We start from the raw sequence: 131,586 nt of genomic DNA, 5'->3' as shown, positions 1-131,586 counted from the left end.
ACCTCAAAAATTGAGTAAGCTTAGAGTGGAAGTCCAAACCTTCAGACAGAAGGAAGGGGAATCCCTCTATGAAGCTTGAGAAAGATACAAACAATTGATCAGAAAGTGTCCTTCTGACATGCTTTTTGAATGGAGCATCATAGGTATCTTCTATGATGGTCTGTCTGACTGTCCAAGATGTCATTGGATAGCTCTGCTGGAGGATCTCTTCATCTGAAGAAGACGTCTACAGAAGCTCGAGAACTCATTGAAATGGTTGGAAATAACCAATTCATGTACACTTCTGAAAGGAATCCTGTGAACAATGGGACGAATCAGAAGAAAGGAGTTCTTGAGATTGATACTCTGAATGTCATACTGGCTCAGAACAAAATATTGACTCAGCAAGTCAATATGATTTCTCAAAGTTTGTCTGGAATGCAAGCTGCACCAGGCAGTACCAAGGACGCTTCATCGGAAGAAGAAGCTTATGATCCTGAGAACCCATCAATGGAAGAGGTGAATTAGATGGGAGAATCCTATGGAAACACCTATAATCCTTCATGGAGAAATCATCCAAATCTCTCATGGATGGATCAACAGAGACCTCAACAAGGTTTCAACAACAATAATGGTGGAAGAAACAGGTTTAGCAATGGCAAGCCCTTTCCATCATCTTCTCAGCAACAGACAGAGAATTCTAAGCAGAACTCCTCTGACTTAGCAACCATGGTCTCTGATCTAATTAAAACCACTCAAAGTTTCATGACTGAAACAAGGTTCTCCATTAGAAATTTGGAGGCACAAGTGGGTCAGCTGAGTAAGAAAATTACTGAACTCCCTCCTAGTACTCTTCCAAGCAATACAGAAGAGAATCCAAAAGGAGAGTGTAAGGCCATCAACATGGCCAAATTTGGAGAGGAGGAAGAGGCAGTGATCGCCACTGAGGAAGACCCCAATGGACGTCCACTGGCCTCCAATGAGTTCCCTAATGAGGAACCATGGGAATCTGAGGCTCACACTGAGACCATAGAGATTCCATTGGATTTACTTCTGCCATTCATGAGCTCTGATGAGTATTCTTCCTCTGAAGAGGACGAAGATGTCACTGAAGAGCAAGTTGCTAAGTACCTTGGAGCAATCATGAAGCTAAATGACAAGTTATTTGGTAATGAGACTTGGGAGGACGAACCCCCTTTGCTCACCAAAGAACTGAATAACTTGACTAGGCAGAGATTACCTCAAAAGAGACAGGACCCTGGGAAGTTCTCAATACCTTGTACATTAGGCACCATGACCTTCGAGAAGGCTCTGTGTGACCTAGGGTCAAGCATAAACCTCATGCCTCTCTCTGTAATAGAGAAGCTAGGGATCTTTGAGGTACAAGCTGCAAGAATCTCACTAGAGATGGCAGACAATTCAAGAAAACAAGCTTATGGACTTGTAGAGGATGTTCTGGTAAAGATTGAAGACCATTACATCCCTGCTGATTTCATAATCCTAGAGATTGGGAAGTGCATGGATGAATCCATCATCCTTGGCAGACCCTTCCAAGCCACAGTAAAGACTGTGATTGATGTTGACAGAGGAGAATTGATCATTCAAGTGAATGAAGAATCCCTTGTATTTAAGGCTCAAGGATATCCCTCTGTAACCATGGAGAGGAAGCATGAAGAGCTTCTCTCAAAACAGAGTCAAACAGAGCCCCCACAGCCAAACTCTAAGTTTGGTTTTGGGAAGCCACAACCAAATTCTAAGTTTGGTGTTGAACCCCCACATTCAAACTCTAAGTTTGGTGTTGGGAGGTTCCAACATTGCTCTGAACATCTGTGAGGCTCCATGAGGGCCCACTGTCAAGCTACTGACATTAAAGAAGCGCTTGTTGGGAGGCAACCCAATGTTATATTTATCTATTTTTCATTGTTATTTTATGTTTTCTGTAGGTTGATGATCATGTAAAGTCACAAAAATAATTGAAAAAGCAAAAATAGAATGAAAAACAGAAAGAAAAACAGCACACCCTGGAGGAAAAAGCTTGCTGGCGTTTAAACGCCAGTAAGGGCAGCAAATGGGCGTTTAATGCCAGAAAAGGGGCACCAGACTGGCGTTTAACGCCAGAAAAGGGCAGCAGCCCGACGTTTAACGCTAGGATTGGCAGAAAGGGCATTTTACACGCCACTTGGTGCAGGGATGAGCTATCCTTGACACCTCAGGATCTGTGGACCCCACAGGATCTCCACCTACCCCACCACTCTCTCTCTTCTTCACCCATTCACTAATCACCTCAATACCTCTTTCCCAAAAACCCCTCACCTATCAAATCCCACCATTCTCTTCACCACTCACATCCATCCTTCATAAAACCCCACCTACCTCACCATTCAAATTCAAACCATTTTCCCTCCCAAACCCACCCATAATGGCCGAACCATACCCCCCTCTCCACCCCTATATAAACCCATCTTCACCCCCTCATTTTCACACAACCTAAACACTACTTCTCCCCCTTGGCCGAAACACAAAGCCCCCCTCTATTTCCTCTTCTTCTACTCTTTTCTTTCCTCTTTTGCTCGAGGACGAGCAAACCTTCTAAGTTTGGTGTGGTAAAAGCGTTGCTTTTTGTTTTTCCATAACCTTTATGGCACCTAAGGCCGGAGAAACCTCTAGAAAGAGGAAAGGGAAGGCAAAAGCTTCCACCCCCGAGTCATGGGAGATGGAGAGATTCATCTCAAGGGTGCATCAAGACCACTTCTATGAAGTTGTGGCCATGAAGAAGGTGATCCCCGAGGTCCCTTTCAAACTCAAAAAGAGTGAATATCCGGAGATCTGACATGAGATCCAAAGAAGAGGTTGGGAAGTTCTTACCAACCCCATCCAACAAGTCAGAATCTTAATGGTTCAAGAGTTCTATGCTAATGCATGGATCACCAAGAACCATGATCAAAGTGTGAACCCGGACCCAAAGAATTGGCTTACAATGGTTCGGGGAAAATGCTTAGATTTTAGTCCGAAAAATGTAAGGTTGGCATTCAACTTGCCCATGATGCAAGGAGATGAACACCCCTACACTAGAAGGGTCAACTTTGATCAAAGGTTGGACTAAGTCCTCATAGACATTTGTGAAGAGGGCGCTGACAATGGTTTGACTTTTTTTTTTGTTTTTCTGCTACTCTTTAATTTCTGATAGTTAGTCCAATTACATGTTAGTTAGTTAAATTCAAAATTTTGTATGCTAGGTTAGTTAGAAATAATTGCGGTTAGGTAGCTAGGGCTGGATAGAGGATTCTAGGCCTGATAAGTGCTCCGTACATGCTTAAATTGCTGTATGCTTATTTGGATACTGTTTGTTGATTTTGGACTGATTTTGTGCATTTCATGCTGACTGAATGCTATACCACTGTCACTTTGCCTTATTTGATGTTGTTTGCTATGATAACTGTGATCATTTGCTATCCGGGAACGTCCTGTTTTAAGCCGGAATGCTGCCCGATTTTCAAGGAAATTGGTTCATTTTAACCTTTATTTCAAACTTGGGCAACTTTCTTTCCCTTTTGATTTCCCGGATTTGCATTATTCATTGTGAACATGAACCACAACTTCTCTCTTCATTAAGCATCAATATCATCATATCACTAATCTACTTTTCTAACTTACTAATTTCTTTAACCAACTAACTTCCATGCACCTTTAACCAATTTTTAACAATTCTTTTAAAGCATATGATGATACTATTGCCTTTTGAATATGAGTTGTTGATTTTAATGAAGTTTGTCATTTCTTTTGGTTTACTCGTTCACTTTGGCATATTCATTGCAACATCATGATTGTTCTTTGACAATTGTCTCCTAAGCATGCTTTCCTTGTTAAATGCTAAATGCCTTATTATATCCTATCATATTTCTTTTCAGGATGTCGGATAAAGGCAAAGCCGTAGCCACTACCTCAAAGAAGAGAAAACACTCTACCCCTTCCATTCCATCCACCTACAAGCATTATGCTAAGAACCCATTGAATGATGAGGAAAAAGAAAATCAGCAGTTACCTTCCACCAATCCGGACAAATTCCCTAATCTCTACTGTGAGCTCCGATTTTCAAAGTATCGGACTACAAAGCTCAACATTGAGAAGAAGTTGCTTCTCCCGATGGATGTGAGACGTCCTATCTCCGGTCGGATCATTGATTTGGGTATTGACTTTGTCGACCGGGATTTGGGGGATATCAATGTATCATGGGTGAAGGAATTTTACTGCAACTTCTTCCGTCCGACATTAGATTCAGTTCAGGTGAGGGGTAGGGAGATTATGATTACTGAGACTGCTATTGAGGAGGCGCTACAGTGTCGCCATGTCCCGGATGAGCTGTGTGCCCATCAGCAGGCTGAGTTAGCCATACACAGCATGACATTTGATTATGAGGCACTCAGGACTGTTATTGGGATACCAGATGCCACATGGATTATGGATGCGGGCAACACCAAGCCGAAGGGGTTGTTGTTCACTCATCTGACTAGGGAGGCCAAGACTTGGCAGATGATCTTTGCCTGCTATGTCCTTCCCACCACCCACTTCTCTGAGATTCCTATGGAGATGCTTTTACTTATTGGGTGTGTTATGGAGGGGAAGGAAGTCTCTTTCCCTAGACTGATCAGACAGTGTATGTGGCGGGCGCATATTCGTGGCCTACTTCCATTTCCTACATTGGTCACGAGTATGGCGGCCCTGGCAGATGTTCTGTGGTTGGATGATGATGTGCGACCACCACCCACTGATGCTGATGACAGGGAGGTTACTATCCCCTGGGGTGGTTGGGTGCACGAGAAGCCACTTGCTCGGCGCCGATCTCGGGCTAGAGCTACCGTGGGGACGCCTTCACCTTCTGCCCCTACGGCTGCCCCATCATCCTCTACTGCTGCAGCTCCACCATCATCTACAGATCCTCCAGCTGCCCCTGAGCCTACTTATCTCCTGGTCCAGCGTCTTTTCCGGTTTTTGGAGCGAGAGCGACGCCATGTTCGACGCCGGTTAGATCGGATGGACCAGGCATTGATTTCTTTGGGTGCTGACCTACCTCCGCTTCCCGATTCTCCGGCCGCCGATGATCAGGATCATCAGGAGGAGGCCGCGGAGGCACCAGTTCAGCAGGACTCCCCTGCCACTACAGAGCCACTAGAGATTCATGAGGAGCCGGTCCCACAGTCCGAGCCTGAGCCTATCGTTGTACCTCCCACTGATCCTCAGGTTTAGCATCGAGGACGATGCTTGGTTTTAAGTGTGGGGAGGGCACCGGTAGCACTATTTGGGAACCGGTGAACTTTTTCAGCCTAGTTATCTTATTCTGCACACTTTGTATATATTTTGATGCATTTCTAGTTTGATTTGGATACTTTTATTGCTTATTTCGAATTTTAGATATTTTGATGCTTTTGGATATTTTTAGATGTTTTGGATGATAGATTCCATACTTTTAGTTGGATTCTTCTTTATACATTTTGTTTATCTTTGTTTTTAGTTTGTAGTTGTGATTAGAATCATACTCGAATTGCAAATATTTAGCTACCCTTTTGCATGATATATTGGTTTTAAATGAAAAAGAAAAGGGTGAACTAAGAAAATTTTGAACTTTTCAATCACAACAATGCTTAGTCAAACATTGAGTTTTTTCAAGAAGTTTAAATATAGGGCATTAACCCAATTGTTTGAAAGAAAATTTTTGGTGAAACTTGCTTGAATTTCGTACTTTGTGAAGCATGTATTGAACTAAGAACACAAGCTTGTGAGACTTGAGCCTATTGATGCGGTTACATTTTATAACCACTTATTTTCCATTCTTGTGTGAAATTGTTCTCTTTCTATGATTGTAATCCTTGATTTGCTTGATTCTATATATCCATATATTTCTTGTATTTATGCATTTATATGATTGAGGCCATTACTTCATTAGCCCACTTGCCCAAATAGCCAACCTTTTACTCTCCATTGTTAGCCAATTTGAGCCTATGTTCAACCAACTTATTCTCAATTTAGCACATTACAAGCCCAAGGCGGAAAACCAATGAAAAAGTCCTTGTTTGGATCTTTGATTAGCCTAGGCTAGTGAGAGTGTTTATTATTCAAGTTTGGTGAGGCTTGGGAACATTGGATGGGATAAGGGGGGTAGTATACTTTCATGTTTAGGAATTGGGTACATATTCATGTATTGATTAAATGTAAAGACCTTATGCATTGATGTTCTTGTATGTAATAAAGAAAAAAAAAAGAGAATGAATGAAAAAGAAAAAAAAAATATAAAGAAAAAAAATATAAAGAAAAAAATGAATGATGATGAAAAAGAAAAAAGTATATATAATAAAGAGGGGACAAAATGCCCCAAAGTGAAGTCAATAAAAAGGAATCAATGCATATGTGTTATGAATCAAATAAGAATGCATGAGTATGTAAGAAAAGTGAAGAATGGGTAGTTAGGATAGCTTGCATTTGTATAGGTCATTAAATAGGTTAGGAGGGAAAGTCTATGCTAATCAAAGATTCAAATCCTAGTACACTTAACCATAAATGATCCTACCTTGACCCTAACCCCATTACAACCTAAATGAAAGACCTCATGATGAATGTATGCATGCATTGAATAAATGTTGATTGTTAGAAGAAAATCAAATCTTGGAAAACTTGATTAGAAGAGAATTGAGTGAATTGACCCTTAAACACTTGAGTGAATAGAGCGGATACACATCCGGTGAGGGTTCAAAAGTTCAACTACATGTGTTCACCCATATTATCTATATTCTTGCAAGTTTAAATTCTTTTTGGAAATTCAATGCAATTGTGGTTTGGAATTAATTCCTATGGCCTAGCCCTTGTGCTTATACATACTCTCTTGGCAAGTTGATGTGTTTGAATTGAGCATTTGCATTTATTTTAGGTAGTTGCATTTAGATAGGATTCATATAGTTTAGTTGCATTCAATAAATGTCATAACCCTTAGTTCCTTCTTATTTTAGCATGAGGACATGCTAAGGCTTAAGTGTGGGGAGGTTGACAAACCCCAATTTGAGGGTTTGTCTTGTATTGAATTTAGAGTATTTTGATAACCTCTTGTCACATTTAGCCTATAAATTAGCATGGTTTTGTTATCTCTCCCATATTTGTGCCTAAGTGTAAAAACATGCTTTTTAAGCCTTATTTGGATGAATTCTATTTCCTCCTTGATTCCATAAGATGCCTTGATGTGTTTGCTAGTAATTCCAGGATTGAAATAGGCTAGGCATGGATCAAAGAAGGCAAGGAAGGAAGCATGCAAGTGGAGAGAAGTACAAAAAGCCAAAGAATTGATTTCGGCCAAGCACGCGTACGCGCACAAGGCGCTCGCGCGCACATTGCGAAACAGGCCAAGGGCGCGCACGCGCCGATGATGGCACATGACTTCATTTATGTAACACGTGCCTGGCGATTTTGGGAAGGTTTCAGCAACCAACTTTGGCGCCAAAATGCACATAAAAAGCCAAGGATTGAAGGGGGATGACATACACACACATAGAGTTAGTTTAGTTTTAGTTAGAAGTAGTTTTCTAGAGAGAGAAGCTCTCACTTCTCTCTAGAATTAGGATTAGGTTTAGGTTAATCTCCTTCCTTAGATCTAGGTTTAATTCATGCTTTGATTTACCTTTCACTTGTTAATTCTTACTTTTCTCTTCTCTCTCTTTCTCTAGTTATATACTTTAATTCTTGCAATTCTTCATTTTTGTTGTGGATCTAGTGTTATTCTTTTGTTTTCTTTTAATAATGCAATTTGAGGTAATTCATGTGATTGTGATGTTGTTGATTGTTGTTTTGTTCATTCTTTGTAATTGTTAGTTGTTGATTCCTTTTATTCTTACAAATAAGAATGCTTTCTTTCATTACCCTCCAAGTGTTTGATGAAATGCTTGAGAGGATGTTAGAGTAGGATTTTATGTTCTTGGCTTGAGAAGGTAACTTAGGATTTCTTGAGTCACTAGTGTCCAATTGATTGCTAGTTGATAGCCATTAACTCTAGCCTTCATTAATCCAATTAGTGGAAAGCTAGGACTTATGGACTAGGATTGATATAACTCACTTGACTTTCCTTTGTTAATTGATTTAAGGATGACTAAGTGGGATTAATCCTTGCAACTACCATACTTGTGGCTAGTGATAATGATGAAGACCCTTGACAACCAAACCTTGCCAAGACCATTTTGTTAATAAAGTTTTCTTACCATTTACTATTCATGTTTCTCATCTAAAACCCCAAAATAATTCACAACCAATAACAAGACACTTTATTGTAAGTCCTAGGGAGAACGACCCGAGGTTCAAATACTTCGGTTTATAGATTTTAGGGGTTTGTACTTGTGACAAACAAATTTTTGTACGAAAGGATTAGCGATTGGTTTAGAGACTATACTTTACAACGAGAATTTATTTGAGAAATTCTAAACCGTCAAAAATCCAATCGTCAGGCGCTCAATAGAAGAGAGATTCAAGAGGGAAGCCGGTTCAACTGAGAAGGCATGACCTCAAGCTCGTGGCTAGGGGATGGTTGGAGTTTATCCAACGCTCCATCATTCCCACTAGCAACCGGTCTGAAGCTACTATAGACCGGGCTATCATGATTCATAGCATCATGATTGGAGAGGAAGTAGAAGTTCATGAGGTTATATCCCAAGAACTTTATAAGGTGGCGGACAAGTCCTCTACCTTGGCAATGTTAGCCTTCTTTCATCTCATTTGTCACCTCTGTAATTCAGTTGGAATTAACATAGAGGGAGACATCCTCATTGATGAGGACAAGCCCATCACTAAGAAGAGGATGGAGCAAACAAGAGATCCCACTCATGGACATGAGAAAATTCCTCATCATGAAATCCCTGAGATGCCTCAAGGGATGCACTTTCCTCCACAAAACTACTGGGAGCAAATCAACACCTCCCTAGGAGAATTGAGTTCTAACATGGGACAACTAAGGGTGGAGCACCAAGAACATTCCATCCTCCTCCATGAAATTAGAGAAGATCAAAGAATCATGAGAGAGGAGCAACAAAGGCAAGGAAGAGACATTGAGGAGCTCAAGCACTCCATAAGATCTTCAAGAGGAAGAACAAGCCGCCATCACTAAGGTGGACCCGTTCTTTAATCTCCTTGTTCTTTATTTTTCTGTTTTTCGAAAATTATGCTTTATGTTTGTGTCTTATGATCATTAGTGTCTTAGTGTCTATGCCTTAAAGTTATGAATGTCCTATGAATCCATCATCTTTCTTAAATGAAAAATGTTCTTAATTGAAAAAGAGAAGAATTGCATGAATTTCGAATTTTATAACAGATTAATTATTTTGATGTGGTGGCAATACTTTTGACTTCTGAATGTATGCTTGAACAGTGCATATGTCTTTTGAATTTGTTTTTCATGAATGTTAAAATTGTTGGCTCTTGAAAGAATGATGAAAAAGGAGAAATATTACTTAGGATCTGAAAAATTATCAAATTGATTTTTGAAGCAAGAAAAAGCAGTGAAAAGCTTGCAGAAAAAAAAAGAGAGTATATGCGAAAAAAAGAGAGAAAGAAAAAGAAAAAGCAAGCAGAAAAAGCCAATAGCCCTTTAAACCAAAAGGCAAGGGTAAAAATAAAAAGGATCCAAGGCTTTGAGTATCAGTGGATAGGAGGGCCCACAGGAATAATATCCTGGCCTAAGCGGCTAAACCAAACTGTCCCTAACCATGTGCTTGTGGCGTGAAGGTGTCAAGTGAAAACTTGAGACTGAGCGGTTAAAGTCGTGATCCAAAGCAAAAAGAGTGTGCTTAAGAACCCTGGACACCTCTAATTGGGGACTCTAGCAAAGCTGAGTCACAATCTGAAAAGGTTCACCCATTTATGTGTCTGTGGCATGGATGTATCCAGTGGTAATACTGGAAAACAGAGTGCTTTGGGCCACGACCAAGACTCATAAAGTAGCTGTGTTCAAGAATCATCATACTTAACTAGGAGAATCAATAACACTATTCGGATTCTGAGTTCCTATAGAAGCCAATCATTCTGAACTTCAAAGGATAAAGTGAGATGCCAAAACTGTTCAGAGGCAAAAAGCTAAAAGCCCCACTCATCTAATTAATACTGATCTTCATAGATGTTTTTGGAATTCATTTTATATTATCTTCTTTTTATCCTATTTTATTTTCAGTTGCTTGGGGACAAGCAACAATTTAAGTTTGGTGTTGTGATGAGCGGATAATTTATACGCTTTTTGGCATTATTTTTAGTATATTTTTAGTATGTTTTAGTTGTTTTTATTATATTTTTATTAGTTTTTATTTAAAATTCACTTTTCTGGACTTTACTATGAGTTTGTGTATTTTTTTTGTGATTTCAGGTATTTTCTGGCTGAAATTGAGGGACCTGAACAAAAATCTGATTCAGAGGCTGAAAAGGACTGCAGATGCTGTTGGATTCTGACCTCCCTACACTCGAAGTGGATTTTTTGGAGCTACAGAAGTCTAATTGGTGCTCTCTCAATTGAGTTGGAAAGTAGACATCCTGGGCTTTCCAGAAATATATAATAGTCCATACTTTGCCTGAGATTTGATGGCCCAAACTGGTGTTCCAAATCAGCTTCAGAATTCCCGGCGTTTAACGCCGGAACTGGCACAAAAGTGGGAGTTAAACGCCCAAACTGGCACAAAAGCTGGCGTTTAACTCCAAGAAAATTCTCTACACATGAAAGCTTCAATGCTCAGCCCAAGCACGCACCAAGTGGGCCCAGAAGTGGATTTTTACGTCATTTACTCATTTTTGTAAACCCTAAGCTACTAGTTCTCTATAAATAGGACCTTTTGCTATTGTATTTTCATCTTTGGATCACTTTAGATTTTCGGATCATCTTTGGACGTCTAGTTCTTAGATCATGGGGGCTGGCCTCTCGGCTATGCCTAGACCTTATTCTTATGTATTTTCAACGGTAGAGTTTCTACACACCATAGATTAAGGTGTGGAGCTCTGCTGTACCTCGAGTATTAATGCAATTACTATTGTTCTTCTATTCAATTCAGCTTATTCTTGTTCTAAGATATTCATTCGCGCTCAAGAGCTTGATGAATGTGATGATTATGTGATGCTCATCATCATTCTCACTTATGAACGCGTGCCTGACAACCACTTCCGTTCTACATGCAAACAAGGCTTGAATGTTTATCTCTTGGATTCCTTAATCAGAATTTTCGTGGTATAAGCTAGAATTGATGGCGGCATTCTTGAGAATCCGAAAGGTCTAAACCTTGTCTGTGGTATTTCGAGTAGGATTCAGGGATTGAATGACTGTAACGAGTTTCAAACTCGCGATTGTGGGGCGTTAGTGACAGACGCAAAAGAATCACTGGATTCTATTCCGACATGATCGAGAACCGACAGATGAATAGCCGTGCTATGACAGAGCGCATTGAACATTTTCACTGAGAGGACGGGACTGTAGCCATTGACAACGGTGATGCCCAACATACAACTTGTCATGGAAAGGAGTAAGAAGGATTGGATGAAGACAGTAGGAAAGCAGAGAGACGGAAGGGACAAAGCATCTCCATACGCTTATCTGAAATTCTCACCAATGAATTACATAAGTATCTCTATCTTTATTTTATGTTTTATTCATCTTTTAATCATTAATCCTCCATAACCATTTGAATCCGCCTGACTGAGATTTACAAGATGACCATAACTTGCTTCATACCAACAATCTCCGTGGGATCGACCCTTACTCGCGTAAGGTTTATTACTTGGACGACCCAGTGCACTTGCTGGTTAGTTGTGCGAAGTTGTGATAAAGAGTTGAGATTGCAATTGAGCGTACCATGTTGATGGCGCCATTGATGATCACAATTTCGTTCACCACTAACTTAGGCATCGGAGTGTCTTTGCAGGTACCACCCCCCATTCCTTCAATCACACAACTCGGACAGCGGCTCCCGAACGCGAACAAGTCGGAGACTACCCTCCATTAACGTTTGGGCCAACTCTTCAAGCCCAACTCACTTATCTCAAGTTACCCACGTAACATTGGCGCCGTCGCCGGGAGTCTGGGAGATCACCTTATAATGGCGGACGACCATAATGAGGACGGACACACTACATCAGAATTTGAGCAAGAACAGCAAGATGCAGTTAACAATGACAAGACAATAATCTCTATGCAGGGAGCGGACCAACAACACCGAGAAGGTCTCTCAGGTGTGAAAGACCCAAGGGAAATCTCCTCTGGGGCACACGAATCAAAGAAAGAGGGGCAACCTCATGTTGCCGATTTCATGAGATTGCTCCACAGCCACCAAGGATGGCTGGAGCAACTGGAACAAGAACTAGAGCGACAGTAAGAAGCAGAGAGAAACCTAAGAAGAGAGGTTGAACGACGACAAAATCTTGAAGAAAAGCTCTTAAGATTGGAGTCCAATCTCCGAGATAGAGGCCTTCACGCTAACCGAGAAGATATCCCATTAGGGGGAGAAGATCCGTTTAGTGAAGATATTATGAGGGCAAAAGTTCCGAGGAATTTCAAAAGTTCTGACATGGATCTGTACGATGGGACTACCGACCCAAAGCATCACTTGAGCAACTTTAAAAGTCGGATGTATCTAGTCGATGCCTCTGATGCCACCCGCTGCAAAGCCTTTTCAACGACTTTGACAAAAGCAGTAATGAAGTGGTTTGACAACCTTCCCCCAAGGTCAATCATCAGCTTCGACGACCTCTCACGCAAGTTTCTCATGCAGTTTTCAATCTATAAGGACAAAGTCAAGCACGCACCTAGTCTCTTGGGAGTAAAACAGGAGACCGGAGAACCTCCGAGAGACTATATTAAAAGGTTCAACAGGCGTGCCTAGAAATTCAAATATCAATCATATTATATATACACTCTAAAATTTAATTACTAAATAAGTTTTTGTTTCTTTAAACAAAAGAGTTCAGCACAAGTGGAGCGAGACAATAAGAAATACAAATACATCAAATAACAACCAAACAACATATCAACACAAAGATTTATCCCATTGTCATCTCCAATATTGTTATCAACAACAAAAGAGATTCACACCCTTCCACTCCTTGTAGTTAAGAAAGGACATGTTAATGATTTTCTCTAATGTTTTCTTTTATTATGAAATATCCTTCTATTTCTTTTCATTTAGATGTTCCAAATGATTGCAAAAAAATATATCAACCATTTCTTGTGCTCCTTCTTTCTATTAATTACTCCTGTCTAACTTTGAAAATGTTCCTTCAAAGTACCCAAAAAATATCATTGTCTGCCAAAATCAGATATCCGTGCGCATCACACTTGCCAAGTAAATTCAGAGCTAAGAAACAAGTGGTGAATACCTTCAACATCCTTATTATATAATACAATATATTATCTTTCTGATTAACCATCCCGATCCGACTCGGCCTTTCCTTTGTATTCACCCTGCCTATCAAGACAAACTAAACAAACAACTCCACTCTTGGTGGAACTAAATCTTTCCAAATAGTCCTAATAAAATTGTAATGTGTTTCGTCTTCCATAAGCATTTTCGCCTATAACAGCTTTTTGTGAATTTTGGGTCTGCATCATCTTGCTTTCATCTTCTGTTTTATCAATCTCTTTTTTTTGAACATTTTTTTTCATTCTGTGCTTAAAAAATTGCCACAATATCATCTTTTTTATTGTACAACATTGTTCTTGACTCCATTACTGATTTTCAAGTCCTTTTGTTTTTCAGTATCTGCTCCTCCAATTTTGAAGACTGATTGTCATTGGCCCCAACATCATTGTCATCCCCTTCTTCCCCCATAACAACCTCTCCAACTCCATCCTCGTCATGCATCGAAGCCTCCCTCCCTTCCTTCGATCCAATTCTTGATTAACCCACCATCTATTTTCAAATTCAATACTATCACTGTTTGCATCATCAGTCCCATCGTTTGCATCATCATCCCGATAGTCCCATCATTCGAGTGCTTAGCGCCATGATCCCCATCATCATGAGCTTCTCTAATCATTCCATCCCCATAACCAATGATTGCATCAAAATATTGTTCCATGATTTTTCGCGTGTTGCTGGACACGCTACGCCGCCGCTTCCATCGTTCCCAACGTCCTCAACATAATCCACATTCTTCACAAATTCAGTGGAGTGTGGTTGGGCTTCAACGTGGTTCAACGGGCACTCTGAATCATCGCTTACACGGTTCGCATCTCGGCCACCTCCAACGTAGTGGTCTCCTTCTCCATGGGACAAATCAACGTCATCTTCTCTGTTATGGCTTGCAAAATGGATGGGCATACTCTCTCTAAGAATCTTGTTACCCACCCGACCTGGTTATAGCGGACTCGGCCTAGATGCAATGCCTTCTTTAGTGTTGTTCACCCATGTTGTTGATGAACTTGGGCCCATGTGGCCTACTAACCCTTTTTTGTAATTTGTTTATATTACTGGTCCATACATTAGACAGACATTGGTTTTTTTTATCCCTTATGGCCTCCGTTTTCAGCCCATTATGCCTACTGCTATAGCCCCATGTCAATGTTTTTCAAATTATACTTCATTATTTATAACATCACATCCCACAAAATAAGCACTTCCTTCAATATCTCCATAATCTGATTGATATGATTCTATTTTTTTGTGATTATATTTTGAATGGTCATTAATCCGCTCATTTAAAATTAGTTTTGGAATTACCAATCTACCCTTCTCTTCTTCATCTTCCCTTAGCACCTCCATTATCACTTCTGCTGCTTAGTCTCCATAATCTAGCGGGTTTGTTAGCCTTATCGACCTTACAACCATATCTGCCCATTTACTCGCTGTACCATTCTTTCGTTGTTTGCAGCTTGTGCCACTTTCACCATCATTTTTCAAGTTACAATGCAATCTATATGCTTCACATCCCACCTCTTTTACCAATACATCGAAGCCACTAGTACCTATTGGGATATGAACTTATTCATTGATCACATCCATAACACAGGTATCATTTTGCAGACGTCTGACACTAAAGGAGATGCACGATTCCATTACTTTATCACACCCAACTACTTCACCTCATTGACCTTCTATCGTCTTGAAAATATTCACTGACTAAGCATGCAATAGAACTCCAAAACATTCTAACCACACTCTTCGAATTTCACTTCTCTCCAAGTCTATACACCGTGAAACAATTGTAAAAAGCTATTCATTTTAAAAGTGTATGTTTTTTCAACATTCAACACACAATCAAAAATCAGAAGAGTTTTATACGCTCCCAGTTTCGGTACTTAGATGACTTGAGACAAGTTCTTCACAACCATTTCTTTCAAGGAGTTAAAATCAATAGCATTCGCCGTATCACCTACTAAACTTCTCCATAGCTACTCCAAATACACTTTCGACACAACTACTTTCACCTTTTTTGTCCACGCGTTTTCCATATGAATCTTGTTCTTTTTTCTACTTCCTTAATTCTTTTATGTTTATAAGTGAGTTTATTTGGGCCTCTTCTCGTTGTGGCTGACGAATTATAGTGTTTTGATTGTCACTCTCTTCTTTGTGTCCTCTCCATGTCTTTCCTATTCGACATTTTACTGTATTTTATTTCTCCCAAAAATAATCTTATCTCTCAACTTCATTCATCATTTTTATTATAGTCTTCAAAACCCTTCATTCACTGTATATTGTACGAACGCAGAAATTTATATATTATCATTTTTTTTGTTTTCACGATAAATATATATCATTTATATGTCCAATTTAATTTAACAGTTGAAATAATTTTCTTTTCGATATATCTTCAAGAAGATTATCTATAAAAATAAAAGACTCATTTTCTAAATACTGATACTCTTTTCGATTTTAAATTCTAGAATCCTTAACCTATTCTTTAGTTCTACTAATATTTTTTGTGTTTCTCATCTACACTCTCTCCCTTTCTTTCTCGTTCTCTAACAATAATACTGTCTTAATTACTAAATAAATTATTCGTGTAGAATATCATTCGAAAAAAATATTAATTAATATATACTCTTATAAAGATCATACATTAATAAAATGTCGATGTTTGTATGGATTTTGATGGTTGTTATATAAGACGTTAAAACATAGCATTGTTAGCGCTAACATTTGTTGTAATAATTTGCATATTTTGGAAATAAACTGAAAGAAAGAAAGAAAATAAGAACGGTGCATGAACAATAATATGAATGTACCAGACTACCAGTCAAGTTGTCTAGGTGCATGGAATTTTTTCTTCGCCTTGTATTTAAATCAGCATTAACCACGTTTCCATTTTTCTTATCATCTATTTTTTTTTCTTTTTTTTTTTAAATTCATGCTGCATTTGCTAATTACTAACCCTAATTTGGCAAAGAGCATAAACACCTTTGAAAAAAGAAATTGAAAGCTGGCAAGATAAAGACGAGCGCCTCTTTGAAACGACGTCGTAGAAGAACCCGTGCATGAACCGCACGCGAATACCGAATCCGGTGCTAAAGAAAGAACATAGACACCACCTTGAACACACTTGCACCGATAAGAGAAATATAAACAAAGCTTAGTTCCAAATTCAAAAGGAACTTCCTCTTTCTCCCACTCACAAGCATAAACCCTTAATCGGCGGCAAATGGCGCACACTCTCCTTCAACCTCCACCGTTGTCGTCGTCTTCTTCTTCTTCGGCCATGTCTTCCTCTTCCTCTCTCTTCCCTCGTGCCTTCGCTCTTCAATCTCTATCCTTTGATCATTCCCGCACTCCCACCTTCTCTCCCTTTACCTCCCTGGTAATTGCATTTACAATTAATAGTTTTAATTTTCTCATTTGTTCTTCCCACACACTCTCATTTCCCAGTTTACATTCTTTTAATTTAAAAAATGGTCCTTTGTTGTGTTAGAAATGTGATATGGTCCAACCCCTAAACTGTGTCAAAGGCGAACCGGTAATTCCAGTTCTCAATGAACCCTCGCTTCCCAAGTTCCTTGAATTACCAAAGACTGGGAGAGCAGTCAATAGGAACGGTAACAAGTTGAAGCTTTTCTCTGGCTCCGCCAATCCTGCACTTTCTCAGGTTAATTCCATTAACAAAATAAAAGTTTCTAGTTTGTTACTTAGCGTGAGTTATCTCTGAATTGGATAGTGTTGTTTTTACTAATTTGCTATTTCCTTTCATTCTAGGAAATTGCTTGGTATATGGGCCAGCAGCTTGGGAAGATTGCTATAAAGCGATTTGCTGATGGCGAAATCTATATCCAGTTGCAAGAGAGTGTTAGAGGTTGTGATGTGTACCTTATTCAACCAACTTGCCCTCCTGCAAATGAGAATCTAATGGAGCTGCAAATAATGATTGATGCATGTCGTAGAGCTTCTGCCAAGAATATCACTGCTGTGATTCCCTACTTTGGATATGCCAGGGCTGATAGAAAGGCAAGTATTCCTTACCTTGAAGCTTATTCTCTTTGGAAGGAATTCATCTGTGTGGTTTGTGAGGTAGTGAAGCAGCTAGTCAATTGATTGTTCATTTTTCTTCTGTGCACATTGCAATGGAGAAATGATTTGTTTTCTTTTGATTTTAAACCATCATTGAACAGATGTTTGTGTTTTTATGTCTTATAAGATAGTGTTAAGCTGTCATTGAATCTGATGTTTGTGTTTGTATGTTTATAGGATAGTGGCTGGTTAATATAATGTTTTTTTGTGGCAATATTATTGAAGAAGATTTTCAATCGTGGTTTGTTTGATTGATGAAGCAGTTGAAACTAACCAATGATTGGATTTTCTTGCTTTCCCCATCTCAGACTCAAGGGCGTGAATCCATTGCAGCTAAACTTGTTGCAAATCTTATTACGAAAGCCGGTGCAGACCGTGTTCTTGCTTGTGACCTTCATTCGGGGCAATCCATGGGTTACTTTGATATTCCTGTGGATCATGTACATTGTCAAGTAAGTAAGATTTAAATGGCAGTGGTTAATTTTGACATTTGTTGACAGCTAGATGTTTTTTTAACGGTGCCCTTCTATGCCCACTAGCCTGTCGTCCTTGATTATCTTGCCAGCAAGAGAATAAGTTCAAAAGACTTGGTGGTTGTTTCACCTGATGTTGGTGGCGTTGCAAGGGCACGAGCTTTTGCAAAGAAGTTATCTGATGCACCTTTGGCAATTGTAGACAAAAGACGTCAGGGACATAATATAGCTGAGGTGATTGCTAGAACTAAATATGTGCATTATCAAGGTCAAACTAGATTCCTTTTGGAAATGGCAGTTATTTTTTTGTTTCTTATGTTTGAGCTTTACTCTGCAGGTGATGAATCTGATTGGTGATGTAAAAGGAAAAGTTGCTGTTATGGTGGATGATATGATTGACACAGCTGGTATGGGATAAACTTTCACTTCCAATTTCAACATTTGAATAGGCAGCAGACTATTGGTCCTGAACTTTTATTTGCTGGTTGTTTTTTCTTTTGGGAATGGCAAAGGGATGTGTAATGCTGCCAAAATGAGTTCTCACTAAATTGCATAAAAAAAACATTTCTGTCAATTTGTTGGGGTTATACTAGTTTGAGTTCTAATTGTACTCCATTTCAGGGACCATTGCCAAAGGTGCTGCTCTGTTACATGAAGAGGGAGCCAAAGAAGTCTATGCATGCTGCACTCATGCTGTTTTCAGGTATTAAGTTGCTTGTGTCATAGATATTAGGAACTATCAAAAGTTTTGTAGAGTCGGTGTCTAACTGTGCAGTGTTATACCCTAATTGAATCATTAGTGCATCAATTTACACTAGTTGTGATATTTTACTCGGAAGAGCCTAGAGCATTGCCTCTTTTACTATAGAAAGTTGGAAACCTCACAGCATAATTAGGTGTTATCACTTTAATTAAGTTGCATCTGAATTTTGAAGGAATATTATGTTTATGTTTATTGCTTGTTTTGTTTTATTGAAAAAATTATTACAGCCCTCCTGCAATTGAGAGGTTATCTGGTGGCTTATTTCAAGAAGTGATCATCACAAACACCATCCCAGTTGCAGACAAGAACTATTTCCCGCAGTTAACTATTCTTTCCGTAGCAAACCTGTTGGGTGAAACAATTTGGCGTATTCATGATGATAGTTCTGTCAGTAGCATTTTTCTATGATGAGCTCAGATTATTTATCATAGATGATAGATAGATAGGTAAATTAAATCAATACCTGTCTGGAACCCAAGATTTTCTTATTTTGTATCAATTTTACTGGGTTATCACTCTGTAGTTTTATATATATCCTTTTGGAATGTTCAACTTCATGCGTTGTGATTAATCTGCCATGCTTATGACAGCAATTCTTCACAAACCCATACAACACGTTAGGCCTAAATTAACAATGCTTTCTGTTGGGCGAAAAAAAGGGAATTCTTATTTGTATGGTTGCAACTTGATATATAAGGTGGAGAAAAACTTTGCATCCAAACTATATAGTAAAAGGGTTTGATACCTGATAGTAAATAAAAATCAACTAGAACTTTGATTAAATTCCAAGCAGCGAAATGATGGATCAAAGTCTAAACTTAAGAAGATTAATAGTTTTAAAACATGGGGACAGATAAGATTTGAGATCAATTAGACAATTACTAATTGCTAATTCGTTTCCAAAAAAAATTCGAAAAAAAAGTAAAATGTAAAATGTGTAATACTCTTTGGTGAATTTTTTTTACATCTTTATATGTTAAATTAAATATTCAAACTTTCATATGTGAAACTGTTTAAATTTTTATCCTTTTAAATATGAGTTTAATTTTGACGTACTACGCTATTTGTTTTTTACTTCTTTTAGATGATCATTCATGCAGTCAATGTAAAAGGTAGATATTTTTACCGATGTAATATTATGTAATTAGATACACGTGTAACACTACTTTATACTAACAATGCATTAAAATTAAATTTTTTAGATATTCCATTATAAAAAATTAATTAATTAGAATAAAAAATTATTTTATAAATTTAAATAATGTATATAAATTATAATAAATGTATAGTCTATCTATATATTAAGAAGTGTAACATTTTGTTAATTTAATACGCAGGGTAGAGAATATAGCTAAGATTAAAATGCAAAATATTCCTTGTCTGAAAAATGCAAAATATTCAAATTATGTATAACAATATTGTGGCGATTAGAATGGAATGGGCCTCAAAGCAAGTCCGGCTCAATCCAAATCAGCTGAAAACCCTAAAACCCTAATCGGTATTCTATAAATTCAGAAGGTTCCTCCATGTACTTCGATAAGGCGTAGCAGGTAAAGTTTCATGGATGAACTCTTCTCTTGCGAACACACCTGAAGTCATTAGAAGGATGAAATTGGTTGAGACTTGAGGCAGTGATGAACAAATAACTGTGCCAGAGGCGAGTTTCTTTCTTGAGCTCGTCGTTGATGGCGCAATCCTCTAAGAAGTTCTGAGCTCTCAACTTCATCGATTACATATCTCCCCTCCTTTTCTGTTACGTTTTTCAAAAATCTATTCGTATTTTGGATGTGTGAATGAATTTTGGATTTCGAATTACTGATTGAAATTAGGGATAGGGTTTTTGGATGACTGAGAGGTGAAAAAAATGCGATGTGACGAAAGAAATTCATTGTCTGTCAATCCGCTGATACTTGCGTGATGTACACATGAATCTCGACAGGCTCTGATCGCTACTTTTACTCCCTCTTCATCGTCATCTAACACCTCTTTTTCTTTTTCTTCTTTCTTTCTTCAGATTTTAAATTTTTATGCTCTATAATTTTGGAAACGAAACGATTTTTTCCGTTATTTGCAAGCAAGGGAAGTAACGTTGGGCATGTGATGAAACTTATTTTGACAAATGGGTAATTTGCGTCTGAATTCTTTCATTGATGCTATACACCTTGGAGACCTGATGCCCTTACCCTTCCCTTGTCTCTGTTTAGATCTAAAAATTATTAATCCTATTACGCCAATACCTAAATCAACAACTAATATAAAATATATATTTATATATAAATATATTAATAATTAATTTTAATTACTACACCATTTGATCCCCAATTCCTTCAATTCCCTATAATAAAATTGAAAGAAATTATTATTGAGGATTTTATATGACGAAAGAAAAACGAAACTTATATTCTATGATATAGAATAAATATAAAATAGAAATTCACAAAGTCAAACTAAACATTGACGAACCTACAATTTTGCCTAATTTGCCCTTCATTTCCAGTAAGTACATTAATATTCCCCATCTTGATCATGGATTTAGCAAACGACTTAAAGAAAAGGTCTTCATTGGAGGCATAAGCCCAAACCTGCTCCGTTATTTTGCCATCGTAATCTTGACTAATCAACACGTTATCAGAGCCTAACAAACCATTCCCTTGTAGAATATTAATGAAGTAATGGTTGTCAAACCTGTTTGGGGTCTCATAATCCAACGGTGCAAATTTGTTGTCCCTTCCAGTAATGGGGCACACGGACTGTAGGATCCTTCGGAAGCTTGTGTAGCGCTTATAGTGATCATAGCCATAGTGATATTCCTGCTTCGGTTCATAAATTCTTTGCCTGAAGCTCACACATCTTGCTCTTCCAATGGTGTGGCTACCTGATAGAGCTACCAAGTCTCCTATGTCGAGTTCCTGCTGCGCAAAGTTGTTGATGAGAGCTTCCAAGGAGGAATTTGGAGCTGGGATCAACAAGTTTGCGCCGCTGAAACTCGATTCTAGAGAGTCTTTCCTCCCAAGCAACACTTCCCATCTTGGTCCTCCTCTCTAATAATAATAGATGTGATAATTAGACGATTATGTAAAATATTTTATATTGTTAATGTATAAAAATTATGCTGTACCAGTTGAACTGCGTCGCGAGCTGCAAGTGCAAGAATATCAGCACAAGAAACTGTTAGGGGGCATTCCTCTTCAAGCAAAAACTTGATCTTGTCTATGATCTCAAATCCACGCAGTGAATCCTTGTTTGGTCCTGCTTCTTTTTCGCTTGCCATCCCTTCAACGCTGTCCAAAAGCACCGATGCGTCGCACCCCTACAGACACATCCACATGTATAAATATTTCATTGGCTCCCTATACTTTTTCTATACTTTTGTCTCGTAACCTTCAACGTACAAAGAATAATGTATAGAATTGATTACCATCACAAAACAATCATGAAAGTGGAGTCGCAGTAATGATGCTGCCAAACGAGGATCTTTCAACACTGCTACTTCAACATTGTGTCTCACTATCTCTTCAGCCAAGGGACACTTGTCTTTGTAGTACTCATGAACAAGAACATCATCGTCGTCGTCGCTCCGAGTCAGACTTGGTGTGTTGAGCAGAACAGTTATTAAGATCAATAAGAGTTTCATATGCTCCATTGATGAAAAATGTACTGATCCTGTTTCTTCTCAATGTGTTGATTGATACTTAAGTAGCAAGCAACCACTCTGATAAAGATGTTTTCTTGTTCCGTTTGATTTCAATTTGTTTCTGCATTGTCAAACCAAACTTGCACTGCAGAATTTTTTCAGCTGCTTTCGGTTTAACCAAGAGTTGATGCAACTACCATCACCTAATTGCATTTTCTTAACTTCTGTTTTGGAGATTGTTTCTTTCTTTTTGAAACTGCCTGTGGTGAAGTGCATATAAAGACAATGGATTTCCCTACTATTATTTGTCCATATAAAACACTTGACATTAATCAAAATTAATCTTTCTTTTGAATATATAATCATGCTTCTAATTTCCTAAGCAGTGTGGTATTAAATAATTTCCAACAGTCAGTCAGGAACCGAATCCATTGTATAAATCAATATTGGGCTTACATGGAATGTGTCTACTAGTGTGTTTCAAAAAGGAACAAAAAAAAGACCAAAACTTTATTGTCCAAGAACAAATAAATGGAATGATTGTTTACCAAAGATGAAAAAGAATCCCCATTTATATATCAGCCTATTACTATGTACATATTCTTTTTAGTGTAATAATTATATGGCTATGCCTATTGGCTTCCATGTAACTGAGGTTTGCCATAATGCTCCTTATAAATTTTGCCAAATGACTTCAAAGACAGCAGAGATCTCACACCCTGTGGAGAAGCAAGAAATCATGTTATCTCCAATCCATGCAAGTTAAATATGATAATTGCATAGATAACATTTATTTAAAGATAATATTAAAAAATAATTTCCCATACCAAGTATATTTGATATTGCTCCATATCTTGAATGAATGCCTCATATCTAATAATATGATTCTATCTCACCATCTTCATCAAGAAAGATCTCAGGGTGTATTGCTGCACTATTGACATTTAAAACTCTCTTAAGTTTTCGGTGGTCAAATACTTCAACTTCAACCAAGAATATTGAACTAACAGGTCTATGATCTGAGAGCTTAATTTCTGCACGTTCATATTGAAGTTGCTTTATACCTTTCCCTAGCCACAATATACGGTCACACCTGCATAACCATACCCAGAATCAAACTCTGCATAACCATGCATGTACTTTGATCCAAACAAAGATTTAGGCTTGTTTGTTTGTAGAATGTTGCACTTACCATGCTGGAGATCTCTTCTTTTCACCTTCTTTTGTGTTCTCACCAACATATCTATCAGAGTTAAATTCATACTTGTAAGTTGGTGGAAAGTTTATCAATCCCTCTCTCCATCCACTAAATACATGCCCCTCTCGCAATTCTTTGCTTAGCTGCAATACAAATTAAGTGGGAAAATTTAGAAATTATCTAAGATAAACCAAATTTGCATACATTTAATTAGTAGTATATAAACAAACAAGTAAAGTTGAAAGATTTGATGATGATAAAAGATACTAAGATAGCACTCTTACTTGATCATTATTCTTAAGTTGATCCCACTTCTTTAGAGCCACCAACTTTCGAACCTCGGTATCCAACATGTCAATACGATAATTCAAATCCCCAAACCAGAAAATCTGACTGTTACAGCAGGAAACAAGTCATCAATGACAATGAACACATAATTTGAAAGAACAATCTGCATAAAGCTTGAGGTTAATAAAGGCTTACTCATGAGATGGGATTGTTTGTGGTTGATCTGTATCAAAGACAGAAGAGGAAGAAAAGCAAGTTCTTCTTAGGATTTCGTGAACATCGGAGTTTCGCCTAGCTCCATCCTTTTGGCCGGAAGTAAGGTGGGAGCAAACGAAGCACAGGCGTGACTGATAGAGAGACATACTAACTGAAACAGAACCCTGCATCAGTGACAATTGTGTTGGTCATAACTTCTATGACTAAGTTCATTCAATTTAGTCCAAAAAGACTAATGATGATGATGATCATATAATGCATGATATTATCAATGATTGCTTACCTTGTTTCCCATGTAGCCCATGAAACCAACACCAACAGGAGAAACTTTCAAATTGTTAATGTGTCTTCTCAACTTCCTCTGCACCCAAACAGAGACATAGATCCCTACCATTTGCTTGCTGACAATCCGAACATACCTCGGCCGCGAATTCAAGGCACTTAATCCATCTTCATTGTCTTGAACATGGCTTTCGGGTAACTCAACAAAAGCATCATCTTCCTCAGCTGTTAACAGGTCAGTGACTTCATCTAAGGACTCAACTATTTCAGGTATCACTTTCTGCTCTTTCCACAACAATCCCAAGTTTCCAGAACTATGGTGCGAGCGCTTCAATCCAGCACCATATATCAAAGAACTTTCATTCCTGTTAAATCCAATTCTTGCTGAGCTACTTAGTACTCTCCTCAACTTTGCATCTGAATCAACAATTTGTGGGATTGCATCTAGTGGTCTTTCAGGCCAATCTATTATCTTCTGAAGATCAAGGCCATAGATTTTTCTCAACTCCAAACTCTTGCTTATCCCAATTATATCTTTAGCTTCATTCTGCTGATGCAGATCATAATTGTCAGCTACAGTTCCTACATACTCCTCATTCATCACCATATCTATTGCATTACCATCTATATTCTCTGCTAGAAGAATATCATCAGCAGAAGTAGTTCTTAGCACCGGCGAAGGAGGCGCGCTGTAACTTTTGTGTATTCCATCAGGCTCACAAGACTTGTTTAGTGTTCTTCTAATGATTGCTTCCCATTTTCTGATTGGTGCATTGTCCTCTGCTCCTAGTACATTTCCAGCATTCAATGGAACTACCTCTTGAAACCTGTGGTAGCAGAGTTATAATCAACTATGATTCAATAAAAGACAGTTCTTTGATCATAAAGCATTGGAATCTTCAGAAAGTGGTTACCCCAGAATGTAAATATCTGCTGGTTCTTGAGTAGAAAGCCATTCATCAATCCCAAGATCTTCACTTGGAGTTCTTCCAGCAACATTCCATGTTCCAATTGTCACCCTGCAGAAAAAAATGAACCATGTTCAAGATGCATATATATTTCATTGATTACTGAACTTGAATGTTGATTATGCAATGCATGATTATCATCACCACATACCTCACTTCCTTAGAATTTATATACTGAGCACGAAGTGTTTCTGATTTCCCTCTTCTGTGTCTTGTCTTGTTTCCCTTGCAAGCTGCATCTGAATCACAAATATCAAATCAAAGATTATGATCAATTTCCATGCAAACCATGCCAAGATGCTATCAATTTTTGTAGCCAGTAAGAGAATTATTGCCTGATGATAATTGACTTTGGAATATGCATTGGTTCCCTTGAGTTCTAGGTGGATTATCTTGGAGCATTCGAGTTCTTGAATCCTTAACAGAACCTGAAACAAGAAGAGGAATCAATCAAAGATAAGAAGAGAAACAAAAAGCAATGAATGTAGTAATAGTTAAACTCCAAATGCATACCATCATCTTCACTCTCAGTTTCAGTTTCAGTTTCAGCATCAACTTCATCTTCACTAAAATCATTGGCCTTAGGCTTAATATTCAGCCACTTTTTCATCACAATGGAAGGCCAAAAGGCCTGCTACAACAAAATGAAAAACCATGAATTCTAATCACATAATTAAGTGTCAAAGAATGATGTTAATTATCAATTTAATTACCTCTGAACGTTTTCCTCTCTTTGCCTTCATATGCATCTTCTCAGGTCAAAGACTACTACAACAACACAACAACACAAGCTTCTTAAATTAAATATATAGAAATAGAATCAATCACTGACATTCATTTGGTGCTATATGAATTGACATGTAACATATATATATATTTTTAAATATCAGAGGCACTATATCTGACATTCGATTAATGAGAAGGAAGATTCGTACAAGGAGCAATGTTAGAAAATGAGAGAAAATGTTAAAATGTGTGTGTGAACATACATTACAATTACATCCACAATCACAACTTGCAAAAGCAAAAATAATAACACTGCTGGTCCTCACAGCAAGACTCTCACCACGTCTCAATTTTCATATAATTAAAAAAACAACCACTATACTTATTCAATTCGAATTCCAAGACATAGAAACCATGTCACTTTCAGATCAAGACTTGTATGTTAATTAATTAATTTCTCATAATAATAAAGCCCCAACAAACACAAGAATGCTGAAAATATTAATGCTGATGACTAATATTTGCTTAGAATTTTGTCATAATCAATTAAGCAGGTAACTAGTTAACAATAATGCAAATAAAAATATCAGATAGAAACAAGTCCAAATTTACCAAGTGCCAGAAAAGTTAAAAGGGTGTAGCAAAAAAACATAAATACATACATATACTGATATACATATATATTTATATTATATGATCACCGTCAAGATGTGCAAAAAAGACCCCACAAAAATGGTAATATGTCTGTAACAAAGCAATGACCTTATGATTAAACAAAGCACTAGTTGACACTTTGACACTTACATTACATAAATTCTATACATAAAATAAGAATAAGAAAATGGTTGGTTCAAATGGACAAGTAGAAACTACACTATACTAAGGAATGCATGATTTAATAGACAGCTGTAGACCCATTGGTTTCTCAATAGATCTTGTATTCTATCTCCTATCTTTTTTCTGGCCCTTCTTTTTTCTCTCTTCACAAACCTACATCTATATATAAATAAATTATAATGAATAAATTAAAAAGGGTAAGACATTGACACAAAAATTGAAATATTATGAGGGATGGCAGATATGTAGGGCCATTGCTGAGCGCACTACTCGTGAATGAAGATAAGAATTCTGTCATTCTGTGATTTTTCAACCCGGTCAAATGAACAGAACTGGTCTAAATTTTAATTACTATTATCCATTTTTATATATTATGACGGTTCATTTTATGATACCATCAGAATCTGGACAAGAAAAAAAGATAATTTTAATTCTATCTCTGTCACCCTTCTGTTTGAACTTTGAATGTTTGAATAAGATTACAAAAAGGATTTAATTTTAATAGACAGATAAGATTATTTTATATTAACTGTACACATAATTATCTAAAAAATAAGTATGATTACATATCTATATAAAATATTTTATATTATTAATATATTAAAATTAAAATTAGATTAAATAGAGTAAATTTTTTTTTAGTTTCTGTTTTTTTTAAAAATTGACAAGCCGCCCTCTAATTTTAAAAAAAAGATAAATTAGTTTCTGTTTATGTCTTTTATTAGACATATCAACTCTTCTGTAGTTAATAAATAAGGATCATGTGTCTAATAAAAAAAATAAATAAAGATCGATTTATCTAATGAAAAGATTGATGTATCTAATAAAAAAAAATAAATATAAACCAATTTATTATTTTTTAAACGTTAGGGAGCAACTTATCAATTTTCAAAATAAATAGGACCGAAAAGAGTATTTATTCGATTAAATAAGATTAGACTATACACAAACACCTAAATTACTATTTTTGATGTGTTTATCTTTTCTCAAAGTGGATTAAGCCAGCAAAAGGAAGGTACCTTCTTGTTTGTAAAAGTTGTAATAATGGCATGTGGACCATTGGGACTTGGTGAGGGACACCCTATCTTATCAGTGACCTATGTTAGCCTTCATAGCCATAAAATATGAGTTAAGACCCATTTCATAAAAAAAAAATTTATTTGGTAGTTTATAATATATTATTATTAAGTATGCATGTGACTAATTCATTTTGATCTGATTAAAATTCTCTAAAAAAATATAAAGATCTCTCAACAAAGAACTTTCATGTTTCTCAAAAATCTTTTATGTTACTTAGTATTGAAGTGACTTAATTGGAGATAATAATGTTGGTTTAGCCATAGCCAGCCTTAATTACTTGGTTTTATCTTTATGACGGATCTCAAGGAACACGATTCTGTGAAACTTTTTCCCATTAAAAGAAAATCTAAACCAAGAGATTAGTTGTATATATGTATCTATATCAAGCAAGAATAATATTATTTTTGTTATTCAAATGCAATGTCGTCTATGTGATAAAGTACGAATGTACTACTTTAATTTGTATCACAAAATTCAGGTTTGATGTATATTATTATACAATCATCTTAGATGTGCATCAAAAACATCAATCAAAATTAATTATTAATGTAAAATAAGTATTAAATATAAAATATATATTAAAAATAAATTAAACTATGCATATAATTATATAAAAATACATAATAAATAATTTTAATAATGACTTTTTTTTATAGATATCGAAGCATAAAATTAAAAAAAAAATTAAACAGAAATTATTAAAAAAAAACAGTCCCAATAAAATCGGCATAAAAACTTAAAAAATACAGAAAAAAAAATAACATTTTAACTAAAATTTATGTCTTTGTCATGCCAATTTATCTGTGCAAATATTTATATTTCAAAATTTATGAACAATGTTCTAATTATTTAGCCTATTACAACGGTTTTTAATAGCCAAAATTAATATTACATCTCCATGGTTTTTTGAAGACAAAAATTTACTTTTTTTTTTAAAATTCATTTTTATATAAATATTCATGTATCGAAAGTTTAAAGCTAACTAGCTAAGTCTAACTTCAATAGAATACTTTAGAACTTTACTAAAATTATCATATAGTTACCTAAATTTATACTATAACAAATAAAAAATAGACTAATTTTAGCATATAAATCCTAAATAATATATTCATTTATCATAAAGGTCATTTAATTACAATATTAATGATCACACGTTAATGTACGCAGACCTTATCTTTAGTTACTTTTCATTGAAAGGTATATTAAAATTTAAAACTGAACTTTTAAGCTACAAATTAAAAATCATATCTCATAATTTACAAAGGCTGCTTAAATTGATATATATGAAGAATAAGACGAAAAATTAACATAGAATATATATATAATTGCATCATAAGATGGACGGTGCAATTGAATGGTGTTGTTACATCGTATAGTTTGTCCCTATTTACAATCTCATAATACAAAAATGTATTGAACAACCGCATTCCTCGGGCAATGTCTATTAATAATGTGTCATATATAGTTACTTACAACTCACAAAACTTGATCATTAAGGTGGCTATATTCATGAATATATGTTTACGTGATGTGATATTAATAATTTAGATGTTAATACATATCATATTAAACAGTTTTGTTAAATATATTAAAGCGTTCAAAAATTTTTAACTATTATATTTACTAAAAAGTTTTAAACAGATGAATAATTCTCTACGTACAAGCGTTTTCTTATACAAATTTTTACAAGTCATTTATATTAACGCGCTTCGAACTTTCTTCTTCTTTTTTTTGCTGCACGTTCTTCTTTCTCTTCCTCTTCTTCTTCTTCTTTTCTTTTGTTTCTTGCCTTCTCTTTCTCCTTCTTCATTTACGTGTTTTTCTCTCTATTTTCTTTCTTTGTTATTCTCGATTTCCATTGTTTTTTGACATCAAACTCTGAAATTATTTTTGAAGAAGAAGAAGCAACAGAAGATGAGGAGGAGAAAGAGAAAGAGTTCTGAATTATGCATAAGGTGTACTTCAACGAATTTTGGGTGTATTTCTTAAATCCTTTGGATGTAGTTTTGTAATCCTTTGGATGTATTTCTATAATCGTTTGGGTGAATTCCTATAACCGTTTGGATGTATTTCTGAAACTCGTTTTCATAGAAAAAGAAGAAGAAGAAGAGTCGTTCATAATGCATGGTGAGTAGCGCGCTTTGGAAACAGGAAGTGGTTGAATAACGTGCGTTTATTTATTCTTGAATGTGGGAGTGTAATGCGTGTGTTTTGTTAGACTTGTACCAACTTGTAAGACTTGTATGTATGTGTAGCAGGCTTTCAAACAAATAACCACGGATAATTAATTAAATCAAATCAAATTTTCATTTATTAACATTCTAAAGATTCTAAGAATAAAGGCATTATTATTCGGAAGCAGCACATGTATGATGCCTTTGCCATATACTTCAATAGTAAGCAAGCTGTCAACAGCAGAGATATATATATAATCTCTATCATAATTGTTCTTTAATTTTTTGCCAAGATTCTATTTAATTTGAGAAGTGCAGTAGAAAAAAGATTGTAATCTCAAACAAGGAAAAGGAAAGCGAAAATTATTTGGGAGTAGCTAAGATATGTCTAGCTACACATCAAGCTATTTGCGGTCGGAGATGTTGACTTCAACTCAAGAAATTATTTTCAACTGTTAGCTAGATATATACTAAAATTAATTATTAAAATTAAGTATTAGTATAAAAATAAGTGTAATTATTTTGTCGATCGATTTCTATAATTTTATTAAATTTTCAATTAAATTATTATAGTATAAAATTAGTTTATATGTTTAACGGAATATTTTGTTAATTTTAATATTTTTGTCACGACATAAATTTAATTATAAAATCCGATATGGTATAACAACTCAATTGAAAAAAAAGTATAAAAATATAGTTAAAAATTTAATAAAATTATAAAGAATGATAGAGTAATTAAATCTACAAAATATATATAAAAATATAGAATATACATTAAAAATAAATTAAACAATACATGTAATATACAATAAAAATATTTGATAACAAAAAAATTTAACTAAAATTAACCAAAATTTACTTTATTTAGTATTTATTAATTACTATGTAATTAATAAATATTAAATATTAAATAAAATAAGCTCTTAATTTTTTTTGTCTCTTTAATATTATCGAATATAAAATGCATTGTAATTAATTTTTGTGATTATTTTAATGTATAAATAATATTTTAATAATTTTATTCCGAAATTTCGAATCTAATTCTAAAACCGTGTTCTGCTACCTATTCACTTTTTCCTTAGACTAAACGTCTTAGCTTATTTTAATTTCTTCATCCAAAAAAAATTAGTATATATCTATATATACAGACCAATGGAGGAATATATTCAAAATACATGCTACCACTTTCAACTCTGCTATATAATATGAACCCGTCATTATTCAACTATAATTAAGTGTATTTCTTCTATTAATGAGTACTAATTGTTAGGTAAACAAGCATAATTAATTAGAATAAGTGACTTGTAATGTTTTTTCTACAAAACAACTTGCCATTTGTAAATGTGATAATGTCAAGCATTCATGTTAATCATTTATGTATTTTTAGTCTGCTATTTATAATACATAAATTATTCTATATCTAATACCAAAATATAGTGACTAATTTATTTCGTTATAAAATAATCTGATTATAAACAAATAATTAATTATAGAATATTTTTCAGTAATATTAAAAAGACAAAAAAATAAATTTACTTTATTTAATATTTATTAATTCTAATAATAATTAATAAATATTAAATAAAATAAATTCTAATTTTTTATTTTTTTAATTATAAAATATATTCGATGATATATATGATGCTATGCGTTGACATTTATCATGTAATAATTTGACAAAACTGTTCACACTTAATACTGCTGCTGGGTTCCATATGCTGTTTAATTAAACCCGCAGCCAAAATGGAACGAAATTAAAATTGAAAGAAACGTACAAATTAAACTATATCTGCTACGAATATGACACAATATATATTACATTGAAAAGCCCCATCAAAGCCAAAAAAAAAAAAAAAAATCCATCAAACTAGTGTCCCCTATTGAAAAATGGATGTTGACACAATGGTTACAATTAATCATATATAAGTTATCTTCCTTTTAAAAGTATAAATTTTCTTAAAAAATCAAATTATTATTTATCATATATATTGTTATATATTTACCATCAATACATACAGTTATTAAATTAGTTATTTATATAAAATATATCTTAAATTAAAACATGTAAAACATCATAAATAAATAAATATATTTTTATATTGACTAATTTTTATATTTACATAATATCTTTTATGAGATAATTTTTATACATCTTTAAAAAATAATAATAATGTATATTCAAATTACTATATAAAAATTTATATATTAAAATTATTAATAGAAATTCTTTTATTAAAAATATAGAATATTTAAATTTTTAATGTATTTATTTTATATTTATTAAAAAAATAAATAAAATCTTTCACCGCGCATATATTGGCATGTGTGAGAGAGAAAACGAGTGTAATTATTGGAATTTGTGGAAAAAGTCAACTATCTTAAAATGCATGGTTTAATGAAATTAAAACAGTGTGGACTCCTCCGACTTAAGCCACTTCTGAACATCGTACTTATCAACTCAATAATCACTATCAATCAACTAAACCATCCACTATTGCAAAGAAGCTTTTTATATATCAATTAAACACATGTGATTATCATCAATAATCTACTAAAATTTGTGCCTACGTGGTTGTTGCATAGTTCTTGCAAAGGGCGGCCTTATCTACATTTATATTATTAAAACCTAACCGACATATATATAGCTCCTACAATTATTTATATATCTTTTCAGTTTATTTTTTTTAAAATTAAATAATATTATAATATAATATTAAAATTTTTATGATTAAAAAATTTAATTAGAGTTTGATTTTTGTTAAATTTCAAAATAAAAAATTAGCATAAAGTAATTAAAAAATTTATATAAAATTTTAATTAAATCCCAAAAAAAACCCTCACTTAAAAAAACATATTAAAAATATAAATATATAACCATCTATATATCTCACAATTTTTTAAACTTATCATACAATAATCACTTAAAAAACACATAAATAATTATATTTTTAACTCACTTTTATTTACCAGTTACTTTTTAAAAAAATTACGAAAATCAAATTTTAAATACTTTTTTTCTTTAAAATTTACATACTATATCACAGAAATATCATATCAGAACATTATTTATCTGAAATTTAAATTAATAAAAAATATATAAATAAATAGTCATTATTAAAATTATTATTGTTGAATAATTAATTAGTAGTACTAGTGTATAACCAACACTTGATTAGTTAGAGTGACATATACTTCTTCTCTTTAACGTTTTAAATTCTAATTCTAGATATAAAAAAGAAAAGAAAAAGTCTAGAGACAGCAGTTTTATTGAATTTTAGCCAGCATATAACCAGCAGAAGAAGGTGAGACATTGGATGAAATCTCACACCAATCTCACACCATCAAATCATCATTGATGGCTAGTTGATGGCTAACAATTATAAAAATTGCTGGCCCCCTAGCATTGCTCAAAAGAAAAATCAATATTTGGAAGAGTTTTGTACAACTTAAGTATACAGAATACTAAATTTATCATCATTAATAAAAATTTAATTTTGATATATTAAAAATACAAAAAATCATTCAATCAAATTTATAAATATAAATAATTTTTTAAATAATAAATTTAAAATTAATTATCCTTATTATTAATATGGTAATATAGAATTAGTTATATGATTAAAACTCTTATAATAAATATTACATTGACTGTAGTAATATACAATAATTAGTATATCTATATATATATATAGTTGTCCACGATCGATATTTTTCAATTTAACTGATTTTGCGAATTTGAGTTTCATTTAAGAGTAATTTGCTGTTAATCAATGAGTTATTGCATGAATAAGACAAAAACTTTTGACATTTACTTAAATAAATAAGTGAGTTAATCATTCAACTAATCCAAATTAGTTAATATATTCTGTTTTAAAAAAGCCTTAACCAACACAACCTCCTCTCTTAGCCTTTAACCTTTGTAAAAAGACTAACAAATGATGATTCTCCAAATAGTAGATGAGGAACACGAACACGCATTCATCCAAATAAAGAAGAAATAGTTGATGGAAGCAATGAATGAATGAATGAAATGATATTCATAAGCATAGGCATGGAAAAGGAAAAGGACATGCACTTAGTTCAACCCAACAATTATGAAAATGAGTACACATTCATCAACTTTTTTGACAAAAAATTGAGATTCAAACACTTGTGTGGAAGAGATATAACCATTCAACTATTACTTCTTTCACTTCAACACAAAATTAATTAATAACAAGTGTTATGTTGTTTTATACAATTAATCAAGATTAGTGCACAAAAAATGCTTAATAAAAAAAACTCATCAAGATATTTGCATGTATAAGCCCAACTCGGTCTTCACAATCAAATCAACTATGTACTAATAATAAACTACTGAATTAGTTGTCTCCTATATTTTTATTTTGCTAACTTTCATTTTTATTTTATTTTATTATTATCTTTTTGTCTTGAAAATAAAATAGAAGAAATTGCGTTCCACTTGTTCGTGTACTTGGTGCTAGCTGGCAATGGCAAGCCACAAACGCACAGAATAATGATCCAGTTGACATGTTTCTTATAGTAGTCACAAAAATTAAGAAACAAAAATGTTATCAAGTACGGATATTTTTTTAATTTATTGTATTTGTGTTAAATATATTTTGAACATAATATTTATTAACATTCGATTGGTATGTGTGTCTTTTATGTTTAATAGTATCTTAGTAAAAAAATAATTTTTTATTCAGACACATTTGAACACATTTAAATATCATCACGTATTATTTAAATGAATTTAAAAATAATATATATTATTGATTATTAAAATAAAAAATATTTTAAATATTTTATATAATTAAAAAATACATTAAAAATAATTTAAAAATTAATTTATATTTTAATATAAAAAATATCAAAATATTATTACAAGAATATAAAATAAAAAGACACCACATCCAATTCAAAATATTAAAATATTAAGTTAATGGGCTTCTTATCTTATAAACTCCTTATTCTTCCTTGTTTTCTTCGACATAGGACTAACTTAACTTTATACACTCCTCACACTTGCAACATTAACACATGTTTTATAAGAATTTCAAATTTGTATATCTATATTTTTCGTGTTGTGTTGTATCCGTACATCATAATAAAAATAAAGCTACAAAATAAAATATATATTATTAATATTTGAAAAAGAAATGATGAAAATTAAAGCCAAGTCGCCATTACTCTGCAAAATTAAACCACACACTAAAAGTAAAGCTAAGGAAAAAGTTGTGTTATGTCTTCATCATCACACGCTTAACCAAAAAATGTTGACGATATCTATCCCTAAGGGAAAAAAATCTAATAATATACATGTCAAATAATAATAATAATATTGCTGTCATATGATTCAAAAGCTTGGGTTGCGTATGATTTATTTATAACTTAAGCAACAAATAATCTATATACAATAATACATTATGCATGTCATTGACATAATATTAATGTTCATGCAAAAGTTTAATTGGGGTTTGACAACGAAACGTTCCGCTAAGTGGATAATAATCAGGGGCGGAGCTACATAGTGCTAAAGGGGGGCAACGGCCCCCCTCTAATTTTAATTTTTTACATGTAAATTATATGTAAATTTTAGTTTAGCTCCCCTCAAAAATTTATTTTAATACTATTTTATTGTGTAAATATTTTTAGCCCCCCTCTAATATTTCTTCTAGCTTCGCCCTGATAATAATAATCTGAACCATTATTATCTGACATTAATGATGTGCATATAATAAGCTTTCTTCTAGAAGACGTACACGGAAATTGAGGAGGTGTGAAGCTTAGACTATATAAAATAATAATAATTAGTAACACATTAATATCATCATATATGGTATTATATTAATGCACAAAAATGATCCATAATTATATGACGGTAGGACGTCTCAAACGTTCTTTTTTCTTCTTTTATATGAACTATCATTTTTCTTCTTAATTGATTATGCTAATGATTCTCTTCATTATTAACTAACTAATTAAGAAGCTAATTAGATATCGAGAACATCTACGCTTCACTTCATTTATATTTAGACATATCAGAACAAGTACGCTTTGCTTCATTTATATATATGAACTTTTGTTAGATATATTATAATAATATTTTTATATTTTTATTGTTATTAATGTGTAAACTAATTATTTTTAATTATATAAAATAGTTAGATAATTTATTATTAATAATTAATAAGTATATTATTGTGAAACTTATTTTGAGAACATTCAAGAATAAAATTAGATATACTAACACAATTTTATTTACATAGTTTTAATATGTCTAAATAAATATTTTTATTTTTATTAAAATAAAATTAAATATAAGAAGTGTGTATATCAAAAGAATATAAATTGAATATCCTATTTAAAATGAATCTATTACTCAACAAAAATGTCTGTTATATATATAAAGGACTTAAAAAAGGAAACATGGAAGTTGGTGAGAGAATGAGGTTTAAACGCACACCAATTACAAAGCTTGATGGGTCTCAACCTAATTGGCATGATGAATGTACAAGTGTTGTTCCTCGTACGAATGTGTACAATGATTGGAGCCAGTTCATAGTTAACGAAATCCAGCTAGGCCCCTAGGCGTGTGTGCAAAACAAGTGACTCTACATTGATTTAACCAAACACATCACAAATGAGTCAATGCAATTTCCCACCATTTTTCTTTTTAGTTCAAGTTAGACTAAATTAATTTCATATGTAGATCATACATTATATACTATATAATAGCACCAAAAAATGTAAAGCAACTCGTATTTCTATGGATGATTTTGTTTTTATGTTCATATAACATAATTGTACTTTTAACTCTACGAGCTATTATTCAAATGACATAATTTTTTTTATTTTATCTAGAGGTCTTGGATTCGAGTTTCATTCCTAATTAAAAAAAAAATTATACTTTTATATATAAAAAAATAATTATATTACACGTCGACATTATAGATTTGTCAATAATCAATCAGTCATATAAAAATATAGAATGATGTTAAATTTATATTTAAAATTAAATTAAACATTATAAACAATATAATAAAATAACATAAATGACATAATCAAAGTTAATTTATATTTAAACTAAAATACAAATAAAAGTAAAAAAATATTTTGATATTCTTCAAAATTTATTATTTTATTACAAAAAAATTAATTATTCTAATATATATATATATATTTGTTACCAGCTACCGTATCTTTTAAAGTTACATAAATACAAATATATAAATCTATAGTTGATTCATATATTTGTATCTACGCAACTTTAAAGTAACGGGAAGCTAGTAGATACAAATAAAATTGATATAATTTTCAAAAAATAATGTAATCTTAGACCACGATAGTTTTTTTCATTTGTTTACATCTATTCGACTTTAAAAGTTACGGATAGTTAGTAGATATAATTAAATTCTAAAGTTGGCACGTACATAAAATATCATACTTAAATAAATTACTATATATTTGTATATATTTACATGTAATATTTTAAAACTTTAAATGTACATTCCGTGCTTTAATATGTATTTTATATAAATAATTAATTGTTAGTTAAATTTGATGTACATGATTCATATAATTTTCAAAGAATAATATAACCTTAGGCTAAATCGAGAGAAATTCTTACATGTTTTAAGAGGAAATCAAGTAATTTATTGTTTAACTTGTCAATAAGGAGAAGTTATTTTTTATTTTAATTTTAATTTAAAAAACGTCTATTAAGAAAATCCATAATTTTAAAAATTTATTTAATAAATATAACAATTTATATCATTTCTATGTGAAACAATTAATGATATAGTGATTAACTCATTAGCCCATTTAAACAAGTGACGAGAGTTTAAATTCTGCCTTATTTATGCAATAACCCATTGGTCAACAAATCTTTCAATGGAGTTTCAATCCACAACAGATTAGTTCTTGACAAGTCTCATTGAAAAATACCATAAACAACAAAAAAGAATAAATAATTTAAATTGCTCCCATAGAACATACCATATTAGTAATCCTTGCTCTCCGAAAAAAAAAAAACAGTATTGAGTCAAATCCAGACGGAGTTGTATACGAAAAACCTTCTAAAGCCCACATCGCCTAAAGTAAAAAAAGAGGAAGGCGCCATAAAGCGATGCCCAACAAATATAATCATCACCTTGTGTTACCAAACAAAAAAAATCACCTTGTAAATTGTCAGATACAAAGGAAACTAGTGCGATGTACAAAAAAAAAAAGGGAGACTAGTGCAGATAAGATAACAAAAGAACCCCTGACCAAAAAAAAAAAAAGATAACAAAAAAACCTAATTACCAAGAAAAAAAAGAGAACAAAAGAACCACGTCCAAAATAAAAAAAAAAAAAACAAAAGAACAATAATTAAGAGAAGTTAATACCCCACAAATCGTATAAATATATGCAAACTTCATAGCTAAAATGAAACGTAGAAGCATCGTTTTTTGTTTTCCCCAGCATACTAATTAATAATTAATAATTAATAAAATAGATCAACCGGTCAAGTAGGATGAAATGTGAACTTGGGAGATAACAATAAGCTTGGCGCGTATCAGAAAACCTACTCAATCAAAAAACAATTTAGTTTAAATTTGATCAAAAAATCATTTCAAAATAATTAAAGCATTTTTCTACCTTATAAATAACCAAGAAAGATCTTACTCACAATATAAATAAATACTTGGGCCATAAAATTCAACAAAAATAGAAACAAGTAATCTGTGGGATTGAAATCAGTGATGGGCACCTCATGAGCAGAGTGAACCCCACAAGTAATGATGTCATCACAACAATACACACAAGAAGAAAAAGATAATGTTGCAAGGTCCTAGAGTGATTTTGTAACCTGTAATTGTACACAAACTCTGCAAACGAAAGATATTTCTCCTAAAACCTTCTACACCAACCTGCCATAGCTTTGGTACAGCATCCACAAAGTGAGATCACATGATGGTGCAGCGGCTCCTTTCTTCCGTTGGCTGTGAGTTTGGTTGCTGGAATCGGTTTGACTCCGATGGGTTGTATGTAAATTCCGATGTATCAAGCCCATACTGAACAAGGAGCACTTGGTGTCAAACACTACAAACAACATACAATTCCCTCCAAAACACAAGTACAAGCAATTTTTTTTATATCTTATTCATTCCATCCAATAATATTATATTCAGGAAACTCATTGAAATGCTGAAAGAAATTACCACCAAAATAATATATACTAGAACAGCACTCACAGCAGTAGTAATAAGAATATGTAATTAACAGTTTAGCCATTAATGATGACATGATTTCAACAGAATGATCCTGGTTACAATACTTTAAAGTCTCGTACAAGGTTCTATCAACAATGCACTACACATGCTCTATTGTTTTGAAAATACAATATAATCAGGATAATCATTAGAATGCTCAAAAAATTCAGACTGAAAGAAACTACAATGAAAACAATATAATTGGTTGTCAGTTGGAACAGTAGTAAAATTCCAGTTTAAAGATCATATATCGGCTTTCAACAATGTTACTAGCAGCACAAACCATTATCCAAGTCAGGGAAGCTACAATATGAGTGTGCACAAGTGTGTATCTATGTGTAGGAAGAAGTTTGGTAACCAATTGCACCGGATAATCACAAAAGTTAGCATCAAGGAGCCCTAGTCGCATAGCAAGAATATTAGATAAGGCAAACTTTCAGAGATAATTATTGTACCTTCTCCCTCATGCGTGTACTCCATGCATCGTTTCTGCTTGGACGATGGTCAAGGGTCCCAGCAACTGGTACCCCTGTTGCTGGGCCTGCTGTTCTGTTGAGCAATGGTTGTCGAGCTTGGTGCCTTGGGTTAATGAACTCCTCGTCACTATCATAATCTGCTGGTCTATTTGCAGCCTTAACAACAAGTACTAACAAGAAAAGAAGGGCCTGCAATTCCATACACAATTGTTATTCACCAAATAAAGAGACAGACACATTACATTGAATGCACACATAAATCTTCTTTTTTTTTTTTTTAGATCCCTACCCTCTCCCTTTGTTGGCAGGTAAGTAGGGTAGGAGAGGACATTTAAAAGCATGCTTGAGAATTGGAAGTACCATATCAGAAATGACATATTACTTCTTACCATCCTTACTAAATAGACGTTTAATAGTTTAATCATAGTCTCAGCTACTATTTTTCTGTGGATATAACGTATATGTAGCATACACAAGGAGATATGCAAGTCTGGCTGCAAAATCATATTGCTTTCATATCAATATCAATCATATGACTTCTTGCTTACCTCAAAGATAACAATTCCAAGTGCAACCCATTTCACAATGCTCCAATTCTCTCTCAAAAATTCATATATCATATCAAAATCTCCAGTTTTATCAGTTGGAATTTCCTGAGCAAAATACAGTTGTAAGATGACAAATATATTTTCTATAATTTCAGATTCATAAGTTAACCACAGACAATTTTTACTTACTTCTTTCCAGCTTTTGTCAAAGAAAATAAAGGCTGCACATCCCAGCTCTATCAAGATCAGTAGTACCAACAAAACTGAGTACTTTGTTGAGTTAAGGAAACTAATAATAATTCCTTTCTTTATTATTTCATGCATGCACGCACAAGCAGCTGGACATACATATAGAGAAGAGTAGAAGAAAGACTTCAACTCAAGCTATTTGTATGTTAGTGCAAATTTTTTGAGTCCATGAAATACTTTTGGATGTATCATAAAGATGTTCTATAAGGATACACAGCTAAGGCAGCATCCATTTCGCATTGACGTTGCAATACAACCAAAACAAGAAATAACAAAGAGAACTACTCCAATGCCAATGAATACATAAATGAACCTGCCAAACATGAAATACACAATTAGATTCAGACAGTACCAAGACAGAAATGGTTTCGGAAACTTCATCCAGAAGTAACAAAATCTGCCTATAAAAAGATATTGCCATCACCTATTACACAGCATTTCAGAAATTCAAACATGCATCTTCCATGGGATGTGAACAACACCAAACCGATTAACAGATTGATTACTAGACCTAAGTGTAACTAGCAGATGATCACAGTAGTACTTCACTCATAACTTTCCAGAATTACTCTTTTATAAACTCAACTGTGAGATGTTTCTTATACAGTACTTGGAAATTTTTATTAAACAAAAGTGTTCACACAATTATAACTTAGGGATAAACCAAATAAATCATACCAAAACACCAAATTTGATCCAGCAAAATATAGCCAAAAGCAAAGTCTTTTGCAAGTCAACACTACACATCACTCAATCAATATAACTCAAAGTTGGTCGGGAAAGAAACATACCAAGCCTTGGGCAAATCATCAAAGAAGCTGTTCGATAGAGACACAGCCGTAAGCATGGGTCGACCAAGTTGAATCAGAGAACTATCATCACTGACAGGGGAAACTGCATCATCCGGAGCTTGAAGGAATTCAACCAACAGATAGATCCCATAGCCAACCATGGCCAGACCGGTGAGGGTCAGGAAGAAGTTCAAAAGCTTCAAAAGGCACTCCCAGAATCCCCTACAGGCCATCCTCTACCGGCTACACCTACAAATTGTAGTTCAACCCCTAAACCAGAATTCCAAGAAGGAGGTCAATGCCCCCAATATATTCTCTGCAGAGAAAAACAAAAAAAACAAAAGCATTTTTCAACAAAGTGTTAGATTAGTAGTACACAGAAAACACTATCACAGCAACAATAAGACCTGCACTTCAAGTTTAATTATAAAGGATTGTGCTAACTTATACTCCTTAAAGTTTACTCTATCTAAAAAGACAAAAACTAACAATATTGATGATAAATTCATCCTTTGATTTACACTAAAATTTAACCCTGTGATCATCATATGAAACATTTTAAAAATAAAGAAAAGAAAACTATTTCCGTCTGGCGAGGTCAATTTTGCTGCAAATGTTGAAGTTCCTAATTTCATCGTGTCAGTCAATCTTATTTTCAACGGGAAAAAACCGAAAAAGGTTCCTAACTTGGAGACAACAACTAAGAATATTCAATGCAACCGACCCCAATTCCCAACCACAAGAAAAAAAAATCTCAGCTTTAACAATTCATTGGAAGGAACAAGAAATAAAGAATCAAGAAAGGGTTTTGAGTTGGGAGCAGTAAACTTACAGAAGGAAATTAACGATCTTGTACAGCTAGCAATTTTGGACCTGCAAAGCTTTCAAGTCTTTGAAAAATGAATTGAAGTTGGGATCAACCCACAGCCCACAGGAATAGACATAGACACACAGTACAATCATAATTAACCCCTTAATTAATTAATTTATCATCAAAGTGAAAAAAAAAATGAAAAAGCGAAGAAAGAAGAACAGAAAATGGGTGAAAACTGTTTTTAAATAAAATTGATAATTACATAATAATTTAATCAAATTTATTAAATTTTTTAATAATTTGTTACTACTAATTTTACATAAACAAGTCTTTACCCTATTAATATTCAGTAAACCTGCCACCCTGGCATTTTCACTTTTGCAAGGCCCACACAGCACAGAGGCCCAGACATAAAGAAAGGGCATCCAGGTCATTTTGACTTTTGGTCAACGGTAATTTTAATAACTTCTGTATCAGGCGATTTTATCCTCTCTTAATTTTCTTTCAGATATAGCAACCGGTCAACAACTTTAGACTTCCGGTTCCGGAAATTTCTATTGTCAACAACATATTTTGTTTCTAGTTTCTGTCTTTTTTTTTAGTAAAATCTAGTTTCTCTTTTTTGTTCTTGCGGTTACTTGTTTACAACGTCAAGCTTCTAGTTGGGCTTGAAACTTTAAATCTGGGCTAATTATTAACATAGTGTTCTTATTTGGGCCTGTCATTGTTCATTTCATTTACGCAACCTGTACTTGGTAATTCTCATTTTTCTCTCCAGATTCAGCCCACACTTTAAAGATGTACATGTTTTAGGGTTGGCCCAAGTATTTTATAAAAATCAAGACTTAAATATATCTGAACTTCTATGACCAAAAAAAAAAATCAGAACTTGTTTGCTAAATAAATTATTAAAACAGAAGTATTTGGTAAAGAGATAGAAGAATGACAAGAAATAACAAAGAGGACCTCGCTGGAGTATTTTACCAACGCAAGTTGACACAGATAGATGAGGGTCCGTGTCCCTTAGCCATATCTCCCGGATTCGATACTCACCAGAGGATGGGAATGGAGCTTGCTTGCTTGGGAGGGTCGCCCACTTTGTGTGCCTCTACAATATCCGAGGGATTAGTCATTGGGCTTTCGACTTGATGGATACCTTGATGCAAAAAAAAAAAACAGAAGTATTTAGCCATTTTTAATATATTTTGCATAATGATAAGATATAATACAAATTACTTGTAATTAGAAATAATTAAATTATTTTACAAAAAGTTGTTATATTTTTATCAACTTCATATAATTTTTTATACTATAGAATAGCCATTATAACCGTTAAATAAAGGTTTTCATATAAAATAAAAATAATTATAATATAAAAACATATATGAAAGTTAAAAGAGTAATAAAGATAATTTTGATATGGCATCAATTTAATTTTATAAAATTCAATATCAAGACACAAACTCAATATACTAAATCAACATTGTTTGAGTAGTTTTCGTCAGATTTGAACAAATTTAGTTGACAAAAATATTTAGATGTATAATGGAACCGAATTAAATATTATGTTCTCCGGGTTAAGCATAAATAGTTATATAGGAAGTATAAGGATATTAAAATAGAAAAAGTAAAGAAAAAAAATGTGTAGAACGCTATATTATGGCCAAGTTGATATAAAAAAAAAAACATAAATGACACAATTTAATAAAGAACCTTACGAGTATAATTGATGATAAAAATTTAAAGTTTGATGACTAGAATTATCTTAAAAAATAGCATTGGTTAGTTTTGTAGGGATATGTACATAGAATAGATGTCAATATAAATGAAAGCATTTTAATTTAATCACATTGAAAATTGAATAGAAAGAAAATTAAAAAATCTTGATGAGAATTAGAAATAATTAATGATAATAATTTGATCAATTTATATATTTAAGGCGTTTTATTTTAGAAAAAAGTTGAATAAAAGAGATTATAATATCTCACTCTAATAAATTTGGTGTGTTTGTTTTTTGGATTTTTTTATGGTGAATCTAATAAACTTGGTTAGAAAGACTTTTAGTATATTAAATCCTAAATCCTATAACAAAAGTTCATCTTAATTAAGCCACAAAATGGACCCTTTAAAAAACTAACAGTGTAACACAATAAGCAATACAATTAAAAAATTATGAGGTAAACATTAAAAGAAAAAGTCATATAACAAAAAGTCAACCACCTTATTCATTCATATAGGTAGGCAAAAAAATTTAATGAACAGTTAATTGAACCAAATTCAAGGTCTCACAAGTCACAAAATTGTAAAACAAAATAAAGCCACAATACCAACATCAAAGTATTTCATTAATGTTGTCCAAACCCCCCAAAAACGAGCTTCCTTAACACATCCTTTTAAGCAAACTTGAGTATTATATTCTTAAGAAGCCACGCTTTTAAGATTTAACCATATATGGTAACCTTAATTGCATGCACAACTCATTTTCAAAGTTGTGAAAACTATAAATGAGGAAAAAAAAGCATAGCCCCAAAATCCTTTTTCTCACCTTTTCATTTTTGTTTAATTTTAATACCAAGACCTTAGCAACACGTCTCTTTTTTTTGTTGTCCATAGTCTTTCCAATAGGAAAATTATAGGTAGACAATGAAAATATTAAACAATATGAACAATGAATATATCAGATATTCAATTCACTAAGTATACAGATAATTATCTTAATATTAAAATTTAGGTGAATAATTTAGAATATAGTGTGTTTTTATTTTATTGAGCCAATTTTAGAACCCATTGTTCATATTATTTACAAAAGTCATTCTCTACCTAATAAAGTTCCATCCAAGATGACAGACCAATAACTAATTCATCATAAATCTAAATTTCATTTAAAAGTCTGTCGCTAGTTAATGGATTACTGCATACACAAAACAGAATTCGAATCTCCAACACTTGGCTTAAATGAACGAAAGAGCTGACCACTCGATCAAACCAAGTTGGTTTTAGCAACACGTCTTTTATCATATTCAATTTAGTTTTGCATACAAACAAGAAAGGTAGAATCATGCGTCAAAGCTTGGACTTTTATTATCATTCACATTAAACATTATCCTATCCTATGAAAATGATATGAACCCCACTTTTACTTTATTAGGTACCTCTGTTCATGAGGCCCCGGAGCCCCAACTACACCAACATACACACTACTTATCACCATAATAATAAAAACCTTATGGCCCCATGAAGTGTACATTTCACAAATCAGAAACTCTCACCACTTCTCCATCAATGTCATCATTATTGTTAGATTTATCAGCAGCCATAAGGGTCTATTTACAACCACAGACATCTTCAACAAACGTGGCCAGTTCACATCTTCAACATACACCTTTTTTCTTCTTGTATGTTCTCACATAGAATTGTCTTCTTATAAAGTTGATAATTAAAAATCGTTAGATAATAATTTAGTCAAACTAGTCAAATCATCCAACATTTCCAACTATCAACTTCACATGAATACAACTGCATGTAAGGTTTTACCTACTCATCGTTGGTTAAAACTATGTTTACAAAGATTCATTCTAGATCATGAAAATCTACATACAATAAAAACATGACCAGAAATCTTCACTTGAGAGGATCCATTTCCAACATGCTTTGCCAAGTGGCATATGGTGTTGTATGACCCGACTTCATCGCCCAACAACTCGGGGAGGGAGACAACTCCATGGATAAGGGGTAGGTGCTGTGCCGGGACCACGATACATGGTTCCAACTTGCAGCCATTATAGAAGGGCAGTTGAGAACACCTTGGAGATAAAACTTGCCAAAAGAAACACAGAATAACTAGACCAATCAACTTGGGAACTTGAATTTGATATCATTGGTCCATATCTAAAGGGGACTCATTCAAGGACACTGCTCACCAAAGAATTTAAATGCTCCCAAAAGAATAAAAAAGTTATTAACCTAAATTATTCAATACTCCACATTTCAATAATAACTAAAATGTTAAGCATTGAATAGCATGAGCAATATCTTTTTTTCTTATTATTATTACTTTTTTTTATCTTTTACTTTTGAGAGCATTTGAAAATTTCTCCTATCTAGTGGGGTCTGTTGAGTGATTACACATGTCAGCAGGGTTTAGAGCCCTTAGAGTCAAGAGGGATGGGGGATATGCCTTGCCTGGAGAGCTCGGCCAACACGCTGTCCGTGGAAGGAGGCTTGAGGCCCAAGGGTAACGGTAGCCACGGCTTGCTTATTGCTTCCTTTACAACTTTGTCAACAACATCATCTGCCTGCATGCATGCAAATAACATACACTGTGAGGGAAGAGTTCATATTAGCTGAGATATTGGATATTCAAGCATTGATTGCATGGTTGCTTTCATGTGAAGACATTTATGTACACAACCCAAACATCAATTGGAAAGTCAATGCTAGAACTCACGTGATTCCGAACTAAATGAACACCCTAAAAAGTATTTTGAAAGATGGCTACATGCTTTATAAGACAACCATACATGTGTTTTTGCTACAAGAGACAGTGTCATCACAACATGATTCATAACATGCAACCAGTAAAAGAGTGCATTATTACCGGATAATGCTCAAATGAACTTGGTGGCATGCCATATCTATAATCCGCTGATTTACCATTGTGCAATCCAGCCATATGCTATGTTAAATGGAAAGATGTAATTAGAAGTACAAAGAAAATTATGCAGATATGGTTACCTTAGTAACATTCAGTAATATCATTGAAGAAAAAAAAAACAGTAAATATATTCACTTCACTACTACTCACTTGAGTGTAAGAAAGGTAAGGAGCTTGAGTAGCTGGTAACACTGGACAACCCCATGCATCCACATGCACCTGCAATACCAAGTTTTCCAGTATCAAACTGCATCCATAATTTCTTATAAACCACACCAACCAAGAAAGTAAATAAATTACCCCTGGAAAAGGCTTCCAGTGCCAATTTTCTGTAGGCCGCAACCAGGTATAACCAGGAGGTCCCCAAAACTGTGCACCGGTTGTTTGAGTTCCGGATTGTCCCCACATTGGATATACAGGAGGTGGAGACAGGCCATGATTATAATGATGTGGAGGATAGGCCATAACTGGCCTTTTCCAGCGCACCGTATCTCTTTGATTTTGCCATCTTCGATCTTCTTCCTTGGGCATCATTTGTCTCTTATGTAGTCTGTATTTCTGTTCAACAAAGAATTGCTAATAAATCTTACAGTGGATGATATAAATATATAATATTCTTTCCTTTTATCTTTTTTATTCTTTATTATCCAAAAAGAGATGAACATAGTTTGCAGCTCTGGAAAGGAATGTGATACTTATTACCAGCAACAAAATTAATGACCTGAAGATGGCTTGCCACATTATGCCTAGTCAAGCCCTCCACTTTCATCAGCTCCAGTACGCGAGAAGGAATGGCTTGATCAATACCTAGTTGTTCCACTGCCTGCACAAACTTTTTGTGCAATGCAGGAGTCCAGTCTACCTGAAATCAAAACCAAGTAACTAACAGTTCATTCGCATGATACGGTTAAAAAACTTGAAGAGCTTGATAACTAACTATGCCTTTTTTGTCCAATTAAGTGTAATAATTCTTTATGGATGTATACATCATTAACTACTTTGAGCTCCAAATATTCCAAGGAATTTCACCTTCACAAGGACAATTAAATTCATTTAATACATGGAAATGATATTCAATTATTCAAAGATATCAGTCCGAAATGTGATCAGAAGATTCTTACTTACCATCAAAGAGCAGTTCATATTTAACAATTCTGTGTTTCCATTATAAACCTTTTCCTCAAAATGGACATATGTTGTGCACATGATCTTATTTGAATGACTAAGAGATAAAGATTCAACATATCCAGATTATTGATAATTAAACAAAAGTTATCACAGTCATAAAAATGTTGGGAAAAACTTAGTCACAGTGCTACTTACTTTCAACTTCTTCCGGTTAGCTTTGTTTTGACATGTATCACTAAGGATCACTGCTTTATTTGGAGATGTTATATTTCCATTGATGCTTCTAAGAGACCTTCTATCATGAGGATCCAAAGGAACAGTACTTTCACCATTGGAACCATCAGCAACAAAATCCTCTTCCTGTTTAATTAGAGTCTCTTCAGGTTTCTGTGGTTGAGTACCTTCATTCAAATTCTCACTTGATGCTTCAACAGATTTAGATTCCCCTTCATGTTCCCCACTTTCTTTTTCATTCGAGCAATTTGTATGCTCTTGGCAATCACCATCATCCAGTAACCTTGCTCCCTGTTTTAATTGAGGTGTCGAAGGAGCCGGATATTTATCACTTCCGGCAGACTGCTCATGGTAATTATCACTAAACCTTGATATATTCTCTAAATCAATGGAAATTTTACTCTCATGATGTCCATTTTCTGTTTGCAGCTGCAACATGGATTCTACAGACTCTTTAACCGGTTTTAGTGATTCGGACAAGACACTTGCCCCAGCATTGAATGCCTGCTTGAGATCAAGCACATCAGAACCCATTTCAACCATATTATGGTAAGAAGTGTACATGAAAACACTAACAGACCTTATGAACCACATGCTGCCAGATATTTCTGAGTTTGTCCTCAGAGAGTGGTTTACATAGGAACTCAACAGCACCAAGCTTAAATAGAAAATGGATCAGAGTCAAGAGGCATGAATGCATCATCTGTGTCTGATACTGATTTGAATGATTTAAAATATATTGAACTAAAGAACCATTGACAACATGAGTCAACTAAAGATAATACAAGTAAAAGACAAATTAGATAGATACTTAGTTAGCTCAACCAAAAGTATATATTTCCCATGAATAATTGTGACGAATAAAAAGCAACGTCTTACCGCAATGCACTTCATCATAATGCTCAAGCACTGAGTATCTGAAGTCACTACATAAAACAGTGGATGTATTAATTGTTAGAAAAATACAAACAAACATTTCCTGATATTTCATGTTCCCTTTATTTGTGGGACAAAGGGTAGTTATAACTTATAAATAATTACATGAAATCGAGAAGTTAAATCGGTAATGTTGGTTGCAGTTTAATACTTACTGATGGTTGGCAAGTCCTTGGCATTCTCAAGAAATTTAAAGCCTCTCTGGCTGCTACTTGTACTCACCTGAAATGAAGATGGATCTATAGTTATACATATAAGTCATCACTTATTGCTAGCATTTCGCAAAATCCAATATAATGAAATTGACTACTTTGGTGGAAGTATGTTTTACAGCCTAAAGATTGCAAGCATCCTATTGGTTATTTTCTTTTCTAATTTTACATATTCAAATTATTTCAGTTATTAGGTGATGATTTGTTATTTATACCAAAGGAATGGAGAAATCTTAGTACCTCCACAATGGCCACATGGAATCCTTCAAGCCTATTTGAAATTTCTGACAATGCTTCATTCTCATCGTAGAAGGTAGAAACTGTACAGAAACTTCGAATGTTACTTATGAAATTAAAGAAAAGAAACAAGCATGAAGGAAGCGAAAGCAGGGAGAGGGTATGTGACTATAAGAAGATAACACTATCTGATAGTGAAACACTCAAGGTTGGTTCCTAAGACAAAATTCCAATTCAAATTAGTTGATCGAATAATTTTGATGAGACTTAGTTTCTGGGAACTTTTTATTTCCCATAGCAAATTCCCATCTTCTGCAGCCAACAAAAATGGAATAGATTCAATAGTTCATAAAGTCTGGTTACCAAGAATTTCTTTATCATTGTTACCTTTCATATTTGGACCACAATAGCATATGGTTGTGCAGCTTTAGCTGCTTTATACCAGATGTGGTAACATCAATCATCAAAAGTTGTTCTACTCAAATTTTTCCAACCTTATATGCAACTAAACCACAATTTCCGGAAGAATCATATAAGGACCATCTAAATTCTAAAGCAATGTCACTTTACAAGATGCCATTATTCTGCATCAAGATGGGGCCAAATTCTCCCACCAATTGATGAAAATGGAAGTTGCTATGCAAAACCTCAAGAAAATGAATAAGTGAGGGCATGCCTACAAGAAAAAGAGGGGATCCATAAAAAGGTCTCACCGTGATAGTCCATGGCCTCAAGTTTGGCTCTTATCTCAGAAGCAGAAGTGCTGTCTCTTTCAAGGAGAAGAACCCTAAGACCCTTTGGAAAGTCCTTCCAACCATGTAAATCATTGGCAGTGCAAACCATAGCTGGTTTGGCATCATCACTCAATCCCCTAAACACAAGTACCACATATAAGTACTGTTCATTGAAGAAAACATGTCAATTCGTTTTGCAAGATCCATCAGATTCAAAAGCTTAATAGTTCAAGGAGCTAAAATTTAATATTAAATACAGAACACAGATGATAAATAAGATCATGAAGCAGAAACTTCCATTGAAAACTTTGAAAAATTAAAAAAGGTTTCTTTTTCAACCCACCCAAAAGAAAATCTAATAGGTAGGAGATAATAATGTAGAATACTAACATGCCCTCTGAAGTCTGAAGAAGAAGATCATCAACCAAAACAAGGTTCAGTTTAAGTATCATAGATTCTTATCATGCAACAAACAGCTCGTGAATCACAAAAGTAAAATCATTTCCTCAACAACCAAAAATAGAAAACAAGACCAGTACAACAAAGAGACAAGGATCTCATTTGTTGATAATAGTATCACAGAACAGCAAAGAGACAAAGACGAACCCAGGTAAGATCTAACCAAGAGAAAGAAGAAAAACTTCAAAATTCAGAACCTTGAAGCTAGAAAAAAAGAGAGAATGAAGCAGCTCAAGGTGGCACATTTAACATGCCATGCACACAACCATAACACCCCTTAAAAAAAGGGACAGAAAAAAAAGGAGCAGAGTCCAAAAATGAAGACTTTAAGAGAGAGGGATAACGAGCATGCAAATGGGAGAGTGGAAAAACTAGAAAGGTTCATTTTTTAAGCGTTGTTAGAAGATACCTTGGTTGAAAAGAAAATGCCCCACCAATTTTGCAGCAACAAGTTTTACTCTTTCTTTCTCCTCTAACTTATTGCATTGATATTAACAAGGAGAGACAGAGATTAGAGAAGAAGAGACTACTACAGAGGGGAAGAGAGAGAAGGAGAAGAGAGAGGTTTAACTGCGGTCGTTGAAGTGTGTCTGTGACTGATTACTGAACAGTTCCCATCGGTTCTTAAATCACCACACATTCAGAATACTCAAATTTAAATGCTAAATAACGTGAATTATATAATAAAGATGCAAGTTTACAAATTTTTCTTTTAATATAATGAAAGAAAGATTAATAAAAGTAGATCCACATTTTGAATATATATTCTCTTTATACTTCTTTAATCTGTACAGTAGAATGTCCCGCTAAATAAAAATCATCTTTATTATTCCCAACTTGCCCTTACATTTTCCCATCTTTCTTTAATTTGTAAGATTTAATTATGTATTTTTACATGTACCTTAAAAATACCAATTATATTAAATATACATTAAAAATTAATTATTAAATTAGTTATTTATAAAATACATATTAAAATATAAAAAATTTAAAATAAATTAAATAATATATTCTTAAATAAATATATAGTGTTTATTTTTTTGCATACATAATATTTTTATAAAAATATATGTTAAGAATATTATAATTTATAAGCAAAAAATTTTTTAATTTTTTATTTTAATAAATAAAAGATAAATATAAAAATAAATTAAATTTATATTTTATAAAAAAATTATAATTAATAAATTTAATATATATTTTTAACATAGATATTATATAAATCTTTTTTTGTATTATTCATTAAATAATTATGTTAGATATTAAAAATTAATCACTAAGTTAATTATTTATATAAAATATATGTTAAAATATAAAATATATATAAAAAATTTGTAAAATAATATATATAGATATGCTGACTAATTTTTTTTCCATATACATAATATTTTTATTTATTAAATAATAATTGTTGATTCTTAAAGAAGTAGATGCCGTTTTTTCTTCAGTAACCTAATCAATAAATGGCAATATGGGCATGGTGACTATTAAAGATTGATTATGTCCAATAAAATACATTAATATTTTAGTAAGTGGATCATTTGTGTATTTATTCTAGCTTTTTTTAAAAGGCCATGTTAATAAATGTTCTGAAAATATTAGTTAGAGATATTATAAGTGAAATTTTTTATAGAAAAATATAAATTAAGCTTTTAATATATGTTGAATGCATTAGAAAAATTAAAATTGCTCTTTTTTTACTCTTTTAATCAATATTGTTATAGGCTTTTTAGCACTTTTTCACCGAATTTTCTAAAAAATATTTAGAAATAAAAATAACTATAATAAAATTTATTTTTAGATTTTTTTGCTTTTATTATTTAAAAGATTTACTATGGGTGTTAATAAATCGAGTAGGTTTGAATTTGAGATAAAATGAGAACCGAATTAATTAAATTGTAATTGATTCATTCGAGTAATTGGGTACCCGATGAAATATAAATTTAAAAAAATTAAAAAAATTAAAAAAATTAGAATTTTTTTAAAAAAATTGTATAAATATGATAAACATGTAATATCAACTAACAAATCAATAATATTCTAACAATAACAAAATACTCATAAATCTACCATTTTTTTGTGACTATAAATCTATCATTATAACAGAATTAGGTTAAATAATGTAAAAGTTATATATATAATTAAAATTTATATTTTTTATTTAATAAGAGAGTCATCGAGTTCACGAGTTATTTTCACTCTTCCTAAAATTAATATCCAAACCAATTATAATCGAATATCATCGAGTCGGATCTAAATATATTCGATTACTTATTATTTTTAGAACTAATTTAATTAGTTTAAATTCAGATTCAAACAGATAATTAGATTACTCAAACCCATGAACACCCTAAGATTCACATTAAAAACTGAAAACAACCTAATTAACATAAAATCATCAAATCGGAAAAAAAAAACTTATTGTCCTAAATATATTTATAAAAAAATGCGAAAATCCAATTTCGTTCCCCCCCTCTCTTTTTCCCTCTCCTCAACTGTCTCTCACTGTGACGTGAAAATTTAGTGATGCTCCAATCGTAAATCTACAGAGTTGAACACTTTTTTTTTGAAGTAAGAAGCGTTCAACACAATATGGTGGAGCAATCAGATCCAAGAAACATAAGTAAAACTCAAAATACAAACATTACTAACAACCCCAAAAGTGATATTAACTCCTCGTCATCTTCGCCATTGCCATCAACAACCAAATGGAGCACCACCAAGCCACTCGTCAGAGAACATAAAGATCCTGTTGATGATTTTCACTACTCCTGAGCCATGATTATTGAAAACTCTATCATTCTTCTCTAGCCAAATTGCTCAAATTATAGCAAAGAATCCAACCAACCACCTCTTTCTCTCAATCTTTCTCTGTGCAGCATGCATCCAGCTCTCAAAGTATTGCTTCAATGTACCTGGTATGGTCCATGACCTTCCAAGAGCGAAAAGCCACGCACACCACACCTGTCAAGTGAGCTCGCAACCAATAAACAGATGATAAACAAACTCAACGGACTTACAGCATAAAGTACACATATTGTCAAGCTGGTCAATGACACCTAGTCTGGCTAGTCTTTCTTTAGTATTCACCCTCTCAATCAACACAAACCAAGTAAATAGTTCGACCCTTTATGGGACGAAGCCCCTCCAAATAGCACTAGTGAAGCTATAGCTAGTTATTTCTTTCGAGATGACTGCTTCCTGCATCACCTGTACAAAAGAGTTAGTCAAAAAAATACCAGTTCTATCAAATTTCCAAACGACCATATCCTCTCTCTCAGTTGTTAGCTTCACTGACAATAAGATCTCATGGAGTTAGTTCAAAAGTTCCAGTTCCATTGAAACAACTGTCTCTTCTACTGGAAGCTCCGTATCCACTCTAACCCATCCCAAAATCTGCAGTCCCTTATAACAGATCTTTGAAGGTTTGAGATCGAGAAAATCTTGGAAACATATCCTTCAAGATCCCACTAGGTAGCCAAACATCCTCCCAAAAGTGGGTTGTTTTGCCATTTCTTATATTCATTGACAGGCTTCTGATCATCTTCTTCCTGATTTGTGACTCCTTTATTCGAAGCTGACAAATATTCTTCTAAGGACCTCCTTTTGGAGGCACAGGTTGACCACGCAACATCTCAGAAAAATTCATGTTATTATAAGAACACACTACTTTCTTTCATAAATGGCAATCCTCTTTTAAAAATCGCCACCACCATTTAAATAGAAGAGCTGTATTCCGAAACACTGTAAAATTAAACACTTACAAATTAAGATGTCATCACAGTAAATTAATCAGTCAAAAAATGGAAAGGAAATTAATATTTCAACCACCTTCGTTGATTTCATTTTCTCTCTTGTTTGGATAACTAAGTGATTAGTTAAGTTTTTCTTTTATTTTAATAACTATTTAATTACCCATACAAAATTATCCTCATTATTTGTATTTAGACTTATACTAAAAAATTGTGCAAATAATAATACTACTTATTTTATAGTTCTCATTAAAATTTAAACGTATCCAAGATGAAATTAAAAAAAGAGAACGGAAAATTAAATCAAACTTTGCCTAATATAATCACCGTGAACATTTTATGAAGTCTAATCACAATTATCCAACAGGGTATTTAATTTATGAAATTCCAAAAGACTCTTTTATTTCACTCCAAAGTATTAATATTGATATAGATATTCATTAGATATTTGGAGTGTACATAGACATGTCAAAATTTTTTAAGATGAATAAAAGGATAACCAATTTTAGTGTTATTGGATTAATTGGTTCATCCTTCACATAACATGAAAGCACTAAAAAAATTCGACAACAAGAACGTTCCTATTAATCTTATATTCAAATCCAAAATCTTTGGTCATACGAACACCTTATTATATTAGGATGGCTATTTGACTAAGAGAAAATATAAGGTGAATAAATAATATCTTTCTAATTTACCTATAATTTTACCTTTTTATAATAAATTATAATATAAAGTTAAATAAGTGGAAATCACCTTCTAACGTTTCTCTTTTTAGTATATCGTCTTTTGGATGCCAAACACACATAATTAGAGAATTCATTAAATTAATTAGTGTTCATGTGCTTTTCTAAGAATTTAATTTTGCCACGCCCACAAAAAAGTTGGGAAAAAAATTTTCGCCCAGGGAAAGTGGCCTCCACAAAAAGCTCAAAAAAGGGGAACAATCAGTAAATTCTTTCTACAAAATCAATGTGACAATAATTGCTAGATATTTTTTATAAAAAATAAAAATAAAAAATTGATATGACTTTTGACCAAAATTAGGTTTTACCTAAATAATTTGAATTAGTCGAGTAATGTCAATTTAAATAAGAGTAAATGCCATTTTCAATCTCTAACCATTTGTCCGATGAATTTTCTATTCTTTAAGAAATCTAAATACCCAAATCGGTCATTATCTACTTTGATATATATACGTTTCAGTTCCTGCAACCGGTTCCAAGCAGGTCACCTACTGATGTGTCAGTAACTTGTCCACGTGGATTTCTCTCCTTTATAATGGGACAAATCGCCCCCTGTACCTTTGTTGAAACGTTGCGTTTCATTATGAGCGTTATTCCATAAAACACCTTTCTCTCTCTCTTCATCATTTACATTTGGCCCTAATTCTGAAACCTTTCTCCTTCCCTCCAAAAGAGCATTACGTTGAGGACGTGCAAGCGTGCTACACCACTGTGTGGGAAGACATTGACTGCATTTGGCAAGTTTTTTTGAAACGGTAAGAAATGCTTTGTTCTCTTCTACTTACTTTATCTTTCACTGTAGTCAAGTTGAGAAGTGTGTCAAATAGTAGGAGTAAAATTAACTTTGATAACTCAGTTCTCCTCTGCATGGTGATTATGGGTGGATGGGGGTGAAGCACTAGCTTTGTTTGATGAGTTAGGGTTGTTGTAAAACTATAATAGTGATATTAACTTTGAAAGTTTCTACCTTTATGTTTACTGATGAGTTAAGAATTTTTAACTGATAGATATTATAGTCTATTTGCTGTTGATTAAGTTTGAAGTTTAGCTCTATTACTCAGTTGTGGTTTGAATTTTTACAGATGTCAGTGTTTGTTGTCCCTGTTTTTCATTATAGTGGGAGACTCAATAAAGATTCAAATGGAGTGTTACGGTATATAGATGGAAAGATTGAAAAATTTCCACCCATGGATGTTGATTTTGTCAACAAGAAGGACTTGGAAGAACTCTTTAGGGAATTAAGTTATCTAGAATACAAAGAAATTTACTAGCTTGATCCAGCAGCAAGAAACTTGGAGTTTGTGCCACAATAACATCTGGGTGTTATAAATCTTTTCTTGCCTTGATTTGCCTTTTTTCCTATACTCCGAGTGGAACCCAGAGTCGGACTCCAGCACAAATTCTTCCCAGCTTCACTGTTTTCTTCCACAGTTTGTGAAGAAGAGTCTATGACTTTCATAGCCATATTGTTCTTCCGGAGAAAAGTCCTTATCTTCATTCTACACACAACGAAGACAATGAAGAATAAAGAAAAAACCTTAAATAACGATGAACACCCAGGAAATAACTGCTCATAATGAAACGCAACGTTTCAACAAACGTACAAGGGACGATTTGTCCAAGTTATGAACGAGAGAAACCCACGTGGACAAATTACTGACACATTAGCAGGTGACCTGCTCAGAACTGGTTGTAGGGACTGGAACGTACATATATCAAAGTAGATAGGAATTGATTTGGGTATTTAAATTTTTTAGGGGGTGGAAAGTTCATCGGACAAATGGTTAGAAACCGGAAAGGGCATTTACTCTTTAAATAAGTATCAGGAATTCAAATCTTACCTTATATATGCAACAATACATTAACTAATAATAAACTCTTAAATAAAATTCATATCCACGATGAAAAAAAAAAAGTTACTTTTTTTTTTTATCTCATTGCCAATCATCACTTAGAATAGTAATTGCTAAAGAGGCACTGCCAAGGGACTTTCACTTTCCTCACAAAATACCAACAGACTTTTCTTAAAGTCTAATAATGCTAATCACATCTGAAAACATTATCAATTTAATTAAGAAATTGACTATCTTGGGTATACATTACTTTTTCACCATCTGCCACAGGTCAAGAAGTTGATGTGTGCTAGAAGCCTAGAATTAGATAAATATGGCAAAAGAAATAAACAAAAGGGTAATTTTGGATAAATGATTTGTCACGTTATAATGTAAATAAACATTCCATATATATCGGTGGATTAAAGTCCAATACAATAGGAAATTATTCATCGAACTTGTTAATTGCGTGTTTAGATTAGCATTGATAAATTGACATTGGTGTTAACTTATTATTGTAAAATTAATTTTGATCAAAACTAAATTATGAGTTGTGTCCATATACTTTTTTAAGACATAATACTAAAGAAAAGATATCGTATAGATAATATAAATCAAAATCACATTTCGATATAACATTTCTAAAAAAGGCATAATATATATTATCCAGTTATTATATTATTACTTTTCTATTCAATTTTTTTAAAATATACTACAATAAATTATTTATTATAAAAAAATATACATTAATATTAATGAAAAAATTATATAGGTTATCATTTTAAGATGTTAATTAGAAAAATAAAAATCCTAAACTATATAGATATTATTTTATCATAATAATAATAATTTTATACATAAGTTTGTACAAAACCTGGTCACAAACTCTAGTTCAAAAAATTATGATATTTGATACATAAATATTATAAATAATTTTTTTTGTGAATAACATACTTATACATATAAAAGACTAAAATATTTTTTTTTTCTCAAACATTAAGGATAAATATCAACATTGTGATTTCTAACCCTTTTTTCTCGTCCTATATATGTCCTATTATATTATCCTCACTTTAATCTCATAAAAAAAAATTCTAACAGCAGATCATGCATATACTTTCAAATTTTAGATCAAGTTATCAAAATAAATTGTTTACTTTTTAATATCACCATAATACAATATTTATATATTGAAGACGATGTAAATGCATTTTTTCTATCTTTATAGAAATTGCGATAAAGGTATAGTAGTGGATTATAATTTGGACGTAAATAATAAATATTCATTAGTTTAATGCATTGGTATTTTTAAGGTATAAATATTGTATTCTGATAATATTAAAAGACAAATCATTTATTTTGATAATTTATCCTAAATTTTATTTTGTTAATTATATTTTACATTTATTCATAAAGGTAATATTATAAGAGTTTGTCCTATGCAATATTTACTATATATATTATCACATTTCTAGTAATTTTTTATTAATTTAATGATGAGATAATATTGAGTTATTATTAAAAATTTCCTGACGTAAATAACACAAAAAAATATATTTTTTGATGAAAAAGAAAACATTAATACTTACCTCATCAAATACTTTAGATAAAAATGATACTATAGATGAAAATTATGAAAGTAAGACATGTATAATATAAAAAGAAAGGATAGCTAATAAGAATATGATATTTTAATTTAGATATTAAAGCCAACTTGAAAAAATTAAACGTATAAGCAACAAATAATTGCTTTGAGTTGAACCGAAATTGACACTTTAAATCTGATGATATTACCCAAACACTTCTATCTACTAAAAGTAAATTTAGTTAATTAATTTTAAGGGAAACTAAACACACCCTTTAAAATTTAATAATTTATATATTTAGAATATATTAAAGTTATTCTTAATAAAAAATTTTAAATTTTTATTTTAATAAATATATTAAAATAAGTTATTATTTTTAACAATTTTTTAATTATTAATTTTACTATATATTTTTAAAATATATGTTAACTAAACTCTTAAAAGAGAGCGTTTTTGGTACTTAAAATATGGGACAAGTACCCCAAACTTGAAGAGTTTATCTTAAGCATGTCTTAGCTAGGGTTGTTTAATTATAATGTAAGTTAATTGTAAAATGTGGCAATCAGCCAATCACAACAAAGCTTAAACTTGTTATAACCAACAAACGAAAAGAGTTTGGTCAAGTAATGCTTCATCATTCATTATATTCTTTTAAAATAAAGTTTAATAGTTTGATGAATGTATCAAGGAGGCTGTGGAACAAGGAACCCACCAGACAAAGACAAAATGATACAAACTTTAGAGAGGTGTTATTTTCACTATTCTTTTGACATATTTTTATATATATGTAATTTTTTAATTAAAAAGTGATAATATAATAAAAAAATAGATCCAATAAATTTGATTTCCAAAAAGAAAAGCTGTGCACTTTAATAAGGCGTACCAAAAAATAGTATAAATGGTTATTATTATTATTATTATTATTATATGCTTTTTGGTAATAATAGCAATATTGCTACTTTTACTATATGATTTTGGCACATGAGTCATGTGTACTATATATAGGTCGGTGAATATATGAAAACGGAAGGTGGGAATTTTCAGAATAGGTTCCAATTAATGCATGCATATCCTATCCTTACAGGTTCAAGTTTAATTATTTCTCATCACCAGATTTATTTCTTAACATTTTCCTAACCTATGAATTACACGAATATTTAATCTTTAATAATGAGAAAGAAATAATAATAAGTGATTGTTTGATTTATGAACTTAATCTTAAAATTTAGTATATTAACAATATAAATTAAATTCTTTATCATATGTATGTATGTAACGTATATAAATTATTTCACTCATATTAAATCTTTGAATCTGAAATTAGTTGTCCAGTTATAAATACATACATACATGAATTAAAACCAAAAAAAAAATAATAATTATGTATATCAATTAGATAAAAGTATAATTTTTAGATATGTTGTACAACATTATTCTCTTGATATAATATTTTTAGTTTTTACTCTCTATTTTTTCTACTATTTTCTATTCTTTATTTTTTTTACCGGAAGTAATATAATTAAATCTTAATTTATATATTCCTTTAAGTTAGAAGGTGATAGTTAATAACTTGTTTAGGATAATTAAATGTACACACCAACCTACAAACTAGAAGTTTAGCTCCATATAATCAAACATTAAACCTGAGTTTCTTCACCAAACTTAGAATCAGTCATATGACAAACCGTGGAGTGACATCATTAACATTTTGTACACGTGTAAATATCTTAATAAATTTTAGAGTATATACCCATTTTGGTTCTTAAAAAATTTTAAACTGGACACTTTAGTCTCCAACTAAAATTAATTACTCGATTGGTCCCTAACAATTAACTCCGTCAGTCACTTAAGTCCTTTATTCCGTTAATTCTAACGGAGGACAAAATAGTCACTGACAACTCTAACAGGGGACAAAATGATCCCTGATCTCCTTTGTTCAGAAACGATACTGTTCTCTCCTAATTTCCATCATATCTCGCATAACACAGTCTAGCACTGCAACTTCAAACTACACAATGCACACTCTATAAATTTAATGTTCACAAGAAAAAATCCTCCACGGATTAAGTTGCTGATGTGGTTTGTAATTTTAGAAAGATTGAATACTAGAGATAGATTATGTAAGTTTAAGATTATACCAAAAGCGAAATCTTTTTGTATCTTATGTAAGGATAGATTGGAGACGGTACATCAGTTATTTTTTTCATGTGATCGTATATGGAAGTTGTGGGGATCAATCTTGGTGGATTGGAGTGTGATTTGGTTTTGGCTAGAAACCACCAAAGAATGCTTTGAGGTGTGGATAGATAGAAAGATAAGGAAAGATATGAAAGAAGTGTGGATGGTGTTATTTTTTTCTATAATACGGTGCACATGGAAATGTAGAAATAACATTGTCTTTAACAATGGAGTGTTGGTATTAGAGAAGTTAAAGGAGGAAGTTGTAGAATGCACAAATCGATGGTGTTAAGATCGACAATATAGGAGTAATTGATGTACTTATGAGTGCAAATATCAAGTCTAAGGTGAATAAGAAGACATACGAAGTTGATCTTTGATGCATGATTTAATGATCTATGAAAAAGGCCAATAATTCTGCAGAGTAAAAGTTGGAAGGAGAATGATCATGATTTGATGTTGTATAACTGATCGGATTCATCTTGAAGTGTCTTTGGAGGAGCTAAAATCATTATATTCTTTTGCTTCCTGTTTGCTGTTTTATGCTAGTTTTTGTTTTCTTTGTAGTTATAGCTCTGTTTTTGTTACCGTTTTTTGGAACTACGCCCACTTTTTTTTGGAATTGGGTGGAGATGTAATTATCTAAAAAAAAAAGAAAAAAAATTCTCAATTTGTTCTCAACCAATTCATACTCAGAAAACTAATGCCTATGTCTCTCAATTAGTTGTCGTCTTCGATGGATCCCATGAATCTAGACAGCAAGTCATTTGTTAAGACTCTGGAAAAGAAGAAATGAAGCACTCTGTGTCTATTTCAAATGAGAATTTGCATATGATGTCGAAGGATAATCTTCTCATGATGTCCTAATGTCCAACAATCATAATTGATTGCCGGAGAGTGGAGAAAGACGTGCACTTGGAGTAGTTGTAGAACTTGGTCTTGAGGATGTTGTGGACGTTGTAGGGGTTGGAGGTGATGTTATCAAAGACGTAGAAGTGGATGCTTTTGGTGAGTGAAGTGCAGAGGAGGTGGATGTACCAGTTACAAAGATTTAGAAAGTGTGTGGTCCATGACATGTTGAGGTAGGTGCGACACGTGTGACAATTACACCATGGTTTAATCTTAGAGCTAAAGAGGAGGAAGGATAAGATGGAAAAGAAGACTGTGAAAGTGAAGAATGAGAGTATGAATGTTAGGGTTATGCGAGATATGATAAAAATTGGGGAACAACAGTGTCGTTTTCGAATAAAGGGGTCAGGGATCATTTTGTCCCTTGTTAGAGTTGTCAGGGATCATTTTGTCTCATGTTAGAATTTTCAGGGACCATTTTGTCTTCCGTTAGAGTTGACGGAGCCAAGGACCTAAGTGACTGACGAAATTAATTATTAGGGACCAATCGAGTAATTAATTTTAGTTGGGGACTAAAATGTCTGGTTTGAAATTCTTTGAGGACCAAAATGGGTATATACTCTAAATTTTATTATTCTCAAAATTGTCAAAATTATTTTTGTCACATATAAGTCTCTTTGTCTATTTCAATATAACTTGTAATATATTTATCAGATAAATAAATTTTATTATAAAATAATTAAATCTTTAATTAGTTTTCTTATAAAGATATTAATCTATTTAAAAAAATTTAAAATACTAATAAAAATAAAAATTTAAAATTATTTGAAAACCAATTTAATATGCAGACTCCAATTTTGAATAAAAAGAAAAAAAGAAAAATCATTTCATAGCTTATTAGCTATCTTTGAAGAAAGTGGAAGTCCCACATATGCATACATTATCACCATTCCATAGATCTCTGTCTCCTCCATCCTATAATTATTCTCAGCTACCATCTTTCTTCATTGTTTTCAAAAGGCTCCATCATTTCATATATAGTAATTACTATTTTTTAATTTTGACACCTTGGAGAGCATTATTCTAGTAGCTACTAGCTAGCATAACAAGCACACCACATAATACTATAATAGTACTATTATTCAAAATACCACAGTGCCTAATTAAGGAAAGTGTCCTTGTCCTGCTATACTTAATACAATTTTGTTTGGTATACTTTACTGCTATACCATTACTTCTCTTGTTTCTAATGTCATATATATATATATATATATATATATTGCCCTACTTTCATAATCACACATTATTGACCTAATTAATTGACCTGGTGTGTATATTTTCACTTTTGAGTTTGGTTTTGCTTTTGTTTGTTTCTTCTATTTAGAAATACAGGATTGTCACTGTTGAGCCCTTAAATTATAAATTTATAATCAATGCTGCTTTAATTTCATGATACTAATGAATAATGTTGGTATAAGGTAATAGTCATGGCAGGTTTTCTCTCCTTATCTTTTGCAACTCAAGAAAGTTTCACCCCTCGTCTGTCTAATAGAAGAATACCTAAAGTCAAAATTAAAAAATCTGTTGAAAACATACCTAGGTAATGAACACTGCCAAAAGAAAATAAATAATGTTATGAAATTGAATAAACCAATTGAAGTGTTGTCGGTTACATTGGAGGCATACAACTTGTTAGGTAACAAAATTACCAAAATAGAAACGCCCACCGTGGGGCTCGAACCCACGACCACAAGGTTAAGAGCCTTGCGCTCTACCGACTGAGCTAGACGGGCAGATATTAATATGATTCATGCTTTTCTTTATTATATGCATATTACCATCATCATATTCCCCTCTAAATCTCACATAGAATTAGGTTGTACAGCCCAACATTAGTTTCTTTCAAATGGTCATTGTATTGGACTTTAATTACGGCTTGGTTCACGTGATGTTATTTCCAGTATATTTGCATCAAACGATTTAGTTTAAATTCTTCGCCACAACAAACACTTCCTTTGCATTATCTATTAACGCTGTAAAAACCATCATTACTTCCATTAGTGTGCGTTGCCGATCGTGGTCTTAATTAGAAAGCAAGCTAAAAGTAAGAAACAATCTTATATAAAACGTTAACTAAATTTAGCTAGGGAAGCATTACATTATCGTAGAAGACAAATTTACAAGGTTGCAAGTATTTTTAGTATGCATATTAAACCATATCTAGATCTTTTAAAATAAGAAAAAACAAGAACAATCCAGATGCCAATCTATATGTCCATACAACATTTGTCTATATAAAATTAACATGCGGGAGAGAACATTAAACGTTTTTTTTGGGATCAATTGAGAGTAATGGAGTCTAATGCTAAAAAGGCCCTGACCTTATGATGCAAATTCCTCAAAATCTACCTTCACTAATCACTACACTGGACTCTTCCACATTATATGATGCCATTCTTCCAGAAAAGCTATATCTAAGACCCGCGAGGGTCACACAGTTTCAGGGACTTGAATACTTGATTTCACTTCCTCAGTTATCAGCAGTCAGCACATACCATACAAATTGTAAGTGCTTTGGAACTGCATGAACGAAACACACACAACAATGCTGCACATTTGCCTCATGTTTTGCTGTAAAGAATATACAACGCATCTTATGCAACCTTCTATTGTACAAAGTACAAACAATACTTTGTATCAAACCAGTGGCTCCTTATGCTCTGCATCAAGTTAATAGCACAACAAAATCATTCCAACCGTAATAAGAAAACAAGCATGATTACAAAACATGCTAGCGACATAATTACTGACCCGCTTTCATAATGGGCTGGTTTTGATAGTTAAGGTTCATGCCTTCTTTGACCGCCGTTTTGCTTGCATCTCTTTTATTCTTCATCTTTGAGGCACTCAAAGAGCCTTCAACTGTAAATTATGGGGAAGGAAAGGTATAATTAGTAATACAAAAAAAAAAAAAAAAAACGGGGGGAAAAATCAGAATCGTCAATCAGAATACAGCTTTAGGCAGACCAGTGCAATGAATTAAACTTCTATCAGGATAATGTCCAGCTCATCATACTGGAAGGAATATTTTCAGTATGTAGTCTAATGAATCCATATTACTAGAAGTGGATGAATAATGAAAGAAACTTGGTTAGTAATAACCAATTCTTAATTTATTTTTATTTGGAACATCTTGTTTGCATTGACAACTCAAACAAGTATCCTGATTTACCTTGCCATTCCCAAACCTCTTTTGATTCACCCTTCACCAACTTGGGATAGCGATCTACTCGCGAATCTTCTTGAACCAATTCTTCTACCTGCAATTAAAATAAAGTTATAATAAACTAATTATTCATTAACGAATTGTTAAACTCCATCAAATACAAATATATTAATTTGATAACAAGACAAAAGCAAGCAGATGACAAAAGAAAATTAGTGAACAGAAGCTATACAAAGATTGCGATGTTGCATCCTATGTCAATAGAATGAGGAGAGAAAGAAAATGGCACAATCAGAATTAATATTGCTTCCAATGAACAAGGTCAATTTGTGAATCAGTATCTGCTGAAGCATGGAGGCAACTGATACAGACAAATGAATCAGTTTGATCCATGTTGCTATTTTTGTAATAATTATTCTAATAAAATATCGGATACAAAACAATCACATGAAACCAACTCCAAAAGACCAAATAAATCCACAACTACCTTTTTCCATAATAGAGGGTCCTTCCGCTCTCTAGGCAAAAGCAGGTGATCTCGTAGCCTAGAAGCAACAACCCAGGGTTCACATTCATCGTTCGCACTCTTTGCCGTCAATGCATTATCTTCAAGTATTTCACAGACCTATTAAATCAATAAAGGTGTTGATGGAGAGATGGGATCAGAAAAAGGTCACAACTAGTCCTCTATATAGCACATAAGAGACTACATAAACCATAATTACAATTACAAAGGACAGAAACCACATAGATATATTTATAAATTTAGTACATCATAACTATACGATAGAATTATTTTTCCATCTGAAGCAGTGGCAAACTGCATCACCCAGAAATATATGTTTAACAAAAATCAGGATACAAGGATAATTTTGCACTCATCTAAGCCCACAGTACTGTAATACATATCAAACTGTTCAAGTGGAGAATAAATGCATAATCCTATTGTAACCAAACACAGAACTTCCCTCTAACTAATGCCATACTATTACAAGAACTCTAGCTAACCTGAAATTCTATTCAAATATATTTATCTGATACCTTAAATTCTCAATCATGATTATTGCTCATTACAACTAAAGTCACACATATAAAAACAGAAGCAAATGGAAATTCATTCCTAAAACATGAAATAATCACAAAAAGGAAAGAAAACTCCACTATACCTGGTTGTAAAGCTCCTCCACCCTTTTTGAAATGCGTAGTTTCCGCCGGACATTCCAGAATAGAGTTGCCAATAAAACAAGCTGTTTGATCTCAATAATGTTAACATGTTTACTCATTGATAACAGAAATACATGCATTTAATCATGCGTTTAAGAGATGGATACCATGGCAAAAATAGGCAAAACAAGTAGAATGTGCCGTAATATCCACTGACGAACACGACAGGCATATGGCTTGTAATGCTCCGCCAATAAATCTGGACACTTGTACTCCTTCATCCTACATGAGACACAAGTACTATCCTCGGCAAAAGTCTTAAGAAAAATATGACTGAAGTCACAAAGCAGCTATGACTTAAGAGGTTAATGAAAATTCACACAAGCAATAAAATGGATGATATATATACCCATGAGAATTTAACCTCAGCTCCAATGATTTACCAATTGACTCAATTGCCTTCTCTTTCGTGAAATTATAAAGCGCATTGTCCGAGGAGACATCCCCAAATGGCTCCAAACGATTCCACAATTCATCCTCTGAAACCTGAGAGGCGAATATAGAAAGGAATTTGAAACCAGCCAAGTTCAGCTACAATTCAGACAGTAATAAATACAGAAACGTACCATAAATCCAAGTTAACTGCACAATCCAGGGGTTTACTTAAAGTGACAGAACTAACCCAAATTGATCCAGCTTCATAGCACATAAACTGAGCATATTCTTCACAAAGGTGAAACTCTACTCTCTCCACCTGTGGTCCAAATGTCCAATCATACACGATCAAATTAGCAATAAAAAAGAAAAAAAAAAACAATTTGCAGAGACATACAATTTTGCGAGCTGATTCACTAATTTCACTGTCTTCTACGCATAAATTACGATGCTTGCGGTAACCCTTGAAACATTCGAGCATGCCAGCGTAGCATTCACCATGAGTTGGGCAAGGTTCACAATCATCTGTAAGAAATGATTCCAATAAAGAAGATATTAGTACACAGCCTACAGAAAAGGAAGAAAACAAAGCGATGCAATTGTAGAGAGAGACCGGAAAATGAATGTGAGGAGTGGATGAAGTTGGAATCGCAGAAGGGTTTGGTAGGGGGATTAATGAAAGAGGTGAAGAAGAGGTTGCAGAAGCAAGCAACGAGGGTGGAGATGGCGAGAACGAGGAGGAGCTTGGGGAAGTCGTGCTTGGAGGGAAGCAAATCGCGAGGAGGTTCGATTCCCATTGGAATCAGCGACGGTGACGATGTCTTCGACTTCCTCTCCCTTGCACGGTTCATGCTTCCCCTGCACGGCTACACCACCGACTCTAGTTCTCTTCACTCACACCTTTCAGCCTTCAGCTTCAAACTTGCCACTGCAATGTACAATTTTTCAAATCAATCAAATTTTCCGCAGAAGATGAGGTTTGTAATACAAAGAGTTTTATATATTTTGAGTAAATGGTCCACTTTTTATTTTTAATATTGGGTTCACAGTGTTATGTTTTTTGGATTTATAAATGGATGAAATATAAATCTGAAATATGAAACGGTTTAATTTAGGATAAAAAAATCGGACTCTCTGAATTTCTAAAATCGGACAGTTTGATTGTTATTTTTAAAAAATTAAAAATTTGAGATATAAAAAATATAAAAAATTATAATGTCTAAGTATATTATTTATCTTTTTTTTATGAAAAAAAAATATATTATTTTAGTTCTCAATATTTATAACAAATCCTAATTTGATTCTTAAAATTTCAAAGGTTCTATTTTTATTTTAAAAAATTTTAAATAGATTCAATATTGTTTTGTTGTTAAATTTGACACAAATAGTTAATTGAATGACTAACGTAAATGTTAATAATATTACTAATTAAGTCATATCTTTTTTCATGCGTTAGAAAAATAACTAAAACTTTCTTGTAACAATTCTTCTCTTCAATTTTTTTTGTACAAAATCCAAATCCTAACAAATCAATCATCAACGCTTCAAAATTAAAGGAAAAATTTTTTTATTAGTAATCATTGATGGATTAATTTTACTTATATACTGAAATCGAATGTTATCCACTCTTCGATATGCAAATTATTGTGTCAAATTTAATGGTGCAATAACATTGAGCCTGCTTAAAAGTTGTTTGGAATTGAAATAAAATGTTTGAAAGTTTTTGAGACTGAAATAGGAAGTTTGAAACGTTAGGGACTAAATTAGGATTCGACCTAAATGTCACAGACCAAAATAATTCTTTACCCAAAAAAAATTAGTCTAAATAGTCAAATTCGTCCCTAAAAATTATTGGTTCTTCAAATTGGTCTAGAAAGATTTTTGTTTAATCAAATCTGTCCTTCAAATATTTTAAGTTGCTCAAAATGTCATAGTTTATTATAAGACACGCTAAGTGATATTAGTATATCACACCACATATTTGAAAATCTTAATTAGATACAAATATGATAAGTTTATGAAATTAGATTAAATCAATTCTAAATTAAGAGATTTTATTGTTTTAAAATTATATTTAATTTGGAGTTGATTTGATCTAATTGTATAAATATATTATGTTAATAGTCAATTAACACTGTCAAAAATATATTGTAGTCAATACGGTGTCATTTTATGCACTAGCAAATTTTGATCTCATTATAAAAGTGACAAAAGTACTAATTTCAGTAATTTGATCATTTATTCTTATTTATTGATGTGATAATAATAATTAGTTATTTAGATAATTATACAATACAAGATTGATTATATGGGTAATTTTTTCATTCCAACTTTAGTTAATATTGACTCAATTGTAAGCCAAATAAAAAAAATTACCACTAATATTTGTTTTAAAATAGAGAGTAATCTAAAAAAATGGCACCAAAAAATTTAAGCCTAACAACGCTTTTTGTTTTTAAAAAGTATAGACAAAAATATACATGGCTAATCACACGATGAATAAAAAGTATATACCAATAATTTAATGAGCTAAGTGTACACATAAATATCATGTTCTATTAATTACATTAATATTTTTATTTTCTTTTCTGTCATTTCATTAACGTTTTCATTAGTTAAGATTAATAGGCGACACGTTCTATGCTATGAAGATAATTATTTCCTTTATTAAACTAAAATTCGAAAGTAATCACAAATTTTTGTTATAAAGAATATTAAACGTTGCAAACATAGTAAATATCTTTTTCTTCTCTTAGAACAAATTTAAATTTACTTATGTATTTAAAAGTTCTTTCATAAATAATTATCATCCTTTAATATAATCTCAAATATCTTGGAGATCCAATTAAGTAAACAAACCATCAAGAAAAGAAAAACAAAAAATAACACTACAAAAAGGGAGTTATAACTTATAACATCTTTAAAGAATTATTAAAACTTAAAATAGAAAAAAAAATCAGACAAAAAACCCATAACATAAAAGGAAGAAAAGGCGTAAAAAAAAAGAGAGAAGAGAATAAAAGAGAAAAAGGAGGACTATCGCTGATTTTAGGAATTGCAGGTGACAACAATAATTTTTCAAAGAAAAAAATCTACAAATTTTCTTTTGAAAACGAAAAAGAAGACAGAAAGCATGTGTAAATTTTAATTAAAATTTGGTTAGAAGTAAAAAAAAAAAATATTTGAATAAGACACAAATATTTAAAAAAAATTTGAATTGTCCTTCATTTAACCACAAAATTTACCAATATTGCTACACATCTATCATCTCAAAGGCTACATGTCATAACCATTAAATTTTTGTTTTTGTTTCTTCCCGTATTTTTTTTCTTTTAATATCATCTCAAATTATCATTTAAATATTAAACATATAATTTTTTTTAGAAAAAATAGAAAATCAAAGTCCGAAATTTATCAAAGATTAATTAAATTCAAATAAATAAAAAATTAAATGTATAATTTTTTTTTAAGAAAACAGAAAAATAAATTTGGTTGTAGATTTTAAAAGAGAAAGTAAAAAAAAGAAATATTTGAGGAGATAAGAGGATAAATTTTAAAAATTTAAAAATTGAATAAGAGTAAAAGAGTAAAAAAGTAGTGTCTCACAAATTATGTCTCAATGTCTCATTAAATTGGAGGTACACTAAATTAGTGTCTCCGTGTCCAACTGTGTCTTCCCGTGTCCATAAAAAATTTGTGTCTCACCAAACCAAACAGCCATCCGACTACCAGAGATAATAAACATCTTATCCCAAAAACTTAAGCTGAGGATCGAATTCTTAATCTTTCGGATATAGAACTCTAATACCATATCATGAACCCACTCATCCCAAAAACATAATTTAATAGGACAATATAACACTAAAGGTCATATTTCTAATACTTCCTAAAATAAAAATAATATTAAATCAATTTTTACATATAACTGGTTCGACCATCTTAGTAATTTATTGGAGAAAAGATATGGGGAAAAGAATGTTACTTTATGGAAAGAACAATAAGGCGTGGAACTGCGGAAGGGTGTGTTGGCTGGTAGCTGAGTCTGAGTGGCAGGTCATTGCCGTTGCCGCAGAACCCTGAAGGCTACATCAACCTCACCGATCCATATATCTCCTTTCAATTATAACCAAAATTTCTACTTCCTTCTAAACATTTCACTCTTCAGGTACGAGTTTCCTAATCTCCCTCCCAATTTGTGTTATTCTGCAACTTTTTCCACATCTCTTATCAATTTCTGGTTTTATCGGAGTTTATTGTTCTCCCAGATTAGATTCCGCTTTGCTTATGTAGTTCCCAATCGCATGCACTTATTTGCAGGCTGAACCCTCTCCCTTCAATTTTAGGGATTATAGTGTATCATCTTTTCTGATTCTACTTTGCTGATTGTTAGTTTCTTGCTCTCTTCTATCTGAGAGAACAAAATTGCCGTTACTCCTGTGCTTGTTCGTAGAAATTGCTTCTCCATGGCCTTCGCTTTTAGCTCTGGGTTTTCGTATCCGTGAATTTAGTTATATTTGAACATTAAGTCATCTAGACCAGATTGTTGTATGGATTCTGGGTATCAATCAATCATTTGGCTAATGCAACTTTGGTCTTGTTGATTTTAGAGTAAAAAATATGTGGGATTGGGTTTTTGACTTTTAGGTACTATTATATGTTTAAAACATTTCAGATATGCAAAGGCTTGTTTGTAAAAGGTGTGGAAATTTCATTCACTTGTTCAGTACTAAAGAGAAGTGATATCTTGTATGGCAAATTGTGATTGAAACAATGTAATGTCTATTAGGTGAATTAGGTTTGAAATCATATTGCATTTTAGCTATCTCATAAAAATATGGCCTTTGTTCTCTTCGTTGTGTCATTAATTTACATAGCTGCTGCTGCTGCTGTTTTTGTTGTTTTAGTATTGCATTGGACTTACCTGATGCTGATCTCAAATCACTAGATTTTCTTTCTCTGTGCTTATGCAGCAGGCACTGTGATAGAATACAACCAAACTTTTGAATATCACTCTGGTTGGTTTACACCTTCATCTTATCTATGACAGATTTGTTAGAAATTAGAATTGGTTTTGATTTAGTATTTTCTTGTGATTTAATATCCATATAGCATTATGGTAATGAGATTTCTTGCTCCAGCCCTTTTTCCGTGTAACATGAGGTGAGTTGGAGATGGCAGACTTACCGGGATATTTGCGTTCTTGCCTGAGCATGGGCAAACTTGCCTTTTTGGCAATCTTAGTCTCTGGGGGAATTGTCTTGCAAATTTTGGTCTGTGTTCTTCTCATTGTTAATAAATGCATCACATCTTATTCGTAACGAAGTAATTGTTGCTTACCTAGTTGCATCTGTGTTATGTGACAGGCATGTGCTTTGTATAATAATTGGTGGCCGATGCTAAGTGGTGAGATAAAGCATCTCTGTATTTATTTCTTGAAGATTTAAGGGAATGAGATGTTAATGTGACCACAACATTCCTGGTTTGTTATTACATTTGGTGTTTTGTTCTCCTGCAGCTATAACATATGTGCTACTCCCAATGCCTCTGCTGTTCTTTGCGGGGTCTAATGGTTCTTCTGTATTTTCTGAATCTGAGAGCAGGTAAACTGTTATTATTCAAGCATTAATTGAAAAACAAAATTAAAAAAGAAAAAAGATAAGATTGTATACCGAGCCAAGGTTATTAATCATTCAACTTTTTGTTTTGTGGTCTGATGAATGATGGAGTAGCTGGGTGAATTTAGCCAAGTTCTTGACTGGATTCTCAACTATTGGAAGCATTGCCATTCCAAGCATTCTAAAGCATTCCGGTGTTATTGGTTGGGGAGCCTTTGCAATGGAGCTTTCATCTTTCTTCGTGTTTGTATTAGCCATATTGTGTTTCATGGGGATGAGTGATGAAGATGACTATTACAGTATGGTATGAGATGGAAGTCTACCAGGCATAATTTCATGTGTAAAAATGGATTTATTCTTTGTGTGCGCTATTGGTTCTCTTGCTTTTATAAGCTTTCACCTAGACATTTTCCCCGTTTCAAACCATTGAAATTGAATGCCATTATCATGTTGCTGAAAATGATTTACAAACCTCAGCAACTGTAGGGGAGCTTTCGGCCAAAACATACGGGAACTTGACGTACCTTGTATATGTATGTATGATTTACCGTCAGTTGAAGAATGAGACAACAGTATTATTATCATAATTGAATTACACTTGTTTAGACAGTGGATTGCCGCTTCAATACAATCGTGAATTATTTTCTTAGCAACGGAATTTAATCAATTTATCGTAATTACGGTGCCCCAAGTTTTTCTTACAGAATTGGTAAGGCTAATGATATTTTTGTTGAATTTGATTGAGAAATTGGATTGATATTCTAATAATAGTTTATGAAGGAACTTGTTATTTTTGTTGAATTTGATTGAAAAATTGGATTGATATTCTAATAATAGTTTATGAAGGAACTTGTTAATGCGGGATGAAGCAAGGATAAAGATTTTTTTTTTGGTGTAAGTAAGGATAAAGATTAAGAATGTGTTTGGAAAGCATAAAATTAGAATTTTCGTGAGAATTGAATTCTTTTTTGTTGTAAAATAAAGGATATATAAAATAAAGATGTATAAATAGAAGACTCTATTATTAATATAATTAGCTCAATAATTTTTATATATATATAATAATATTATATGTTGTATTGTGTATATATATACAAAGATAAGAAAAAGTATTAAAAATAAAGAGAGAGATATTTGCATTTGATATTATCTCAATATAATAAAGATGGTTAATATTGCTATTAATATTATATGTAAAGAGTAATAAAAAATAGAATTTAAAATACTTATAAAATAAAAGAAGAGAAAGAATTGTAATAGTAATATAAGGAGAATGGTATTTGTTTGCAACATAAAAGAGAATCGATCTCTTATTATTTGGTTGTGTGTAGTAATAGAAAAGAAACTAAATACTTTATAAGAAAGAGAGAGAGGGAATATATTAGCTTGTATTGCTGTTGTTTTTTGTGTGTAATTGTTAAAGGCTTATGCCTCTATTTATATACGTACATGAGGTAAATTTTCAACTTCATATTAAATGAAGTCATCCTTGAGAAACTATATATCATGGAAAATGGGCATCCACGTAAGGGTAATAAATTATCCTTATCACAACACTCCCCCTTGGATGACCATTTAGGATTATTGCCTCATTAAAACCTTACTAAAGGAAAACCCTGTGGGAAAAACCTTAGTGAAGGAAAAAGAGTACAATATCCTTTGTGATGGGGACTGCCTCATTAAAAACCTTGTCAAGAAAAACCCAATGGGAAAAAAACCTGACCAAGAAAAAAAGAGTACAGTCTCCCCCTCTTACCGACATCATTTAACGTCTCGAAATCGGCGCATCCCAATCTCATGTACCAATCTTTCAAAGGAGGATTTTGGGAGTGACTTTGTGAATAAATCTGCCAGATTGTCACTTGAACGGATCTGTTGGACATCAATTGTCCCTTGATTTTGAAGATCATGAGTGAAGAAGAATTTGAGAGAAATGTGCTTTGTTCTATCGCCTTTAATGTATCCGCCTTTAAGTTGAGCAATGCATGCTGTATTATCTTCAAACAGGACAGTTGGAGCTATCTTATGATCAATCAGCCCACATGATGACATAATATATTGAATCAGACTCCTTAGCCAAAAACACTCGCGACTAGCTTCATGAATCGCCAGTATTTCAGCATGATTAGAGGATGTTGCAGCAATTGTCTGTTTCGTGGACCTCCAAGATATAGCTGTACCACCATATGTAAACAGATATCCTGTTTGAGATCTCCCTTTATGTGGATCAGACAAGTAGCCAGCATCTGCATAGCCAACTAGTTGTGACTTGGATCCATAGGGGTAAAACAATCCCATATCAACCGTTCCATGAAGATATCGAAAAATTTGTTTGATTCCACTCCAATGTCTTTTGGTTGGAGAGGAACTATACCTTGCTAGTAAATTCACCGCGAATGATATGTCAGGTCGCGTATTATTAGCAAGATACATTAGTGCTCCAATGGTACTAAGATATGGTACTTCAGGACCAAGGATATCTTCATTTTCTTCTTTAGGACGGAATTGATCCTTTTTCACATCCAAAGATCTTACGATCATTGGGGTACTTAATGGATGTGACTTATCCATATAAAATCTCTTCAAGATCTTTTCTGTGTATGTTGTTTGATGAATAAAGATCCCGTCTTTTATATGCTCGATCTGCAGGCCGAGACAAAATTTAGTCTTTCCATGATCTTTCATCTCAAACTCTTCTTTTAGAGTTTTTATAATTGTTGGAATCTCTTCAGGAGTCCCAATGATATTTAAATCATCAACGTACACAGCAATTATAACGAATCCAGATGCAGATTTCTTTATGAAAACACATGGGCAGATATCATCATTCTTGAATCCGTTTTTGGCCAGATACTCAGTAAGACGATTATACCACATTCGTCCAGATTGCTTTAGACCATATAAAGATCTTTGCAATTTGACTGAGTATAACCCTTGCGAATATTCATTGGATGGTTTAGATATCTTTAATCCTTCAGGGACTTTCATATAGATATCCCGATCTAATGAGCCGTATAAATAGGCTGTTACCACATCCATTAAATGCATATGCAGTTTATGATATACAGATAGGCTGACCAAATAACGCAAAGTTATCGCATCCACTACAGGGGAATACGTTTCTTCATAATCTATACCAGGCCTTTGTGAAAAACCTTGTGCCACAAGTCGGGCTTTATAGCGCACAACTTCATTTTTCTCATTTCGTTTTCTGACAAATACCCACTTATATCCAACAGGTTTTACATCTTCAGGTGTACGGACTACAGGTCCAAAGACTTCACGTTTTGCAAGCGAGTCTAATTCAGCCTTCATGGCTGCTTCCCATTTTGGCCAATCATTTCTTTGTCGACATTCTTCAACTGATCTTGGCTCAAGATCCTTACTTTCATGCATGATATCTAATGCCACATTATATGCAAATATTTCATTGACAATTGTCTTATTTCGGTCCCATTTCTCTCCTGTAAAGACATAATTTATTGAGATCTCATCATTTTCACAATTTTCAGGTACCTGAACGTCTTCTGGCGTTATATCAGAATTTTGGACAACTGCAGGTGTCTCTACTATGTCTTTTTCAACAGGAACATTATTTACCTCTTTTCTCTTTCGAGGATTTTTGTCTTTGGAACCGACAGGCCTGCCACGCTTCTGGCGTGTATTTGCTTCCGTGGCTATTTGTCCTACTGGGACATCAATTCGAATTGGAGCATTTTCCGCCCTGCCACGCTTCTGGCGTGAATTTGCTTCAGTGGCTACTTGTCCTACTGGGACGTCAATTCGAATTGAGGCATTTTCCGCTGGTATATAAGATTTGGTTATCCTCTTTGTATCGGAAAATGCATCAGGCAATTCATTTGCTATTCTTTGCAAATGTATAATCTTTTGAACTTCTAGTTCACATTGCCCTGATCGAGGATCTAAATGCATCAACGATGATGCATTCCAATTAAGTTCCTTTTCAGGAAGCTTATTCTCTCCCCCTAATGTTGGAAATTTTGATTCATCAAAATGACAATCCGCAAACCGGGCTTTAAACACATCTCCGGTTTGTATCTCAAGATACCTCACTATAGAGGGAGAATCATATCCAACATATATCCCCAATTTTCTTTGGGGTCCCATTTTGGTGCGATTAGGTGGTGCAATGGGAACATATATCGCACACCCAAATATTCTTAAATGGGAAACATTTGGCTGCTGGCCAAAAGCTAATTGTATAGGAGAGAATTGATGATAACTCGTTGGCCTCAAACGAATAAGTGCCGCGGCATGTAAAATAGCATGCCCCCAAACCGAGGTTGGGAGATTTGTTCTCATAAGCAAGGGTCTAGCAATTAATTGGAGGCGCTTAATAAGTGATTCTGCTAACCCATTTTGTGTGTGAACATAAGCTACTGGATGTTCAACACTTATTCCATTAGCCATACAATAAGCATCAAAAGCTTGGGAAGTAAATTCACCAGCATTATCAAGACGAATTGCTTTTATTGGATTTTTTGGAAATTGTGCTTTTAATCGAATAATTTGAGCCAATAATCTCGCAAACGCCAGGTTGCGAGAAGATAATAAGCACACATGTGACCATCTCGAAGATGCGTCTATTAGGACCATAAAATATCTAAAAGATCCACATGGTGGATGAATAGGTCCACATATATCACCTTGAATCCTTTATAGGAATTCAGGGGACTCAAATCCAATCTTTACTGGTGATGGCTTTAAAATTAACTTTCCCTGAGAACATGCAGCACAACAAAATTCACTAGTTTTAAGAATCTTCTGGTTCTTTAGTGAATGTCCATGAGAGTTTTCAATGATTCTCCTCATCATGGTTGTTCCCGGATGACCCAATCGGTCGTGCCAAGTTATGAATTCATTTGGGCTAGTAAACTTCTGGTTTACAGTGGCATGTGATTCAATTGCACTAATCTTGGTATAATACAACCCAGATGAAAGTGAGGGTAATTTTTCTAATACAACTTTCTTATTTGAATCATGAGTTGTGATACATAAATACTCATGATTTCCCTCATTCATTGTCTCAACATGATATCCATTTCGGCGAATATCTTTGAAACTCAACAAGTTCCTCAGAGACTTGGTAGATAATAGTGCATTATTTATTATAAATTTTGTTCCTCCAGGAAACAAAATTATAGCTCTTCCGGAGCCTTCTATCACATTACCTGAGCCAATAATAGTATTAACATATTCCTCTTTTGGCACAAGATGGGTAAAATATATATCACTTTTGAGAATAGTGTGCGAACTTGCACTATCCGCAAGGCATACATCTTCATTACATATCCTTGCCATTCTCTTCAAAAACAAATAATAATAAAATGAGTAGTATGCACAGTTAAATTGAATACTTGATCAGAATTATTTTTCTAAGAAACATTGTACATAAAATAATGTCATATACTAAAATTTTATTTTAAAATTTGACACATTTAATAATTTCAAAATTCATAAACATTAATATTTCATTATTTATGTACATCACTTAAATACATAGAAAATAAAACTTAACAATAAGTTCTTTACATTATTTATTTACATAAATACTTCACAATCTCACATATTAAACTATTCCATCATTGATCAAATGACCAATATTTCCTTCGGGATCCTCAAAGAAATCAGATACATCATAATGAGTGGTGGAGTTCTCAGCATCATTTGAAACAAAATTTGTTTCCTTTCCTTTGTCGTTCTTTTTCAAAGATGCCTGATAAAGATCGACTAGGTGCCTTGGGGTACGACAGGTACGAGACCAATGGCCCTTTCCACCACAACGGAAACACTTCTCCTCTGTTGATTTATTCTGCCCGATATTCTTTTCTTTATCCCACTTCTGGTGAGATCCTCTCTTTTGAACATAATTCTTTTTCCTTCCATAATTTTTCTTGTTATTAAAAGCTTGCCATTTACCTCTTCTGGGGTAATGATTTGCCGCATTTACTTCAGGAAATGGGGCGGCGCCAGCTGGGCGCGCTTCATGATTTTTTAATAACAACTCATTGTTGCGTTCGGCAACAAGAAGGCAAGAAATTAACTCAGAATATTTTTTAAACCCTTTCTCTCGATACTGCTGCTGCAGGAGCACATTCGAGGCATGGAAGGTTGAGAAAGTTTTCTCCAACATATCATGATCAGTTATTTTTTCCCCACACAATTTCATTCGTGAGGTGATTCGAAACATTGCAGAATTATATTCATTTATAGATTTAAAATCTTGTAAACGCAAATGCGTCCATTCATACCGGGCTTGAGGAAGTATCACCGTTTTCTGATGATTGTACCTTTCTTCAAGGTCTTTCCAAAGATCTGCAGGATCTTTTAATGTGAGATATTCATTTTTCAATCCTTCGTCAAGATAACGACGGAGAAAAATCATGGCTTTAGCTTTATCCTTCTGGGATGCATTATTTTCAATCTTAATAGTATCTCCAAGATCCATTGAATCGAGATGGATTTCAGCATCTAGTATCCATGATAAATAATTGTTTCCAGATATATCAAGAGCATTGAATTCAAGATGAGAGAGTTTCGACATAATGAAAATATTACCTGAGTCTTCCTAAAGATTTGATCAGAGTGTCGTGCTGATAACGTGTTGTAAAATAAAGGATATATAAAATAAAGATGTATAAATAGAAGACTCTATTATTAATATAATTAGCTCAATAATTTTTATATATATATAATAATATTATATGTTGTATTGTGTATATATATACAAAGATAAGAAAAAGTATTAAAAATAAAGAGAGAGATATTTGCATTTGATATTATCTCAATATAATAAAGATGGTTAATATTGCTATTAATATTATATGTAAAGAGTAATAAAAAATAGAATTTAAAATACTTATAAAATAAAAGAAGAGAAAGAATTGTAATAGTAATATAAGGAGAATGGTATTTGTTTGCAACATAAAAGAGAATCGATCTCTTATTATTTGGTTGTGTGTAGTAATAGAAAAGAAACTAAATACTTTATAAGAAAGAGAGAGAGGGAATATATTAGCTTGTATTGCTGTTGTTTTTTGTGTGTAATTGTTAAAGGCTTATGCCTCTATTTATATACGTACATGAGGTAAATTTTCAACTTCATATTAAATGAAGTCATCCTTGAGAAACTATATATCATGGAAAATGGGCATCCACGTAAGGGTAATAAATTATCCTTATCACAACATTTTTCTTGTTTTAAAACATAAAAATTACATGAATTTAAACTCTTGAGAATTTTAATTCTCATCTTCAAGCCAAAAATAAATTATAAATCCAACCTAATGAAATTTGAATTTGAAATTAAAATATCTAAATTAACCCTAACATAATTTGATTTTTTAAATATTTCCATTTTTCTTTTCTTTTCTCCCTTCCCTCTTATTGAGGGTAACATAATAATATTACATATATTTTAACCATTCCTTTTTCATTTAATTCTTTTTATTCCAAATTTAAGAAGTGGTGTGAGAATTGAATTGCAAGTCAATTCTTTCTAGAATTCAATTCAATTCCTTCTAGAATTCAATTCAATTCCATCTCATTAAATTTCTAAATATACTCCAATTAAGTGCAAATTCTGAAACTAAGCAGCATTCGCAATAGCCACCAAAGGGTTCAAGAGGACCGATCATAGAATGTTAGTACAACCAAGGAATTCATTTGCCCATAGCAGCAAATCTCTCTTAAGTCTCTAGACTAAAAAAATAACTAACAAAAACAGAATTTTCTGACCACAGCAAACACCTTGGAAAGACATGAGCATGAGCAAACAACTCAGAACATATGCTTAATAATCCTGTAGTGCCATTTTCTCACTTTCTTCTCTATTTCGCATCCTGCAAAACATTTCCAAGTAGCATTCAGAAAATGCAGTATGAAAAGAGTAGGACCTCCACAACCAAAACCACCACAGATTAGAGCCTCTGAATGGATGAACAATTCTAATTAATGACATCAAGATTCACATCAATTGTATTCCCCCATTTAAAAAAAGCACAATCCTTTGTTCTTTGTACACAACCAAACCACATAACCATTGCACTGCACATTAATTAGGGAAAGATTAACACATAGCATGCCCAAGTCAACTAAGAATCTAAGATATACTGTACAAAGTCAAAAATTGTCTCAGAATCAGAATCTACAGAGTGATAGTGAATAATGCAAAGTACATAGTTCATTCACAATCACAGTTAAAAAGAACAACAATTAGGAATACTGAAATTCAACATCGAAAGGAGCTAAATTTCGTTTGAAGCAGAACCCCTAACACCAAAAATCACATAAATTCTCAATCTTTTTTCGAGCTTACGGTGTCAGAAGACAACGCGAAACTGCGGCGCGTTGGATTCAATGGCGGGGAGGAACTCCCATCGGCAGGGCTCGAGCTCTTCGGAGACGGGGCAGTAGCCAGCGAGGGTGACCCTGTCGTTGGTGGCGGCCACCGAACCGAACTCGAAAATCGAAACGGTGGCGTCTGGAGGGCGAGGGACCTCGACGGCGCCGTTCATGCCGGGAACCTCGGTAGGTTTAGCTGCACCATTAGCTTTCAGCTGAACCGAAGAAGAAGAGTTGGAGTTTGGTGGTTCGGGTTCTGACTTTTTGCCCTTCCACCATGACAATAAACCCATAGCTCAAGGTTCAAGGCTCGAGCTTTTTCTGTGTCGAGAATATCGCAGTGCTATTGTTAGGGATTTGGAGATAGATATAAACTTGATTATGCTACTGTCTTGGATTATCCATCAAATTAAATTATAGAAACGTTTTTTTTTTTTTTATTTTAGTTTTTATGATTAACTTTGATCCTGAAATATCAATTTCAGAAAAGTTTTACGGCTAATAATTTAAATTTATATTAGTGAGTAACCTAATTTTCAGTTTAACAATCTAATATCATATTTTTAGTCAGTATTTTTTAAAATATTAATAACTAATTATAAAACAAAAATAATAAATTTTATTAATTTTATAATATTATTCTATTAATTTTACATATAATTATTTTCAATTTATTTTAAATGGGCTTTCTTTGTATGGCATTTAGAAAATAATATGTGTCTAAATATATTTATTAATGTAAGTTCAAAATATTGTTGTATAGTTTTCTATAAATTACTAAGTTAGGATTACTAACTTAGAATTTATTTAGATGAGTTTTTATGAAAATTGTTTTTTTAAACGATATTTTTTTATAAAAAAATTTAGAAAAATAAAAAAATTTATATTTTGATATTTTATGTAAGAATATTTTTTATTTAATAATTATATTTGAATATTATAATATAAAAATATTTTTTAAAATAAAAAAATTCCCAAAAAATATAAATAATAACTTTTAAAAAAATATTTTTATTTTTCTACTAAAATTTTGTTAGACATACTAAAAATTAAAAAAAAAATTCATTAAAATAAAATTTCTAACAATTTAACAACACCAAAATAAATAATGTCACAAAAATGTTCAGGAATTAAGTTGGTGTTATATTACATGTATTCTTTTATAAAATATTATTAATTATATTAAAAAATAAATAAAATACCACTTTAAAAGCTTTTTTTTCTTTTTTTTTCTGGCTGCAAAATATTGTTGTTTTGGTTTGTTTAGTGACAAAAAAAAAATATACATATACGAGTTTCTATCCAATATAGAAAAAAATTATTTCACTTATCACAGAATAATAAAAAAATTTTGTACTTTGAGTTTTTTAAAAAGTAAAATAATATATATTTCTATTTACTAAAAAAAAAAAACTAAAAGTCACATTATTTATGCAAAGTAGTCTCTTTTATAAAAGTTTTAGCTTCTGCATTGCTCCATCTTTAATACTTTAACAAATAAAATTAAGAGTAAAATGGCTAATAGGTTCTTAATAAATTTTTTTAAAAAAATATTAATTTAATTTTTTAAAATAATAAATAATAGATATATTATATTTTTTATTAATTCATTACATAAAATTTAATGATGGTATTTATAAAATTCATCGTATAAATAATAATTTTTAGAATAAAATATTTTTAATTTTAATAAAATTTACAATAAATAAAAAACGATTAATAAATATTATATAAAAACTCAAAAAATAACAAATATTTTACCGTCTAAAATTATCCTGTATTCAGGTGATAAATACATGGACACTCTGTATAATTTTTCACTATTTATTAATAGTATAATACATATATATCCACACAGTTTACTATTCTTAATTGATATTTTTTTTTAAAGATTTACTCTAAAGTTAATTTATTACTGTCAAAATTCAAAAAACAAAAAGCATTCATTTCTTAATGATTTTACATCGTTGGTTAAGCAAGATACAGTGGTTTCAGTGGTGGCAGATTCAGCGGATGCAGGAGCAGAGTTGTAATTCATACACCTCCGGCCATGAACGAACAACAACAGTCTCTGATTCTCGAATCTTCCTCTCGCTTCTTGCCACCACAAGGAGTGAAGCTGTCGTACGGCACAGCTGGGTTCAGGGCCGATGCATCGCTGCTCCAATCGACGGTTTACAGGGTCGGAATTTTGGCGGCTCTCAGATCGCTGAAGACGCAGTCGGTGATCGGCGTCATGATCACTGCTTCCCACAACAAAGTCTCCGACAACGGCGTCAAAATCGCTGACCCCAACGGAGGAATGCTTTCTCAGCATTGGGAACCCTTCGCTGATGCCCTCGCCAATGCTCCTTCTCCACAAGAACTGATCCAGGTTCGCACAAATTTCTCTCTTTTTTATTTTTGAAGTAATATATAAAGTTTATTTTTTTGTAAAGAAAAAAACCAATAAAAAAATGATGAAGTCTATGTAAGTTTAAAAGAAAAGTAGTTCAATTTAATATGGTTCCATATTGATATTGCCCACAGTTGATAAATGAATTTGTCAAGAAAGAGGGTATTCAGTTTGATGGAGTTAAGCATGCTGAAATACTTTTGGGGAGAGACACCAGACCCAGCGGAGAAGCTTTGCTTGAAGCTGCTAAAGAAGTATGGTTTCCTTAAGTAAATGCTGAGCTTATTGTGTTCTGTTTCTGTTGTTTAAATCATGTATAACTGGATAAAATTGAAGGGCGTCGCGTCGATTGTTGGAGCGGTTGCAATGGACTTGGGGATTTTGACAACTCCTCAGTTACATTGGATGGTTTGGGCTAGGAATAAGGGCATGAAGGCCTCAGAGCAGGATTACGTTGAACAGCTTTCGAGCTCATTCAGGTTAGTCCAATCTCGTCCAAGTATTGCTATGATGGATGTAACTCTTGTTGTTCCTTCGACATAATGTGATTATGATCATCACTGATCACATCCTTTTAGGATCATTGTGTGATTGGATCAGGTGCTTAATGGATTTGATTCCAAGTGAAAGGAGCAAGTTCGATGGGACGAATGACAAATTGGTTGTGGATGGAGCTAATGGTGTAGGTGGACTGAAACTAAAAGTTCTAGAGAAATTGTTGAATGGTTTGGTTATTGAGGTTCGGAATAGCAGTGAAGATGGAGGCATACTGAATGAAGGAGTTGGCGCTGATTATGTGCAGAAAGAGAAGGTTGCTCCACATGGCTTTGGTTCCAGTGATGCTGGGATAAGGTCGGTCTGTTCATTAAGCTAAAAGTGAAGTTGCTATGGCATGCTGCTCGATTTTTCATAACAATATGATATGAAGTGTATATTGGCCGCTCTCAATTTTTTTTCCCCTTCATTAAAACAGATAGCATAATGTTTCTAGTTGGAGATTACAAATAATTGAATCAATCAGGATATTTACTGCAAGTTAATCAAAATTTTAAAGGGAAGATATTCATTTTATTGAAAATTATAAATTTGTAACCTGGAATTGATAAAAATAAAATAAAATAAAAATTGGTTTACATAATCCTTAAAATTATTCTTATGATAATAAAATAAAAATTGATATTTACCTGGCCCTATCATTTGATGTAATGGATGGATTCCTTTGAGCATTGCTATTTTGATGTTATTTATGATGGTAATTACTAATGGAGTTAGTTCTAGTTTGCAGGTGTGCTAGCTTGGATGGAGATGCCGATAGACTTGTTTATTTTACTGTACATCCGGAAAGCAGTGGAGCAATTGATCTTGTTGATGGGGATAAGATACTTTCTCTGTTTGCCTTGTTTATTCGAGAGCAACTAAGCATTCTTAATGAGAAAGAAGGCACAAAGAACAACCACCAAGCTCGTCTTGGTATAGTGCAGACCGCTTATGCAAATGGAGCATCTACTAATTACCTTAAACAGTTGGGACTTGAAATCAATTTGACTCCAACTGGAGTAAAATACTTGCATGAAAAAGCTGCTGAATTTGATATTGGCATATATTTTGAGGCAAATGGCCATGGAACTGTCCTATTTTCTGAATCTTTCGTAGTGTGGTTAGAGGCCACTACAAATGAGCTCTCCGCAAGATCTAAAGGTTTGGTTCAGTAGTTCTTGTCATTCTCTCACTTTGCTTTTGAGATTAATCTGCAAAACAAAAATGAAAATTTTTGGTGTTTGTTTCAGGTTCAGATGCAGAAAAGGCGGCTTTGAGATTATTGGCTACCAGTAGGTTGATCAACCAAGCAGTTGGAGATGCCTTGAGTGGAGTGCTCTTGGTGGAAGTCATATTGCAGCACATGGGATGGTCCATACACAGATGGAATGAACTTTATCATGATTTGCCCAGCAGGCAGCTTAAGGTTAGTGATAATTAGAATGACAAACTATTTGATCTCAGAGTTGTCTAAAATTGGGTAGCTTGAAGGTTTTCCTTTGACATGTATTAGGTCCAAATTATGCCTTATTATTGTGTTGACTGCTAGCATTTGTTGTCTGGTGGCTATGCTTTGGTCACAAAACTTCACCTCTCACCTTGGTTTTGAAGTTACTTATTCAACTTAAACATCATAATTTTTCTTCATTTCTTTTTTTACTATTGTTATTGCAGGTAATTGCCTTGTAATCAAGGGATTTACATGTGCTTATTTTTGTGTGTAATACTAGTTCTAGTTGCTTCTTTAAATTCTGAAATGATGCATTGGTTTTTTACTAAAACCCCAGGTCAAAGTTGCTGATAGGACTGCAGTGATTACAACAAATGCAGAAACTGTAGTTGTGAGTCCCCCTGGTCTACAAGAAGCCATCAACAACGAAACCGGTATCTTCTTTGCTTCCTCTCTTTTTCTTTTTTATTTTTTGGCCATGATATGTTTGTTTGAAACAAGTGCAACCTGTCAAGACTTCACTTACCAATGTATTGCAGTATTGCAGCTTTGTCATCATTTTCCCTTTTCTTGTGTGTTTATAGGAAAGTATTCTCAAGGTCGATGCTTTGTGCGACCATCTGGCACGGAGGATGTTGTTCGTGTATATGCCGAGGCATCTTCACAAGCAGCAGCAGATAGCCTAGCCAACTCCGTGGCTAAACTTGTGGACCAATTCTTGGGTTGACATGCCTATTCTCAGCGTCCATCATATATACAAAAGAGCTTGGCTTTTCAAAGTTTTGTAATCTTGAAGAGAAAAAAATTCTTAAGCATTTTACTTTATAGAGCATTTTACCAATTGCTGAGATGACTCTAATTCAAATGATTATCCACTATCTTACATGGACACATTGACATGTTAGATCTGATTTTTCAATCCTTTGGATTTGGAAAAAATTTCTATTCCGATATATTAGAACCGGCTGAATTGATCACATAGATTAGCAACATTAAGCTTATTTGACAGTTCTAGTACAAAGATGATTGTTGAAGAGATTGTGAAAATCGTAACTATAGTCTATCTAATTGCTTCAGAGAATTGTAAATTATTCATAAGATACTTTATGAATTTGTATTTGCAAATATGGGTTCACCAGCGTATTCATGGCCAATGATAGTACACAATGCTACCAGAATATAACCTTAAGTGTTTGCTTTCTGCTTAAAAGCAACATTGGTTATGGACTATGTATTATTGTAATATCGCCCCTTAAACAGAATTCAAATGTGCTACTTGCACAAGTAATTCATACTCAACGAGCACCAGCCTTGTCAAGTTCATCCAAAGCTGCCCACAGTTTTGGATCATCATAATCCTTAATCAGAAAGGTAGGCTTTGCTTCCATCAGTAAATGCTCTGCATTCCGGTTGGTTATACCTATAACAGGCATCCCAGCAGCCACTCCAGCTTTGATCCCTGAGACAGAATCCTATGACAACAAAGTAGAATGAAAGTCAAATGCAGAAGCAGAATTATTGATACCACAATCCAATAACATTTAGGTAAAGAACAGTTTAAAAATCATTATGGCATAGAAGAATGCAGACCTCAAATATAAATGTGTGATCCTTTGATGCTTTGAGAGCTTCAAGACCTTTAAGGTAGGGATCTGGATGAGGCTTGCCATGTTCACATTCGCTACCGATAATGACAGCATCAAAGAAATCTGAGAGGCCAAGCTTTGAGATCATGAGCTCTGCATTCGGTCTTGGAGCATTGGTCACTGCAGCGCGCTTCAAGCTACGATCTTCAACCCATTTAATCACTTTATCGAGGCCATTTAAAGGCTTTAGTTGATCTTTTGCCAATCTGTATAATCCATCAAGGGAATAAATAATCATTTTAAGCTTTGAAAAACTACAAGGGGAGAAAAAAAGAAAGAAAATAAGATTTACTTCCGGAACATGGCTTCCTTATCTTCTACGAACTTCAAACCCCGTTCCTGGTCGTTAGGAAAGAGAAACAAGGCAGCATCCTCGTCGTGTGTGCCAGAAATATTCTCACTATAGAATTCCTCTGTTATAGGAGTACCTCCATTGTAACCAATCTGACAACCACCAAAGTTTCTGTCAGATTTTATAACAGCTATTAATCATGTGTTTTTTCAGGGTGACTCAAAATATGCTAAATGGAACATTCAGTTAAAACCCAATGTTCTCTCCATTTAATAAATATTTTTGCATAGAATGTTCTACTAATCTTGATTTTTGTATGGAGACGAAATTGAGAGATAAAAAAACACAAATCAAATATTCAAAGATTGAAAATTTCTACCCCAATTTTCACTCCATAACAAACTCACCCAGCAAAAACAAACACACTACCTCTTGGAGCATTTCGCGGAAAGCATAGTAATGGAGCAGATCAGAGTCACAGAGAGTTCCATCTACATCAAAGAGCACTGCCTCAAGGGGAGCTAGTCTAGCAAGAGAACCCTTGCTGCCACAAAAATGAAGGAAATAACTACATGACAAAGTGTGACAAACCATAAAATTGGGTTGAATCTACATATGCCTACATTCATAAAGTTTCTATGATAAAATTTGTAATGTCCCAAACTGCCATTATTCTTTGCATCTTAGCAGTTAAACAAGTTTAAAGCAACTATAAAATTAAAGGCTACTAAACTCAATACTAATAATCAAAGGATGAAGCAGAACCTGCTTCACTGCAGATGACAAAACCAGCTAGATCTTCAAGAAGCAATTCAATGGCTTAGGAGAAACCTTACCTTTCGACGCAGGTATCAGAAGAAGTCGTCATGGTTCACAGAATGGCGAAAGAAAAATTTGGCTAGTGTTGTGTGTGGAATACTGAGAAAGTGTTACATAAGAAGCGGAAAGGGCACGTTTTAAGTGGTGCAACACATTTTTGGGTCCATAATGGACCCACTCTTTAATTTACCAAACTCTCCTTGTACGACAAAAGCCATACAACCTCATTCACAGGAACATGATTGGACCCCAGAAAGAAAACAAAGTCATAATTTTGATACAGACCCAGAATTTATAACCAGGAAAATAGTTCAAAAAACATGGTTATATGAGATATGGAGGCAAATGAAATAGAAAATCATACTGTGGGAGGAACAGGGTTACCTGCAGCGTAGGTGAGCTGAACGAGAATTGGGTCTTGGGCTGTTGGTTCTGTTGATCGATAAAACAAATGGAATGGAAGAGGATGATGAATAGTAAAGGTTACTCGGAGAATCAGTTTGAACGCAAGGCGGTAAGAGGAGCCGGAGATGGAGAGTGCAAGCGGCACCGGCCATGTGACGTGGCAGAGGTGGAGCACCGAAGCTGGAAGGGGAAACTGTTAGGGACAGATGTGTAATTTGAAATGCTTTTAATTTTATAAGTTCATTCTAATTTACGAGTTTAATTTTGATGCCTGATTAATTGTATTTTTTATAATTATTACCAGGATTTATATAAATCGTAATTATTTTTAATAATATAATATTATATAATTAAATGTATATATAAAATTATTTTATAGTTAAAAGTATAAAATTAAAAATTGTTATTTTGTGTTGAATATAGGTTATATATACTATTAAAAAAATGTTTTATTGTCACTTATTCTAAAATATTTTTTTAAGTTTTCAATGCATAAAATTAATAAATAATATTAAAAAATTTTTTTATGATATACTTAACTTATATCTTTAGAACTCAGGATAACAAAATCTTAAAATTAAATTTTTATTATTATATAACCACCTTTATTTTTCATGACTAACCCACATTGTTTGAGGGTGGTTAGTTTCCTCTTCTTTGTATTAACATACTAAAAGCCTAAAAGCCACCTAATCTTAATTGAAGCAAAATTGGATGCTTCCACCGTATGGATTTTGTACCATCAAATGATATTGGTAGATAGAAAGATGAATTATTAAACTAATAAAGGTCATGATGAATAATTGAATATGACGGAGAGAATAACTGGGAGAAGTGATGCTCTGCACTTCCTTCTTTAAATTACAAAAATATATTTTACCTATGGAAATAACCTATAAATTATATAATAAATAAGTAAATAACTATTGCCATATGAGAACACTGAATATATCATCATCATATTAAAAAGGAAGAAAGAAACAAGGTTTATAGGCTTACTCATATCCTCTTACCCACTAGAATTTTCCTCATTTCTTTTTCCAATGCGATCTTTAAAACAGTAATGTTGAACAAGAAAGAAGATTTAGATCCAATTTATTTACATCAATTTTATCTAAATTGTAAACCCTGCGATAATATGTGGTCATTTACTCATTTTCTTGATATGGATGTATATTTCTCTGTTTAAGAAAAACTGATATATTCCAGAGACTGATTCAAACATACAGTATAGGCATTAGGCAATAAGTGCCCCCATTAAAATTTGGGACTTAGTTAAGAAGCAGAAGAATTTATATATATATTTGTCCATGTTACTTTATTATGTTTGTCTTCACACTCTGACAAATATACCAACTTCTAAATTCTGTTTGATGAAAAGACCAAGGCTAAAGCAGGCAGAAAACGGTAAATTATATTTTGAGAAATCTAGGAGAATTTGTGTGTTTGTATTGTATGCAATCTTGGGCTATCCCACTTATTTGTGGCCACTGAAATTACAAAATATAAATAGAAGAGAAGTGTTTGCTCTCTGTTCCAAAGCAAGAATGAGAAACTAGTACTATAATATTGGACCGTCATCTTTTAAAGTGAGTATGATTATAAACTGAAAAAAAATGAGAGATTGATTGTTTTTGGATCAATAACTTCCAGCCATGCAACATTGCCCTCTAAACAAAATTATAGAGGTAATCATGTGAGCTTATTAGATCAAACCAGCTACTTGAATTTACCAATATATTCTTTCAGTTGTACTCTTCATACTTTTTTAGTACCAGCCTTGTCAAGTTCTTCCAAAGCTTCCCACAATTTTGGGTCTGCATAATCCTTAATCAGAAAGGCAGGCTTTGCTTCCATCAGTAGATGCTCCGGGTTTCGAGTAGCTAAACCTACAACAGGCATCCCAGCTGCCACTCCAGCTTTGATCCCAGAAACAGAATCCTATGATAACAAAACAGAATTTGTGTCATTATCATTTAGATTCAATAACAGCAATAAAGTCTTCTCCCAATTAGTTAAGGGCAAAAAAACATTGCAGACCTCAAATACAAATGAGTGATCCGTTGATGCTTTCAGAGCTTCAAGACCTTTCAAGTAGGGGTCTGGATGAGGCTTGGCATGTTCACATTCTCCACCAATAATGACAGCATGAAAAAAGTCTGAGAGACCAAGCAATGAGATCATGAGTTCTGCATTAGCTCTTGGAGCATTGGTCACTGCCGCTCGCTTCAGCCCACGACTTTCAATCCATTCCCTCACTTTATCAAGGCCATTCAATGGCTTTACTTGCTCTTTTGCCAATCTGTACAGTCCATCAAGTGAATTATACTATGAATTTTAAAACAAACAACAATGAGAAGGAAAATTAGATTAGCAGAGTATATACTTTCGGAACATGTCTTCCTTGTCATCTACAAACTTTAAGCCTCGTTCAAGATCACCAGGAAAGAGAGCGAAGGCAATATCATCATTGTGCTTGCCGGCAACAGTCTCAATGAAAAATTCCTCTGTTATAGGAACACCTCCATTGAAACCAATCTGAAAACCACAATAGTTTCTGTTGGTTTTTCTAAAATTTGTGATGTGTTTTATCAAGGTGTATGTATAATTTATAATATGATGATGATAAAAGTAATATTCAATTAGAAAACTATACAGTCTCTATGTTCTAAGTATTTTTCACCCCTAAATATTTTCTATCAAGAAATCAAATGCTACCTCTTTGAGCATTTCACGAAAAGCATAGTAGTGGAGTGGATCAGAGTCACAGAGAGTTCCATCTATATCAAAGAGCACTGCCTCAAGTGGAGCTAGTTGGGTGAGAGAATTCTTGCTGCCACAGAATAAGACAGACAAGTGTGGCAAGATAAGTTTATAGTCTATATTAACTATTAAGATTTTTAGCATATACTTTGACATTTCTATATGCATGCCATCCCCTAAAAATTAACAAGAAGATAGCATTGTCACACTTTATGAAAAAGATTGCTACATAAAAAACTGTCGACAGATCCTTCATCATAAATGGCAAAGAATGGTTATTCATTGCAGATTCCTTAAATTGGCAACGTCTTCAATAATATAGGAGATTCATCAACTTGGGATTTATGAAAAAAGTCAAAAACATAAATCAAATCTCCTTGCTTCATCCTTGTGGCTCAAAATTAATTTCATCAGCAAAAAAAGTGAACTTGGTAATCAATTCCAAAACACAAAACAAAGCTAAATAGTAAATAATAATCAATTATGTGTGCACAACTTGAACCACATCCTCTCCCTTTTGTTCTATATGAACTTGATCTCAGCTACAAAAAAAACAGAGCAGTGGCAGCAATTCACAATTTATCATTATTATTTCATTTTATTTTATTTATTCATTTGCATGCAAGGAGAACAATTTCTCATTAATGAAAATACAGAGTGATTTAATCAATAAATGAACACGAAAAGGGATTAACTTTCGACTTCCGTATAGAAACTCTACATTGAGGAAGCATAAACATGTAATATTAAAAAAAGTGAAATCTTGAGCAACTTCAGAAGCAGAAGCGCACAAACAATAAAACAATGAAGAGATTAACAGAGATACCCGATTTCCACGAATTGTGGAACAAATGAACTGATCAACAAGGTTGCAAACGAAACGTTGGAATGAAAAATGTTACCTTTCAGAGGAGACGGTCATGGTTGTAAGAATCAGAAAGGCAATAGAAAAGTTTGTTGGAAGTGAGAAAAAACGGGAGCGGATCAATGAGAAGAAGAAGAAGAAGAAGAAGAAGAATGTTAATTGGAATCTGCCAAGAGAATCAAAATCGCATGGCAGAGATGCTCTACACTTATTTTATTTTATTTTGTATATTCATGCTTATATTTTCTCAAATTTTTAAATATATCTTAAGAATTTGTTATATTCTACCAACTTAAATTGCTAATTGGTTTGCAAAATCAAGTGTGGCAAAAGAAGCCCCAAGTTTGATGCTCAATTATTTTATATTATTATTTTTTTTGTGACTATTTTATATTAGAGCAATGATAGGGGCCAGCAATATTTGTGATTGGTAGCCATCAACTAGCCATCAATGATAATTTGATAGTGTGAGATTTTATCCAATGACTCACCTTTTTCTATTGGTCACATGCTGACCAAAATGCAATAAAATTGTTGGCCCCCTAGATTTTTCCTTTATATTATTATAATATTATTTGATTACATATTTTTGTTTGAAAAATTTTTAAAATTTAATATTTAGACCATAAATAATTTCAATTTGTAAAAAAATTGGATAATATTAGGTGTATTGGTAGATTGGATGGGATCGAATTGGATGGCTAAAATTTTAATCGAAAAATTTCGATCCAATTCGCATTAAAATTATCGGATTCAATATCTATATTTTTTGGAGTTAGATTCGATCTTATGTATACATTTGCATATCAGATTAGATATAGAGTATATCTACAAAAATAAAAAAAAACAAAAATTAATTAAAAAATTAAAAAATAATAATAATAAAACTCAAGAGAAACTTAACAAAAAATTAATAAATTTAATAAAAAATTAAAAAAATTATACTATTTATATTTTTATTTATTTTTTTATGGATCTATAAATCTACAAATATCTATATAAAATTCATAATATGATTCTATAAATGTGCAGATCTAATGATAGACTTACAAATCAAAAATAAATATTATGTATTTGTATATTAGATCCGATCCATGAAGACTGTTAGATAAAATATGAATCGGTCTAACTTAAATTATAATAATTTGAATAAAATTAAATAAAAAATAAATTTAAATTTATACCATACAAATTTTTTTAATAAAGTTGGATTAGATTAAAAAATAAAAATTAAACAAATATAATTTTATTCAATTAATTATACCGATTTTATCCTATAATGAATCTAAACTATACTCATTTTAAATATTTTGTTCCGCAGAAAAGTAATTTATTTAATACTCTGGAACTAGAATTTGATTTCGCTACCACCTTTGTTAATTTTGGCAATTTTTCTCGACCTTTTTCAAAGCAGAAGGCTGTCCCATCAATCCATGTGGTCAACCTTTTTGTGAACCTTGTGGTCAATTATAGCCTCCCATCTTAGTGCGTCTAGTACCATTTATGTTTCATACTTTTATACACCTAGCTACCTGTTCTACACATCAAACTCAAGTTGGCCACCTTTTTTTTTTAAATTTACATAATATTTTTTTCTATATATATATTTACAAATTGTCGTGGAACAGTTGAAGTTCCCCCCTCTTTGTGGAGCCGAAGAAGAAGATAGAGTGAGTATTTAATTTGGTTCCGAAAAATTTTAGGTCAGGGGTTTTAAATTTCAACACATTTTTATTCTCTAAGAATATTTGAGAATTACTTTTATTAGTCTTTAAGTCATTTTGAATTAATTTTTTTATATGTATATAAGTATATTAGACAAATAAATTTTTAACAAATTTTATTATAAAAAATTAGGTCGTATTCTGAGAATTATCTAAAATCAATATAATTTGACTTGGATGTGAAATATGAACATTTTAAATAGATTTAAGTGAATTAGAATTAAAAAATACTTGTATTTAATGGGATATTTATATATATGAAGTGATGGCTCTAAAACTGTTCCACCTATAATGGTGAGAAGTTATTTTCTCATGTTTAAAAAATGATTGTTATTCCACCTTTTAAATAATGAGAGAATTTATAGACCTGTAGATTAGTGTAATTAAGAGGTATTTCTTGCTGCGAGTCGAATTTGGACCAGAGGATTCACCGTCCGAATGAATCAGGTAACTTGGTAAAGTAAATTTTTGGGACTCTTATTGGATTTTATAAAATTTGGCTTATTCATTTTGGTTCTGGTTTTGATTCTGGCTCAAAATTTAAACAGATATTTAAAAAATTATTTAAAATAAAATTAGTCTCTCTTTAAAATAATACAAAAATCAATCTGTCTGACAAAAATAATTTTAAAGACTTTTTTAGAATAAAAATATATCGAGTACCAAGATGTCCGATTGAAAATTTTTAAAAAATTAATTCGAGTATTTATTCAAGAAAATAAGTTTATCACTTATGATTATGAGCCCAAAGTCCATTTCATATTTTCATTACCGTCAAGGCTTCAACAAAAACCAAAACTAAAACTGAAATTAAAAAAAATGAAAAACAGATGGGCAATGTTTTTGATGGGCTGAAAGGGGGAGGGGGGATTTTAAAATTTTTTTGTAAAACCGTGAGAAACAAAAAAAAAAACTTTTGTAAAGATGGATCATATGATCACAAAAATCAAGTTAGGTTGGTGTAGTGGTTTGCTCACTAGTCCACTTAAGCAGGTGTTGAGGGTTCGAATCCCGTCTTGTGCATGCAGCAACCCATTGGCAACCCTTAAATGGAGCTTGTAAGGTCCCACATCTTATAAGGATGTGGATACCTCTCCCTAACATGACGCATTTTGACGAGTGAGTGTGGGGGGTTTCGGCTATCATCCTTATCGTTAAAGGTAAAACCGTGAGGCATTGTGTGCCAAAGCGGACAATATCGTGCTAACGAGTGGTCTAGGCTGTTACAGATGGTATCAGAGTCGGAGCCCGGATCAACGTGCTAACGAGTGGTCTAGGCTGTTACAGATGGTATCAGAGTCGGAGCCCGGATCAATGTGCCAGCGAGGGCGCTGGGCTCCCTTAGGGGGTGGATTGTAAGGTCTCACATCGGTTGGGGAGGAGAACGAAGAATGCCTTATAAGGGTGTGGATACCTCTCCCTAGCATGACGCGTTTTGACGAGTGAGTGTGAGGGGTTTCGACTATTATCCCTATCATCAAAGAAAAAACTGTGAGGTTTTGTGTGCCAAATCGGACAATATCGTGCTAGTGGATTGTCTGAACTATTACAGAACTCAGTACCGTGAAAAGAAAGTTTAGAGAACCAAGTATATGTTTAATCAACTTGAACTTTTTAAAATCATTCTATTTTTTTTAATTCTAAAAATTAGGATTAATTCTAAAGGATTTGGATTCTCTAAATTTTAAATTTTACTTTGGAGAGTAAAGTGTGATTTCTTACCATTTATTTTATAGATGGAACGAAAAAAAATATGAGAAAGAAAATATTTAAGGGTGAGAAATTACACTTTACTCTTGAACTTTTTAAAATCATTATATTTTTTTAATTCTAAAAATTAGGATTAATTCTAAAGGATTTAGATTTTCTAAATTTTAAATTTTACTTTAGAGAGTAAAGTGTGATTTCTCACCATTTATTTTATAGATGGAACGAAAAAAATATGAGAAAGAAATCATTTAAGGGTGAGAAATTACACTTTACTCTCTAAAATAAAAATTTTAAATTTAGAGGATCCAAATTTAATTCTAAAAATTAGAATTACACCCGCCAGTAAAAAATCAACCCGTAGAACGACTTCTCCCACCAACGACACCACATCATCCCTCTCTTCGCTGCGTCATTCCCCTCCTCATCCAATTGTGTTCGTTCCAATACGAGCAATTCTCCGTGCAGCACTTCTCCCCTGTCGCCGCGTCGCCGTTTAGTTTCGCATCCAATCCTGATCGCTACGACGTGTGCGGTTCTCCATGCCACGTCACCGGCCGCTCGACATTGATCGCAACTAACCGCTAGTCCTGCAAACTAAGCCTTTACAAGGCCCTAGAAAAGAAATATTCCCCAATTCCAAAAAAAAAACATCTGAATGAGTCGAAAAGAAATATCCACTAAAGCACAAAAGAAACATACAAATGAGTCTCAAAGATACATTTGGTTCCACCTCAACTCAGAAATATTTAAATGCCTCTCAAACAGTCATCCGATAACGGAAAAATATTCGAAACGGACACAAGCAGCGTTACCTATTGTTATTGCAATAGGCAATGAAGGGCTTTTTGTGCACCTTTTTCGACAAATGAATCGCATAGGTAGGGACCGGGAGAGGCCAATCGAGGGCGTGGGTGGGCGAGGTGCAGTGACGACACTTTGGAGACTCCCTCATGGGGGCTGTGGACGTTGTCTTCGGGGAGGATGTGGCTCCTTGCGGCGGTGGAAAATGTCCGTCACCAGATCGAGGGCGGGGGTCGGGCTATGCAATGTAGTGACGGAGTTCCAGAGCTCCTGTCGTGGGGGTTGGGGTCGTCGTCTTTGGCAGAAGGAGACACGGCTTTTTGCTGTGACGGAGAGTGATCGGCACTAGTGAGGGGCATCGGAACGACATGATTGGAACGGGAGAGAAAGGAGAGAGTGAACGACATGAAAGAGAATTGGAGAAGAAGGGTGAACTACGTGAAAATAGAGTTAGGTTTGGGTAAGGTTGTGGGATATTTTTTTGTGTTTGTTATGGCTCACATTTTAGTTGGTATTCTAGTTAATTACCTAATAAAATTGTAATAATAATAACAATAACAATAGTGATTCATTTAAATTGATCGAATAATTAGTTCATTCTTTTATTTAAACAAGTATTAAGATTTTAAATTTCATGTTATGTATGAATAAAGTGTGAGTTATTTGGATTAAAAGGTTACATGAGGTAGATATTTATAAGTGACTTGGAAATGAATAATTGTAGAAGAGAATATCTCATAATAAGTCATGGACAATTATCATAATAAAAAACAGTATTGTTTGAGTAATGGAAGGGTGTAGTTCTGCTTAGCTCGTGGAATTCTCTAGAGTGAGAAGTTATCTAAGTGCTCTTGTGGTTCAAGTATTACTTTGTTATAAAAATAAAGAGTAATGGAAGGGTGTAGTTCTGCTTAGCTCGTGGAATTTTCTAGAGTGGGAAGTTATCTAAGTGCTCTTGTGGTTCAAGTATTACTTTGTTATAAAGATTTTATTTTTATGGGAATTAAAGATATCTAAGGAGAAGATGGAAATTAAAATGATATTATTTTAATTTTTTGAAATTAAATTTGTTTAAAAATAGCTTTTCAAACTTTGAACCAAACATGAAAATATGATATTTCCATCTTAAAATTCTTAAAAATTATTTATAATTCTTCCAATCACACACATCCAGGAGAAATATATAGCCCTAATCTCCTGGGTTTAAATTGGGGTAAAGCGTTGCTTTGGATCTATATTGGATCTTCTTCTAACTTTAGTCTTAGAGGGTGATGTAGGCACTAGGCATAGAATAATAAATTTGTATATTAAAAAGTGTTGTTAAAATTAAAGTAATATTTTTTATTATTTATCAAAATTTTTAAAAAACGTGATTAAAAAAACCGTTACTAAAATACAATAAAAAAATGTAATTTCAATTTTAACAATATTTACATATTTAATGTAGCCACCAACTTCTACTGAATAATGAATACAAAGCAAGCAGGGAATCTTGAATTTAGCATTACATATATAGCTAATGTTCAACATATCTAAAAATGATGATAATTGATAATTGCCATGCTGGGGCAAAAGGCCTCCAAAGTGGTTTCCATGTCATAGCTGATGTGGTTGAAGAGAATTCCTTCATGACTGTCATGTCTTAATTTGTAAGCACACTTATATGTATCAATATGTATGGCCTTCAAATTGCATGTGGCACAGTTTAATTATGACGAAATAAAATTTTCTAAATTTGATGGATAATTATTATTTTCTCATGCACCATTCCCCGGTTGTTTCCTCAATTATATATGTGATTATTATTTTGGCCAAGTGGGAACACTAGAAGATGCCTACACAGAAAGGTTTATTCTCATCATCAAAGTGCACAAGGGCCTAACTTTTAATTATTCCATGCTACTAATAATACTACTACAAAGTCTCATATTCAAAATATTTGATGAATCTATGGATTTCTCAACCTCCCTCTTAATTAGTGTTAGGTGAGCAAAGGTCAATTGGAATTTGGTTCTTAACATTGATATCTTGAAGAGAGTTGCTTTAAGAAACCATTTGTCTGAAATTTTAGAAATAATTAATCCACGAAAATGTGTGAAAATTGAATTCATGCATACACCATGCATAATTTCACCTTAAGCACAATGACACAAAGTAAAAATTATGTAAGATATATCATTTCTGTTGAGGCAACTAATAAATTAATCAGATCATCATATCAAAGACAAAAAGTAATACTATATATAGTTTTAAATAGATCGTGACATTATTTAAAAGAAAGTGGTAAATAATATATAGAATAATATCCAAATGCCAAAAGGCACATTTTCTAGTTTTGAAATGTCAAAGTGGTTTAAGTTCAACATTATAAATGGAGGAGTATATATCTTGTAGCTAGCCTAAGTAGTAGGTATAGCTGAATAATAAACAATAATGGTAATAGAACTCCACTCATTCATATTATGATTTTTTTTTTTTCAAACATCATGTTGGAATGTCAAAGTTGGTGACATACACCAATTTCTCTATAAATAGGATAGAGAAATCTGATTCACTTCTTCATTCATATTAGTTTAATTTATTACTGTAAGCATAATATTCATTTTGTCATTTTGCCACCAATAATTCCCATTTTGTCCTGCATGGCGCTCCATATTTTGTGTGGATTTTTTCTTACCACCTTTGTTTTCATGCAAACACTGGCAGATACTTCTTCATCGTGCACCGATTGCTTTGTAAATTCAAGGGCAACATATTACTCCCATTCTGAACAAAATGGGACAGCCAGTAAGTAAAAATATGAACTCCATGTCTAGTATTTATAAATAAATTCCATATCTGACAATGGTTTTGCTTTTGAATACATGAATTATAGACGGTGCATGCGGCTTTGGCTCCTTTGGTGCTATGGTGAACGGTGGCGACGTATCTGCCGCATCTAGTCTTTATCGAAATGGCGTTGGATGTGGCGCTTGTTACCAGGTAAATTTTAAAAGAGTAAAGTATTAAATTGGTCCCCTGTGTGTAAACGGTCTTTAAAGTTTAAAGTGTCTTATTTGAATGCAAAAAAAATTATTTAATTTTAATGTAATTTTACAGTAAAATTAATATTAAATAATTAATGGCACTCAATTTTTAGATATAGAAAACTTATATAACCAAACTCTTCTATTGATGAAAGAAGTTTTTTACGGTAGAAGTGACGATGGTCTTGTCCTCATTTTTCATCGACAAACTTTTTCGCGAAAAGTGAGTTCTCGAAAATATTTTCCATGTGCTTGAACAGTTGAACTAAGGTTAGTGACTTGCGGTGATGCGTCTGCTGCTTATCCTGTATCTCTTGAGTTTGTACCTCTTTTTCAGGGAAGGCTTGGTAGAACATTGATATTAATTATTTAATATTGACTTTACAGTAGAATTACATTAAAAGTAAATGAAATTTTTTTATATTTAAATACAATATTTTAAATCTTATGGACCAAACAGGATTAGAGACCAATTTAATTCTTTACCCATTTTAAAATTATACGGATGACATATTTATGTGAATAGCGATGGAATATTAAATATATAAAACTATAGTAAAAAGTAAAAACACACCTGTAGTTAGTTATTTTCGTGTGAAATTAATAGTCGAAAATAGTTAGATAATATGATAGATTTGACTTTATTAACTATCAATTTCACAGATAACTGCATGTGAGTTTTTTAGTAAAAGTATTCACGTTTGTATGATGGGATAAATAGTTCACAATATGGATCAAATTACTTAGCATTTATGTTGTATACTTTGCTGGTGGGAAGGTGAGGTGTACGGAGAATGGTTATTGCTCAGATAACGGTGTGACAGTGGTTATAACAGACGAAGGGTCAAGTGATAACACTGATTTCATTCTCAGCCAACATGCCTTTGATCGTATGGCTCAGACCACTGATGCAGCAGCTTATCTCTTAGCCCTTGGCGTTCTTGATATTCAGTATACACGGTAACATAATAATTAAGATACAAATTTAATTTCATCATGGTGATGATATTCTAGCCCTTAATAATTAACATTTTTGCTTAATTAGATCCTTATATATGCACACACGCAAGATTGAAGTATTTATAGTTTTCTCTATGTGTGTGTGCAGGGTTGCATGCAATTATCCACACGAGAACATAACATTCAAGATAGATGAGAGTAGCAGCAACCCTAATTACTTGGCATTTGTGATTTGGTATCAACAGGGAATTAGAAACATAACTGTTGTCCAGCTTTGTGAGGTATACTATATATATATACACATTCTCCTACTTCCAAATTATTCTTGAATCAAGTAATTAATGTCAAGAGTAGTTGAAATTTGAGTCTTCACATCTTACACTAATGCTACTATCCTATGTAATGAAACAGTGGTTATTGCTGTGACTAAAAAAAATTATTTTTCATCATATTGCATTGGAAATTCTTTATTGTGTTATATATAGGTAAGTAAAAATTAAGTTCCTAGTATATAGCTAATATGTATAAACATTATTGAGCAATTAGTCAAGGGGTGTCCGCGGATCGGGTCGGATCGGATATGACCGAAAATTCGATCCGATCCGCACAATTTTCATCGGATATGATATCTGCACTTTTTAGTGCCGGATCGGATCGAATATCGGATATATCCGCATAATTAAATTTTTTTTAATCATATTTCAATGTAAAAAAATTCAATAAAAATATTTTTCATACTTTTAAACTTATTTATTCCTAAAATATTTTTAATCAAACTCTTTCTAGATAATAAAAATAAAATAATACGATATATGAATAATAATTACTAACTAAAACATACAAACAAGTAAATATAATACCAAACATATATATATATATATTTATTTTTTAATTATTATTGTGCGGATCTGCGGATCCGCGGATCAGATACGCGGATATAGAGCAGATATCCGCGATCCGATCCGTAAAGGGTGCGGATCGGATTGGATCCGATCCGATCAATTTGCAGATTGGATCCGATCCAATCAATTTGCGGATCGGATCGTATCCGCAATTTTTGGATCGAATGCGGATATTTACCGCGGATCTGCGAATATGATCCGATCTATGGACACCCCTATTAGTCAGTAATATTTAAAAGTGTTGGTTAAAAATATAGTATTAAAACTGTTAACTAAAAGTGTTAGCTAATATAAATTAAAATTGCTGAGTCCTAAACTTTTTTCATTATGGATGGTACTAGCGGCTAGTATTATTGATCATACATATAACTAACTATTATGCAGACTGAGAACTTTGAGTGCAAGCTGCTAGATCGGAGCCATGGTGCAGTGTGGACTAGCACCTCTCCTCCAAGTGGACCATTGTCTATAAGGATGTTGTTTAGTGATGAAGATGAAGAAAATGAAGAATGGGTTGTTCCTCCTAATAACTTACCCGCAGATTGGAAGCCTGGTCAAATATATGACTCTGGGATACAAGTTAACTTTTAAGGAACCAAACAATATAACGATTCATTAAGTAGTTAAAGTTTTGTTTTTCCTTTTTCTCTCTTTATAATAATTGGTGAGGCATGTTGTGGAGTGTGGACAATCATACTAAGCATATCACCAAACTCGATTTGTTAATTAATTCGTTTTTATTTCTAATAATGATAGTGTTGAAAGTTGAGACATCTTCATAGCCACTTATTCTTTTCCATCTTCAACTGATTATGAGACTGGAATCATATCATAAATATAAATAACGAATTAATGATCGCAATATAACTAAGACTAAACAGATTAGTATTAATTAGTAGCTTGAGATCAGAATTAACCTCCACAGCCATTGACATTGACAAGTTGAGGGTAAAAATATATATGCATCAGGTACTAAGGAGGTCTACTCTCTAGTATGTGTATAATAAATATATCAGATACGAAATCATTTAATTCAGATGGTTTTTTTTCCTTATTAGTTTGTGAATTTGTCATCTCACTAAATGCTATAAAAAATTGCATATGCTTTCAACAAACTATGATCAAGAATATGAGTTTCTCAATGTTTATGTTTCAGTTTTCAAACAAAATGAATAATATAATAATGAATACTAATTAATTAAACAACCAACCGCATTAGTACTAGCTCCGCCACTGGCTTTGACTAATTTTTTCTCATATAATGCTGCTATTCAAATTCTAAAAAACTAAAGAAACTTTACAGATCTGAGGGAAGTACATCACAAAACAAATAGCATGAAGCAGAAAGATACAAAACTTCAAGGCCAGGCACATTCAGCAAGCACATCCACCCTCCTGGGTTTGAGAATCAGCTCCACCACCAGATTTAAGGTTCACATCAACCATATCTTCTTGTTTTGAAGAAGATAGTGTTTCCATTCCAGGTAATGCAGCGGCAATTTTCCGAAAGAGGGCCTAAATTCAGGTTTCACAAAGCAACACACTAAAGTCAGAACCAGTAGTTAACAAAAGTGTTGAGAGTTATATGCAAGCAGATGAAGCAATTTTTTAAAACAACCAAAATAGTTCATATGGATGAGATATGAAATCCCATATTTGAAACATTTCCAATATCTTGTCCAACAGAATGATATAAGAAAATTTTATTTGCATACTCTTGCAAGTTTGATTCTGAAAGGATAATAAGTTCACCAGGTAACAAAAGTATAGATTTGTCCAGGTTATTGCATATTTATTGCAAAACTAGTTGGAGGCTTACCTTAATATTAAAGCCAGCTTTGGCACTAGCTTCAATAAACATGACATTTAGCTCGCGAGACTTAGCTTCCCCTTCCTCTGTCGAGACTTGCCTGTAGACTCACATGAAAGACATTGCTTGTAAGGAAAATAACACCAAAATGAGCAACTGAATGGAAATTTAAACAAAGATTCATACAAGGCATAAACAATGGTGCAAAATGCACATGGTACATCTCAAAGGCCAAGATAATTCAAGCATCTATGAGTAGGAGCAAAAATATATATCTGTCTATAATCACATGATATAGCCTATAGGGCTCTAATGCTCTGCTAATTCTATATTACCAAGACTTCGTGCTGTATTGGAAATTTTTAAAGGTCAGCAACATTATCAGTGCAATAGTTTGGACATTGGAGAATGAAGCATTTTCCTACTTCCCGAAGTCAGAAATAAAATTTATTTAAGTTTTTCATCCAATTTTCACAATGATACTTAGAAATCCATTACTGATAGTTTATGAATATCAGCTTTTGCAGTCCCTCGTTCCTTTTTTCTCCATGCCCAATTCTTTCATGTGTGCACGTAGCTGATAAAAAATGTTAAAGCACCATGCAGAGTATAGATACCCCAAAGAAAATGTTTAGTAATTAGTCAAAATTTAAGAGATCACTGGATGATAGAAAACAAAACAGCCATGCCATGAGCAAATATGAGCTGCTATGGAATTGTTCTACCATTGATTAGATTTACCTCTTATCCACAAGGTCAGTTTTGTTCCCAACAAGAACAATAATAACATCACTGCCTCTCTCACTGCGCACCTCTTCAATCCACTTTGATGTATTTAGGAAAGTCTGACGGCCTATATCATAAGAATACTGAATAATTAGAATGCAACCATCATCAAAGTTTGCTCATACAAAATGCCAAAGCAATTCTGTGAGAATTGAAATCATTCAAAGAGATCCAAGAAAGTGACAATCAACAATAGGCTGTGTAACAATGTTTCAGCTTACTCACTCACTCACACACACGTGCAAGAACACATACATATAGGAATTACTAATATAAGGTTAAAATGTTAGAAAAGCTATATGCCACATACATAATCCATTCAGAAACTCTTACTATATTTGCAAAGGAAACAAAAACAGAGAAAATAATGAAAGGAAAATGTATTTAAATGGCATACTTGCAACATCGTAAACAATGACAGCAACAGATGAGTCCCTTATGTAGCTCGGAATAAGACTTCTAAATCTTTCCTGTCCAGCTGTATCCCTGTTGGCACATTTCAAACATCGATGAAAAAGAAATTTTTGTGGGGAGAAAAAGGACTGAGAAAAAGAATTGTTAAGTGACAAAGAAATTGAGTAATGTTAATATAAAGCGACTAAAAGTTGCCAATAAATAAAAACACATCAAATTTGGAACCTCTCCTGATTAACCAACATACAACATACAAATAGTCAGTCAATGTAAGGAAGCTACTACAGCCTTCCATTTTCTTCTCTATAACTATTCTTTTCCCTTCCAAATAATATTCCAAAACCGATCACATGAGTATATGACATCTTACCACAATTGCAGCCGAACAGTTCGATCTTCAAGATACATAGTTTTTGATAGAAAATCAATACCAATTGTAGCCTGTTGCAGAAAAACAGAGTACAACTAACCATTAAAAAAAAGGAAAATTCATATGGTGCAGGAACTTGCACACACATAATAGCTGAACGATAACTTTATATACTATATACTGTAGATATGTCAATGCACCAATGAGGAAATAAAGAATGCTGTAACAGGAAAGATGGTGATCATTTAAACAACCAGGTTCATGTATGGAGTATGGACAACAAAGACAATATGTATACTACAATCAAGTTGAATAAATGGATCACTCTGGCAAATAATATGTTCATTGTAAAATGCTAATCGTCGGAAGAGATGATTTTCTTCTACCAAAAATATCACATTTTCGACTGACTTCAACACCCTTAGAACCCATAAAGGAAATGCCATCGTTGTCTCCCTAAAACATTCCAACAACTCACCATTCTGCCCTGATCTTCCCTCACACTCTCCCCTGATATTCCCTTTATCCAACATGCAATTGCTACATATTTGGCATTGCTGAGAACATTACCCAATTATGTAAAAAACAACGTTTGATCCTGACCTACAATCTAAAAATGAGCAAAATTCATCATAAATAAACACAAGCTGGAAGCTTCACCCATGATCCCGCAGTAAAACCCGTGATCTGTCTAACCAGCTCCTTAAAAAAGCAAAACGCATACATGAATCTAAGAAATCAAACAACACAGATCAATCATAACAAAAAAAAATTTACACCAATTCAGTGACGTGCAAACATTTGTTGTGATCAAGTTTTCCTAGATCAAAGGCATTGAAGAAAAAGGGATCTAACGAATGAATGGAATGGAATGGAATGATTACCTGATAAGTGTTGTCGAATTTATCGTACATGAAGCGAGTGATGATGCTGGTTTTGCCAACAGACTGATCACCCAAGAAAACCAGCTTGTACTTTGCAAGAGCTGACACTGGCGCCATATCTCCACCAATCTCAACTCCAACCCTCCTTCTGATTCAGATTTCCCTTTTTATCTTCGTTACTACTGTTTTCTTTATCAATCCAAAAAAGAAAAAAAAATGTAGCCACTTTTTATTTCATCGGTGAGTTACAAGAATTCCATATTATATAGGTGGAATTTCTTGTCTCCTGAGATATTGTGAGAAAAAAAATATAGGTGGAATTTTTCTTTTTTACTTTTTGGAAATCGTATGTGGATTTCATTTTTTATTTATAGTGGGACTCTTTTTTTAACAAAATAAATAAGGATGAGCTGTCACTGGACCTTTTAGATTCACTATATCAATATTTGATGCGATCATAGCTTGTCGGTCTCAAGTTACAAAATTCATTCATCAATTACTACCCCTGTCATTGGTCATTTCAATTGGAGTATATACAATGTCAAGTAAATTAACAATCTTATTCCTATATCAAAATTACTTACTAAAATCAGTTATGAATGCATTTAAATATAAATATATCTATAGTTTAATTTATTATTAATATGTATTTATATTTTAACATATATTTTATATTAATGACTGATTTTTGTGTCCACATAACATAATCGTAAGTAAATAATGTAACATATTATTGGTATCTCTGATAGACCAAAAACAAATTCATCGCATATCATAACTTCATTTAAGGGCCTACCACTAGCCAATAAATTACGAACGAATGAGTTGACCATTCGACCAACCCAAATTCTTCTCCACTCGACTAAACTCCAATTTTTATATTGGAGCTCCACTCAAGATGATTGAAAATAAGGACACGGAGACAGAAAATACTTCACAAAAATTTTTAGAATAATAAAAATTTATTAATCAAAGTATTTCATCTAAAATTTTATGAAAACCGATTTTGAATGATTATTCTTTTATCTTTTTGAGTAATGGCTTGGGCTCTGCCGGCCATTGATTTTTGAAGCCTCAACGTCAAGTATATTTTAAAATATTATGTGGACTATACATGGTTGGAAAGTTTTAAATTTGAGAGGAGGGAGGGACAGGGATAATCATGGTAGGTAGAGTGTTCTGAATAAATTCATGCATAAACATGGTCAATCCAAACGAACATACAAAATTTTAAATTTATCACACGTTTTATAGGGTACAATACAATGAACAATTCAATATTAAGTTGGCCAACTTTCACTACATTAGTACATTGTTGAAGGCATAACCAGCTAACAAGATATTTCTGCTAGATACTAGATGAAACTTTTCAACCCTAACCCGCCCGACTTTTATATCCTTACTCTTTTCAAACAATGCTGTAAAAGACTAGAGAACCCTGCATAAAACAAAAAGCATGACACAGAAAAAGTGCAAGCACAAGATAAAGCACATTCAGCAAGCACATCCACTTGACTGGGGTTGGGACTGAGGATTGGCTGTTGAGGATTTCAAGTTAACATCAACCATGTCTTCTTGTTTTGCAGCAGATAGTGTTTCCATCCCAGGTAATGCTGCAGCAATTTTTCGAAATAGGGCCTATACATGTGTCCAATAAATAAAGGTATGGTGAGTGGGAAGCAAGAAATGTATTTGAATGAAATTCAGATATCGAAAGTTGTTTCCAGGAAAGAGATATGTAAGATGATACAGAAGAATTGGTAAAGAAAAATTGATCAATGCCTAGCTATTTGAATGTTTCGATGGACCATAACCTAAAATGATTCAAACTGTAACGAGTAGATCACAGATACTTAGGCCCAAACTTATGCAAGACACAGCAGTTTAATTAGTAGCAACATATCACAAATGGAGAAACAACATAAACCTCATTACAGCTGTCCTCTAAGATGATGCTACAGACAATAAGATGCATAATGAAGAACTTTAATTCACCCGGTCTTCCAATGTTAATTATAAAACATGCACAAAGCCAGAGTCTCTACATCATAACTTTGTGCAATTCATTTTACTCAGGCAAGATGCATGAAATTTACTTAAGATGTATGGAAAGAAACCACAGGAGAAGTTAGGCCACCTTTATATTAAACCCAGCTTTTGCACTAGTTTCAATAAACATAACATTGAGTTCACGTGCTTTTGCTTCTCCTTCCTCTATCGAGACTTGCCTGCAAACTCACATAACAAAGACTGTTAGTACAACAATACAGAATGGATTTTTAAGACAGAAACTAAGCACAAGAAGAGCAAACCCAAGTTGCTAAAGCCTTTATTTGGAAGAAAGTTGTGGTCTATTTTTTGTATAACTGAAGCAGATAAACAATTTTACTAATAGCCAAGACTTAGATTAACCTGAATGCAGGACATCCTTAACTAGTAAGCAATATCCTGATTCCTTGGCATGCTTTCTATGATAGCCAACTAAGGCATAATTGGTTAAGGATGGTAAGTCTTTATCCAATAAATGAAAAAAACCATGTAAAATGGAAAATATGGAAAGATGGAGAACTCTGCACCTTGACTGTCACTAAAGCATTCCAATAGCTAGTAGAAAAAGCAAAGTTAAAAATAAAAAAAACACCTCGGTGCTAATCAATTGACTCTATTTGACCAACAACTTCTCTCTCAACAACTTTATGTGCAAAGTTGCAAGTACTTAATCCAAATAATGAGTAATTGGATAATGCAGGAAGAAAATAATGGGGAAGTAATGAGCCAACAAAACATAAGCCAGTATAACGCATTTGTTATAAGAATCCTCAGCCAATACCTAAAAAGTAAACCTTTTTGAATTTTGGACCAACTAGCTAAACAAGTGTTGTTAGATCAGTATATGTGGTTTGGTTAATATTAGTTTGCCTATAGTTTCAAATCTTTTATGTTCCCATAAAATCATTCTCATATTCATTGTCCATTACCTCTTTTCAACAAGATCAGTCTTGTTACCAACAAGAACAATAATGACATCACTGCCTCTCTCTGTTCGCACCTCTTCAATCCACTTTGCTGTGTTTAGGAAAGTCTGCCGGCCTATAAAACAAAGAGCATCAAGTGTATCAGAAAGCAATCGTGACAGAGCTCATAGCTTCAACTCCAATACTACCAAGAAGCAGAAACTGCATTCAGTGGCATAAAACAGTGCATAACAACAACAAAAGAATGAGAGAAAATAAATCCCGAAATGACGTACTTGCAACATCATATACAATAACAGCAACAGATGAGTCCCTAATGTAGCTTGGAATAAGACTTCTGAATCTCTCCTGTCCGGCCGTATCCCTGTCAAATACACAATGAAATGGATTAAGAGCTTGATTTGTCAATCAAATGGAAGGATGGAACACCAAAACTGAAAATAAATATCACCAACTAAACACTTTTAACTTCAGCAAAAGCCAAAAATCCAAAAATCTATATGCTCAATATATTCAATATTCTTTTCGAAAAATAAACACATTTCCCTTCCACTATACAAAATGAGAATGTCAAACCAATATCTTACCACAGCTGCAGTCGTACAGTTCGATCTTCAAGATACATTGTTTTTGATAGAAAATCAATACCAATTGTAGCCTGTTGAAAGAAATAAAATAAATCAACGAAATCATAATATGATTTTGCTCAGCTAAAAAACAACGAAACTAAGATCAATTTGATGACATGGAACCGAATAAGCTACGTGCCTATTGTGCTCCGAAGCTAATCCTAAATCTCAAGGTAAATTTTACTTAGCTGGATTAAAATCACACCATTACCGAGCAAATATGCATGAAATAACTAAATCTAACATATGATTTGTTTAATCAGGAAATCGACGCATTGAACAGGAAGAGATCAAATCAAACACTGAAATTGGAGAGTGGAAATGGATCTGAGAGATGGAACCTGATAGGTGTTGTCGAACTTGTCGTACATGAAGCGAGTGATGATGCTGGTTTTGCCGACGGACTGGTCTCCCAAGAAGACGAGCTTGTACTTCGCAAGAGCTGAAACCGGCGCCATTTTTTGAAGTCAACAGAGCAACACAGTGAGATTTGACTGTGGAATCGGAACGAGACCTGATTCAAAGGAGAGAAACCCCACACGCAGAGACACGGTCGATATTGATCTCCGGTTCTGGTTGCGACGAAGAAAAGAGGAAGAAGATCCAAAGACCTTCTCAATTGGAATTATTCTGTTATTTAAGTAATTTGCATGAGCCTGCCTGCCCAAAAATTAAAATAAAAAAAAAAACAACATATTTGTCTTTACTCAATCAACTTATAAATTTCCAAGAAAAAGATGCACCAAATGAAAAAAAAAATTGAAATTGATTTATAGATACATGAGAAAAAGACTATTTAGTAAGTGTCTAAATATTGTAATATTAGATTTTTAGGTTTCTAGTAAAACATCTCCAGTGTGATAATTTGTCAGAAATTTATATATTTAGTCTAATAATTTATTAGAGATTTATTTGATATATTTTTATTTAGAAATTTAAAAATTTATTTAAAATTAGATACGTCAGTAAGTCTCTCAAATATTATAGCATTTTTATAGGTTTTTATTTTTTTTAGTAAAAGGTTTCGTTTGGGTAAACAACTTAATTAAATTTCTTTTAAAAAAATAGTTTAAACAATAAATGACTATATTAAAAATAGATTATAAATAAATTATTTTGTATTTGGATTTTTAGTTTTAAAAGTGTTTATTTTATAAAAATATAGTAAAAAATAATAATATTATGAGAGAAATCATTTTTTTAACTTCTTTATAAATTCTTAAATAGTTTCTTAAAAAATCGTAATTTAATTTTAAAAATTACACCAAACATTAATACTATTATTTTTTATAAGCCAAAAATTCAAAAAAATTACTTTTAAAATTTTCTAAACGGACTCTTAATGTGATAACTTTTTAGAAATTGATAAATTTAGTCTTGTAATTTATTAGAGATTTATTTAGATACATTTTTACTTAGAGATCTAGAAGTTTACTGTAAAATTAGACAATTTAGTAAGTCTCTCAAATAACAGTATAGCATTAAATTTATAGGTCTCTACTAAAACATGTCTAAGGTGACAATGTTTCAAATTTTTACATTTGTGTTAGTAATTTTGTAAAGACTTATTTTATACATTTTTACTTAAAGATCTAGAAGTTTATTATCATCCTTTAACAATTTACTCAATATTTTATTATTATTAAAAAATTATACATCTATTTTATAATTCTTAAGAAATCTTTTTGTTTTTTTGAAAATATATAATTACATTGTTTTATAAGAAAAAATACACTGTCTATTATAGAGATAAAAAAAATCTTTCACTTTGATAAATATCAAATACTAGCAAAAAAAACTAACAGAAGAGATTATGATTCAAAAAAATGGTACTCTATAATTTGAGTCATTTTTTGTTAGAACTTTTCTTGTTATTTCTATAATTACCGTTGCTGCTAACTTCTCACCTTCAAAAATCTTTAAATTTCTCGTCTTCCACAATAGAGCTACAAGAAGGGCCATAGAAAATTGTCATCTTCCAATACCTTTACTTGCCGTTTTTCAGAAGACTGCAAATTCTATGGTTCTATTTTACGCTATAGCATTTACAAAAAAAGAGGAAGACCAAAACTACATTGCACCAAAGTGTGAAAGATTGTTTCGCTATCATTTCTGCATTTTGGACACATTGTCAAAGTATCTGAAAATATTTGGTTGATCAAATTGAGTACAAGTAATTTTTTATAGGCTGCTTTTCACAAATTTTTTTACTTTGAATGGTAATTTTAACCTCTAAATTGATTTCCAAAGTGTTGAATTCGTCATTACCATTGAAAAGTGCTCAATTGACACATAAAAAAAATCATAAATCACCCAATATCCCGATGCCACATCGTACTGCTTTCTCTTGTTCCAGACCCATTCAATCTTGTCCTTATCATCGTCGTTCAGGGAGAGAATTCGCGAGTTGAGCTCAGGAAAAAAAACTGCTTCAACTAGCTCTAGATCATGTACTCAATTGATGTCTGTTACTGGATTATTGTTGTTACTGACCCTGAGTCCTCTCATATACGAATTTTTGTACCCGATCTTATATTCCATCTCAAATCATTTTCTATCACTTTTCTTTTCTCTAGTAGACTTTGTCAATCCTAAGAAGGTTGATTTTTTTATCTGCCAAAAGCGAGTTAGTGTATCTATAGTATTTTTCTTTGAGTATATGTGTAAGTAGCGACTAGGCTTAGTAGTAATTCACTAAAACTGTTTACCCAGCAAAATTATATTCTTGATCCTTAGGTTCTTAAATCCCAATTCGTCTTTTTTTTTTTGGGCCTGATCATAGGATCCCAATTAATCTAAATCATCTTTTTTTCTATTTTCTTTTAATCCTACCAAAACTAATTTAAAATTCTGTGTATTTTTTTTATTAGAGAATTTAAAAATTTAAAATATAAAAGTATATATATTAAAATAATTCTTTTGATAATTCTAATTAAAATATGTATACCAGCTGCTGATAACATTTTTTTTTCAAGTATAAACTCTTTTAAGATTTTTTTTATCTCTTCATAACCAAAAAAGTTAATTCGTTGTCTATTTCATCTCTCAACCTAATTCAAATGAATTAAAACTTAAGAGTTCTTTAATAAAGAGGGTTATAATATACAATTTTTTAAATTTTTTATTTAACAAATTATTGAAGATTCTAGTTTATCCTCTTGTTATAAATAAAAAGTTTTAAATTTTTATTTTATGTAATATTTAAAATTATAAATATCTATATTTAAATTTTATTCAATTAAATATTAAAAATATAAAAATATTAATTATGAATTTTATTCGTTACTCAATTGAATTGAAAAATTATAAAAAGTTTGTAGTGTTTGTTGAACGAACAGAGTTTTTTTTAAGGATAATTTACTAATTTACATTATTAAAATAAATAAGTTTTATTATTATTCACTTACAACTTTTGCAAAAAATTTATATTTTGGTCCTCTTTTATTTTTATGTAATTTATTGGAGGCTTTTACGAATTACACATTTTAATATAATTTAGACTACTAAAAATTATCAAGTGTAGTTGAGGATAAAGATAAACATAAATTGCATTGCCACAAAATACGTGTATTAAGAAACTACAAATTATATGTAATTGGAGAAGAATTATCCGATGAAGGTTACAATTTATTTGATAACTAAATTAAATTAAGTTCGTATAAATTCAACAAAAAAAAAACAATTTTATTATTAAAAATGTATTTATACACTCTAATTTTTTAATCGTTTTTTTTTTTTCACCCTTAATAAAAATGTGTGTCGTAGTTAAAAAAAACGAAGAAGAGAAAAAAAAAAGAAAAAAAATAATGATAATAATAACAAAAAAGATGATGATGAAGATGATAAGGGTGAAGGAAAAAGAGAATTTTAAATGATAAAAATTTTATTAAAAAATAACATCAAAATTTTTGTTTTTTTTTTTTCTTTTTCTCTTGTTCATGTATTATTGTAGTTATTTATTTTTTTATTTGATTTTTTTTAATTTTATTTCTGTTAAAATAATAAAATAAAAAGAATTATAAAAAATAAAATAAGAAGGAAAATATGAAAAAGAATAATCAGTAAAAGATGAGGAGTGATAGTTTTGAATTATGCAAAATTTATCAGAAAAAATAACATTGAAATTTTTTAATAATAACACTGAATTTCTTAATTTTGACACCAAAATTTTATTACAAAAGTGCAAAATTATTTTTTTTAATGCTACATTTTTTTGTTCTTTTTATTTTTATTTCTTTATTTTCTCTGTTACTCTTACTTTTTTTTAGAACCTTGCTTCTCATATAAAGATTATTTTTGGTTTTGTGTATTTTGTTGTGATTACTTTGATATATGATTTTGTGGTTGATATTGTTGGTTCTTATTCTATACAAACAGGTACACAAATAAGATTGAATCATGAACAAAAACACATCCAAATTAATTTTGGATCAGTTAACGTCATCAATATGCTTAAATGACACCAGAACTACTAAATTTACATTCGATGACCTAATTATACAAAATTCAAGTGAACGATACCAAATGCACTTCAATTAACTCAAAAATGCATCGAAAACTAACTCATAGATGCACTGAAATTATTTAATAATTTTAAAACATAAATTCGTATCGAAAACAATAAGACTGAATAATGAACAAAAACACATATAAATCAATTTTGGAGCAAATAACGTCATATGGTAAAAATTCGACGATAACAATAACAATATGTATTAGAAGATGACGATGACAATAACGATGTTGATCATGATAATGATGATGGTGGAAGAGGAAGATAAGAAATTCAAGTGAAAAAAAAAAGGTGGAAGAGTTGGTGGTACAATAGTGGTATTGATAATTACGATAACGAAATAGAAAGATAATAAAAAAAAGGAAAATAAAAAGAGAAGAAGAAGACGCAGTATTAGAGGTGAGAAGAAGAAGAAGAAGTAGTTTACGTTAAAAGCGATAAATTATTTACATTTAAAAATCAATTACGTATAAGTAACGTGAAAATATAGAGAAGGTTATAACAACTTGATTGAACATGATTAAATAATTCACTTGTTGTAAAGCATTATTGTGAAAGCTACATTATATTATAAGCAAGTACATTATTAATTAAAGTTAAACAATCCTAAAATTTTAACTCAAATTAACTAAAATTAATAACTATATTATAAATTTGATTTTAGTTAATAATATATTAAATTTTTTCAGTTAATAATGTATTTTGTTTTATTTAATTTAAATATGGTAAAGTATACTTTTTGTTTATAAAGTTTGACAAAAATTTTAAAAATATTTCTAAATTTTATTTTGTTTTAATTTTATTCCAAAATTTTTTTATTTGCATCAAATATACCCTCAACGTCTAATTTTTTAAAATATTTAAGACCAATTTAACAATAATGCATAAAAATTATGTTTAATTTGTTTGTGTCAATGGTTATTCTTATAAAATTGTTGTTGAATTGGTACTAAATTTTTTGAAAAATTAGCTGTGAGGGGTATATTTGATGCAAATCGAAAATTTTTGAAACAAAATTAAAACAAAATAAAATTTTTGGATATTTTTAAAATTTTTGTCAAATTTTAGAGACAAAAAATATATTTTATTCTTTAAATATTTTTTAATTTTATAAGCATTATTTAATTTTTTTAGTTAATAATGTATTTTTTCATAATTTCTATAGTCTCCAACAAATTATCTTTGTCAATTGTACATAATTGTACATAATTGTACATAGTAGTCTCGTATTATATATTCAATTGAATAGATGTGTAATTCGTGACCATTTCTACGGGTGGAAATATATTAGGTCAGGCCAGTCTTTATTCTTAATAGATCTGGCCTGTTATGTAATTTATTAGTCTGAATTTGTCTTATAGTCTGTTATAAATTTTTTATAAAGTATTAGATCTGATTTGTTATTCAACTTAGTCTGGCTTTAAATCTATTAAAAAGCATGATTTTTTTTACAAAAATAAAAATATTATTTAAAAAATTATTTTTTAATAAAAATATTTAAATGTAATATATCATATTTAATATTTATAAGAATTTTTAATTTTTTAAAATATTTAAGATATATAAAAATATTTATAATAAAAAATAATAAATTTAAAATATCTCATAATTTTGTTAATAAAAAAATTATTTATATATTTAATTATGTTTTAACAGACTCAGACAGGTTTGACAGGTTAATAAAACTAATTAGTGAGTTTAACCTTGACCTATTAGCAAATTAAGGCTTTTAAAAGAGTCTTATGTGCCTATTTTATAATAAACCAGGCTAAGTCAGACCAAACACAAGCCAAACTGCAGGCTGTCGGACCTTTTTTTCACTTCTAACAGTCTCTCACAAATTATATTAAAATATAAAATTTATAGAAGCTTCCAATGAATTATATATATAAGGACCGAAATTTATTTTTTATAAAAATTATAATTGGTTAATATTAAAGTCTATTTATTTTAATAATGCAAATTATATTTTTTTAGGAATAAAATGCTTTTTTTATTATAATTGGTTGTGCTTACTACTATATTGGAGGTTGCTGCATCATTTTCAGTTGCAGAAATAGAAGTATGGGTTATCTTTATGGGTCTGAGTTTAGCAGCATAAGAGTATTTTTTAGAAATAAAAGTGAAAGGGGATAATATTAAAGTAATTCAAACTCTGAAAGCTACACTAATTTTTACGGGTCTCATTAGTACTATCATAATAAACTGTAAAACCTTTTTGAATAATTTTAGGTTTTACAACTTTACGCGTATAAAAAAGAAGTAAAAATTAGTAGCACACATATTTGCTAATTTAACTCATACCAAGTTAAATTTAATATAGCTGAAAAAAACTCATATAATTATTTATAATTTGGTCTACTTTGATATTACGGGTCTCCCTTCTTAATATAAATTTTTCTTTAAAAGAAGTTTCATCACATGATTAAGCATTACATGTAGTAAAAAAAAATAAGAAAAAAGCATTACATACAATTATCCTTCATATTAGTATTGATGAGAGTTAAGTTTTAAAGTAATCTATAAAATTAGTGTCGTGTATTAAAATTGTCTTTAAATTTTTAATCATACAAATTACGTCTTTGATATTAATAAAAGTACACTAAATTAATCTTGACCTACTTTTTTATTAATGGTGTAATGACGTGATTTAATAATGTGGATTATTAGTAATATGTGTTAATAATTTGGCCATGTATAAATGATATACTGACTAGTGACACGTGGCATACTGACGTAGACGGTTGTACCACGTATCACAATACTATTATTTGCATATCAATTTGTGCCACGTGTCGCAACAATATTTATTTACGTATTATCTATTATATTATTATTCTAGATGTACCAAATTGATATTTAATTTTATATTAAATTATTACTTTTAGAAATTAAAATGAGCTATTTAATATAAAATTAGAGACTAATTTAGTGTATTTACACTAATAATCTAACAGATAACACATGAAACTTGGCATGTAGCCAAAAAGCATTGTAATATATGGTATAATTATTTATGTCAGCATGTTACGTGTTACAAATTAGCATATCATTATATTATTATACGTGACCAATTTATTAAATAATATATGTCACCAATAATTTATATTATTAAATTTTGTCATCATACCGTTAATAAAAAATAAATTAACAACTAATATAATACATTTTTATTTATTTTAAAAACATAATTAATACAATTAAAATTTTATAAATAATTTTAATACATGAGACTAACTCAAAGCATCTTGCACTTAACTCGTCCTTTATAACTATCATATTACTATACTATTTAGTATTTTCTCCAAACTATCATTTCAGGTGCGTATAAAAAAAAATTAGGAAATTAATATTTTTATTAAAATTTAATTTATATTTAATTAGTAAAAAAATAATTAATTTTATACTATTAAATAAAATTTTATATTATTAAAAATATTAATAATAACTAATTAATAATTATAAATTATAAAAATTGTTGATCCTAGTATTTCACTAAAAAAATCTCGAGCCCATTTCTCTATTCATTATTGTAATGATTAATCGACAAAGTTAACTAATTTGCGCTGATGATATAAGTATTTTGATCTTAAGTTCACATTTTAATAAAACATAAGAATATATTATGCTCTTAAATATAAACAGCAGTATTAATTATTAAAGGATTAATATATTTTAGGTTTAATTATTATGTTGATTCTTATAACTTCACAAAAATTTCAATTAAGTCTTTATAGTTTTTTTTTTTAATTGAGTCTTTGCGTCAAATTTTTTTTTAATTGAATCTCTATACTTTTTTATTTTTATTTAGGTTCCTATACCAATTTTTTTAATTGGGTTCTTATAAAATTAAGTCAATTACTACTAAAAAAAATTTAATTAAAAAAATTAATGTAGAGATTCAATTAAAAAAAATTATAAAGACTTAATTAAAAATTTTACGAAACTATAGATCAATAAAATAATTAAACCTATATTTTATGATTTATAATTATTAACTAGTTATTATTAATATTTTTAATAATATAAAAATATATTTTATAATGTAAAATACTAAGGTTATATAATTTTTTTAATAATTAAATACTGATTAATCTTAATAAAAATACTAATTTTTAAAAATTTTTTAAATATAAATTTAAATAATGAACAAATTAAATAATATTATTGACAATACAGTGCAAACTCCTAGGTCCTAGCCCATTAATTTATTGGATCGGATCCAGGAAATTCAACTATTCATAGTGTTTTTTATTGCCAAAAAATGCTTTATTATATATTTTTTTCCACTATATTAAGTATCTAACGATTTTTTTTAATAATATAAACAATCATTCATAAAGTAAAAATATACATTATATTTTTAAATTATTTATTTAAATTTTAATATTAAAATAATTATTTATATATTTAATAAAATAATTATATAATATATTTATTATTTATATTATTTAATATTTTTATTGATGAGTTATGTTTTTTCTTTTTCATACTATCTAATATCTTTTTCCAAAGAAAGTGAGAAGGAGTCAAAAAAAGAGACGTTGATGTGCTTCAGAACGGTGACACCTGTTACGCCGAAAGCTAGGTGTCTTGCAGCGTGGCGTTACTATACTACTCTATCAATGTTGAACGTATCGGTTTTATATAGTTTGTGATTAGAAAAAACAAACCAAAAAACTAAGAAAAACAAACGCAGTTGCAAACAACAATAAAGAATCGTTAATGTCGACGGCAGGAACACCGTTGGATCCGCATGATAAGATGAGGGCTAGGGACGTGAGCAAAGTGGCGCGTGGCGAGCAAGCTCCGAGGCCTCCTCACGAATTCGGCACCGTTTCTCCACCTCCTCCTCCTTCTTCCACGGATTATATCGATGCTAAGAGAAGCAACCAGGTAACTACATTTCAATGCGCTATATATATATATATATATATATATATAATCTTACCTGCCTTATTACGATGAATTAGTTTTCATGGCAAGACTCATGAAAACCTGAGTTTCTATTAATTAACCTTGCCCACTGATTTTGATGCCCTAATGAAACAGGATGAAAATGGTGCCAAAGTAGCAACCACGGATTATCAAACGCGGCACTGTTACGTGAAGTACGTGGAATATCACAGGTAAGTGGAGATGATAATTATTATTATTTAAGAAAATTTCATTTTTTGTTTAGAGATGCTAAAATGAACATTTTTTTTTATTTGTAAAATATATAATTTTTTTATAATTAAATTTTTTATTTTATTTTATATTTTTGTATTAATTAATATTAATTTTATTTATTTTTCAAAAAAAATATTTTTTATAAAAGTATTTTTTAACAAAAATTTTATTTTTTTATTAAATTTTGTTTATCATCAAAATATTTTTTAATAATTTTTTATTGATTAAATTATATTTTTATCACTATTTTTTAAAAAATTAATAATTAAATTATTTTTTTAAAATATTCTTCAATATTTTTTAAATTATTAAATTATAATTTTATCAAAATTTTCATTTACAATTATTTTTATATTTTGTTATTAATTTTTTGATATTAATATATATTATTTTAATATTAAATAAAAATTTATCACTATTAATAGATAACAATTAATATATATCGATATCAAAAATAATTTAATCAAAATTCTTTTATTTAATATTAATATAATTATTATAATTATTAATAAAAATTTTGATAAAATGATAATTTAATAATTAAAAAATTATTGAAAGGTATTTTAAAAAAATTTAATTATTAATTTTGAATAAAGTATCGTATTGTCTCTAATGTTTAGGATTAGGAAAAGTTACAAATTCAATCGTCCTATTTAAATCTCTAACATTTTAAAATTGGGTTAATGTTGTCCTGTCATTAGGATTCGTTAACAGAATTGACGGCGGGACAAAATTGAGACGATTTTGAAACGTTAGGGACTTAGATAGAACAAAAATGTTTGGGATAAAAATGATACATAGAAATAAATTTTAATTTTATCCTTCGATAATATCAATTTTTTTACTATACATAGTATTTAATTATTTTTTAATCACATATAAGTAAATTACACTTAATCACATTATTTTCATCTTAAATAAATTTATTTTTTTTATAATTTTATACCTAAAAATTTTTAGTCATCATGAAATATTTGTAGAATGATTAGTACATAAATTTGCAGAAAAAATTATATATATACAATAAAATATAAATTGTACATTTTTTCTCTAATATATTCAAAAATTTTTAATATTTAATTTAGTTAAATTTTATTTTTAATTTTATTCTTCAATAATATTAAATTTTTATGATAAATAATTATTCAATTATTTTTTTAATTTTATTCTTAATCACATTAAATTTTTTTAAGTGAATTTATTTTTTATTAAGAATAAAATTAAAAAATAAATTAAATAATTATTTGTCGTAAAAAAATGAAATCTCATATATTTTACATATATTATATAATTAAATAAGATAAAATTTAATTTATATAATATTTTATTAAATTTTAAATTTAGAATTTGATCAATATTTTATCAGTTGAATGAAATATATAACTTTAATATTTTTCACTAACTATAAGAAGTATGTAAGTTATAACATTATAATACAATATAATAACCAAATCATAATAATTACACGATGTAATTTAATTAGTTGTTATTATTACCATAATTATTTTTCCAAGTTTATTAAAAACTAAAATTATTGAAATTATTTAATTTTACTCTTAATTAAAAATAAATTCACTTAAAAAAATAATGTGATTAAAAATAAAATTTAAAAAATAATTGACCGGTTGACCCCTTGGCTTTTCCGGCGATATCGTTAAAAAGAGAAAACTCATACTAATAATATGATAACTCCAATCCATAATCGCAACGACCTAATTGCAAGAGCGGAGCTCTACCAACTGAGACTTTTTTGATACGATCAGGAAAATTTTTATCTATGAGATTTCTTTTCGCATTGAATTTCATCAAATCCTAACAAGTCGGACAGCGGGAGGCCCACACGACGGGCTCTATTCTGTGATTTAAGGAACCCTTCCAATTCAATTGAAAAATAAAAACTTTGTTTCAGGAATAGTGGCGTTGAGTTTCTCGATCCTTTGCCTTAAATAGTTTTCTATTGTAAAAATTTGATATTATTGAAGAATAAAATTAAAAATAAAATTTAACTAAATTAAACATTAAATAATTTTGATACATTATTATTAGAGACAAAAAGTATGATATATATATATATATATATATATATATATATATATATATTCGTAAGTTTATGTACTAGTCATTTTTCAAACATTTTATAATAACTAAAAATCTTTAAGAGTAAAATCATAAAAAAGTTAGTTTATTTAGAATGAAAGTAATACGACTAAGTATAATTTATTTAGATGTGATTAAAAAATAATTGAATACTATGTACAGTAAAAAATTGATATTATTGAAGGAGAAAATTAAAATTTATTTCTATATATCATTTTTTACTCCAACGTTTTAGTCCTATTTAAGTCTCTAATGTTTTAAAATCGTCTCAATTTTATTCTGCCGTTAATTTTGAAAGGGACTTAAATAGGACGATTGAAACGTTATGGACAACTTTAGAACTTATTCCAAATATTGGAGATAAAAACGATACTTTACTCATTAATTTTTTTAAAAAATATTTTGGTAAAGATTTAATTTAATCAATAAAAAAGCAAAATTTAATAGAAAAAAATAAAATTTTTTACTAAAGGATATTTTTGTAAAAAATAAAATTTTTTAATGGATAAATTAATTTTTGATTAACATAAAAAATTTAAAATTGATTAAAGAGAGTTTTTTAAAAATTATATATATATATATATATATATATATATTACAAATAAAAAAAATATTATTTTAATATTTTTAAAGTGTCATTTTAGTATCTTTTAGAGAAAAAAATATAATTTTTTCTTATTATTATTAAGTATTGGGTTTACCTTTTTTTTTCTTTTTTTTTTTGGGTTAAAAACGAAGGGCGAAGGGGGAAGTAATTAAAAGTTTTCTTTCTTATTAATTCTCCTTTTCATTATGATTAAGTGATTTTATTTTTCTTCAAATTAACTAAAAGAGTAAATGGGTAATTGGACACAGAAAGATTTTTGTGCACACAATAAAATTAAAATTCCAATTTAAATATTAAAGATGTGTAACCACAGACAAAATTAATCTGTTGTTTTCGTTAAAGTTTAAGAAAATTATATGGTACAGATCTAAATCTGTACAGATTTACAGATTTAATAATCTAAACCACACATTCTAAGTTACACTTTTCACTCAAAACCGTAACTCTTCATAAAGAAAAGCGTCACCTAATGGAAAAAAGTAAATTAGAAGATTTAAGAGAAGAAATAATTAAGTTATCAAAATTAATAGATCAAAAATTAATGATTTTAACTAATGTTAATTGTAATGACACCGAATTCTTAAAATCAATACAAAATGATTTTTCTCAAAATCTTTATTTTACTATAAGTTTTATTGAAATACTTTAAAAATTTGAAAAAACTTATTTTTCACACGAAATTTCTAAAAAATGTTACCATGGAAATGATTCTCCACATCTTTATCATACCTTCAACCCACAATTAAATTATATAGTAGAAATGTTCGAAGAAATATTAGTATGTATAAAATTTCAAAGGGATAAGGAAAAAGAGAATCCTAAAAAAGAAAAACTTCAAAATATAATCAACATAACAGATCTAAAAGTAAAACCACCATTAAAATTATGAATATTGAAAAAAAATTAGAAGAAGTTACAATGCTTTTTAAACAATTAAAAATGACTCAAGAAAATAATATTATGGAACATGGTTTTCAAATAGAAGAAGAGTTAGTTAATTCTAAAAATATAGAAAATGAAGAACACATTCTAGATTATTCAAGTGACGAAGAACCAGCAATTCCAATACAAGTAAAAAATGAAGCTGGAACATCTAAGGATAATCAATCTCAATTTAAATGGAAAACATGTTTTGATAATTATGCTTTTAAAAAAGGGTTTATAAATAAAGATTCAAAATATACAAAAATATCATCAAAATACGTTCCTAAAATCCAGGAAATAGAAGGAGAAAGAATACTCGATTTAGACTGCAAAAAGAACGAAAAAGAAATTTTCGAAAACTGGTTAAATTCCTTCTTATTAGAAGCATTTACTAATCCAAAACTTAGTGAATTATCTGGAAGAGACATTTGGAATTACATAGGGTTTCATACTAAAGGAACTATAAGAGATTATATGACATCAATAGAAAACCAAATAATAGAAGAATTAGAAATAAAAACAACAGCTTATGATAAGATATTATATATAATGATGATTCTATATAAAGAATTTTTTGGAAAAAATATTATAGATCATAGACAAGAAGTCTATAATAAAGAATATCAAGAAGCAAAAAACCATTTAGCTAATATTCAGATATATGATTTATGTAATGTGGAATCTTATATATGTGAATATAGAATACATTATTACAAATTAAAAGAAGAAGATAAAAATCATTATCTTAGTATGTACATAACAAAACTTCCATATCTTGCTAATGAATTTATAATGGGAAGATTTATAAGAGAAATAAATAGAGGAACAATTGAAAATAATTTTGGTGGAGCAACCTCTGCAATAAGAGAGGAAATAAAAGAACGTTGTATGCAAGAAGCAACTCAAAAAAGATTTGCAAGTATAATCAGAATTTGCTGTCAGGATAATGAAGAGATACCTCAAAAATATGGTCTTAATAAAAATTTTCAAAGAAAAAGAAAATATCAATTTAGAAAAAGAAAATACTATCCAAACTGGAGAAAAAAGAGATATTTTAGAAAAGAAAATAACAATAAAAACAAAAGACAAAGAAATAACTATTGCCCGAATAAAAAAGAAAATTGTAAATGTTGGTATTGCCAAGAAGAAGGACACTATGCAAATGAATGTCCGAAAAAGAAGGATAAAAAGGATCTTACTAAACAAATAGAAATTGCTAAGTCTTGTTTCATGGAACCATTAGAAGAATCTGATGATAACTTAGACTATATTTTTGAATATGTCTCGGAAACAGACTCAGAGACTGAGTAATAATGCTACATTTATTACTATAAAAATAACAGAAAAGTTTATAAATGCTTTCATAGATTCTGGGGCAACACAATGCTTTGCTAGTTCAAATATAAAACTTGATTGGAAAAAATTAAAGAAACCATTAAGAGTTAGAATAGCTGACAAATTAATACATAAAATTGACCAAAAAGCAGAGATGGTTGAAATTTTTATTCAAAATTATAGGTTCATTGTTCCATCTATATATATGTTAGATTCTGGAATGGATTTTATCATAGGAAATAACTTTTTAAAGCTATATCATCCATTCATTCAAGAATTAACATATATAGTTTTAAAAGCTCCACACGATTCTTCAATAAATCAAAAATCAAAACGTATAAAAATACCAACTACTACTATAGATAAGATCTTAAAATTTAAAATATTTTCTATATTAGAAACATGTTATTTAAATCTATACTTTCAGATAAATATTCCAAAAAATAATCTTGAAATAAAGATAGAAGAACTATTGGATGAAATTTGTACTGAAAATTCTTTAGATATTAAAAATACAAATAACGAATTAGTAAGCATTAAATTAAAAGATCCCACAAAAGAGTAAATGTTCCAAATAAAATTCCTTATTCCGCAAGAGATAGAGAAGAGTTCTCATTAGAATGTAAAGATCTTTTGGAAAAAAGGAATTATAAGATTAAGTAAAAGTCCTCATGCGGCTCCAGCATTTTACGTTGAAAACAATAATGAAATTAAAAGGGGAAAACGAAGAATGGTAATAAACTATAAGAAAATGAATGAAGCAACTATTGGTGATGCTCATAAACTTCCAAGAAAAGATTCTATTTTAGAAAAAATTAAGGGAGCAACTTGGTTTTCATCTCTTGATGCAAAATCAAGATATTGGCAATTTCGTTTAGATGAAGAAACAAAGAAATTAACTGTTTTTACTTGCCCAACAAAAGAATCAACAAGTGTGTTGCTTTATGAATGGAATGTATTACCATTCGGATTAAAGCAAGCCCCAGGTATTTATCAAAGATTTATGGAAGAAAATCTAAAAGAGTTAAATGAATTTGTTTTAGTATACATTGATGATATACTAATTTTTACAAAACAGGATAAAGAAGATCATCTTCAAAAATTATTAATAGTTTTAGAAAGATATAAACAGAAAGGATTAGTTCTTAGCAAAAAGAAAGCAAGAATAGTAAAACAAGAAATAGAGTTTCTTGGATTAATTCTATCTACTCAAGGAAAGCTAAAACTTCAACCAAATGTTCTAGAAAAGGTAAATTTATTTCCTAACAGAATAGAAGATAGAAAATAATTACAAAGATTTTTAGGGTGTATAAATTATATTTCGGATCAAGGATTTTTAAAGAATATAACAGAATACACTAAAAGCTTATTTCCAAAAATAAGTACTAAAAAAAATGGAAATGGGATGAAAAAGATAGTATACAAATTCAAAGAATTAAAGAATTATGTGAAAAACTTCCAGAACTTTATATTCCAGAAGAAAATGACTACTTAATAGTAGAAACAGATGCTTCAGACATAACCTGGTCAGGATGTCTAAAAGCTAAGAAAGCTATAAAAAGTTTGGAATAAGAAAAAGAATCACTAGATTCTAAATATCCCCCAAAGGAATTACTTTGCAGGTATATTTCAGGGACTTTTACTCCAATAGAACAGAGATATACCACTCATGAAAAGGAAACTCTAGCAGCAATTAAATCTCTTAAGAAATGGAAAATTGATTTACTACCCAGAGAATTTACATTAAGGACAGATTCAAGTTACCTAACAGGTTTCATACGATATAACTTAAAAGTTGATTATAATCATGGACGATTGGTAAGATGGCAATTATTTTTGTTACAATATCCAATAAAAATTGAATATATTAAGGGTGACAAAAATGTTATTGCAGATACATTAACAAGAGAATGGAGTTCGTTTACAACGCATTAGATCAAGAAATCCAGAAATACGAACAAGAACTCGAAAAATGCAAGCATTGTCAGCAAATAAGGATACAGATCCAATCCCTTAAGAAGGCCATCGAAGCAATGAAATCAACACAACAACCAAAACCATCAGAGTTCAGCCAGCTAAGCGTGGTGGACAAATCAGGTGAAGAAAAAATTCCAGAAAATAAAATAATTGCTGAAATTATCAAAAAATTTACCCAAGATAAAAATATTATGTAATTTATAATGGCCCCATGAAAGGAGTATATGATGCTTGGGAAAAAGCAGCACCATTTACACATAAATCAAGGATAATTCATAAAGGAGGATTTTTAACACTGGAAGAAGCAAAGGAATCTTTTAGGGAATATGAAGCTCTTCATCCAGAGTAAACCCTAAAAAGAGCAGATAAAGCTCCAATTCAAACCCAGAGAACAGGAATAATAAGAAACATTCCTACAAGGGCTGAAATCAAGGAAAAGAAAAGGGTCTGTAGATCAAATCTCAGAGAAACTCTTAACATAGTCCTGAATTGGACTGAAGAAAAAAGGGCAATCTTGGGATATTATCCTATTGCCAAAGAACAGCTAACAAAGCTGGTTATATTTCCAGATGTTTCCCCATCTGACACCTATCAGTTTTTCCAGTATGGATTAATTGATACAATTTTAATTTTTAATGATTTGAAAATTATTAGTGAGTTTCCTGCAGGATTCATTGATGCAATAAAGAGATTTAAAAATATGATTGACAACGTAAATCCAATGGATATATCCTTAAAATTTACGAATAGTCAACCTATTTTTAATGAAGAAGAAGAATGCTTGGTTCCAGCACATCAAGTAATCTTCATGTCCGTCTTCCCAGGAAATTTTCAACCAATTGATCAAGTTCAAGATTTAACAATCTACAGTCATGAAGGAAAACTAGCCAGCACACTAGCAAGGGTTTTCGAAAGAACTCAAAAGATAACAAGGAAATCTCACACAATAATCAATTATAAAAGCAGAAATACTTTGCTTGTGTCCAGTAAAAAGAATGAAATTGAAGAAAGAGAGATGAGACTCTTAGTGGAATTTGAATCAGCATTCTACAACTTATCTGGACTCTTAGAAAAGCTCTCCGAAGGGATAAAGAGGAATCTCTGCTATTTGATAAAAGACAGAGAAGACCACAAGTGCCAGCTATGTGTCTCAGAGTTATCTGAAGAAAGCAATAATAAAACGGAATCAACCCACATGATAAAGGAAGAAGACAACACATCTGAAGGTCACATAATGAAAGAGGAGGGCAGCACATCTGAAGCATCTCTCAACATTATTGCATAGTGACGTAAGCGCTTAGGTCATAGAGCACCAACAATGTAGCTGGTGCAAGATAATAAACAATGACGTAAGCAATGACGTCATAAGAAGGGTAAGGATGGGAATTGTCCATCAGACCCAACCATTATAAATAGGTTGCTTAGGCAATTATAGAAGGCATCAGACAATAGAAAGCAGGAGGCTAAGAGTACTCATATGCTAGGAGAGCAAGGAGGAAGTTGCCAAGGCGATTCTATAGTCTGAAGAAGAATTCCCTTAGAAAAAACCAATTCTAAACTCCCCTCTGGAGTTAGTATCTACAATCTCCCCTCTGGAGATAAAAACATCTTATGTAAATATTCTAAATAAAGGAAGTTTTTCTCCAAAAAGGTACGCCTTTAGCCTTTATCCTAATCTCATAGTTATGAATTATTTAGAAAGTTTAGAATTAACGGAAGAATCTGATTATTATAGATTATCTGCCTTACTAGATAATGAAAAACAGGCTGTTCTAAAAACAGAATTAAATCTCAAATCAAATGAAAATTTTAATAAACAAAATCTTTTAAAAGAAGTTTTTAATAGAAAAAATATATACTATGGAAAAATTCAACTTGAAGCCCCTATAAAGATAAAATCCGCCAATGGAGAACTTGAAATAGCTTTGATAAATGATGAAGAATTGAGTAAACAGATTGAGAAAATTAAGGATCAACAAAAAAAGATCTAAAATTGGATGGATTCATATTAGTACTATACAAGTCTTAATCAAATCTACATATATGAAAGGAATTAATTCACCAATAAGCTTAGCAATCTGTGACACAAGAATTACCGATGACCCAATAGATCAAATAATTGGAATTGTTCATGGAAACTTGGCAAACGTAAATGTTAAATTCAATGCCCATCTTGGATATGCTATATCTTTATCAACTGAAAATCTTGGAAGATCTATAAGTTTGGCTTATAAATTTCACAAAAAGAATTTAATGGAACAAGACGATGAACCATTTTCAATTACATATGCAATAAATTATGCTTTAACAAATAGTCATCATAGTATAATATTTAAAAATAGAGAAAGAATTTATGTCGATGAATTATTTCAGAAAATTGTAAAGACAGAAATACCAAAATATAAAGCTATTGAAAATCCAGTTCTTTTACTAAAAAAACCATCAGGAAAATTAGTTTCTTCAAATTTTCAAATAAGAGAATCCAAAATTAATAGCCCGTTAAGTTTATCTAAGTTAAAGATCAAAGAAGAAAATTCTGAAATAAAAGAATTAACAAAAAAGGTCGAAAAATTAAATGAAACCATAAACACTAAGTTATGACAATAAATAAAGAAAAAATATATGTAACTTATCAAGACAAGAAACAAGAGCTCTTTGAAAGAGAAAATCGGTTGAATTATTTACAGTTTTCTGAAATAAATCAAAGAGCATTTAAAGCTCTAAAAATAATCTATGACAAATTGAAAGGAGAAGTTGAAGAGTTAGAAAAATTAATAGAATCTCTAGAAAATAGTGATGAATCGATGATAGAATTTGTAGAAATTCTAAGATAAATAATGAAGTATACAAAGATTGAAAGACCAGAAAACAAAATAAAAAGAAAAATGGCGAAAAAATTAAAAAATAAAATAAAGGGGTATAAAAGGGAATTAAATAATCTTCAGTTCGAAATTAATGACCTTATAATAAAAAGGATAGAAATAAGAATAAATATAAACAAGTTGGAACTAAACTTAAAAAATTTATAAATGCCTGGAAAACCATATTATGACTTAAAAGAATTAAAGCTGTTGAAAGAAAAAATGGAGAATAAAGTTGAAAAATTAAAAAGATATTTAGAAACAACAGAAAGTGTATAAATAAAAGAGGTTTTTGAAAATTTAAAAAATTATATTAAAAAGACAAACAGATAAAATATTTTATATACAATAATCCATGCAAAAAAAATATTATAAATTAAAACAAAATTGAAAAACTATAAAAATGAAATCAGAATTAGTAATAGTAGAAATTGTCAATACTTTTTATGAAATTGTAAACTATAAAGTACCACCAACCAAATCTATACAAATTATAAACTTATTCGAAGCAAAATATGAAGATTTAATAGAAATTTTTAAAATAGAAATTTTGAAAAAGAAATTACATTTAAAAATTGGTATCAGAGTCAAGTTAACGATTAAGGATAACACTTTCTCTTTAAGCAACACTTTTAGTGATACGCTTTTAAATCAATAAAAGACAAAAATTTATAAATCTGTATAAAAGTATATCTGTACAGTAGATGAACCCTAAAGTTTATTATATACGTGATGATTAAAATGAGTTAGCATTTTTTATCGTTATCGTTGTACAGGGTATCTTACGTGAAAAATAACAATTTTATTTATTTTGAAATCAACACATTATTATAATTAAAAAATAGAGTATCATTTTTTTTTAAGATAGAGTATCATTTTTTTAGTAAAATTTCAAAAAATTATTTTTATCTATAATTTAATTATTAATTTTTAAAGTCACTAATTTCAACTCTCGTCTTCGTGTTTAAGTTCAACGTCAATTTCATAGTTATATCATCTGAATCCATCTCCTGACTCAAAACAACATTTTGTCTTTCAGAAAATAAATTTTACAATAAATTAGCATCCAAAATGGTTTTATCTCTGGATTTATTTTCGACTCATCTAATCAAATGAAATACTCGCATGTCAATTCATTTTTTTTTTTCATTGAAGATGAACAGAACTAAGACATAAATAATATAAAAAAAAAACTTTCAATAAATACAGTTTAAAACCAAATTCCAAACGCATATCTTATACAAAGGACGATTTTTTAGTGTTCATGATTTTAACAAAACCACCCGATTTTTTACTGTTAATGATTTTAACAATACCACCTCAATGTTATGGTAGTGTTTGTCATTATTGAAAGTTTTTTTTTTTTAAATTCTGATGGAATTTCGAGGGTAAAACACATTAATGAACTATTTTAATTTTAAAATTATGCTAAGGTCTTATTTTGATTTTTGTTACAAGTATGTTTTAAATAATTTTATGTAAATCGAATCAATTAAATTCAATTTAGCATATATATATATATATGCTATATTAATTAATTTGATTTATTATTGAACCGTACATATATATAATATATATTACTGACATTTATGTTTTAAAGTTAATATAGAATAAATAAAAAAAATATTCAATTTAGTCTCTGAAATTATACTCGAGTCTTAATTTAGTCTTTAAAATTTTAATTGTCTTAATTGACAGAAACCACCGTAGAGACTAATATGATTAAAATTTGAAAAGTTTAGTGACTAAATTGAGGTAATTAAAACTTTAAGAACTAAATTGAGGCTTGAATGTAACTTTATGAACCAAACTAAGTATTTTCTCAATAAATAATAAGTCGTAAATCGAATCAATATGTACTATTTAGTATTAATTTAATTTACATATATATGTTGTATTAGTAGTAAATTCAATTACAACATATACATGTTTTACATTGAAAGAGTTTACATGAAATCATTTAAGACGTGCTTTTAAAAAAAATTAAAATAAAACATTGACGTAATTTTAAGATTAAAATAATTTTATATCCATCAATGTCATTTAAGCTATTTTGGCGGAATACTCTTTTAATTGTTAAATCTAGACATATTTTCAATTTCTCACCTAGTTGCTTCAGAAAAAATTTGTAAAACTAGAGTTTAATTAATTTAGGGCTAAAAAATATACTACTTTTAATAATATTTTTATTTTAAAATAGATAAAATTATTATTTTTCACTTCAGATATCCTAAATAATGATAAAAAGTGCTAATTCACCGTTTTAATGGCTACGTATTCATTAAATTTAATGAAAATAGTCCTTCTAATAATGATAAATTAGTTTTATTCATTGTTTGTCATTTTTAGTGTATATATTGAAATTTTGATATTATCGTATGTATTTTTGTAACTTCAAACTTTTTTTTTATATATATTTGTGTTTATTTATTCCAACTAAAATAACTGTTTTGTAACCGAATTTTTTTATAAATAATTGTATTTTTCTTTTTTATTTTTAACTTAATCAGATGCATTAAGCAAAAGGGCGAAAAGACATCTGAATGCAATAAACTTGGCAATTCTCTTAGGTCCTCATGCCCAACTGAATTGGTAAGCCACAAATTACAATGGTACAAACTCAGATGCAGTTGACTTCACGTCAAATCATCTAACGATTTTTAGTTATGTCGACTGTAATTGAGTTTCCACTAATTATCATTCAAGTTTTTCTTCAAGTCTTTTAATTTTTCCTCTTTTACAAATCGCATAAGGGAATTGTAACGAATTTAAACACATTGTCATATAAATTTTTATTTTTAGTCCTTTTTCTGTTTTTTTATTTATTTGTTTATTTACAGATTGCAGAATGGGATAAGGAGAGAAGAGAAGGACAGTTTCCTGATGCGTTATAGGCTTGATTGTATCATCTTTTATTTTGAAAAAAATTGGTAAGAATAACACGTGAAATTAGACTTTGTATACCTTCTTAAAAAAAGATTGTTAGAACAATTTCTTTTATGTAACCAACAAAAGAACAATTTCTTTTATGTAACCAACAAAAGGCGTAGCTAACTTTAGTCAATTTCTTTTAGGCTGCATTCTAAGGTCTGAGAGAAAAAATATATTCATAATATATAAAAAAACAATTAAATTATATAAAAAAAATTAAATTATATTTTTTTGTAATTAGATGTTAATAAATAATGGTAATCGGTCTGTTTTCTCTTTGATACAAATTTTTATATATACATTCTAATCACAGCAAATCTTTTCTTAATATAACCACTTGATCTGTTATCTTAATTTATTCCTACTAAAAATATATATGACAGATTGCTATATACATAAATAACCAAACTTTTT

At 31.4% G+C, this 131,586-nt stretch overlaps 15 protein-coding genes and 4 non-coding genes across 28 annotated transcripts; 8 read left to right on the top strand and 11 right to left on the bottom strand.

Annotated features, from left to right (window-relative positions):
• Positions 1–16,322: 16,322 nt before the first annotated feature.
• On the top strand, positions 16,323–19,262 carry LOC130982189 (ribose-phosphate pyrophosphokinase 1). Its single transcript, XM_057906079.1, has 8 exons — positions 16,323–16,767; positions 16,879–17,052; positions 17,160–17,408; positions 17,780–17,923; positions 18,011–18,178; positions 18,282–18,351; positions 18,566–18,647; positions 18,935–19,262. The coding sequence occupies exons 1-8, from the start codon at positions 16,612–16,614 to the stop codon at positions 19,113–19,115; spliced, it is 1,224 nt and encodes a 407-aa protein (XP_057762062.1). The 5' UTR covers positions 16,323–16,611; the 3' UTR covers positions 19,116–19,262.
• An 805-nt stretch (positions 19,263–20,067) lies between these two features.
• Positions 20,068–22,565, bottom strand: LOC130979104 (peroxidase 20). Its single transcript, XM_057902463.1, has 3 exons — positions 22,126–22,565; positions 21,826–22,017; positions 20,068–21,748 (listed from the first exon to the last, which is right to left on the bottom strand). Exons 1-3 carry the CDS (start codon positions 22,348–22,350, stop codon positions 21,155–21,157), a joined length of 1,011 nt encoding a protein of 336 aa, XP_057758446.1. The 5' UTR covers positions 22,351–22,565; the 3' UTR covers positions 20,068–21,154.
• LOC130984532 (small nucleolar RNA U61) lies at positions 20,334–20,423 on the top strand. Its single transcript, XR_009088465.1, has one exon. It is a non-coding gene; the product is annotated as a small nucleolar RNA U61 (small nucleolar RNA).
• On the top strand, positions 20,574–20,657 carry LOC130984534 (small nucleolar RNA snoR14). Its single transcript, XR_009088467.1, has one exon. It is a non-coding gene; the product is annotated as a small nucleolar RNA snoR14 (small nucleolar RNA).
• LOC130984530 (small nucleolar RNA Z101) lies at positions 20,796–20,889 on the top strand. Its single transcript, XR_009088463.1, has one exon. It is a non-coding gene; the product is annotated as a small nucleolar RNA Z101 (small nucleolar RNA).
• A 177-nt stretch (positions 22,566–22,742) lies between the features above and the next one.
• Positions 22,743–26,312, bottom strand: LOC130979103 (type I inositol polyphosphate 5-phosphatase 2-like). Of its 3 annotated transcripts, XM_057902460.1 has the most exons (12): positions 26,283–26,312; positions 26,007–26,061; positions 25,807–25,924; positions 25,629–25,721; positions 25,445–25,532; positions 25,240–25,344; positions 24,327–25,152; positions 24,023–24,207; positions 23,824–23,932; positions 23,534–23,682; positions 23,169–23,434; positions 22,743–23,060 (listed from the first exon to the last, which is right to left on the bottom strand). In XM_057902460.1, exons 2-11 carry the CDS (start codon positions 26,040–26,042, stop codon positions 23,215–23,217), a joined length of 1,929 nt encoding a protein of 642 aa, XP_057758443.1. In that variant the 5' UTR covers positions 26,043–26,061; positions 26,283–26,312; the 3' UTR covers positions 22,743–23,060; positions 23,169–23,214. The 3 variants fall into 3 exon arrangements, with proteins under 3 accessions (XP_057758443.1, XP_057758445.1, XP_057758442.1); XM_057902462.1 differs by lacking the exon at positions 26,283–26,312 and having other exon boundaries at positions 25,445–25,526; positions 25,807–25,927; positions 26,007–26,156; XM_057902459.1 differs by lacking the exon at positions 26,283–26,312 and having other exon boundaries at positions 25,807–25,927; positions 26,007–26,155.
• A 12,506-nt stretch (positions 26,313–38,818) lies between these two features.
• On the bottom strand, positions 38,819–42,479 carry LOC130983134 (tobamovirus multiplication protein 2A-like). Its single transcript, XM_057907312.1, has 7 exons — positions 42,270–42,479; positions 41,438–41,753; positions 40,860–40,959; positions 40,587–40,667; positions 40,398–40,502; positions 39,829–40,038; positions 38,819–39,175 (listed from the first exon to the last, which is right to left on the bottom strand). The coding sequence occupies exons 2-7, from the start codon at positions 41,668–41,670 to the stop codon at positions 39,068–39,070; spliced, it is 837 nt and encodes a 278-aa protein (XP_057763295.1). The 5' UTR covers positions 41,671–41,753; positions 42,270–42,479; the 3' UTR covers positions 38,819–39,067.
• A 3,248-nt stretch (positions 42,480–45,727) lies between these two features.
• On the bottom strand, positions 45,728–51,454 carry LOC130982294 (two-component response regulator-like APRR2). Of its 3 annotated transcripts, none has more exons than XM_057906247.1 (12): positions 51,255–51,454; positions 50,366–50,549; positions 49,656–49,735; positions 49,359–49,425; positions 49,147–49,193; positions 48,848–48,925; positions 48,229–48,771; positions 47,627–47,767; positions 47,206–47,463; positions 47,056–47,124; positions 46,849–46,926; positions 45,728–46,546 (listed from the first exon to the last, which is right to left on the bottom strand). In XM_057906247.1, exons 2-12 carry the CDS (start codon positions 50,493–50,495, stop codon positions 46,382–46,384), a joined length of 1,656 nt encoding a protein of 551 aa, XP_057762230.1. In that variant the 5' UTR covers positions 50,496–50,549; positions 51,255–51,454; the 3' UTR covers positions 45,728–46,381. The 3 variants fall into 3 exon arrangements, with proteins under 3 accessions (XP_057762230.1, XP_057762229.1, XP_057762231.1); XM_057906246.1 differs by having other exon boundaries at positions 50,366–50,523; XM_057906248.1 differs by lacking the exon at positions 51,255–51,454 and adding an exon at positions 51,043–51,193 and having other exon boundaries at positions 50,366–50,523.
• Positions 51,455–63,508: 12,054 nt separating this feature from the next.
• Positions 63,509–63,581, bottom strand: TRNAK-CUU (transfer RNA lysine (anticodon CUU)). The gene has a single exon. It is a non-coding gene; the product is annotated as a tRNA-Lys (tRNA).
• A 359-nt stretch (positions 63,582–63,940) lies between these two features.
• Positions 63,941–67,605, bottom strand: LOC130982192 (uncharacterized). Its single transcript, XM_057906082.1, has 10 exons — positions 67,227–67,605; positions 67,011–67,138; positions 66,861–66,932; positions 66,588–66,724; positions 66,346–66,460; positions 66,181–66,261; positions 65,502–65,639; positions 65,021–65,108; positions 64,600–64,710; positions 63,941–64,508 (listed from the first exon to the last, which is right to left on the bottom strand). The coding sequence occupies exons 1-10, from the start codon at positions 67,462–67,464 to the stop codon at positions 64,486–64,488; spliced, it is 1,131 nt and encodes a 376-aa protein (XP_057762065.1). The 5' UTR covers positions 67,465–67,605; the 3' UTR covers positions 63,941–64,485.
• A 2,965-nt stretch (positions 67,606–70,570) lies between these two features.
• Positions 70,571–72,833, top strand: LOC130979428 (vacuolar protein sorting-associated protein 55 homolog). Of its 5 annotated transcripts, none has more exons than XM_057902872.1 (6): positions 70,571–70,778; positions 71,587–71,628; positions 71,752–71,883; positions 71,977–72,016; positions 72,129–72,213; positions 72,343–72,833. In XM_057902872.1, the coding sequence occupies exons 3-6, from the start codon at positions 71,785–71,787 to the stop codon at positions 72,536–72,538; spliced, it is 420 nt and encodes a 139-aa protein (XP_057758855.1). In that variant the 5' UTR covers positions 70,571–70,778; positions 71,587–71,628; positions 71,752–71,784; the 3' UTR covers positions 72,539–72,833. The 5 variants fall into 5 exon arrangements, with proteins under 5 accessions (XP_057758855.1, XP_057758854.1, XP_057758857.1 ...); XM_057902871.1 differs by having other exon boundaries at positions 70,575–70,778; positions 71,584–71,628; XM_057902875.1 differs by having other exon boundaries at positions 70,583–70,778; positions 71,559–71,628.
• Positions 72,834–79,818: 6,985 nt separating this feature from the next.
• On the bottom strand, positions 79,819–80,974 carry LOC130982289 (uncharacterized). The gene is made up of 2 exons (XM_057906241.1): positions 80,567–80,974; positions 79,819–80,090 (listed from the first exon to the last, which is right to left on the bottom strand). Exon 1 carries the CDS (start codon positions 80,883–80,885, stop codon positions 80,571–80,573), a length of 315 nt encoding a protein of 104 aa, XP_057762224.1. The 5' UTR covers positions 80,886–80,974; the 3' UTR covers positions 79,819–80,090; positions 80,567–80,570.
• A 1,558-nt stretch (positions 80,975–82,532) lies between these two features.
• Positions 82,533–85,885, top strand: LOC130983099 (phosphoacetylglucosamine mutase). Its single transcript, XM_057907283.1, has 8 exons — positions 82,533–82,966; positions 83,122–83,241; positions 83,324–83,466; positions 83,588–83,839; positions 84,273–84,685; positions 84,775–84,950; positions 85,312–85,408; positions 85,559–85,885. The coding sequence occupies exons 1-8, from the start codon at positions 82,643–82,645 to the stop codon at positions 85,699–85,701; spliced, it is 1,668 nt and encodes a 555-aa protein (XP_057763266.1). The 5' UTR covers positions 82,533–82,642; the 3' UTR covers positions 85,702–85,885.
• Positions 85,886–85,927: 42 nt separating this feature from the next.
• Positions 85,928–88,452, bottom strand: LOC130983100 (haloacid dehalogenase-like hydrolase domain-containing protein Sgpp). 2 transcript variants are annotated; one of them, XM_057907284.1, is made up of 5 exons: positions 88,116–88,452; positions 87,342–87,456; positions 86,913–87,064; positions 86,565–86,826; positions 85,928–86,446 (listed from the first exon to the last, which is right to left on the bottom strand). In XM_057907284.1, exons 1-5 carry the CDS (start codon positions 88,286–88,288, stop codon positions 86,270–86,272), a joined length of 879 nt encoding a protein of 292 aa, XP_057763267.1. In that variant the 5' UTR covers positions 88,289–88,452; the 3' UTR covers positions 85,928–86,269. The 2 variants fall into 2 exon arrangements, with proteins under 2 accessions (XP_057763267.1, XP_057763268.1); XM_057907285.1 differs by lacking the exon at positions 88,116–88,452 and adding an exon at positions 87,749–88,106.
• Positions 88,453–89,525: 1,073 nt separating this feature from the next.
• Positions 89,526–92,060, bottom strand: LOC130983101 (haloacid dehalogenase-like hydrolase domain-containing protein Sgpp). Its single transcript, XM_057907286.1, has 5 exons — positions 91,802–92,060; positions 90,855–90,969; positions 90,523–90,674; positions 90,177–90,438; positions 89,526–90,077 (listed from the first exon to the last, which is right to left on the bottom strand). Exons 1-5 carry the CDS (start codon positions 91,819–91,821, stop codon positions 89,895–89,897), a joined length of 732 nt encoding a protein of 243 aa, XP_057763269.1. The 5' UTR covers positions 91,822–92,060; the 3' UTR covers positions 89,526–89,894.
• A 6,415-nt stretch (positions 92,061–98,475) lies between these two features.
• Positions 98,476–101,843, top strand: LOC130982910 (expansin-like B1). Its single transcript, XM_057907045.1, has 5 exons — positions 98,476–98,786; positions 98,875–98,981; positions 99,804–99,985; positions 100,134–100,266; positions 101,272–101,843. The coding sequence occupies exons 1-5, from the start codon at positions 98,642–98,644 to the stop codon at positions 101,476–101,478; spliced, it is 774 nt and encodes a 257-aa protein (XP_057763028.1). The 5' UTR covers positions 98,476–98,641; the 3' UTR covers positions 101,479–101,843.
• Positions 101,844–101,989: 146 nt separating this feature from the next.
• On the bottom strand, positions 101,990–105,465 carry LOC130982911 (ras-related protein RABH1b-like). The gene is made up of 6 exons (XM_057907046.1): positions 105,152–105,465; positions 104,268–104,338; positions 103,881–103,969; positions 103,439–103,550; positions 102,707–102,797; positions 101,990–102,402 (listed from the first exon to the last, which is right to left on the bottom strand). The coding sequence occupies exons 1-6, from the start codon at positions 105,266–105,268 to the stop codon at positions 102,262–102,264; spliced, it is 621 nt and encodes a 206-aa protein (XP_057763029.1). The 5' UTR covers positions 105,269–105,465; the 3' UTR covers positions 101,990–102,261.
• Positions 105,466–106,360: 895 nt separating this feature from the next.
• Positions 106,361–109,383, bottom strand: LOC130982756 (ras-related protein RABH1b). Its single transcript, XM_057906837.1, has 6 exons — positions 109,097–109,383; positions 108,714–108,784; positions 108,402–108,490; positions 108,130–108,241; positions 107,289–107,379; positions 106,361–106,789 (listed from the first exon to the last, which is right to left on the bottom strand). Exons 1-6 carry the CDS (start codon positions 109,211–109,213, stop codon positions 106,646–106,648), a joined length of 624 nt encoding a protein of 207 aa, XP_057762820.1. The 5' UTR covers positions 109,214–109,383; the 3' UTR covers positions 106,361–106,645.
• Positions 109,384–117,935: 8,552 nt separating this feature from the next.
• LOC130979542 (putative cytochrome c oxidase subunit 6b-like) lies at positions 117,936–131,176 on the top strand. Its single transcript, XM_057903005.1, has 4 exons — positions 117,936–118,164; positions 118,321–118,397; positions 130,752–130,833; positions 131,082–131,176. Exons 1-4 carry the CDS (start codon positions 117,994–117,996, stop codon positions 131,133–131,135), a joined length of 384 nt encoding a protein of 127 aa, XP_057758988.1. The 5' UTR covers positions 117,936–117,993; the 3' UTR covers positions 131,136–131,176.
• Positions 131,177–131,586: the final 410 nt, after the last annotated feature.

This window comes from Arachis stenosperma, chromosome 5 (assembly GCF_014773155.1).
Source record: "Arachis stenosperma cultivar V10309 chromosome 5, arast.V10309.gnm1.PFL2, whole genome shotgun sequence".
Classification (NCBI taxonomy): domain Eukaryota; kingdom Viridiplantae; phylum Streptophyta; class Magnoliopsida; order Fabales; family Fabaceae; genus Arachis; species Arachis stenosperma.
This window is presented reverse-complemented; position numbering and strand designations above follow the sequence as displayed.

What these genes read in the sequence shown, in the direction of transcription:
- LOC130982192 (XM_057906082.1), bottom strand. Translation starts at nt 67,464, where the DNA reads ATGAACCGTGCAAGGGAGAGGAAGTCGAAGACATCGTCACCGTCGCTG. An exon ending in CTCCTCACATTCATTTTCCG is followed by an intron (nt 67,139 to 67,226) that starts GTCTCTCTCTAC and finishes CATTTCTTACAG; the next exon opens with ATGATTGTGAACCTTGCCCA. An exon ending in GTGAATCAGCTCGCAAAATT is followed by an intron (nt 66,933 to 67,010) that starts GTATGTCTCTGC and finishes TTTGGACCACAG; the next exon opens with GTGGAGAGAGTAGAGTTTCA.
- LOC130983134 (XM_057907312.1), bottom strand. Translation starts at nt 41,670, where the DNA reads ATGGCCTGTAGGGGATTCTGGGAGTGCCTTTTGAAGCTTTTGAACTTC. An exon ending in GATGATTTGCCCAAGGCTTG is followed by an intron (nt 40,960 to 41,437) that starts GTATGTTTCTTT and finishes CATGTTTGGCAG; the next exon opens with GTTCATTTATGTATTCATTG. An exon ending in TTGGAATTGTTATCTTTGAG is followed by an intron (nt 40,039 to 40,397) that starts GTAAGCAAGAAG and finishes ATGGAATTGCAG; the next exon opens with GCCCTTCTTTTCTTGTTAGT.
- LOC130982756 (XM_057906837.1), bottom strand. Translation starts at nt 109,213, where the DNA reads ATGGCGCCGGTTTCAGCTCTTGCGAAGTACAAGCTCGTCTTCTTGGGA. An exon ending in AGTTCGACAACACCTATCAG is followed by an intron (nt 108,785 to 109,096) that starts GTTCCATCTCTC and finishes TTCTTTCAACAG; the next exon opens with GCTACAATTGGTATTGATTT. An exon ending in AAGCTGGGTTTAATATAAAG is followed by an intron (nt 106,790 to 107,288) that starts GTGGCCTAACTT and finishes ACACATGTATAG; the next exon opens with GCCCTATTTCGAAAAATTGC.
- LOC130979542 (XM_057903005.1), top strand. Translation starts at nt 117,994, where the DNA reads ATGTCGACGGCAGGAACACCGTTGGATCCGCATGATAAGATGAGGGCT. An exon ending in ATGCTAAGAGAAGCAACCAG is followed by an intron (nt 118,165 to 118,320) that starts GTAACTACATTT and finishes CTAATGAAACAG; the next exon opens with GATGAAAATGGTGCCAAAGT. An exon ending in AAGTACGTGGAATATCACAG is followed by an intron (nt 118,398 to 130,751) that starts GTAAGTGGAGAT and finishes TAACTTAATCAG; the next exon opens with ATGCATTAAGCAAAAGGGCG.
- LOC130979104 (XM_057902463.1), bottom strand. Translation starts at nt 22,350, where the DNA reads ATGGAGCATATGAAACTCTTATTGATCTTAATAACTGTTCTGCTCAAC. An exon ending in TTCATGATTGTTTTGTGATG is followed by an intron (nt 22,018 to 22,125) that starts GTAATCAATTCT and finishes ATGTGTCTGTAG; the next exon opens with GGGTGCGACGCATCGGTGCT. An exon ending in CTCGCGACGCAGTTCAACTG is followed by an intron (nt 21,749 to 21,825) that starts GTACAGCATAAT and finishes TATTATTATTAG; the next exon opens with AGAGGAGGACCAAGATGGGA.
- LOC130979103 (XM_057902459.1), bottom strand. Translation starts at nt 26,042, where the DNA reads ATGCATATGAAGGCAAAGAGAGGAAAACGTTCAGAG. An exon ending in CAAACAATCCCATCTCATGA is followed by an intron (nt 23,933 to 24,022) that starts GTAAGCCTTTAT and finishes CTGCTGTAACAG; the next exon opens with TCAGATTTTCTGGTTTGGGG. An exon ending in AAGAAGAGATCTCCAGCATG is followed by an intron (nt 23,435 to 23,533) that starts GTAAGTGCAACA and finishes ATGGTTATGCAG; the next exon opens with GTGTGACCGTATATTGTGGC.
- LOC130982294 (XM_057906247.1), bottom strand. Translation starts at nt 50,495, where the DNA reads ATGGTTTGCACTGCCAATGATTTACATGGTTGGAAGGACTTTCCAAAG. An exon ending in GGCAGCATGTGGTTCATAAG is followed by an intron (nt 48,772 to 48,847) that starts GTCTGTTAGTGT and finishes GATCTCAAGCAG; the next exon opens with GCATTCAATGCTGGGGCAAG. An exon ending in ACTGGAAGCCTTTTCCAGGG is followed by an intron (nt 47,125 to 47,205) that starts GTAATTTATTTA and finishes TTGGTATTGCAG; the next exon opens with GTGCATGTGGATGCATGGGG.
- LOC130982911 (XM_057907046.1), bottom strand. Translation starts at nt 105,268, where the DNA reads ATGGCGCCAGTGTCAGCTCTTGCAAAGTACAAGCTGGTTTTCTTGGGT. An exon ending in ACTGACCTTGTGGATAAGAG is followed by an intron (nt 102,798 to 103,438) that starts GTAAATCTAATC and finishes GTGAGTCTACAG; the next exon opens with GCAAGTCTCGACAGAGGAAG. An exon ending in AAGCTGGCTTTAATATTAAG is followed by an intron (nt 102,403 to 102,706) that starts GTAAGCCTCCAA and finishes ACCTGAATTTAG; the next exon opens with GCCCTCTTTCGGAAAATTGC.
- LOC130983100 (XM_057907284.1), bottom strand. Translation starts at nt 88,288, where the DNA reads ATGGCCGGTGCCGCTTGCACTCTCCATCTCCGGCTCCTCTTACCGCCT. An exon ending in TCCGCGAAATGCTCCAAGAG is followed by an intron (nt 87,065 to 87,341) that starts GTAGTGTGTTTG and finishes GGTGGTTGTCAG; the next exon opens with ATTGGTTACAATGGAGGTAC. An exon ending in AAGGAAGCCATGTTCCGGAA is followed by an intron (nt 86,827 to 86,912) that starts GTAAATCTTATT and finishes TGGATTATACAG; the next exon opens with ATTGGCAAAAGATCAACTAA.
- LOC130982289 (XM_057906241.1), bottom strand. Translation starts at nt 80,885, where the DNA reads ATGGGTTTATTGTCATGGTGGAAGGGCAAAAAGTCAGAACCCGAACCA.
- LOC130982910 (XM_057907045.1), top strand. Translation starts at nt 98,642, where the DNA reads ATGGCGCTCCATATTTTGTGTGGATTTTTTCTTACCACCTTTGTTTTC. An exon ending in TGAACAAAATGGGACAGCCA is followed by an intron (nt 98,787 to 98,874) that starts GTAAGTAAAAAT and finishes CATGAATTATAG; the next exon opens with ACGGTGCATGCGGCTTTGGC. An exon ending in CTTGATATTCAGTATACACG is followed by an intron (nt 99,986 to 100,133) that starts GTAACATAATAA and finishes GTGTGTGTGCAG; the next exon opens with GGTTGCATGCAATTATCCAC.
- LOC130979428 (XM_057902872.1), top strand. Translation starts at nt 71,785, where the DNA reads ATGGCAGACTTACCGGGATATTTGCGTTCTTGCCTGAGCATGGGCAAA. An exon ending in GAATTGTCTTGCAAATTTTG is followed by an intron (nt 71,884 to 71,976) that starts GTCTGTGTTCTT and finishes GTTATGTGACAG; the next exon opens with GCATGTGCTTTGTATAATAA. An exon ending in TTTTCTGAATCTGAGAGCAG is followed by an intron (nt 72,214 to 72,342) that starts GTAAACTGTTAT and finishes ATGATGGAGTAG; the next exon opens with CTGGGTGAATTTAGCCAAGT.
- LOC130982189 (XM_057906079.1), top strand. Translation starts at nt 16,612, where the DNA reads ATGGCGCACACTCTCCTTCAACCTCCACCGTTGTCGTCGTCTTCTTCT. An exon ending in ATGCCAGGGCTGATAGAAAG is followed by an intron (nt 17,409 to 17,779) that starts GCAAGTATTCCT and finishes TCCCCATCTCAG; the next exon opens with ACTCAAGGGCGTGAATCCAT. An exon ending in AGGGACATAATATAGCTGAG is followed by an intron (nt 18,179 to 18,281) that starts GTGATTGCTAGA and finishes TTTACTCTGCAG; the next exon opens with GTGATGAATCTGATTGGTGA.
- LOC130983101 (XM_057907286.1), bottom strand. Translation starts at nt 91,821, where the DNA reads ATGACCGTCTCCTCTGAAAG. An exon ending in AAGGAAGACATGTTCCGAAA is followed by an intron (nt 90,439 to 90,522) that starts GTATATACTCTG and finishes TGGACTGTACAG; the next exon opens with ATTGGCAAAAGAGCAAGTAA. An exon ending in ATCACTCATTTGTATTTGAG is followed by an intron (nt 90,078 to 90,176) that starts GTCTGCAATGTT and finishes TTGTTATCATAG; the next exon opens with GATTCTGTTTCTGGGATCAA.
- LOC130983099 (XM_057907283.1), top strand. Translation starts at nt 82,643, where the DNA reads ATGAACGAACAACAACAGTCTCTGATTCTCGAATCTTCCTCTCGCTTC. An exon ending in TGCTTGAAGCTGCTAAAGAA is followed by an intron (nt 83,242 to 83,323) that starts GTATGGTTTCCT and finishes ATAAAATTGAAG; the next exon opens with GGCGTCGCGTCGATTGTTGG. An exon ending in TGCCCAGCAGGCAGCTTAAG is followed by an intron (nt 84,951 to 85,311) that starts GTTAGTGATAAT and finishes CTAAAACCCCAG; the next exon opens with GTCAAAGTTGCTGATAGGAC.